This window comes from Bactrocera oleae, chromosome 3 (assembly GCF_042242935.1).
Source record: "Bactrocera oleae isolate idBacOlea1 chromosome 3, idBacOlea1, whole genome shotgun sequence".
Taxonomy (NCBI): domain Eukaryota; kingdom Metazoa; phylum Arthropoda; class Insecta; order Diptera; family Tephritidae; genus Bactrocera; species Bactrocera oleae.
In genome coordinates this window covers 24,138,972-24,278,047 of record NC_091537.1, presented here as the reverse complement: position 1 = coordinate 24,278,047, position 139,076 = coordinate 24,138,972, and the positions used below count along the sequence as shown (strand labels likewise).

At 35.5% G+C, this 139,076-nt stretch overlaps 1 protein-coding gene across 2 annotated transcripts; it reads left to right on the top strand.

Annotated features, from left to right (window-relative positions):
• Window positions 1-36,561: 36,561 nt before the first annotated feature.
• LOC106621726 (MAP/microtubule affinity-regulating kinase 4) lies at window positions 36,562-97,270 on the top strand. 2 transcript variants are annotated; one of them, XM_036373727.2, is made up of 8 exons: window positions 36,562-37,496; window positions 56,762-56,835; window positions 89,574-89,673; window positions 90,204-90,315; window positions 91,205-91,361; window positions 91,680-91,788; window positions 94,054-94,296; window positions 95,460-97,270. In XM_036373727.2, exons 4-8 carry the CDS (start codon window positions 90,260-90,262, stop codon window positions 96,242-96,244), a joined length of 1,350 nt encoding a protein of 449 aa, XP_036229620.2. In that variant the 5' UTR covers window positions 36,562-37,496; window positions 56,762-56,835; window positions 89,574-89,673; window positions 90,204-90,259; the 3' UTR covers window positions 96,245-97,270. The 2 variants fall into 2 exon arrangements, with proteins under 2 accessions (XP_036229620.2, XP_036229594.2); XM_036373701.2 differs by lacking the exons at window positions 36,562-37,496; window positions 56,762-56,835 and adding an exon at window positions 82,563-82,803.
• The last annotated feature ends 41,806 nt before the right edge of the window (window positions 97,271-139,076 follow it).

The following is a 139,076-nucleotide window of genomic DNA, read 5'->3' as shown; positions in this document are numbered from 1 at the left end:
AAAAAAAAAATCTACCCGCTTCTAATATTGGTGCTAGGGAATGTTGTGACTCGATTTGATTTAGTTTTGGTGTTACGATATATCATTACCAGAAATTGAGGTTCTCGAAATTTTATTACAATAAAAAAACCTCACAGACTGACCAGTATATATGGTATAAACCCAACGGAGTGTTTTTTTTCGATCCCTATATTAGATATAAGGGGGTTTGGGAAAGTATTGCGCTGATTTTATTCATTGTAAGCAAGAGGATACACTGTTAATAGAGAGAGATTCTTTCTGAATTTCAATAAAGTTTCTTACATATTGACCGATAAATGCGGTATAAAGTCAACGAAAAATTCGAAAATATTTACCATATATAAGGTATATTAAGTACGGTAAAAAACAGCCACATTCATTGGTGTCCACACATTTGGTGTCTGTATCCTGGAAAAGTTATAGTCTGATTTCGAAAACTTTTGAACTTAAGCTGAAAACCTTTGAGAGCAATATTTGTTCAACGTTTTATTCTGATCATTGATGTTTGACTTATATACTGTAAAGTGAGAGATTCAGATGGAATTTAAAAGTTTCTAATATGGAAAGTGGCGTTGTTGTCATCTGATTTCGCTCAATTTTACGGTGTATGATAGCAGTGTTCGGTTAACTTCACACACCTAATTGTAAAGTAGTTCCTGAGAGATAGGGTTTCAACTAAAGGTTGAAAATGAATGGTTATCGCGCATTTAGTCAGTGAGTTATCGCAGTTTTAGTAGTTTTTAATATAAGCGTTATGTGGGGAGTGGCCGTGGTTATGTTACTATATGATTTTACTTAAATGGCGACATTTATTCGAACGTGTTTCGGAAAAAAGTAGGTTTGCTTCATACAGTATAAAAATAAACAAACGAAAATGCTATGGACAGCACAAGTTATCTCTTCAATAACTATATGTATACGAGCATGTAAATATGTAATCATAATGCAATATGAGTAATAGGATGTAACAGCAAGTTAGTGAAATTTTCAATTTGTTATACTTTGAAATTTAAGCTGGCATTGTGCTCTTCATAAACCAGTATTACATTAACTGAAATTTGTACTCCAAATATTTTATGTCGCCAATTCGATATTGCATAAGTATACAACAAATCATATACCATACTTGTATTATTACACATTTCAGATCTCTGTAGGCCATTATTTTGAGATTATGCTTATTTTTACCGTTTGCTTCAAATTACTTCGCCCACTAAGTCGCTTGAAATGTAAGTCATTGAAGTTTTATTGCCAATTATGTTGACATTGGGATGCACATTTGCGGGAAGATAAATAGCAGTTATGGTGAACTAATTGCGGTGTTTGGCATTTAACTATACACCTTCTTCAATCGATGCTTTATCATTTACAGTTAACTCTTAATATATGACTTAAGACACGATATTATTTTAAATAAAAATATATGTAGACTCTGAAACGATGGATTGCTTTTGGTGAAAGCAACTTAGTGGGATCAAAGGTTTTTGTGAAGTTTGAATCCACCTGATGGCACTGGAGTTCAAAGTGCTAAACCGTGTTAATGCTCCATTTTAACTAAGAGAGGAAAATATTATATTCAAATATCGCGTATTTTAGAGCAAACTTACATTTAAAATATATGTATAGCCGAATAATTTTCAGTGATTAGGCAAATTTTTGTTTTAACAGGTACGAAGGTTGCGAACAATTATCAAGAAGCTGTTCAGGTTCAACCCGGAAAGCGTTACTGTCTAAAGTGGTTAGAGTAGAATGGTCCACATACTGAGCTTGCGAGCAAAGTGATCTTCTCTGCTTTCACATATACACAATACATCATTAAACTGTACTTGATCAGACTTTATGCGATCACCAATCACAAATTAGTTTATATTATATATCGACGCTACTACAGTTAGTTTAATAACGAATGAGAAATTGATTTTTATACCCTGAACAGAGTATATTCAGTTTGACACGAAATTTCTAACACCCAGAAGGAAACGTCGGAGACTCTATAAAATATATAACATATATATGTTAAATGATCAGCTGATGAGCTGAGTCGATTTAGCCATGTCCGTCTGCTTGTGTATACGCGAACTAAACTCTCAGTTTTAAGATATCGATATGAAATTTTGCACAGGCACTTTTTCACCTAAGAAATTGGCATGGATTGGTTCCGATCGGACTACTATAGCATACAACCACCAACTGTCCTAAAAAATCAAGATAAAAATCTTTTTGTACCCTTTTATGTTAAAAGAAATGCACCTTTGAAGGGTATTATAGTTTCGGTGCTGCAGAAATTAACTTTTTTCTCTTTTTTCGTTATGAAAATTAATAAAGAATACGTAATTGACAAGCAACTTCCATTTGAATTCTAACGTTAATTTCGCGTTCGAGGTAAATGTATTCTATATGTATCCCTTACTCCATAAAAAAATTTAAAAACTCTTATTTTTTTAACTGTTAATGTCGTACTTTGATTTATGATTGCAAATGACTTCATTCTTAATTCAAGATTTTCGTTATGCTTAATTTTTGCTCATTTATGTAGTCCGTATGTATTTGTGCGTAATTGTGTTGTTGTGTTCGCCGTAACTAGGTGAGTTCACTGACTTGGTTTGTAGCAAATATTATGATATTGATGATAAGCTTTTGCTCGTTGTGATCGCTTCAATAGTTGTGTCGTTTCCTTGTTATTTTTGTCTAATGATGCTGAATAACTGGTACTTGTTATAATATAATTTGCTGAGAATTTATAAAACGTTGTTGTGCCCTTTTTGTAACTGAATTCACAAATTTCTGAAATATTTTAGGAAATGGCTATTTATAATGAAAGTTCAACTTAAATTTCTGTACGTATTTTGTTACTCAGTTAATTAAATGCAATTTTTTTCTTATTTCATTTTAAATAATAATTCTTTTGATCAAGATATTAAGATTTATAAGTGAATTATGTGTTTACGTATGTATAGAAGGATATATTCCGTTCGATTTGTGTTCTTACAACTTCAACACCAATTGAAATGAAGGAATTTAAATTTTACTCAACTTTATCGTACAATAAAGATAATTCTCAACAGTGATGATTAAGATTTATAACCCTAAAATTCGATTGTGATCTCAAAGGGGTAAAAAACCTCACCTTACAAAACATAAATGTCCATAATATTATATATAAAGATGGAAAATAGTAATCATTTCAATTCTGCGGTATTTGTGCGATTTTAAAGCTTAAATGGTCGATCCTAACAAATTTATAAGGCGGCTAATGTCAGTTTCGGCTATGTCTCCTGTTTCGCTGAAGATATGACTACCGAGATGCTTCAGCTTCAGTCTAGCAAAAGCTGGACAAAAGTCCAGTGAGAACTTCTACGATTGCGGCTAGATGAGCTTTGCTAAGGGCAGGTAGTTCAGTTGATCTCCTACATTCTACTCTAGGCCCGAAGGATCGCACAGTCACGCAGAGGCTGACAATGGGGATTCAACTCGTTCCTATGCCAATGTGAGCGGGGTAAGGATGCCCCCTCTTAATAGCTATATAGTTTCTAGCGATTCCTTTATGATTAGACACCCAAGCAAGTATGGTAATGAAGTAGCTTGATGTTATATCTAGTGAGGTTAGATACTGCTTGACTAACTTTGAGCGCACAGTTTGCGAGCTCAACTCTAGTATTGCTGTCAGAGTGAATGTTCACCCCCCAGAGAGAAGCTGCACTGCACAGCAGTGAGTCTACTGCTATTTCAATAGCAGCCACTTTTGCCTGAAGGACTCTACAACTGTCCCGTAGCCCAAAGCTAAGCTTGTGGGAGAGCTTTTTACAGAAGATTCCCCTTCCAACCTTCCCTCCTAGCTACGAGCCATTCGTGAAAAAGCTCACTGCGCGCCTTCTTCAGCGACTTCACCCCGTCACCTCGTCGGTATGTGAGCGGAGAAGCAGTAGCCTCTATGTAACAGTGTTCACAGTTTTGAGGGATGTAATTGATGGAGTAAACAATACTTACTAGTAGAATAAATTTTCGAACATCGTTAGCTAGGCGCGAAGCGTGTATGAAGCCCCATTTCTGTCAGCAGAATGAATGTTCTCGCATTTCTAACTTCAACGTATATTTTTATCGTTGTATCAAAACACATATGAAACGTTTCAGTGCATATACTTATGTATATGTAATCACTCTTTATTAGTCCATTCTGACACTTATTTATATAAGAGGACGCATTTGAAATATCTTTATCAAACATTGTCTTTTTGTATTAAGAATAACAGCTATTATGTAAAGCGAATTTTTTGAGTACAGGAATACATACATACATTCGTAATTATCCTTTACTATGTCACTAACAATGCCGACTATAAAAAAGATTCATACTGACACACTTGATGGGAAAGAAGCAATTACGCTGTCTCACAATGCTTCGAGGTGCTTCGAGTTTGTTTCGCGTACAGATGTTAAATTTTCACCGCACGATGGTATTAGAATCGTTTTATTTAGCAAAAATCATAATCTAGAAAGTTAAAATTATGTATAGAAAACTTTGTTAAGAATTATTACCAGTTGTTTTCTTTTTTCACTACTATGGTATGTAGTTGTTTCTGCTTATTCATATATAGAATGGAAACTTTTAATAGCTGAGTTTAATAAAAAATTATTATTTTATTAAAAATTACAAAGGTTATACAATTTGTTAGGTCGTTATAATTCTAGCATTATTTGGGTTCTGCCACCGGCATAGTTGCGGTTATCTATTGACGTAGGTTCAACCTTTTCCAAAGCCCTGTACTAATAAGCAGAATAGTGTTTAACAATAGATAAAATAATTGTATGACTTATAAAAGTAGGTCAAGCTTTGAAAAACTACGAATTCTTAGAAATACTATTTTTTCTTTCAATATTTTAAGGAATAACACCAGTGGACGTTGGCTTGCATTGGTCTGTGTGGATATTTAATCTTGGGTTGACACCAATATTTATACTCTTGCAACATGTTGCTACAAAGCATAATAGTTTTGTCCACCTAACGGTTGTTTGTATCACCTAAAACTATTCGAGATAGGTATGGATATGTATACATATTATATATATAAATGATTAGGATGATGAGACGAGTTGAATTCCGAATGACTGTCTGTCTGTCCGTCCGTCCGTGCAAGCGATAACTTGAGTAAAAACTGAGACACTTTTATGAAACTTGGTGCACATGTTCCTGGCACCCAAAACTATAATTTAGAACAGGAGATCGCAGCAGCCAGGGACAGTGGCTCCGCCCTCTTAATGGTTTAGTATACATTTCTTCCAAACCGCTTAAGATATGTCAACCTAATTTGCTGAGAAGAAGTAATTTTTCACCTCTTCAAACTCTGTTAAAATGGGTAAAATCGGATAGTAACCACGCCCACTCTCCATATAGCATAAATTTTCGCAACCAGGATGGTAAAGAAGAGCTTTTTAGGAAACCCTATATCTCAAGAACTACCCGGCTGATTTCAATCAAGGTGTGTGAGACCAAAAACCCAAAAATTCCTATGAGACACTGCAAAAATGGGCGAAATCGAGTGAAATTCCGTTTGATCCTTTCACTTTACAGTATACAAATTAAACATCAATAAAGTTATCAGAATGAAACTTTGTCTTCAAGGTATTTCATCTTACGACTAAAAATTGACGAAATTGCACTATAATTTGTGCCAAAAATGGGTAAAAGCAGGTCAACACTTCCCTTAGCCCCCATGTACCGAACATAAGTATTTTCGAACCTCCGGTTCACTTAATAGCGCATCTATCGACCAACATGTAAAAAATCTTAATGAAATTTAAAAATAATCCTTTTCTAATAACATTCTTAATTCTTTAATTAATGAAATTACGGCGATACTTTCTTTAGTTTGATATAAAGTTTTGCCAAAATCTGAAGTTATTCCTCCGTCTTTGTTCCTTGCAAGTTGCAAGAGTATGAAATATTCGGTTACACCCGAACTAAGTCCTCCCTTACTTGTTTACTTTTTCGTTTGGGGTACGAGTCTATTACAATTACGCCTAAGGATGTTGCATGTGTACACATAACTATTACTAACTATCGTTACATGTCTTAGAGTTGAAGAAGATACAAAACAATACAAACCGTTAACCTCGGTTGCACCGAAGCCATAATACCCTTATTAGGTTCAAGTTTTCTTAAAAGAGATTGATTTCGATCGGTGATTTTGTAATCCAGCCATATGCTATAGTGAATGCTAATTGTATCGTTTAGAAAATAATCCATGCCAAATATCGTATATATATCTTGTTAAATACAAAAGTTTTCCATACAGGAACTTGAGCGCGATCAGTTATTTTTTATGGCAGTTATATGCTATAGGTGTCCAATATCGGCGGTTCCGACAAATGAGTCGCTTTTTGGTGAGAAACGGACGTGTACAAAATTTCAGTTCCATATCTCAAAAACTGAGCTAGACCCTCGCATATATACAGACGTACATACAGACAGACATGGCTAAAAGGACTCGGCTTGTCAAACTGATCATTTATATGCACATGATTAATTGATTAATTGATTAATTTGTTTTTGAGGTATGCACCGCGACCTACGGTCTATTGTGCCCTCCCCTAAGTCATATCGTGTCATCTAGGCCCAGCATATTGATAAATTCCAAAATTCTGCTGGGTGCTAGTGAGGCGATACAATCCCTGTGTGGAAACATGGATCCCAGGGCCTTGATTCTGCGTCTGCAGACTGCTGTGCAGTTCATCAGCAGATGTTCGGGGGTTTCCGGCTCTATGTCGCAGAACCGGCAGTTTGCAGAAGAGGCTATGCCCATGTTAAAGAGATGCTTCTTGAGCCTGCAGTGGCCGGTGTAGAACGCTACCAGTAGCCGGAATTTGTTTCTTGGGAGATTAATTATGGCATTGAACCGCTTGAGGTCGTAACCCCCCATTAGCAGTCTGGCATGGTGCATGCCCTGGAGTTGTTGCCAGTGTATCTCCCTGTCTGATCTTTCCTCCCTGCGGAGGAACTCTTTGATGGTATGTGGACCAACCGCTAAGTATGGTTCCGGCCCTACCATTCTTGTAGAGGCTGCAGAGCGAGCTAACTCGTCGGCTAGTTCGTTCCCAGCTATACCTCTATGGCCAGGCACCCAAATAAGGTGCACTCGGTTGTGCTCAGATAGGCTGTTCAGCCGTTCTATACACTCCATCACTAGGAGAGATCTGACCTCATAGGCATTGATCGCTCTTAGTGCCGACTGACTATCGCTGAGTATAGCGATACTTTTATTGCGATAGTTGCGCTGGAGATTTATTCCTACACACCGACTTATAGCATAGACCTCGGCTTGGAATATGCTAGGGAAACTTCCCATGGGAATGGAGAGTTTGGTGCTTGGCCCAGCGACCCCTGCACCAATCCCCTCCTCCGTTTTCGACCCGTCGGTGTACCACTTGATGGTGCAACCCTTTAGCAGCAGGTCTAGTGCAGAGTCCTTCCACTCAGATTTGCTGCCAAGGGTTACTTGGAACTTCCTGCTGAAGTTTACTACTTTGGTAATGCTATCCCTTGGGAGAAGGGCAAGTGGTATTTCCTCACTTAGCTCTTTCATCTGCTGGGATGAGATTACCTTCCCTTTGCCAGCTCCCTCTGCTGTCATTTGGAGCAGAGTTCGTTTAGCTGTCTGTTTGATTACCAGGTTTAGCGGTGAAAGTTCTAGCATGACCTCTAGTGCTGCGGTCGGACACGTTCGCATTGCTCCCGACGCGCAGATGCAGGCAAGTCTTTGCAGCTTCGACAGTTTAAGTCCTACCGAAGTCTGCGATGCTTTCGAACCCCACGATACCGCTCCATACGTGATAATCGGTCTCACAATCATGGTGTACATCCACCTGATAGTCCTTGGGGAGCACCCCCAGGATTTTCCAGCAAGTCGGTTGCACACCATGAGTGCTTTTGTAGCTTTGGTTAGGGTCTGGTCCACGTGCTGATTTCCATCGCAGTGCACATACTTATATGGTTTATGTGATCGTTAATGTTCTCTTTTCGATGTTACAAACATCGTGGCAAACTTAATATACCCTATTCAGGGTATAATAAAGAAGCTAATCCTCAAGTGTATGTCGAAACAACGTTATATCACGGACATTGGTCCGTACTTCTTCAAAAACGATGATGGCCAGAACGTTACAGTCAATTGTGATCGCTAGCTAGACTTCTTTCTGTGGGGTTATGTAAAGTCATTGGTCTATGCACATAAGCCACAAACGCTTAACCATTTGGAAGTCAACATTCGCCTTGTTATTGCCAATATACGGCCACAAATGTTGGAAAAAGTCATCGAAAATTGGACGTCCAGATTGGACTACATCCAAGCCAGCCGTGGCGGTCATATCCCGGAAATCATATTTAAAATATAATGTCACAATATTATCTTTCGGATAAATAAAATTCATGTCAATTGAATAATCTTTTATTGCAATTTAAAGTTCTATACCTCTAAAAAACACCTTTTACAAATAACAATGCACTGAAAAGACAAAATGTCTAATTATAAAGACGCTAACCGAAAAAAAAAATATTTCAGAGATGCAACAAATTTCTGAAGTAATCAAAGTAATCAAAACTTTCTTTTATATAAAATAAGTTGATTCAGTGGGATATGTAATAAAAAAGCGTGAGTTATCTCTGGACGCATTTCCTATTTCCGCTTTCCGGCAAATGAGTGGATTCCACATTGAGTGAGCGCCATAACAGTTACTCAGTGGTGCAAATACGCCACAGATCGAAGAGATTGAATGGAAGCACTCAATTGAATGAGAAGTTTTCATCAAAGTAAACAAACAATGCAGAGAGCAAAATCGCATTTCATATACATACATATAGATACTATACATATATATATATGTATACGCTTATGTGTAATCAAGTGATGTCACGGATGAACGTTTGTTTGTTGTGTTTGCACTTCAATTGAATTATTTTTTTTTGCTACAGTTTTCATTTGTTTATAGACACTTTGCCGATGAGTTCGCCCCACACATACTGTGCATACAAACTCGTCACTCATTCGACGCGCAGAAACTCAGTTGGCGTTTCACTCAAAGCGACAGCGGCAGTGGCCTGCTGAGTGGCAAGTTGTGCTCGCAGAGATGTGTGTTTGTGTGAAGCGAAGCGTGTTGGTGGGAATTTCATTTCGACTTTTTCATTTAGTAGGTTTTTGCACATCTCTGCGCGTTCCGCGTTGTTTTCAAATATTCTCGCGCTTTCCACACGTCTTCTTCGGCTCCTCAGCTGTGAAGTGGTGGTGCACCATTTGTGAATAGTGCGATTCGTCTTGATAATTATTGTGTAATCAGCGGGTGTTGCTTATTGCAACATAATAGTAATAATAGTAACACCAACCAAATAGTGTATGTGTGTGTAGCTGCGTTATTGTCATTGGGCGACTTGCGATGGCTTGTTTCGAGCTTGATTTATTGAGTGTTGCTAAAAATTGAAACGGTGACAGTGCTGAAAGCGAAACGCTTTGATTTTATCTTTTCAGCAAAAAATATAAGTACACATGCAATTGCATGCCAGCGCATCCACGGTGTGGCAGTTACATATCTGCAATTTCGTGCGTGTCAAAATACCAATTTCCTCGTTTTGCAGCGTATTAGTAAACGGTTATTTGCTTTTTGAATTGCTCACAATTGCTTGTTAAAGTGCCACAGCTCTATTAGCCAGCTGCTAAAACTTTCATTTCGAGCAGCAGCCGACGTGATTTCGTTTTTTTATACATTTTCATGAACGCGCCACATAAAAAGTGAAATAAGAGCATAAAATTCGACACAAACAAACAAACATACATACATATGTAAATAAATTCGAAATACGCGTGTGATGGCGTGACAATAAGCAGCAAACAAACAAAAACAGAGAAGAATTTAAAAGTCTTTTTACTTGAATTACTCGTGAAGAGCAGCTGCCGCTACTTGAATATTGGGTAATCAAAATCAATTATTCGCGTCTCGTAATTCGATTGCGTGTAAGTTATACTCGTAAATATAACACTTTTCTTCATATAAATAGATACATACGAATATAACAAATAATATATATACCGGAATATACATAACTATGTACATGTGTACATACATGTGTATTGGGTCGTTCACTAAGTAATTTTGTGGTTTTTAGTGCAATTTAAATACGATTTCTTTATTGTGTAAAACAATTTATGAAATAGACCAATTTAATCTTTTAGCAATCTCTGGATTGTTAAATTGCCATAACGAAAGTTTGTAAAGCACATCACATTATTTTCCCCTTGTTTGAATTGTATTTGTACCGTTTTGATAGTAAAACAGTAAAATATGCCTAAAAGGCGGTTTTCAATCTTATATCTTCGATAGTACACCAAAAAAATTAAGAAAATATGTTACAAACAAGCCTTAACAAGTAATTAATTAGATTTAAGATTTTATTTCTTATTGTTAGGCTTTAAACAAGCAGATTCAATAAACAAAGATATATTAACAAAAAAAACAAGTAGGGAAGGGCTAAGTTCGGATGTAACCGAACATTTTATACTCCCACAAAGTCAAATGGTATACTCGTTTGAGATTTCTTTGTGGATTGGCTGATATTTTCGGTAGAAGGTCAACTATAGGCACTGGGGTCCTTATATTTAGTACTTAGGGGCTTGAACAGTTTTGGTTCGATTTAGACAATTTTTAATCACAAGGTGGCATACATTAAACGTATTATTTACGCAAAGTTTTACCCCGATATAATCATTGTTGCTTGATATGCATAGTGGAAAGTGAAAGAATCAGATGGAATTGAAAATGGTGTTATATGGGAAATAGGCGTGGTTGTAGTCCGATTTCGCCCATTTGCGCAATATAACATAAAAATATTAAAAGAACGTTATGTACCGAATTTGGTTGAAATCGGTTAAGCAAATCTCAAGATATGGGTTTTCACCTAAAAGTGGGCTGTGCCACGCCCACTGTCTAATTTTGAACGCGGTTCCTATAAAGTCATCTTATACCATCCCAGAGATAAAATTTAATGTCTCTGGCGTGTTTACTGCTTGATTTATCGCGTTTTTAGTAGGCAGATGCCCCTCCCTAATGTGATCCTGTGTACCAAATAACAGTATCTTATCTTGTATCTTATTGCGGAGCTTAGTTATGGCAATTTATTTGTTTTTGATTATTGGCGTTTTGTGGGCGTGGCAGTGGTCCGATTACGCCCATCTGCAATACCAACCGTCTCACGATACCAAGAAACATGTCTACCAAGTTTCATAAAGATATCTCAATTTTTACTCAAGTTACAGCTTGCACGGACGGATAGACAGTCACCCGGATTTCAACTCGTCTCTTCTTCCTGATCATTTATATATACATAACCCTATATCTAACTCGATTAGTTTTAGGTGTTACAAACAACCGTTAGGTGAACAAAACTATTATACTCTGTAGCAACAGGTTGCGAGAGTATAAAAAGTGTGAAGTTTGCTGCGAAAAAATACAATAAGATTAGCCTTTGTCATCAACCAGTAATACTTAATGAACGACCCAATATATGTTTGATTGAAATTGCTCACAATGAATGAGCTATACTTGTATAAACAATAATATAACTATTAGTACATACATACATACATACATATGTAAATGTATGTAAATATACACAAAAGTATCTGCATATTATTTTTTTTTCTCAACGGTGTCTTTGGTGAATTGACTTCATTTCATGAGAAATCATTTAAGAACTGAGAATTAATTCTGTGAAATGATTTTTCAGTAAAAATACAAATAAATTAAAATAAAATATATGAAAGTAAGCAATTATTTTTGTTATGACTGCCAGTTTCTTATAATTTTCTTATTAGAATTAGTGGGAAAGAATCAGCTTTAAGTACAACAATATTTTTTTCCAAAAAAATTCACTTGAAAAACTTCCGCCGACTATTTAATAATTATATTGACTGAAACAGAAAAGGCTTAATTGGAAACGCATGTGAAATATTTTAAATACCCAGGAAAATAGGCCTGTGCAAAAGAAGCCTTTTAAAATGGTAGAAAGTGTAAAAAAAAAACATTGTGGTATGAAACCCATTGAAAAAGGAACGAAAAATAATTTAAGGGCGAGCTGAGGTCGGGAAGACTAAGAGAAGGGAGGATGTTCAAGTTTGAAGGTCAAAAATAGTTTATTTCGATTAATATAATATGTTATATATGGCAAAGTTTTAGATAATGAAAAGGTCTATAACTTTTCTTTTACATTTTTTTAAAATCACCTTTGATTTTTTATTTTTATCTTTCACAATTTTTTTTAAGTAATTTAGTGTAAACTTTCCTTTTTATGTCCCAAACACACTGTATTTTTTAATATAAATAAAATATTTATTTCTTCTTCTTATTTTGACTTAATATCGAAAATAGCTCTTATTTGCAATCAAAAATTTACACGTTAATTTTCTTTTCATTTTTGTTATTTTATCTTTCTATTCCAATGGGTTTCATCTTAATATGAATATTTTTGCTTTCAATAATTATTTACACTGGTCTAAAAAATTTTGCATATGTATCCAATATTCATTATTCGTTGAAATTGTGAGGCGATTTTCAATTTATCTGTTTTTGTTTCTCCTTATACATAAATTATTTGGTGGTGTAATCAAATTCTGCTATCTAATAAATTATTCAAATCGCTGTCTAAAGTAATCATTTATAAAACTTTATTGATGGTGGTTACATTTGAAAGCAAAATTAGATATACCGGGCATTTAACGGTATCAGTGGAGTGGCAGGTGTCCACAGCTAAGTTGGAAATTTAGAAAAAAACTATGGAGGACAATAAAAGACACCTGCGTCATTGTGACGCTCATGTCGTTGCAAGAAGAATGATGATGGACTTTCACAAATGATTTCAAACGCTCTTAATGCGCAATTTGAATGCTTATCGTCACAAGTATTTGTATTCATTATGCCTAAATTTGTGACAGACAAAAGAATATTATCTTCATTGAATTAGAACAATAATGAAAATGAATGTAGTTCTTCCATTAGCCAGCTTGTGGCATTTCCGGTTTCCGATTCATTAAAAGATCATTGCTAATTTACTGAAATTATCACCTCTACTATGTGGGAGTTAGTAGTGAATTATAATGAGTCAAATTTTCATAAGTGTGAAGAAAGCTTACTTGAGTAATGTGTACCCAGTAGAAAATAGTAGAACAGTCGGTGGTTCGTAGTGGGGTACCCACAATCGTCTGTATATTTAGAATATGTAAATATAAAAAGTCTTTGTCATTTCTGAATTGATCTCGTTATTAGCTTTAATACTTTTCAAGTTTCGCGTATGTAAGTATTTTTGGATTTATGTCGTCTGTTTCATCCGTCTCGTCTGTCTCGTATTCTTGTTTCTTCTTATCAACTTGTGCTAAAAATAGCAATGTGACTAAATAAACATACTTACATAGATCTGGCAATAAAAAAACTGAACGGTATTGACATTGCGATGACATGCTTTACGATTCTATTAATATTTTGTGGATTTATGAGTATAAGTGTGCCTTATTGTCCTTGGCCTATTATAGAATTATGACTGTCACAAATTTCACTTATGGATTATTAGCACAAATAGAGTAATGTTAGACACTTTGTTTTCGATTAACCAAAACGTATAGAGTCGAATAGATCAAATAGAGAAAAAAATTAATTAAATAAAGATAAAAAATAGTGGTTATGCCCTTTTAAATAAACGAACTCTTTAAATATCAAATGAATGAGAATTACTCAACAATCTTAACAGAAATAATTATAATACAGCAATAATGAAGAGCCATTTAAACTTTGAACTAATTTTGGCATTAGGTTTTGAAAGCAACGAAAACAGCAAGTGTAGTATAATCATTAAGTTAAGTTAAATGAAGATTTGGTTTATAAATTTATTTCTGTATATGTTTTGTAATTTGCATTTATTACACAATGCAAAAATTGACAAATTGATACTAGCAGTTGTTTAAGAAAAATCGGACATAAATATGTTATACTTAGAAGAAATCCAGTGATAACAAACTTTCTTTAGTGCCCGCACATATAATATATGTAAATAAATGTTTGTCCCATAAACCAAAAATTGTTGACTCTCGCCGCAGCAAAGGTGGAAATATTGAATCCGGAAAAATGGGTCTAAATATTAGTCAGTAAGAGAAAATGTGATATTGTGAATCAATTTAGCTATTGGCCGAACATTCCTCCTCTATACAACAATTTTTTGGTTCTAATTTGGACCACTTCTATTTGGTAGTAGAGTAGATCTAAACCATAGTATAGTTTTTGGTTCCAATTCCTTAATATTTATCTTTCTCTGTAAAAAATTCTGCAACTGCGATACACCCAGGGATGTGTTCCCTCTTACATAATGTGTTTTTATTTTCTTCCGAAAGATCGCAGCATGTTATTTCGCGTTCGCTCTTTCTTCAGCATCTTTCAGAGCGTGTTAAAGTGCCTAAACTTGTGTTATATTTGTCGTGACAATCAGTTACTCCAAACGCGACTTTCAGACTATTTATGCATATATCCTTGCGAATTTAGTCGTCATTTATACTGTCGGCCGTTCTTGTTAGGTGTGTTAAATTATATGATACATACACATACAAGGTGTGTTCCAAAGTAAACAGGACTTTAAAAAAACAGAACAAATGGTTTTATGGGCAAAATCAATTAATTTTATTCGAAATAGTCTCCTTCTGCTTTAATACATCTCTTTGCACGGTCCAAAAGCATGTCGAACGAGTGTTTTAGCTCGTTGCCCGGTATGGTCGCCAGTAAGCCGGTGCAAGCATTTTGAATCTTCTCCACGTCTGCAAAACGCTTTCCTTTCATCGGCAAATGCATTTTTCCGAAATGGTAGAAGTCGCACGGTGCCATATCAGGTGAATACGGGGAGTGGTTGATTGTTAAAATGCGATTTTTGGTCAAATAATCGGCCACAAGCGTCGATAGATGAGACGGCAATTTTTGGTCGTCAGTCAATTTGTGCGGAACAAACCGTGCACACACCTTTTGTAAGCCCAAATGTGAATCGATGTTTTGGAGATGTTCAATTCTATTTCCATGAATTTCAATGATGATTTCGGCTGATTTTTTATGAATTGTTTCGATGGAATTTTCGGTGATCACGGATTTTGGTTGGCCCACATGTTCATCGTCATTTATGTCTTTACGACCACTTTGCAAACGTTGTAACCACTCGTGCACTCTGCTACGGGATAGGCAATCATCGCCATAAACTTGTTTTATCAATTGAAACGTTTCGGTAAAAGTTTTACCAATTTTAAAACAAAATGTAATGTTGGCTCTTTGTTCGAAGCTCATTTTCGCACCGATGACAAAAACATACTGACACTTAAAACGCAAAAACTTCACTTCCAATAAATGAAGTGTCATGAAATTTTTACTGAAGCTGTAACTTGAGTAAAAATTGAGATATCTTTATGAAACTTGGTAGACATGTTTCTGGGTACCGTGAGACGGTTGGTATAGCAGATAACAAACGCCATTAATCAAAAACAAATAAATTACCATAACTAAGCTCCGCAATAAGATACAAGACTGTTATTTGGTATACAGGATCACATTAGGGAGGGGCATCTGCAGTTAAAATTTTGTTTAAAAAAGTAGGCGTGGTCCCGCCTCTAATAGGTTTAATGTGCATATCTCCTAAACCGCTTATGCTATAATAACAAAATTCACTAGAAGCAAATGTTTTTAGAACCTCTACCCACAGTGTGAAAATAGTTGAAATCGGGTGGCAACTCCGCCCACTCCCCATATAACGGAACTGTTAAAAACTACTAAAAGCGCGATAAATCACTAAACACGCCAGAGACATTAAATTTTATCTCTGGGATAAAACCGCGTTCAAAATTAGACAGTGGGCGTGGCACAGCCCACTTTTAGGTGAAAACCCACTTCCCATATAACACCATTTTAAATTCCATCTGATTCTTTCACATTCCACTATGCATATCAAGCAACAATGATTATATCGGGGTAAGACTTTGCGTGAATAATACGTTTAAAGGATGCCACCTTGTGACCAAAAATTGTCTAAATCGAACCAAAACTGTTCAAGCTCCTAAGTACTAAATATGTGGACCCCAGTGCCTATAGTTGACCTTCTACCGAAAATATCAGCCAATCCACAAAGAAATCTCAAATGAGTATACCATTTGACTTTGCGAGAGTATAAAATGTTCGGTTACATCCGAACTTAGCCCTTCCTTACTTGTTTACTGTTTACTTTGGAACACACCTTGTATGTATGTATAATAAGGGTTGTATATGCGTGTAGATTGCTTGGTTTATGCGGGCTCGCGTGTTCTGCTGTAATTTGCTTGAGTGTGTACTTTCTTGAAAGCTCAGCCCATTAAAAGGTCACTAAAACTATTTTGGATTTGATTAACGCCAGCTGTTTGTTGGCTTAATTTCTTTCGTTTGAATTCTGATTTTTTCATTGTTTTTATGCTCTCGCAAAATGTTGCTACAAAGTATTATAGTTTTTCTCACTTAAAACTAATCGAGATACCTATCGGGTTATATACATATATAAAATTGGTCACGATGATGAGATGAGTTGAAATCCGGGTGACTGTCTGTCCGTCTGTCCGTGCAAGCTGTAACTTGAGTAAAAATTAAGATATCTCGATAAAACTTTGTATACATCTTCATTGGCAAAAAAGTAAGGACGAGTTCGTAGATGGACGTAATCGGACTACTGCTACGTCCACAAAACGCTATTAATCGAAAACGTATAAAGTGCCATAGCTGAACCTAAAAGTAAGATACAGAGCTCAAATAGGCACACCGAATCACATTAGGGAGGAGCACCTGTGGTTTGAAATTCTTAAAAAAGTGAGCATGGTCCCGCCCTCTAATAAGTTTAATGTATAAATCTTCCAATTCATAAAAGCTATACCGTCCAAATCTACATAGAACAAATTTTTTCAATTCTTAGTGTGAAAATAGGAGAAATCGGTTTATAACTCAGCCCGCTCCCTACATAAAGGTTTTGTTAAAAACTACTAAAAGTGTGATAAAACAATAACTAAAAGCACCAGAGATTTTTCATTTGACATCCAGGATGATACAAGAGGACTTTTGTACGAGTCGCTTTCGCATTTAGTTGAAAACCCATATCTCAGGACCTACTCTACCGATTTCAACCAAATTCGATTGGTAATATTATTCTGATATTTGCACATTATAGAGCGAAATCAGACAAAACCACGCCTACATTTCATTTAACACAGTTTTAAAATCCATCTGATTCTTTCATTTTCCAGTAAACATATCAAGAACCAATCAATGGATCCAAATAAAACTTATAATAGGTCATCTTATGACCAAAAATTGTCAAAATTGGACTACAACTGTTCAAGCCCACAGATATTGAATATGTAGACCACAGTTCTAATTGCGAACTTTTTATTTGAAATATCGGTCAATCTGTGAGATATAATGATAATAGTATTTCTGTACGTCAAAAATAGGTTGAATCGGATGAATAATTCTCTTAACCTCCATATGCTTAATAGAAGGATTTTCGAACTTCCGGCTGACCCTATCCGCATATATCGGTCAATATGTGAGTTGAAGTTTTGTCAACATCTGACAATATTTCATCGCCTTTGAACCGCATAAATTGCCGGAGTATAAAATGTTCCGTACTTAACTTAGGGAGCTTAGCCCTTCCTTACTTGTCTTATATTCGTAATAAAATAGCGACGTAATGCCATAGTAATTGCCTAACAAAATTATCGCTGATTTGGTAATTAGGCGCATATACAAACGATCATTGCCTCTATTCAGCCGAATGTGAAAATCTAGAATCTTTGGGTTGAGGCTAGTCAATTATTTTGTAGAATTGTTTCAGTTCTAAGAAAAGGTTGTTGATAAGTTAATAAAGACGTCACTTTTACTTTCGTACTTATTCGCTAATGTTTGTATAAATAAATGTGTCGATTGCTTATACTGAATTTTAAGATTTTAAGAATTCTTAAATTTTACTTGGCAATGAACAGTTTCTTTTAATTTAGATACATAAGAGCCATTCTTTTTTAAAGAGTGGCAATGGAATTATCACTAAAATAATTCATAATAAAAAACAATTAATTAATTAAAAAATCGGCTCTTGATCAGCGAGCGGTTTTTGATGTTGTTCAATACTGTAAGGAAAATTTTAGCCGAGCTCGCTTGCAAGGAACGGATTTTTACTCGTATGTATGTATGTTAACATGATTTTCGACAGCTATTTTTACTCATTGTTTATTACGTATCTTCGCTTACTCAGTACTTTTGTTTGCTTACTAAACCAATTTTGAACTATTTTCGATCTGTTGTAGCATATTCCCTTCCCATACATATAAATAAGTATGTGTGTGTGTACATATTTTCGGAACTTTCTGCTACCGATAAAAATGTCATTAACTTGTTGCAATATGAGAGCACTCAATATGAATATCGCAACCAAGTACTTAACACCTATCACTCGTTATGCATACATTCGATCGCAGTAGAAACGGCACGAGCGGTTAGCCCAAGGCGTATTTGTTTGTGTTTTGATTTCCACTTAACTTGCCTTTGTTATATGGTGCGATTTATTTATTTATTTACACTTTTTGTTATTATTTGCACAGTGCTTATAAGTTTTATTTTTGTATTTTTGTGTTGTGGTAGTGTGTTGTTGCTATTCTTGTTTCCCGAGTGTGAATTACGCCAATTATTTTATTTTCTATTAAGATAAAATTGTATATATTTGTCTTTCGACGACTCTGAGGCGCTGAAATGTGTACAGTTGTATGTAAATATATATGTACATATGTATGTATGCAAAAGTATGCTTGCAGAGTAACCTAAAGTAAAGACAGAATATAAAGGTGCTAATGCGGGTTCGGGGTATTTTCGGCAATGGTTGCCTAACTAAATACTAAAACAACACAGCATTCACACTATTGTAATGTTTATACATATATAATACATACCATATTGTATAGTGGTAAAAATGTTTTCTTTATACCGTGAACAGGGTATATTAAGTTTGTCACGAAGTTTGTAACACCCAGGAGGAATCGTCGGAGACCCTATAAAACGTATAAATAAATGTTCAGCATGATGAGCTGAGTCTATTTGACCATGTCGGTCTGTCTTTAGAGATATCAGTCTGAAATTTTGCATACGTCTTTGTTTCCCAAAAGAGCTGCGCATTTGCACTATAGCATATTTCTTAATTAAATACGGCTAGAACGCCAGCAGCATCAAATTCGAGGTTTGAAGCTTTACGAAACATTAATTTGTTAGAAAATATTAGCAGTTTTTTGTTCAACAAGTTTAGCGAATCGAACAAAATAGATATACCATACATACGTCCAAACAGACTGGCAGCACTTATAATGATGCAACCTTGCAATAATACATGCCCTCTCACACATATCCATACCACATACTTATGGGTTTCGTTTCTTGATTAATATTTATTTTTTTCCACAGGAAATAACATTTGATTTCCAATCTGCAATCCACCACCTACCGGTTAAATCACTTGTTAATTCCTCAACAGCGCTACCAGAAATTTCTGTTAAAGTTTCTATGAGTTTCTAAAGGTGCAATTGACAATTCTAACCGAAACTCTTGTGTACGTTGTTTTCGAACCAAAATTCGGCTATTCGTGAATCAAAATTTGTAATCAAAATTTAAATTACTAGGCATTAGTCAATAACTTTGAAATGTTTACTAGTCGCACAGTATATACATACATACCGATATATATACTTACATATGTATTGTATGTATATGTATCGATGTATAGGTACATATATACTATACATATTTTTTGATCAAATTTCGAAACAACCCTTGTACAAAGATCAAAAACTTTTGGATAAATCAATTGAAAATAGAAACTTTGGCTCTAACCGCTGGATTGAACGTATTAACTTTTTCAACTGGACCGAAGAACCTGCACAAAATTACAAAATAAAAATTAAACCGGTCGAGAAGCATTTCCCTTGCTACGCACTCAAGTAAATGAAATAATTTTATGCGAGTACACTTTTCTTGCAAGCGCTATTTCGCTATACTCAAATGTGAGACTAATATTATATTAAATATTATATTTTCGCCTACGCTACAGTTTGACTACCCACCGGACGTCTACATCAAGAACCACGGTAATGTTATTGTAGCTCTGATAGGAGCTGCAATAAAAATTAAGCGGAAAATTAAACTTTTACACGCAAGCGGTACTTGACCAGTTGAGTTCATTTTCTTTACTTGTGTATGTAAATATATACGGTATATGACTACAATAGTATGGACTAGTATATGTTCAGGAGAGTTTAATTGCTTTGAGCTCGTGTGTGGGCAATTTCCACGCATTTTGTTCGCGCTGTTGGTGACCTGCCACCTCTCACCTGTGGGTGCTACATATGTTCAATAAAACCTGGTACCCGTCAAACTTTCTAATTCATTCGCATGGTAAAGACATACAATATAAATGTCTTCTGAATCAGAATCTGCATTTTTTTCCGAGAGAATTACTTTGTTACCCTGGCAAACTGAAAATAATTACAAATAATAAAGAAATACAAGTATAAATATCTCAAATTACCCATGTCCCATGTGCAAAATCTATATGTGGCAATATACTTCTGTGATTGAAGGTCAGTTAAAAGAGAACTGTAGAACTTTCGCGAAAACCATTTGTTATAATAATTATACCTGTTTAGATAACACATAATTGTGATTGTGATCGATAAGTTTGTATGGCAGCTATACGCTATAGCGGTATTAACGAAATACTTGTAATTAGTTCGGAGATTATAGCATTGCCTTGAAATTATTTATGGCAAATTTTGTGCATATAACTTGCCAAGAAAAAGAAGAAAAGAACTTCTGCAAAATTTCTGATCGACATTTCAAAAATTAAGTGGCTAGTTCGCATATCTATCGATAGATCGCATATCTATCTGAGTCTATTTAGGCATGTCCATCTATCGATAGATATGCGATCTATCGATAGATGGACATGCCTAAATAGACTCAGCTCGTCACGCTTATCATTTACGAGTATATACAAGTACATATATATACACTTTATAAGATCTTCGACGCTTTTGGATGTTACGTTTCAAAGCGATTATTCTAAAAAGTTTGGATTTGTTCAAGAGGTGCTAAGGAATTAAATCGAATTTAAAACGTTTTGTAATACCCCTCAGCATTCCTACAACTCATCTTTGCTATATTTTTGCTGCTTACTTCTGAGTCAATATCACTGACATTGAGTGCTAATATTATAGTTGTTTACTTGGATTTCTAACTGCAGAATTTATCTTGTTAAATGCAAGTAGTTAGAGCAAGAGACATTACGCTTACCCGGTACGCAGTCAACTAAATACTCTTTCATTTTCATGATTGCAATCCTTTAAGCCACTTCCTTGGTCATAAATGCTAGCAAAACTTTTCCAATCAATCATCAGAGCAGCAGCGATTGTGTAGCATAATTAAAGTCGCGAAATTAATTAAATTTCCTAAATATTTTGCAGTTGCTATTAAAAAGCTAATCTTGGCACTGCAGCGAGCCTCGTGCAGAACGAGATCAAAATCGGTTAAAGAGAGTAAAAAACGACAAAGGCTTGTGTGGATTATGGTCACTTAATAGTTATAAAAGATGGATGAAATGCAGCGCTTTATGTTGCCTTGCGTCATAGGCGACTGGCTCTCTCCTTCGCCACGTTGGTACTTGACTTGTTAGTCCCCGAAATTTATTCAGTTAGCAGTATACATTTCAAAGGAACTTTTTTGAGCTGTGGGTGGTGTGAGGATAAGATTCCAAAATTTATTGATGCAATAAGTGAGCAAAAGCCAAAGCCATATGGGAAGCACTTTTGCACGCTGACATACAAACACATATACGCCATATATACACACCAGGGTATTTTCAGGAGTTGGTTAAAGAACTTTTACAGAAAAAGTAAATTTGAAATCGAATGCGCTTGGCTTAGCTCGTAACATACATACAAGTATGTGCACACACATGTAATGGGTGTTTTTGTTTGAACGCATGGTATCCAATGGGGCAATACATTTTTTCGAAGTTGGTGTTATGACAGCTGTTACTTTATTTATACTCAGTTTGGCCTGCCTTTCATAATGAACAGACTTACTTCGGAACAACGTTTGCAAATCATCTAAATTTATCACCAAAATAATGGTTGATTAATGACTTCTTCGTGCCTAAATGGGAGGATGTTGATGTGGACGACCTTTGGTTCCAAAAAGATGGCGGCATATCTCATACAGCCAAGGAAACAATCAATTTTAGGAAACAAAAATTTGGTGAGCGCATTATCTCGCTTCGTGGGCACATGGCGTGACACCCAAGACCGTGTGATTTAACACCGCTGGACTAATTTTGTGGGGTTATGTGAAATCATTTGACTAGACAAATAAGCCCCAGACGCATTGGAAGAGAATATTTGGTGTAGAGGAAGAGAATGTTTGCCACATATGGCCCCAATTGCTGCAAAAATTTATTGAAAATTGGACCACTCGGCTGGAATTCGAGCCAGAGGTGGCAGTCACTAGACCGAAGTCATTTTTCAAAACATAATGGCAAATCCTCATTTTTATAATAAAGCTAAATTTTTTATTTCTTCTTAAAAATTGAATGTCTAAAAAACACCCTTTACGTATGTACATTCGTGTAAGAGTGTGTATGTGTGTAATGCCTAGTTAAGTACTTTCAGTCTTGTGCCAAATATCGGTCGCCGGTCGGAAACTACAGGAGACAACCTACACAAACCGCTCAACCAACAACGTCTCTCGTTTCAGTGGAACTTGGCCGACCAACACTTTTACTAAACTTTGGCGCCTGTATGTGATCACATACATAATGGTTGAGAAGTCGTGGTAATGGTGGTATATCTACTTGTACAAGTGTATGTATGTATGTATAACTAAGTTTTCATGTAGTTTTCGGTAAAGTTGGCAGAAATGGCAACAGAAAACTGCAATGTGCAGTATGTTGCACGTGGTGTGGCAAAAACATATGAGTATATCCGACATCAACAACTTAATTACATGCATATAGGTATATGTACATACTTGTATGTCTCGCGGTTAGACTGCTTTGACTGTTTGAATATATGGTCGGCAGGACTGTAAATGTCGTAAAAGTAACTCAACACTCGGGAATTGGATTGTCAAAGTGCTGAATTGCAACAGAATGTATATTATATATATGTATGTACCATATAAAAGTGAATTAAGTAAATAAACAATTTAATTTTAGTTACACAAAAATAAGATACCTCCTATGAGAAATATATTTTCGTTAATTATATTCAAATGTGAGATTAGATGATCGATTTACTAACTCAAGCGGGGGCAAATTTCATTCCGGAAATCCATTTTATTTGATGCAAGCAGGGTTGGTCCCCTCGATAGGAAAATATTGATCCAACTTTACCTCAAGACCCAATTTTAAATACTAATATCATTAATAACTTATAAAGGTGACCTACCTAGAATGAACAGAATTATTATACGATTCAAAAACTTCTTCCAAAATGAGGCGTTGCTATCTTGAGGTGTTCTAAAGTCAGCCATTTATTAATACTATAAATTGTGAAATAAGGTTCTCCTAAAACAACGATTAAGATTACATGATCATAGATAATTTCAGACGAGCGACTTGATGAATTTCAACTTGCCAATATCTCTACACTGTTATTGAAACCCTAATTTAATTAAATAATAATAATATTTGAAATGGTTCAGAAACTTCAATGAAAACATGTCGGTATTGTTAGTAAATTGAGTCTTCAGATCTTTCTTCTTTGTGAGGAAATCTTTTTATATGGAACAAAAGATTACAAAAGAATAGTTATCGTTTTCAAGCTTTCACGTACTAGCCACATTTTTCACTGCAATTATTTCTAAAACCGTTTTAAAATTTTACAAATAATCATAATATTCGTGCATGACGAATTGATATCTAATTCTATGCTAAAGAGTTTTTTGTAGGGTTTGTAAGGTTTTGCGGGGTCGCAGTTGTCTTTGTGACAACTGTTAAAGCAATTATTTGAAAATATCAAATAGCACGTGAAGTGTCTCTCCTTTATAGGAGTAACGAAATCTTACTTTTGGAAGAAAATTACTCCTAGTCTTCTGCTCCTGCACTTCTTCGTTGTAGTAATCCTATTATAATTTTCAAGCTTTGTATATCCTGAGCAGGGTATATTAAATTAGCTACGAAGTTTGAAACACCTCGAAGGAAATGTCGAATACCCTATAAAAAATATGTATAAACGATGAACATGACGTGTTGAGTTGCTTTAGCCATGTTCGTCTGTATGTACGCAAATTAGTTCCACATTTTTTGAGGCATGGATTTGAAATTTTGCACACGTTATTTTCTCTCCAAAAAACTGCTCATTTGTCGAAACCGCTGCCATACAAACCGAACGATCGGAATCAAGTTCTTCTTTAGAAAACTCTTTTATTTGATGAAATATCGAGATATCTTCATGAAATTTGACATAATTTTTTAATCTTGAAACAAATTGTACAGAACGGATTACTACAAGTATATCATACATCCATATATCTGCCATACAAACTGACAGTATTATAGCTTCAGTGCAGCCGAAGTTAACGTTTTTTCTTGTTATGCTATCGGTTTTAAATATAAAATGTTCATGTATTAAATGTTTTTTCTTTCTTTTAAAGCTTTTCTCGTATATTGAATTCATTTGCACAACTTTTCTTCGATATACTTGGATTATAAGGAAGAAAAATTTAATAATCTCTATTTGAAAGCAAATAAGGACAAACAATATTTTTATTGCACATTTTATTCGAAATCTTTTTAGTGTTTGAGGGGGGGACCCGAATTTATCTGTGATAAGAATGCACATTAAAATGTCGCATTGATTTTAAATTTCGACAGAAACACGCTGCACGTGCCAAAGCGCTTAAGGCATTCTTTACTCGGTCTTCTCCTATTCGTTTTCTTTCGCTCTGATTTCGAATAAGCTTTTATGCTTTTATTGCCAAATGTTGATGCCGAATAAATAAATGTGTGTTGCAAACACAATGCAATAAACATTTCGTCTGTTTTTGGGCGCATAAAGTTTCATTTCGCGGAAAATGCTGAAGGAATAAAGGTTGTCTAGTACTTACCGAAGAGTTGAGGGGAAGCATAGAACGACGCTACGCATTGTCTACCTTGCTGGAGTGTGGTGTGATGTGAAAATGCAGTTCGCAATGATTTTGATGCTTATAGTGAAAGACAATTTATAAGTAAAGTAAATAGTTATGTATGTATAAATTTACATAATTATATATAGAAATCTCTTGAAATTATTTGGAATTATTATACCTTAAACAGGGTATATTAACCGTATATATTGTATATAAATAATCAGCGTGACGAGCTATCTGTCCGTCTGTATATACGTGAACTAGTTCCTCAGTTTTTGAGATATCGATCTGAAAATTTGCACACGTGCTTTTCTCTTCAAGAAGCTGCTTATTTGTCGGAACCACCGATAACGAACCACTATTGCATTTAGCTGCCACACAAAATGAACCATCCAGCCCTTGTATGGAAAACTTTTGTTTCTGACCAGATATCTTCACAAATTTTTCCATGGATTATTGCCCAACGCCACGGTAGAATCTCTGAACAAATTGTTCAGATCAGACTACTATAGCATAAATCATAGATCAAAATTAAGTTCTTATTTGAAAACTTTTTTATTTGTAAAGAATGTTCTAGATTCGGTGCTACCGAAGTAAATGTGTTTTCTTCTCACAACCCCTTTTAGGTGGTTTTAAGCTTTTGGTCATTCCTTCACAGAGACTGGAGCTATATTAGAGTAAGTTGGGCCCGTTTCCTGCTTGCCTGTTCAGGTTTTCGCATCATCCAAGTGTTGGTATTGATGAAAAGTTTATTAAGCTAGCTTTCAAACGATATAAAAATGATGATTTATATTCAAATACAGATAGTTTTTGTGCTTATTTATTACTTGTATTCATGCACTTCCAGGCTGATAAAATGCTATGTTTATATTTCAGTATCAAAAGTCAATTGTCAATATCGCGCAAACTTTAAAAACTATAATCATAAAAATAATTTTTTGGAAAATTCCTCAGATTGACGTTGAACCATGACGCGTCTTTAAAGAGTGGTCCAAATCCTTCGCTTCCGATTATGTAGAGCATTCCTGGTTGCGATGGGAATGAATTGGAGGAATAAGTCAATAATTTTTCCTTTTTATACTCTCGCAACCTGTTGCTACAGAGTATAATAGTTTTGTTCACCTAACGGTTGTTTGTATCACCTAAAATTAATCGAGTTAGATATAGGGTTATATATATATAAATGATCAGGATGAAGAGACGAGTTGAAATCCGGGTGACTGTCTGTCCGTCCGTCCGTCTGTCCGTCCGTCCGTGCAAGCTCTAACTTGAGTAAAAATTGAGATATCTTTATGAAACTTGGTAGACATGTTTCATGGTACCGTGAGACGGTTGGTATTGCAGATGGGCGTAATCGGACCACTGCCACGCCCACAAAACGCCATTAATCAAAAACAAATAACTTGCCATAACTAAGCTCCGCAATAAGATACAAGACTGTTATTTGGTACACAGGATCACATTAGGGAGGGGCATCTGCAGTTAAAATTTTTTTTTAAAAGTGGGCGTGGTCCCGCCTCTAATAGGTTTAATGTGCATATCTCCTAAACCGCTAATGCTATAATAACAAAATTCACTGGAAGCAAATGTTTTTAGCACTTCTATTGACGGTGTGACAATAGTTGAAATCGGGTGGCAACTCCGCCCACTCCCCATATAACGGTACTGTTAAAAACTACTAAAAGCGCGATAAATCAAGCACTAAACACGCCAGAGACATTAAATTTTATCTCTGAGATGGTATAAGATGACTTTATAGGAACCGCGTTCAAAATTAGACAGTGGGCGTGGCACAGCCCACTTTTAGGTGAAAACGCATATCTTGAGATCTGCTTAACCGATTTCAACCAAATTCGGTGCGTAACGTTCTTTTCATGTTTCTATGTCAAATGGGTGAAATCGGACTACAACCACGCCTATTTCCCATATAACACCATTTTCAATTCCATCTGATTCTTTCACTTTCCACTATGCAAATCAGGTAACAATGATTATATCGGGGTAAAACTTTGCGTGAATAATGCGTTTGAAGTATGCCACCTTGTGAGCAAAAATTGTCTAAATCGAGTCAAAACTGTTCAAGCCCCTAGGTAATTAATATGTTGACCCCAGTGCCTATAGCTGACTTTTTACCGAAAATATCGGTCAACATAGAACAAGGCGGCAAGATCCACAAAGAAATCTAAAACGAGTATACCATTTGACTTTGCGGGAGTATAAAATGTTCGGTTACATCCGAACTTAGCCCTTCCTTACTTGTTAATTGTTTACGTTCAATATGTAACTCTTTGTATGTAAATGTATTTCGGTTAAAATATATTAAAGGAACAAATTTGTACTATAATTCATTAATAAATTGTCAAAATTTCTGTGTGAACATTGTTTGCTTCGAGATCCCTTCAGCTACAAAGAAAGCGCTCCTTAAATCCTCTTTTCTTTGTCACTAAAAGTTTAGGAATTTTTTGTGTACAAGTTTTAAGTGAACGAACAAAAGAACTCTCTCCACAAACTCGCAGCCTTAGCCAGATGAACTGTGTGAAGGAAATGTTTTCAAATACTTTTATAGGAGCTCTCAGACAGACACATGATTTCCGTACTACTGTGAAAGTTGAGGAAGAAAAATAAATCTTTTACGCTACCTCTACGGGCATTTGAAAGGGACAAAGGAGCATAAAATATTTGGGCTTTAAACGACATTATTTTCTGTTTTTTTTTTTTTGAATTTTCACGTTTATTTTGAATTTAAAATTGTTTGTTGGAAGTCAAAATGACAGAAAACCAGTGATTCATAGTTCCCTTCTTTCCTAAGGGGTTCTTCTAAAACGAGAATAATTTCTTTACTTATTTCGCATGTTATTATATGTAATTACCACTGTTAAGCATCTTTCTCTTTGATTTGCATTTCATTTAATCATTGGAATTGAAATATGTTTGAGTAATTAGTTCCCATGAATTACAATAATTTACACACACTTATACAATAAACATATTTGATGTATGACTAAGAAAATAGACGGGCGCCGACACCATGCTACAGTTGGCAGGCATCCCAAGGGAAGGTCAAACATCAATGCTACCGAAAATTAGAACACCTGCTGGGCACACTATGCTCGTCTATTTGTATGCATGTAAATGTATAAACTAATAATAGATGGAATTTATGAGCGTCACCTATTTTTAGATAAAAACGCCAGTCAGAAAGCTGCAGATGCAGTTATTTATAGAAACATATATCTACGTATGTGTGTTTGTGAATTTTCACGTTTATTTGTAAATGTGAAATGGATATGGATGGTCCTTTGACGCGCCTGCTTGCGTCATATGGTGCTCGCCACTTTGATTACTCTTAGATGCAAGTGAAAGTGGTCGTTGCTCTTCACTCCCATACATACATACTTACACGTATTTTAGTTAGATGGCAGAAAACAAAACGGTATGAGTAAATAATATAAACAACGAAAACAAATTGTCCGCCAACGTATATTTTTATAGCATCATTCATAAGTTATGAAGTCGCCACTTTTACTATTTCAAGTGTTTAACCGAGCTAAATGGAGACATAGATAGTCGTAGTAAAATAGTTTCGTTCTGCAAATTGTTAAAGTTATGAAGGTTGCTAGAAATGTTTCTTTCGTACTTTGAGGTGGAAAAGGTTAATGTACATACATGCAATTTTACGCAGCTCTTGGCCTAAGCGATATAACGCAACAATATGTATTTTGAAAGCATTAACCGATTCAATTATGCTGAAAAGGGTATAGTAAGTTTGCCACGAAGTTGGTAACAGTGTGACGAGCTGAGACGATTTAGACAATATCCGACTGTATTTTTGCATCAGTCCGGTTCCCACCAAGAAGCTGGTTATTTGTCGGAACTGCCAATATCGGACCACTATAGCAAAAAGCTGCCATTCAAACAGAACGATAGAAATCAAGTTCTTGTATGGAAAGCTTTTTCATTTGATGAGTTATCTTCACGAAATTTGGCACAGATTGTTGTTCAAAGCATCGCTACAATCTCCGAAGAAATGGTTTAGTTCGCTCAACTATATTGTGTAGTTAGCATGCAAACTGACCGATTGAACTCTTGTATGGAAAACTTTTTTTATTTGGCAAAGGATCTTCAACAAAATTGGCATAAATTATTATGCGAGATATTGCTACAATCTCCAAAGAAATTGTTCCCATCGGACAACTATAGCATCAAGTCGTTGCATAGAAAACTTTTTTATTTTACATGGTATCGTCACAAAAGTTGGTATGGATTATTGTCCAAAGCAACAGTAAAAATTGCAAAGAAATTGCTCAAATCGGACTACTATAGCACATAGCTGCTATATAAACTGTGCGATCAAAATCAAGATATATATCATTTTATATCCTTTTATGCTATGCATAAATGTACCTGTAAGAAGGAGTAATTCTTCGGTGCAGTCGAAGTTAATGTTGTTTCTTGTATTTAATAAATTAATTGTGCTTATATAGAAACGGGAACATTTCTGGTATTTATGTGGACTAGGAGAAGTAAGTATTAACCAATTGAAGCATATTCGGATTAATAAAAACATGTTCATAGAATTTTATTTAGATATTGTGTTATATACTCGTATAGTTTTCTTATTCATATTCGTCATATTAGGACAATTTCAGATATTACACTTAGTTGCCATTTGTCAGAGCACTCTGCTAAGTTTAATATACCTTTGGTATATCTATTGTAGATTAAAAGAAGCTAAGGTATTGGATTAAACTGCTTTCTATGAAAAGTGGGCGTGTTTGCGGTCCGATTTCGACCTATTCAAACTGTGCTCGCAGAACCTAGTGATTATCATAGTTTTAAAATGTTGCCTAAAAACGAATTCTTTCACGCTTTAAGTTTAATATTTATTTTTTAATTTAAAGTTAATCTTTATATAAGTATAAATACATATAATTAATTTATCTCACTAGTTGAATGTAAAATTTCCGAAGTTATCGAAGTTAGAGAGTTATTGTAGTGTTTAGAAAATAGTCACAGGCGTACTAGAATTAACAAAGCTAAATTAATCCGACACAATATTCTTAGAGAAGGTAGATATCCTTCTTCTTGACGTCAAACTGAGATACTAACGATTATGTACGTATATGCGCAAATTTCGGTATTTATATCACAAATGTTAATGACATTCTCGTTAGAAACCAATAAATAATATATTTGTATATTATGTACATTATAAACAAAATCACTGGCACGTCGAAAGTGAAATCAAAAGAAATGACTTGGCTTTGGCATTTTTCTTGCTTTGCTTTGCATTTTATGGTCAGAGACGCGGCTGTGTAGCTCGAAGTGGCACAAGGCTACTGTGATCTTGTTGCGTGACACGGAATTTGTTCAAATTGAAATTGCAATACATTTTATGTTTAAATAAATTCGCTAGGTAAAACAGTGTAACGATGAAAAAAAAAAAATAAAAAAAAAAAAATCATATATGCATAAATCATTTGTTAATTGTGTTAAAATATTTATATATGTTATGTCTGAGACCAATGATAGTCTAAAGTAGTGTATATCTGTAGCTGCACAAGTGCCACTAAATTTATTACCCAAATTAAATGCAAAGCACAACCTTTCGCTTTTGCATCGCACTTCACCGCAGTTTGCAATTTCGGTATTCGCAAATCATTTTCATCGATTCTCGCCGAAAATTTGCATTCCATGCTGAACCGAACTACAAATACCAACGCCACAAAATGTTGATAACAACAACAAACTATTGTTAGAACAATAACGACAACAAAGTTTACAAAATTCTTCAACTGCTCGCCATCAACCACTTGCCATTTACCACTTACCATTAGCCACTTGCAACTCGCGCTTAATAACAAATTTAACAACAACAATAATACAGCAGCGTCGCAAGGCAGCACCAATACACCTTTCGTAATTTTGGTTGGCTCCATTGCAAATCTTATACAGTAAGTATGTGTTTATGTATGCATCAAAAATATGCTCCGAATTGGCCCAAGAGTGGTCTAAAATAAATAAAAAACGTTAACTTTGACTGTACCAGAGCTATAATGCCCTTCACTGGTGCATTTCTTATAACAAAAAATGGTAGAAAACCATTTTTGTCTTTATTTTGATCGGCCAGTTAGGAAACAGCTGAATAGTTTCCTGGAAGATTGTAGCGATGCTTTGGATGATAATCTCTGACAAATTTAGTGATGATAAATCCTCAAATAAAAAAGTTGTCCATATAAGGACATGTATTTGATAGAACAGTTTGTATGGCATCTGTATGCCATAGTAGTCCGATTTATAAAACGGATATGCCGATGCTTTAGATAATAATCCATGTTAAATTTCCGGAAGATATCTTGTCAAAAAATAAAGTTTTGCATATAAAGGCATGATTTTGATCGGTCGGTTTGTATGACAGCTATAGCAACAAACTATCCTGGGGGTAAAAGGATGTGTGCAAAATTTCAAATCGATATCTCAAAAACAGCTCGCCACGCTGATCATTTATATACATACAAGTATGTAGGGCTGCTCCATAAATTCCCACTCTGCACAACTTGAGGGTACTCCTCGGATTATTTACTGAAAATTACTTTTGTAACCGCTCTTGAATCATTATTCTAAGGAGTAAGAGACAAGAGTTGGTCCACAGCTGCATGGTGGTTTTGTACGAGTACTTCAATATGAAACCAATATACCACATAGTGTAACAATTTTTGAGGGCCCCTTCGACATCAAGTTTATTTATGCGCTGTCTATTCTGGCTTAATATAGCTTGCTATGGTGGTCGTGGTGAATGGATACCTTTGTTGTAGGTGTTGTAGGTTGATTTCAAAGTCAATGCCACACCATTTAGCACTTTTGCTGTTCCTGACGTCTCGCTGTTGTTGCTGGTGTTAATTTGCCGCTCATTCTCGAATATATTAGCGGTTAATATATTAAATATAACATATATAATCCAGCACGAATGAGCTTTATTTCAAGCTATTAAAGGCTAAAACATACTAGTATCTATAATGTAAAATCGTGTATAACTTCAGAACGACTCAAGCGATTTGACTGATCCTTTAGCCCATTATAATATAATATAATAAGCATAAAGGGATGAAAGCATAGAACTGTGGCAGCTTATTTTACTTTGTTATGTCCATTATGATAAACTTTGACTATTGGCGGTATCGTATCGCTGCTATATTTTACTACAGTTTAATATAATATACCTATATAGCTCCTGATATACAAGGTACAATTCAAAAGTTCCAGGACTTTTTAAACAACTCGGCTTCTAGTGGCGCCATCTGTCTGAAATTATTATCCCTTAATTGTGTATTCTTCAGTGTTGGCGTATAAAATTTATATAACAGCTCACTTGTATAACAGCTGAGATATCGCGCTACATTTGACATTACATTTGTAGTGTCGATCGGAAAATGAGCATCGAACAAAGAGCCAACATTAAGTTTTGTTTTAAACTTGGTTAAACTTTTACCAAAACTCATCAAATGATGAAACAAGTTTATGGCGATGATTGTCTATCCCGTATCCGTATTCACGAGTGGTTTAAACGTTTTCAAAAGGGACGGGAGGACTTGGAAGACGACGAACGTTCGGGCCGGCCAAAAGATGTTGTGAACGAAAAAAACACGGAAATTGTGCGTGAATTCATTAAAAAAGAGCCGAAATCATCGCTTAAATATATGGAATCGGAATTATCAATATCCGCAGCGTCGATTTATCGTATTTTGACAGAAAATTTGGGCCTCAGAAAGGTTTGTGCTCGATTTGTCCCGTACACTTTGAAACAACTCGAAAAAGACCTCAGAATTCAACATTCAAGAGACAAGAGACAACATTCATATCATCACCATTCACCCTATTCGCCTGATATGGCACCCTGCGATTTTTTTTTTTTTGGAAAACTACATTTGGCCATGAAAGGAAACCGCTATGCTGACGTTGATGCCATCCAAAAGGCGACGGCCGCCATCCTCAACGCTATACCGACAAATGACCTAAAAAAGTCATTCGATAACCGTCTTGAACGTGCAAAACGTTGCATTCAGGCAGAAGGAGACTATTTTGAAAGCGACCAATACATTTTCAAAAAAAAAAAAAAATAATAATATTCGTTTTTTAATAAAAGTCCTGAAACTTTTGAATTGCACCTTGTATGTAATCTCTGATCCGATCATCACATTCTGAGCTTATATGGCGAATATAAAGATCTCCGTCCATAAAATGATATTTTAGCCGCCAATGGCTTCGATATCTTATTGATATTAGGTAGACATGTTTTCTTTTTAATATGCTCAAAAATTGTTGAGCGTGTCTTTATTCGGTCCTTACTTTATTTTTCCTTGTCAGATATGCAATATATAGATATATATTATTAACAATTCCATTGTGTAGCTTAAATTTTCCACCCGCTATAAAGAGGCATGCGATTATTCCCACATAACAAGTGCAGACGTACTAAAGGCTTCAGATCTGAGCATGATAACGATTTGTAGAATGAATATAGAATAATTAGCTGTTTCTGCAAATTGAAGTTTTAACTAATTTTTTTGAGGAACCATAAATGCATGGGGGCGTGGTTAGCATTCGATTACACAAATTACTGCAGGACTACGTTTACTGATATTATATATTGCTATTACCGAATGTGGAAAGACATTAATATATGTTGTCTTATTTCACACTTAAGTTCAGTTATCTTTCTTTTCAATCGCAATCTTACCGTTGTACAAATTGATAGCCGAACAAACATGCCGTACGAGTATATCAATTCGTTAGTGCATTTAAGTTATTGGTTATTTTATTATTATAAATAATTAAGTAATTAATTTATCCTTTTGTATAAGTGACTGACATATTTTCTTCAATAACATAGTTGAGTGATTACATTTCAAGTGTAATAGCCGATTCACATACCACTTTCCACCGACAAATCATACTTTAACAACGAAGCGAAGAAAGTAAAGGGTATGTCAGAATGAACGCTTTGCGTGTATCTCTCCATTAAAATGGCGACTTTTGTTTGGCAAAGAGTAAAAAGATGAGAGTTGCCCAACATTGTTTTTCGCTTTCATTTGCTTCGTCTCGATGTGAAGGAACTGAAGCCAAAGTTGTTTGTGAATAAACCATTAATGTCAATTTGTCAAACTATTTATTATTGCATTTTCCTTCCGTTTGATAGTTATCTGGTAACGCAGAGCTTAGTTAGAAGGGTACATAATTTTAATGGATTTTAAACTTTCCAAACATAAAAGGCGATTCGAAAAGTACATAAAGGGTGTGTTCTAAGACATGTGGTTTTCGCGAAGAAATAATACGAACCTAATTTAATGTTATGACCAAGAATTTAAGTTTATTATAAAGATACGGGTTTGGCATTATGTTTTAACAATGACTTCGGACAAGTCATCTCGACCACTTTTTTTAGCAATTGGCCGAATATTTTCTTCCAAGGAGTCAATTGTCTCGGGCTTATCTGCGTAGACAACCAACTTCACATAACCCCAGAAAAAATAGTCTAGCGGTGCGAAATCGCACGATCTTGGATACCACGCCACAAGCCCACGACGTGAGATAATGCACACACCAAAAGTTTCCTTCAATAAATTGATTTCATTGGCTGTATGGCATATAATCAAAGGTCGTCCACATCAACATCCGCTAATTCAGACACGAAAAAGGCATTAATCATAATTCCATATCGTTCTCCATTGACTGTAACATTATGGCCGGCTTAATTTTTAAAGAAATGTGTGACTGTCAAGGACTTTTTGAGGATGTAACGGTGTCTCAACAATGGCTTGTGGATTATTATGACTCCAAACGGGACCATTTTTTTTATTAACGTACTCATTCAACCCAAAGTGAGCTTCATCGTTGAACAAAATTTTCTTGTGAAAATCGGTTTCGGAGGCTGTCTTGTTTTGGGTTGGATTACGTTGACCGAATATTGGCCACAGGGAGTGAAGCGTAGCCCGAACCAAACCATTAATTTGGTAATAAATTTGCACGATTTGCGAACGTTGTTCTGGAGTAATCTGTTCATTATGAAATGACAAACCAAACTGAGTATAAATCAAGTAACAGTAAAAAGAAAAAGTTCGAGGTCAGTTAAGGGAGTTCACAATTTTTATGGTTTTTAAACTTTCAAAACATGAAAGACGCTCCGAAAAGCATTATTAAAAGTTTACAATGTAAACATAAATATGCGGGTTTTATATGAAATGGCTAAAATAATGCTCAACTGTAAATAAATTTAGCTTGCCATTGCCAGTATCTTATAGGTCAATATTATTCGCATTTGTTTTTGTTTGTGTTTTTAGATACTTTGACTGTGGTTGTTTGAAAATTCTTTAGTCTTAATTGTGTCCAGTTGTATAATGTAACCAACCATTTCAAAAAACTCGAAAACAAATAACGATGTTTTGTTGGAGTTTTTATTTTAGCGATTATTCTTTTGTCGCTCGTTTAAAAGAGACACATTGCTCCACGTTCTCACAGAGTTTTTATTATGTACTTATATGCAAGTTTGTTTCGCGTTATTTGGAATTTTTAAACGATTATTGGCATTCGCGGAGCAAACAAAAATAAACACGAAATGTTAGCAACAACAAGGGCTGATGTGAGCGCTGTGAAATGACGTAGAATTTATCAGTGCAACGAAATTCCCAACTCACACACATGCGCTTACGCACACGTGCAAACCCTTGCAGTTTAAGCGTCGTTGCTGAAATTCCATTTAATTTTCGACAAGCTGCATTCAGTGTCAATTGTTTATAGGTAATACTAGTACGTGCATTGAGTAGCCTAAGCCTCGGTCACTCAAGTATTCACTCGGCACCGCAACGATTTTAAGCGCGTGCGCGGTGAGCGCCGAAATCACAACACTCAAGTGTATTTCCGCATAACGGCTGCTGCGGCGTGCGCTCAAAAGCTAAAAACTCAATAAATTCGCATCGTTTGGGGAACATGAGTGCATGTGTGTGAGTGGTTTCACACATGAGCATCATAGTGCGGTACATTTGTTGTTTACTCACAACAAAACACCCCCAACCAGTCGGTTTTAGGGAATTCGACTTTAGCGCGCTGCGGCGTTAATATTTGAGCTCATTCAGTGAGTACCCTTAACTACTCACTCAATGTCCAAAACAGCGACTCAATCACTCACTCACTCAAACGGTCAGTGTCACCATGTGCCATCGCGCTCCATTTACACGCATTGCCGGCGACTGTTTGCGAACTGGGAAACATATTTTCATTTTACTTCGCTCGAGGCTCATTGGGGCTTTGTTGTGAATTCAGTACAATTTTGCATTTCGCGGCGTCGTGGCACGTTTCCGGTAGTTCAGTGACATTTTCGTGACACCAAACGAATTGGGTGAAGTGGACCTTTGTAAAACTCTCTGAAGCTCTGAAGTACACATACATATACAAACACACAAAACGCCGTTAAGTGAACATATTTTGGCTTGTAACGTGCAAATCGCATCCGGTCCGAGAAGCCAGTTCGCTTTTGGTCATTACATTCGACGTTTTAATTGTGAGAAATTCTTAATAGTCATCAGTGAATTTTCCTCCACTCTTTGCTGTGTTGTGCTTCATCTGGCCTCCCGACCGTCATGTAAATACAAGTCTTTAATGCGACCCCCGCAACACAGGTGTGCATGCGTTTGTTTGTGCTTATGTGAGTAACATCGATTCGCCCGCACTCGTAACTACTTTTCGCTATCAAATTTGTGGTGTAATTAATTTATTTACATTTCCGCTAACTGTCCAACTGTGCCAGTAGCGTACCGACCGGCGCGTGTAAAAGAGGTGGATGTGAAGACCCGGTATAAATATGTATAATACATAATACAAATATATAACAGGTATAACAACACCTACTTAAGTGTCTCTCACATAAAATCTTGATAACAATACTGTTGGCATTCCGGCTGGCGATTATCTGTGCGTGGAAAATAAGTAAAATTTAATGATTGCAACAATTCCATTGTGTAGCTTAAATTGCTCTCCCGCTATAAAGAGGCGTGCGGATATTCCCACATACCAAGTGCAGACGTACCAAAGACTTCAGACAGAGCAGAGCATGATAATGAATTGAGAAAAAAATTTATAATAATTCGCTGCTTCTGCAAATTGTAGTTATTGCGCTATTTGGCGTCGCAGTCATTGTGCGGGGCAGTTGTGAGCAGTTCTGCTGCTTTCGATGAAAATAATTGAATGTAAGTGCTGTTGTTGAAACATTTCACTTTTATAACAAAAAGTTGGTTTAAAAAAATAAAATTACTAATAAAAATTATATATATATATATATTACAATGCCAGTAGCGTCGTAATATTTTCTTTTAGTACCTCAATTTTAGATATCTCTTATTAAAATTTCTTAAGTTAGTGCATTTAAACGAAACCCGTTTTTTATTCGTCAAAACTTGTAGAGTGTCGAGTCGAACAAACAACTGGCATAATTCAAGAGACTGGCATACTCAAATAGCAATAATATAGTTAGCCATAATAGCACTTCAATGTTGCATACACTTACTCTGTTGGTATCAATTTACATCTGTACATTCGCTTTTATAGTCGTATCACAATAGTCATTCCATTCTATCAACTGCAACAAATATTTAAAATATTAGTCTTGTTCGAAACGCAACTCCGAAAAAGCGGTAGATAAACAAGGTAGATAGAGTATGAACAAATGATCAGCGTGACGAGCTGATTCGATTTGGCCATGTCCGTTCGTCTGTATATATGCCAACTAGTCGCTCAGTTTTGGAGATTTAGAGATATCGATCTGAAATTTTGAACATGTCTTTTTCTCTCAAAGAAGCTGCTCATTTATCGCTCAATACAAACTGAACGATCAGAATTAAGTCCTTGTAAAAATCTTGAAAACTTTGTATTTGACTAGAAATTTGGCATACATTATTATCCAAGGTAAGGCTATAATTTCCTAACTTATTGCTTGAATCGGACAACTATACATACACACTGAACGATTAAAATCAAGTTATTGTAAGAAAACCGTTTTTATTAGGCCAGATATATTCACGAGATTTGGCATGGATTATTGTTCAAGACAAGGCTACAATCTTCGAAAAACTATTCAGATCGGAGCACTACAGCATATAGCTGCCATCAAAACTAACATCTAAATAAAAATCTTTATAAACACTTTTGTGCTATAAGAAATGCATTTATGAAAACAGGTTTTAGCCAAATTTGAAATCTATTTAACTTTATGGATAGAATGTAGAAAACTTTGTCTGTATCGTACAATTCGAAAATGTGTTCAATAAAAACTATTTATTTTGCTATTTCTTCATTGAGCTGCTTCTAACTTTCATTTGCACCCTGTTATGTAAATATATATGTGATACCTTTATTTGCACATATTTCCAAAACATATGGCCCATCAAAAAATGTTTACGAAAGGAATAATAAATGCCTCTACCTTTTATTGTTTGCATAGATAATTTTACTCTAATAATAATCCTGTAATAAAATTTATCTGTTGCGAATATGATCTGATAATTCAAATGAATAAAATAGGTATGAGTATATACAATACAATACATACATATGTATGTGTATAAGTTTATGTAGCAGTGAGTTTTATAAAGTAAAAATAAATTACGGAAACTAGACAATTTTAGAACTTTCATTTATTTCTTTACTTTTCAATTATCCGAGCTGAGTGGCTCATAAAAGTCGTTAACTTTCTTTACTCTTTGATAGTACAATCTCTCATATAACGCTATCTCTCAATCTTGCAAATTTTATCATACAAATACCATATATGAGCATACATATGTATATCTATAAGCGATACTTCGAACATAAATCCTAGTTTCATGCAACGCCCAAGTCATTAGAGGAAGCTCAAAAGCAAAAATCTTGGAAAAATAGCTAAGGCATGTTCCTTAACTAATATTCTCCAGTATATTGTTTTCTCTTAGCCTCGTACTCGAACTGTGACTAATCGGTATCCGTACGGTGATATTAAACGATCCATAAAAGAAAAATCGCATCAACACGTCCTACTGGAATAGTCTTGTTTTTGCAAGACTAAGGTGTAAGCAATTTTGAACTCACTTTTTCAACCATGGAGAATTACATCTGCGATCAGCACGAGTACGTATATATTTGGGTATTAGGTCATCATATGTTTGAAAGTAACCCTTGATTGGGAATAAACGGCAGTAACTTAAGATAACCTATGTAAATGTATGACGTCACGATATGTTTATACCACAATATAAGCGAAATTAAGTAATTGTAATTTCTATCATTCGAAATGTAATACAGTATGTCCTTTCATGTGTACATACATACCATATATATGTAGGCATCTGAACTTCAATTTAATCACAAACCAATAATCTAAGTGCATAGTAATGTGCTATTATGACGAAATAAATATTATTGTTGCTTTGTTGTGAGGTGCGATAGTGTCTATTAAAATGGTTGGCATATGTTTCATTGCATCATTGAAAAACATATTAACAAATAACACTAAAGCATTAGTTTGCGTCACATATTTAGAAACAAGCAAGGAAAGGCTAAGCTCGAGCGCAACCCTTAAACTTACGAAGTTGATAAGAATTTAAGAAGCAAATTTTTGTATTTGTTATATTAGTACTGCAGTAAATTGTAGTTACGAATATCACTTATTTTTGGTATCGAATCACATAACTCTAATATAACCATGCTCACTAATTATACCCTGAACAAGGTGTATTAAGTTTACCACCAAGTTTGTAACAACCAAAAGGAAACGTCGGAGACCCTAGGCATGACCGTCTATGTCTTCGAGTGTATATTTTTTGAGATAACGATCTAAAATTTGCACACGTCCTTTTCTCACCAAGAAGAAACCGCCACTATCGTACCACTATAGCATAAAGCTGTCATACAAACTGAACGATCCAAATTAAGTCCTTATATGTATGAGCAATTTTTTTTGTGTGAAGAGTATTTTAGCCTCGGTGTAACCGAAGTTAACGCGTTTTCTTGTTTTTATTGTGATATTTCCCATTCTAACATATACATGTCACAATGTCACTCTTAGGGGCGAAAACTATTATATTGAACATACCATATGTGAACATAACTGAACATAAATCATCCAATTTCGATTTCAAACCAACATACACTTAGGTATACATTTTATCGGAAAGGTGAAATTTTGGCGAAGTGATATAAATCCTGATAAATTCACTATCAGTTAAGTAGGAATGGGAGAAAATTTCAGCTCACAAATGGCGATAAAAGAGAATGCGTAGTGCCATCGTTGAAAGGGAAAGTTTAGGAATACATACATATATGAATTATTTAGTTTTTCTATTTTGTTGAGAGTTTTACTCTTTTCTTATAGCCGACTTTTCGAAAATATTAATATTCATTCCAATTTCTGAAATACACAACTACAAAGTTTCATATTCCGGTAGTATTTTTAAGTATATGAAATAATGGTATACAAATGGATTTTCAAGTATTACTCTGAATTCGTGAAGCCAAACTAAGAATGATATACTACATTTTTATAAAGTTTGATGTGCGGTGGAGAAGTACCTGGCTGCACTTGGTTTCTCCAATTTTCGCCAAATAGCGAAAGAAGAAACAACTGGCGCGCAGTTGTTTACTTGGTTATAACCGCGTAGTCAGTAAAGAAGAAGAAGAATAAAGAAAAAAAATTTTATTATAACAAAGAGGAAATATATTAACCAGAATTTTCAAACCAAATGTATAATATTTAAAACTATATTTGCTCAACACTTTTTCATGCAAATCTTCGTTGAAAACATCTTCAACAACCGAACTTTTGAGAGATTTCATTTAATTGTTAATCGTATCAACAGATAGAGCCAATTATTTGGATTGGTTCATAAATATCAGTCACAAATCAAATTATTATCGGTCTTAAAAATTATATAAAAATATTGTAAACGCATGTATTATATCTCATTACACGAATTTTTATCACAATGTGAACGTTCCAAAGCGTCTATATCACGCTACTGTAAATATTATTGTCATATGCATAAAATAACATATTAAGGAAACCTCAGCTCCGCATACGAGTATACATACTTCCACAATTTACACATGAAAACGCTTGCGAATAAATTTACAAACATAACTCGGGAGCTATCTGTGTGCCTACTAAGCCGTACACCAGCGTGTAAGTACCAACTCAAATCTGTGTTACTAGCAGACTCCACATAGCGCATGCTCCACACAAAAGCGCCATGAAAAGAATTAATAAGATAAAAAACTATATTCAGTATTCCTCAAATGCCACAACTAACGGTTTTTATCAGCGCTTTGCATTCATGCTTGTTACTATGTACAATACTATACAAGTATAGCCATGATATATCCCTTCCGCATTGAGCAAACGAAAACTATTCATCACCGCAGTGATGAAATATTGCTGGATAAATGTACATACATACACACCTACTCGCTTGTATAGTCATTTAAAAAATAGCTTAAAAGGAGTGCTTTGCTTACATGCTTCCCAGCAAGGAAAATTTGTATTACATTATGGCGAGTTTATAGAGTGGAGGCCAATGTTGCCGATAAATTGATTATTGCAATCTGCATCTCTATTTCTTCAGAATAAGCTTCGTCAGGGCGATTTCTTTCTAGCGATCCTTCCTTGGAGGTCTGAGAGCAGGAAAATGTCGCTGAGGGCCATTTTCGCAATTTTTGGCAGCTTTTGCTCTTTTCAATAAAGGTTGTGTTTTTACATAGACATTTCCTTTATCCAGTTCGGTTTTTTTAATTAACCAACACTTTCATCACTCGAAATGCTAATAGATAGAATCAGGCTACAAACATTGACTTAAACAGGTTTGTTTTCTTCGTATTAGTTTATAATAACTTTCCCTACCCGCATTTAGTTTTTGTATTTCGATTATCCAGCTCTTATTATTATGGTTGCATTATGCTTTTAAGGTTGCCAAACGATCAAGAATTTTTGATTCAAATAACAGTCCGTTCGTCTGTCAGTACATACGCGAAGTAGCACCTCCTCAGTTTTTGAGATATTGATCTGAAATTTTCCACATCTCCTTTCCTCCCCTAGTAGCGGCATTTGTTTGAACCGCCGATATCGGACCACTATAGCATATAGCTGCCATACAAACTGAATGATCGGAATCAAGTCCTTATATGGAAAGCTTTTTCATTTGACATGATATCTTCACGAAATTTGGCATGAGATTTTGTCTAAAGAAATAATGCAAGGGCCCATTATTTTCGAGCAGTGTCCATATCTCTCGTTTTCTATAAATTTTTTTTCGAGCTTTAAATTTTTAAAATCAGGAAGAAAATATCATTGAATTGAAAAGGACTGCATTTGTGTAATAAAATGTATCAAGTAATTAGGAATGGCATTCCCTACCGGGCATAGACACAATTAAAATAAATATACTCATATGTACCGTACATATAGTTGTGCACATATTGCGGCTTTTCAACGTGTTGACTGCGTTTTTGAATGACAGTATTTCTTTATGTTTGCCAACACCACAGCGTCAGTACTTTGTTAAAACTCCCGCTGCTAAACAACTCATTTAGTTCTCATCAACACTTCCATCACTCCCTTTCATACTCATAGGTGTACTTCTATGTATGTACTTTGGCCCCGCTTTTACACAGCCAATCACAGAGTCTCGCACAACTGTCTGACAAGCGCTGACACTTGGATGCTCGTGAAAGACAATTTTTGTCTTCGAAATGTCGCACATTTTCAGCTGAACAGCTAAAACTTCATTGTTCTCTTTCCATTCATCGCCCGGCGACTATTCACGTAAGTTGAAGGATATTGCAGAGGCTCTCCAGCAACCGGACACAAAACAGAGGAAAATGTTGCCATTGGCCAATAACACACACAGACAATAACGTAGAGGCACTCATACTTACAGCCACACATAAATTCATATAGATGAGTAGTATGCGTCAAAGTCTTAGAAAGTGTTTGAAAAAATTTATGAAAAACGATCTCGCAAAAGCGTTTACTGCTCTGAATGGAAAAATGACGACACAATTATTATACATATAATATGTACAATACTTGTATACCTCTAGGTATGTACGTATGTATGAGTCTCTTGAGACTACTCGTGGAAAGGAGCTCCTTCCTTGCTTCTCGTAGCGCAAATGCAGATATTGAAAACGTCAGCAGTGTATGTTTGTCTTTTGTTTTGCAGGTAATTAAAATTTAAGGCGATTAATTTGTGATGCGCTGCTCCACTATCCCACTTCCTCTTTTACACTCTCCGCAACGACGCGAAAGCAATATACATAAAAGCGCGCTGTAAGTGAATTTAGTCCAACTTAACTCTGTTGCTCGAAATCTTTCAAAATAACTGTTTCACAAAAGAAAGAAAAAAGAATATATTGAGCAGTATGACAAAAATTTTCCGACTTGGAAGTTGACAAACACTCTAGGTATTTGTTTAGCTCGTCGAAGGAGCGGCAGCCGTGAATGACTAGGCTAGCGTAGGGAGTTTAACTTAAAATATAAAGAATGCATTGCATTAGAGTTCTTAGTATTAGTGCTGAAAGCTCGTTAGTTCGCAGCGCAGTGATGCATTGCTCCTGAAAACTATGACTATTGCTACATTGTCGAATTCGCTTTCTACACTTTTGATTCATTCTTACCTAGCAATTATTCGATTCGCTTTGATTTAATTCAATTATTAAGGCAATTTTTTATGTAAAAGCTCACGGAAGCTTAAAAGCTTCGTTAATTGTTAACTTTATAAAGTAGAGCATAAATGTATGGTCGTATAAATATAAAGGCTGTATTGTGCTGTAAAAAATGAAAAAATATGTTAAAAACAATGTATCAAAAATTATCATTTGGAAAGTCTATTTCAATCAATAATTTCAAAAAAATATATTTTTAGCTGAGAATCTAACCTAGAAATTTTGGATGCCTGAAGACTAGCTTGCAGTGTTATCTGTTAATTTTACTTTAACCCTCGTCCAATACGGTTACTGCGCTTTCTATCGAAATGTCAAGTCTTTCGAGCTATTCGCGACATAATCTATTGTTAGAGCGCATCGGAACAAGTACAAGGTGTATACTAAAAATAGCCATCATTCAACAAGCAGCATTATCTATTAAAAATTTGCTGCTTTAAATATTTTATGTCTAGAAATACTAATACATTAATCCTAGAAAAAGTTAGGTTTATACGTGGTTTACACGATTTAAAAATGGTCGTGAGAATTTAAATGACGACCAAAAGCTAGATCGTTTATAAAAAAATTAATTTTTTTTTTAAGTAAGACTTAGATATTATATTTGAAGTGTCCGACAAATATTGTACTTTTCATGTTATTCGATAATTAGCAAAGGGTTCTCGGGCGCCTTGAACGTTCGTGTAAAACTTCAAATGCGTTTTTCTCAAAACTATGTTTTTTGAACTGGTGACCACTGTAGCTTGAAACTGCATGGTAGACTTCAACGACATTTTTACAGATTTTTTTTGGCATATGAAATTAACATTTTGATGATCGAAGGTTTTTTTTTTAATTTCGAGTTTTTAGAAATAAATAACTCTTGGTTTTTTCCCGAAAATATGGAAAAACAGCTTCGATCAGACACTAAATTATCTATTAATCAAACAAATTTTTTTTTCCGATTAATTTTAGACAAATTTCCAAGGATTAGTGATGCTCGCCGCAATGCGCTTCAGTTGAAACTATATAAAAAAAAAACTAACTTACTTTCAAAATTATTTTTATTCTATATCCAAAAAACTCAGTGATTTTTAGGACATAGGTTTTATGGCTAAAGTTATGATAAAGTTTGTCAAAAACAGCATGAAAATTCAGTTTCAATTAAAAATAAAATTCAGATTTTAAACTGTTAACAGAAAACCGAAAATATTTATTAATTTTAAAAAATACATACTGATTTAAACACAATGCAAAGTCAGGGTTTCGAGTTTTTTAATTAAAAAATTTGGGACTAAAAATTAAATTTCTGAATCTTCTAGTAAAATATAATAACATCGCCTATTCTAATATTCAGCAAAGCAGCGTGATAATTTTTACAAATTAATGATATTTTTTTTTAACTTCAGCCCCAATTATTCTGTCATTTCCATCACTTCCATGAGCATTTTAATTTGTTGAAATACAGTTATCTGAAGACCACAAACAGACCTGCAAAGAACGAATGCACATATGTATATATGTATAGGTACTTAGACAAGTGATGACAAAGGGGCACAGAGGTAGAAGCGGCAGCTGCAATACAAAAAATTAATTTTTTGGCATGTCATGGAAATTGGTTAGTTGTCTGGTAGCTCGCCTACCCATAGAATAATAAACATGGAAGGAACATGCATATACTCAGCAGCACTCAGATATGCTCGTGTATGTCACAGACTGTATAAAAACCAAAACAAATACAAAAACATAAAAAATAATTGCTGTAAAACATCAAATACGAAAAGGCGACCACAAATTTGCGCCCATTTCCCTTGATCATCGTGGTTTAGTTGTTAGTTCGCTTTGTTCTTTTTGCATTTGTTGTTATATATGTAGTACCAGCAGCATGACCACACCAACAGCAACAACAACTTCATGGCGTCAGCATGAGACCAGCGACGAGTCTACAAACGGACTGCCCATTTGCATGAATTTGGAAAACTATGAATTTATGCAAGGCTGAGAATATTTCGTAAATGTTTGCTTTAAAGTTTCATTAATTGTTTTGCCATTATTTTCATATACATTTGTATGTATAAATTATTATTATTATAGTACTATTGTACATGGCTTTGCACTACTAAAATGTTACTCATACGCAGGGTAGTTCCCATTGAAAACTGAAAAATTATAAAAGTTGTGATTGAAAATTGCAAAAGTGTAGTTGGATGCTACAAAAATATTATGGTCATGAGCGATAAAATATCATGTATAAACACATTTTAATTATTTTATTTATCGTCATACTCTTTATATGTAATGTAAAATTCATAACAAAAAACCAAGAAAAATCAATAACTTCGGCTGCAACGAAGCTACACTTCACTCTGTAATCTCGCTTAAATGGGAGCTATGTGCTATAGGGGTCTGATATCGGCATTTCATACAAAGGAGGAGCTTCTTGGTGAGAAAAGGATGTTTGCAAAATTTAAGATAGATATCGCAAAAACTGACGGATTAGTTGGCATATATACAGACAGATGGACGTGGCTAAATCGACTCAGCTCGTCAAGCTGATCATTCATATATGTACGTATGTATGTATATACGTTTCTTTCAGGGCTTACAAACTTAATATACCCTATTGAGGGTTATATATGAAAATATACATGTAAGCTTGTGAATTTCTTAGCAGAAGCTCGAACAATTTTCCAAGTCTCTAAAGCTTTCATTACATTTTCACATCCCATTAAAGTGCCAAAGAAGAATGAAAATTGGGTCAATAACAAAGCAATAAAGTGTTAGTACAGCTCACGAAGATAAGGCATTGACGTGTTTGCCAGCGTTTGATGAGTTCATTTTGCATTATTTTTCGCGCTTAACGGCACATTCGCTAGCCGAGTTGTTGCCGCTGGAAATGCAGAGTGAAAATTAAACGTACACACAACTTGGTGTTTTATGGCAATAGCATGACACTCGAGAAACATTTAATTTGACAATTTACAAAATATCAAATTCGCTTTTTTTATTCACTTCGCACTTCATTCACTATTCACTATTATTTTTGTTTGTATTATCGCGAAATTAACGTCATTCAAATGGCATAATCAATTTTAATTCATTTATTGTGTGATTTTCGCTTTGTGCTCATGCAAATTATTCAATAAAACGCTCGCTCTCCCGTTCTAGTGCGCTTCACGCTAGGCAAATTGCAAATTAATGCTCTTTCTTGTTGTGTTTACCGTTGTTGTGGTGTAATTTTTGTGAGTCGGCTGAACTGAGTTGATTGTGATTGCCTGCCTTCTAGGCTGTCTGCGTTGATAAAGTCAATAAGCCACAGATTTGTGGTGTTTGCGGTCAATTTAAGCACTGCACTCTCTTGACTATACACACATATGTAATCACACATTTGTATATTGAAAGCCGTAGCTGTGCAGTTCGTCGTACTTTATTCAACCAACTGGAAATTAATTTATTTAAAGTCTCAATATTAAATTAAAATAGAAAAAAAAACATTAACTTCGGTTGCACCCACGCTATAATATCGTTCACAGCTCAATTTTTTTTTTGCATAAAAGGGTATAAAACATCTTTTACTTGATTTGGTTCGGTCAGTTTATATGGCAGCTATGTGTTATAGTAGTTCAGTCTGAAAAATATGTTCGGAGATTATAGCAATGTCTTATATAATAATCTGCGCCAAATTTTGTAAAGATACCTTGTCAAATAAATGATTCCACATAAGGACATGATTTCAATTGTTCAGATTGTATGGCAGCTATATGTTACAATGCTCGGATATCAGCGGTTCCAACAAACGAGCAGCTTTTTGAAAAGAAAAAGACGTGTGCAAAATTCAAAAAATATGGAACAAATTCTGGTATATACAGGCGGACATGGCTAAATCGAGTCAACACGTCATGCTCATCATTTATATCTATATTTTTATAGGGTCTTCGGCGTTTAATTCTGGGTGTTACAAACTTCGTGGCAAATTTAATATACCCTATTTAGGGTATAAAAATTGTTCATTTTGAAGTATAAAGAGACTCAAAAAGATTTTTGGGCTGTTGTTGTTATCTTTGTATTAATTTATTAATTTGTTCGAAGATTTAACCCTGAAATTAATTCAGGATGTATTTTTATTTTACAGTTCCACAGTACTCGGTACCAAATGTCATTCATTTTATTGTGGGTTATTCGGTATTTTCGCGAACTTCTCATCAGAATTGAATACTTACTTTCGATATGCTTGTGACTGATATTGGTCTGCCTGTGTTCATCGCTCCGTCAATATAAAGTTTTTTTGGGTGCTTTCTTGAGGTCGTAGGATAGGCGCTTGAATCTACAAGTTATGTACCTTTAAGGCCAAATGATTAAATTACCATTTGGTATTCATTCTCTGTGAGTATATGTACTTGGTAATTTTTTCGGTATTTTTATTACTCAGGCACACACCTTAGGTTTTAAAGCTGTGTGATATATAAAGGAATACTTTATTGACTTTCTAGAGCATTTCTAATTATTTGTTTTACTTTCTGGAGTCTCACTACTTGATAGCTAGGAACTTTCTTGCTCACTTGTTTGACAATACATCGTCACCATCAAGATGTACATATGTTGTATTAATCCTGTCATAAAAACGATGAGAATCTATGCTATTAGAAAGAAGATAAAATCACCACAAAAAGTTATAAAAACTATTCAGTTCGCTCGTCTGCAAAGACGTTGTTTTTCAGCTGATATTTTCGAGGTCCGCTGCCGTTAGTTCTTATCACTTCAATGCATAAGGTGAATTTGAAAAACATCAAAAACTTTATCAGCATATTTGTTTTTGTATGCGGTAGAGAGTTAATGTAATTGGCTAAATTTGTTCTTTTTTAACAAATATTTTATTAATTGAAATCATTCTAATATTTTTTTAGAAATTTTTGTAAGCACTCAGAATATTATGGTAAAAGAAAACCTCGTTTGTAACATTCGAATTCGTCCGAGCACGATGCTGTAGATCAATGCTTTTTATGAAGTGCTGCCGATTCGCTTAGCGAGAACCCAAATCTCTGTCTATAATGTCCTACGATTTGTAATATACCGTTTCGCCCGCACATAGTGCTTCCTCACTAGTTACTCTTGTTTTTTACCAACAGCCTACATCTCAATGAACTGCATTATTGCTTAATATTTATAAATTTCGTTAAGCGTGCGTACAAATACATAAGTACATTCTCACTTGTAATTTTCGTAATCATTAACAAAGTGCTAAAATTTTATACAATAAATAACTGTTTTTTTATAAGAAAATTAATTACGATAAATCTACAATATAGGCTTTATTGCGAACAATTGCAATTGAACATTGCCGTAAATTAATGTAATATTTTCTTGGAAATTATATGAAATATAAAATATAAATTATGTTCAAACTGCAGCGGACTAGAACTTCAAATTTTAAAAAAGACGCCAATCGCTTGGTTGGTAATGGCAAAATATGATGTTACAATAATTGTATTAAGTAGATTTACTTGAAAATTCAAATGAAGGAAATAGGAAGTTGTTCAACTGCTTGCCTTTCGTTTTATTACACACATTTTAATATTCCTTACCCATGTTAGGTTAGGTTAGGTAAATAGGCTGATTTTTCCAAAGGCCACCTATAATCCCACTTGGACAGCTAGATACGTCTGTCCGCTATGATGCACAGAACTCCTAGATATAGATCAAAATGACTTCTTTGATTAGTGTTGAGCAGCTCTGCTATCAGAGTGGATACATACCTAAAAGAAGTCGCTCTTCAGAGAAGTACATCAGCTGCTACCTTGATGGTTGCCACTTCTGCTTACTGGAAACTCCAGTGGTCTGGCAGTCTGAAACAAGTGTGGATTTAGAGCTCTCGATAGTAGGCTCCTCTTCCAAGCTGTCCTTGAGTTTCGAAACATTTTTGAATATAACTTAAACTTAGTGTAGAAATGTATTATACAACTGAATTGCTGAATTTTCAATGTAAAGAGCCAGAGTCTACTTATAAAACACTGTTGAAGTTTGTAGCAAAAATAATTTAGGATATCCAAAATAAATCACAATTACATTTTTGAATGAGCAAGGACGATGAAAATCAAACTCACTTTTAATTCTGCAGCACTTCTTCCAGCCCAAATATGCACTCTTTAATCAAAAGTCCATTCGAAGTAACCAACAGGGAGACAATTAAATAAATTCCCCAAGTATCAAACTTCGCTTACTTAATAGTTGGACTTAATTGCGTTGTTTCAACCTTAGCATAAGTCATATAAATTTTGATGTAGGATGTATCGCATATATCATCATCATCCCACATGCACACAATATACTTAATTCACATTCATTGTATTGTCTTTTTTCGTAAGTTTTGAGGAAATTGTATAGTTTTTGTATTTTGGATAAATATGGTACCAGCTGTACTTTTGCTGCTCAAAGAACCCTCAAGATTTAAAGTTACAACGACTTATATATGAGTATACTACCATATAGTTTCGGACTAAAAATACACTTAAGCACATACAGGGTGCATCTTTAATTTTGTCGGTATGTTAATAATGAAAAATATTTGAGATATACTATATATATTCATGGTGCGCAGCGTCGTTTTAACCAGCAGCAGAAAGAAATTTGCGCTTTTTATATCACGAGGTTTGTAAGATCAAAAAGGAAACGTCGAATAAAGTATATATTTGTATATGTAAATGATCAGCGTGTTGAGCTGGCTAGTCAGTTTTTGAGGTATCGATCTAAGATTTTGCACACGTTCTTTTCTCACCAAGAAGCTCCTCCTTTGTCCATATAGTTGTCATAAAAACTGGCGGATTAAAATCATGTGGAATATTTTTTATACGTGAAGGGTATTTTCTTGTTGTTGATTAATGTCACTAGACAGTGTGAAAAGGCTTCGAAAATATTTTCTTCCTATTTTAAGGACAATTCAATCGCTGAGTCAAACTCTAAGTTACTCCTTGCTTTCATAACGAAATGGTTCACCCTGTACACATGTACATATGTATGTAAGTGTTTCGGTTCACCTGTATCTCCGCTACTTCGCCGAGTTTTGCGACTTCCTTACAGCAATTTGTTCGTCTATATTACGTTACTTGTACGAATAAAAATTTATTTTGTATCAGTACAATTTTTGTTTAAAAGAAAGAATTTCATCTAGAAATATTTCGAGGTTTCGTTCCCCGGTGTTTGTGTCTATTTTTACAAAGTTGAGGTAAATTGAATATACTGAATAATTTAACAAAATAGAAGTTCGAACTTGTTTACGTGCAATAAAAGAGTTTTAGTTTTTGTTTTTTAAGTTGAAAACATATTTCTTGCGAAAAAAATTAGTTTGCAGTACGTCATATTATAACTGACGCAGCTTTGCTGTGAAAACTGGTCATACTAAGAAAGGATGGATTAATAATGAAGAGGTTTTCAAGCTACAGTGAACATCAATTTAAAAATGTAGATTATCGAAGAATATTTCTAAGATATTTTACTTTAATAAAATGCAAAAAGAATTAAGATTTTGAAAATTCAGACTACCCACCCCTATTCGCTTAAATCTCTAAGTGAGCACACTTGACGAAAACAACTCTGTGTACGTCGCAAATTTGAAAAGTCTCCTCAATTTTTAAACGCAATTCGTGAAATTGCCGCTTACACCCTGCGGAAAGTGTAACCGACTGCTAAATGCTAGACATAATCACAAGAGAATTTCGAGTCCCTTTTGACAGAGCCATTTAAATTTATATACTCGTCATCAGAAAAAAACGTTAATTTTAGTTGCCCTGAGTGTACACAATCACACTTTATAATCCATCAATACAATAACTTGATTTGATCGTTCTGTTTGTATGACAACTATTGATATATGGTACGCTAAATTGATCCGATATCGGCGATTCAGACAAATAAGCAGCTTCTGAGAAGAAAAGGACGTGTACAAAATTTCAGATCGATACCTCAACAACTGTGGGACTGGTTCGCGTATATACAGACGGACGGAGGAATAGATAGACGGACATTTCTAAATTGACTCAGCTCGTCATGCTGATCATTTATATAGACAATAGGGTCTCCGACGTTTCTTGCTGGGTATTAAAAACTTCATGACAAACATAATATACCCAGTTCAAGGTGTAAATATTTGAGAGTTTACATTTAAGTCAGCACCCATAGTTGTAAACATCTTAATATTTTGTTGTTGCATCAAATTATATTAGCATTTCTGATTCACTTGATTTAGCAAATAAAAAGCTATTTAACAAATACTTTATATTTTCTTATTGTACAACTTATTATTATCATCGTTATCGCCAACTTATTTCTATGGCAAATTTACAAGCTATGCGTTTTTAATTTCCGCTTTCGATCGCTGTTCGCTTTTCGCGCTCATCGTATATAAGCGCCCGCATGAGCTCATTTAATTTTTGCTTCTTCATTTATTGTTTTTGTTTTCTTCTCCATTTTACTTGTTTCCTATTTATCATTTACTCACATCGTAGGTGTGGTGGTACCGTTATAAATGTATGTATACTATCTGCAGCCGTGTGCGGTAACAACAAGTCCAATTTGTTGCCTTTTTTGCAAAACTACAAGAAGTAGCGGAAGAATCTCGAAAAGTCAATAAAATGTGGTTCACGCTCCACAACTGTAATGCAATCTCCAGCAAATATGTGATAGCAATTAGCTGCTTTTTTCGCTGTACATTATAAATACAAATGTATGTATGTACATAAATACATATATACGTACAAATAGACATACATACATATAATGCGAATAAATACCGCTGGAAAAGCTCGTGAGGGCGTGATAAAAATATGTGCTACAAACGTCTAATATTGATAAAAATGCTAACGAGCTACCATATGTACCTACATGCACACATACTAGTTATGTATCAGCGCCCTAAGCAATAGCTACAACTCCGTACAATATATCAGTTTCAGATGTGTTGTAATTAAAAACGCTTCGTATGTTAGATGTTGAACACTTTTCAATTACTCACTTCTGCAGATTCTTTAAAGCTCGTGCAATATTTACCATGTACCTATATATGTACATATGTATGTGTGAGTGTTGGAGTTCATCGGCATGTTTTCATCAGGGAAATTTTTGTAGATGTCTAAGCTGTTTTCATGTCATTGTGAGTCGATGATTCATCTCACACGTACAAATTGTTAGAAAAAACAGCGTAACTGTAAAATAAAACAGGAAAAAAACGTTAATTTCGGCACCGAAGCTATAATACCCTTCACAAATACAATGGTTCCTTACAAGAACTTGATTCCGATATTTCAATTTGTATGGCAGCTACATGATATAGCGATCTGATCTAAACAATTTCTTCGGATAATACATTGTGGCTTCAAATAGAAACTCGTGCCAAATTTCGTGAAGATACTTTGTCAAATGAAAAAGTTTTCCATACCAGCACTTTACTCCGATTGTTCAGTTAATATGGCAGCTATATGCTATAGTCATTCGATCTATACAATTTCTTCGGATATTATATTCTTGCCTTAAATAATAAAGAGTTTGCCATACATGTTGATCATTTTTGTATATATGTATTTTATAGGGTCTCCGCCGTTTCCTTATGTGTGTTACGAACTTCGTGGCAAACTTAACATACCTTGTTCAGGGTATAATTAAGTCTGAAGTAATCAGGTAGGATACCCCGTTTACCCCGCGCAAATCGGAAACGAGTTGTCATGTTGCGTTCTAGTAGAATGTATGAGATCTACTGTATCGAAAGATTTCTTTCTGATCATTGACCAATAGGCATTCATGCCCTAAGGCTGAAAATCCAGTCGAACTCAAATTGTCAAAGTTGGAAGGAAGAAGGGGAGGTGGAAACATTTAGATACTTTCCAACTTTTGCAACACTGAGGTTGTAAAATCTCCGCAGTCATACCAGTAAGTCAGTGAACCAGGAAACATAGCCGAAACTAGCATTAGTCGCCTCAACAAATTTTTGATCTCGGCTCAAAGCGCTTCGTAGATTTATGAAGGTCTTCATTATAATTTTAAAGGAGTTCTACGTACCACAACGGACCGGCGTTATAAGCTATCCAAGTAGGTTCCCTATTAGCATCGAACATATAACCTAACCTAACCTAACAATATATAAAATCTATTTGCTAGTGGTAGATATTGTAGTTTAGTTTAGCTTACTTTAGTAATTGTAGTTAGATATTAAAATTAACGTTTGGTACATAAATTCATACATGAAGTTCAAAAATATAGTGATTAGGGTAATATCGTGTACTTGCCACGTGCCTGAAACTATTAAGATGTTAACTCATGTGGACTCATTTTGATACGATTATTAAGAGTAGTCCATTTAGCTTCAATCAATATTATAGCATTTGACAGCTGCCAAAATACTTTGATTTTAGTTGTGACAACTTTTGTGCCATTAAAAGGTCAATAATTGCTCCTTGTAGCAGCATAACAAAATTCTAAGGTCTTTGTCAAAAATAATAGGGGAAATGAGCGCTCATTCTGACCTAATAGATGTTTGCTTCATTTCGGTATCAAAGTATGTGTTTGAATCGTCAAGGATTGTAAGGCAACTGACAATATTATAAAATATGAAATTTTCGGACTTGGTTGTTATACTATCGCAACTTGTTGCTATAGATTATAATAGTTTTGTTCACATAACGGTTGTTTGTATCACCTAAAACTAATCGAGTTAGATATAGGGTTATATATATATATAAATGATCAGAATGAAGAGACGAGTTGAAGTCCGGATGACTGTCTGTCCATCCGCCCGTCCGTCCGTGCAAGCTGTAACTTGAGCAAACATTGAAATATATTTATTAAACTTGATACACATATTTCTTAGTACAGTAAGACGGTTGGTATTGCAGATGGGCGTAATCGGATGACTGCCACGCCCACAAAACGCCATGAATCAAAAACAAATAAATTGCCATAACTACGCTCTACAATAAGATACAAGACTGATTCTTGGTATGTAGGATCACATTAGAGAGGGGAGTCTGCAATTTTAATTTTTTTTAAGTGGGCGTGGTCCCGCCCCCTTATAGATTTATTGTGCATATCTCCTAAGCCGCTAAAGCTATAATAACAATATTTATTGAGAGAAAATGGGTGAAATTGGGTGACAACCCCGCACACTCCCCATATAACGGTACTGTTAAAAACTACTCAAAGCGCGATAAATCAAGCACTAAACACGCCAGAGACATAAAATTCCAAATTCGGTATATAATATTCTACTCATATTTCTATATTATAGTGCGAATATGGTCGAAATCGGATTACAACCACTCCTATTTCCCATATAACACTATTTAAAATTCCATCTGATTTTTTCACTTTCCGTGAATAATGCTTTTAATGTATGCCACCTTGTGACAAAAATTGTCTAAATCGAACCAAAACTGTTCAAGCCCCTAGGTACTGAATATGTGGACTCCACATGTAATTTTGAAGAGACGCGGTTCCTATAAAGTCGTCTCATACCATCCCAGAGATAAAATTTTATGTCTCTGGCGAGCTTAGTGCTTGATTTATCGCGCTTTTAGTAGTTTTTAACAGTACCGTTATATGGGGAGTGGTCGGAGTTGCCACCCGATTTCAACTATTTTCACACCGTCAATGTAATTGCTAAAAACATTTGCTTCCAGTGAATTTTGTTATTATAGCATTAGCGGTTTAGGAGATATGCACATTAAACCTATTAGAGGCGGGACCACGCCCACTTAAAAAAAAAATTTTAACTGCAGATGCCCCTCCCTAATGTGATCCTGTGTACCAAATAAGCTTAGTTATGGCAATTTATTTGTTTTTGATTAATGGCGTTTTGTGGGCGTGGCAGTGGTCCGATTACGCTCATCTGCAATACCAACCGTCTCACGGTACTAAGAAACATGTCTACCAAGTTTCATAAAGATATCTCAATTTTTACTCAAGTTACAGCTTGCACGGACGGACAGACGAACAGACAGTCACCCGGATTTCAACTCGTCTCTTCATCCTGATCATTTATATATATATAACCCTATATCTAACTCGATTAGTTTTAGGTGATACAAACAACCGTTAGGTGAACAAATCTATTATACTCCGTAGCAACAAGTTGCGAGAGTATAAAAATTGTAAATATATGTATATATAATAGGGTGGAGCGAAAAAAAATTTTTTTTTTTTTGATTAGGCTGAGGGTAAAATCTGTAGATTATAAAAAGAGAAAACTTTTGGACAAAAAAATTTTTTTTTTAACATCTACTCAGTTTTAACGTAAATTTTCGAGTAAAATTTTTTCATTATTGGAGTTTTAAAAAAAAGTCTTAAACGACAACATGTTTTCCTTAAGCGTTTAAATAAATTTTGAGTCAAAAACCGTCACATTCGGTAGATTTTATATAAATGTAAAGAATTTAAACGAAAAATAATTTTTTCTTATCCAAAAAAACTATAATATAATATATAATCTCCAAAAAACCATAAAAACTTTAAATTCTAACAACAAATTTGTACGCTAAACAAAGTGTATTAAGTTTGTCACGAAGTGTGTAACACCCAGACGTAACGACTCACAAAATTACCGAGCGTGCTTTTGCAAGTAAATTACGGACCTACGTAGTACAACCCCTACAATCCACATAAATTCTTATAAAGAAATGTTGATTTATATAAAATAACTGAAAGCATCTCTACTCTAGACTTTATTATATAAATAATATATTTCCATTATATTAATAATTTTTTAAAATGTTATAAATATATATTTATTTGTTATTTTCTTGAATTGCAGATTATCGTTGAACGTTTAAAAATAAATATACACATTGGATTCGTAATTATAAATCTGATAAGAAACATTAAAAGGTATGGCAAAAAATAATTAAAAGTTATTGGCATTTTTACAACATTTGAAAAGAACACCATGACCACCCTACTGTCACAACTCTATTGTACATATTTATGTTGCAATATATAAATGCATGTGAACTTTTATATAATATATGAAGTTATCAAAACTATTTTTTATGAAAAATTTTATACAATATGTATTAAAAAACTACTATATCGAAGCCATTTACCGTTAAATATTTCATTTATGTATATATGTATTTTATACTTATAGGCATGTGTGTCCCGTACGTATTATTTTTAATTCATTTACCATAATCTGCTTATAGTGAAATTTCAGTCGAATTCATTTGCCTTAATTACTTTTTCCTTTCAGCATTAAAAAGTGTGAATGCAATTTTCACTTTAACGCCAAATTAATAATCACTGAATTGTTAATTAATATTGAATAAACGCACCAATAATGTCATTTTACTTGGTGAATTTAATGAATGAGTACACAAATAACTTATTTCTCTAAATGAATTCGGGAAAAACAAAAAAAGGAAGGGCTAATCTTAAGTGTAACCGTACGCTTGATGCTCTCGCAAAGATCAAAGCCGGGAAAATACTTTCAATTGAAATTCAACATTCATTATTTGACGAAAGAGTGAAAAGAATATAATCATCTAAAATACTGAATAAAGTCAGCTAAAGTTTACAATGAGTAGCGCTATTTGATTGAAAAAAGGGCAACGAAAAAATTTAAAGGAAGATATTAAGAGATCACAGTAATTCACTTAATGCACCAAGGGAATCGCATGTAAAATTTGGCTTGCATTCACTTGTTCATTGTTTGTACATAGATACCGATATTTATTAGTATGCAGTATGCACGATTCGTACTGGCCGCTAAGGGGTACACCTCTTTCGGGACCACGCCCAGTCAGGAGTATCGTCCCAAGTTGGACTTGCGGCGCAGTACGCCTACGTACTAAACCCTGAACTCCGTCACCTGCAGCTTTGGTGAAAGACCCTGCGGTACCGCCGTTAGGCATTTTATCGCAGGGTCAGCTTAGCCTTTTGGCTCACGTCATTTGTTCGCTATTCGCGGCTCAAGCTTCACTGCTTCTCTGTCTATCGGCTCTTCTCAGCTCTTGGATTATCAGAGCTGTCGTCTTTTCCATAATGCTCCATACATGTCTCGATTCCAACATATAAGGCACTATATTATCTGGAGTTATTTGGTCTGCCACTTCTTTTTCCAGATTCTGTCTTTCTTTTGAAAATTTTAGGCAGTGAAAAAAGATATGCATTGCATTTTCGATGATACCACAAAAGGAGCAAGCGACTTCATTGTCATGTCCGTACTTTTGCAAGTACTCTCTCACCTATGCCCTGTTAGGAACTGCGTCATATAGAAGTCAGTTTCCCAATGTTTTCTTTCCATCCATGCTTGTACATTACCAATTAATCGGTGCGTCCATCTCCCCTTGACTGATGCGTTCTGCCAATGCCATTATATCTGGTGGCATTATTCCTGATATAATGTTAACAGCTTCATGTGACACCGTACGAAATACACTGAGGGTTCTGATGGCACTCAACCGGCATACCGTTTCTGCCATTCTGGCGTATGTTTTTTGTATTAACGCTGGTCCCCATACAGGTACGGCATACATTATGATTGACTAGCTAACCTTAGCCATGAGCTGCTCTGTTTTGGTCCTCCAATGTTGGCCATTATTCTGTTTAGGGCCGCATTCACACGGGCGGCTTTTTCGCAGACTTTCTCGATATGGACTTTATAACTTAGTCGTGCGTCTATCATTATCCCCAGATACTTCAAAGATGTTTGTGTCGAGATGTTATGCCCATCTATACTAAGAGAAATCGTCTCCAGTTTTTTTCTGCTTGTAAGAAGCACTGCCTCAGTTTTTTGTTCCGCAAGTTGAAGTTTTACGCTTGCTAGCCACTGCTTTATCTGTTGTACTGTATCACTAAATATATTTTGGATTTGGTGTAGTTCTTTAGCTACTATTGTCACTGCAATGTCGTCGGCATATCCGATTATCTTTACTTCTTTAGGCAACGGGAGACTCAGTATACTATCATACAGTACGTTCCACAGGATCGGACCCAATACGGAGCCTTGTGGTACCCCACCCGTGACTTTATATTTTTTTGGTCCGTCTTCTGTTTCATAGAGCAGCAGCCTGTCAGTGCCTCTTGTTTTCTAGTGATTGCAGTATATGGGGCCAGCTGGCCGAATTAAACGCGTTTTTTACATCGAAAGTAATGACAGCGCAGTATTGCTTTTTGCCGTACATTCACCTATCTCCTTCAATGGCTTTTTCTGCTATCTCTGTCAGCTTCTTGATTGCATCAACGGTTGAGCGTTTTCTGCGAAAACCATATTGGTTGTCGGATAGGCTGCAAGTTTCCCTTTCCAGGTGATCTTCTAAGCGGGCGCAGATTAGTCGCTCCAGGATTTTTTTCATTGTACCGATCATGCAGAGTGGTCGATAAGAGCTCGGTTCCCCTGGCGGTTTGTTCGTCGTTGCATTTTCCATATCTTTGGGAGGACACCTTCTCGCAAGCATCGTGTATATAACGCCGTGAATGGATTTGTGTTAAGTTTTACTGCGAGTTTAAGAGCCCTGTTTGGAATACCATCCAGTCCTGGCGCTTTAGAATTTCCGAACCGCTCCACCGCTTGTAGTACTTCCATGTCATTGACCTCTGGCGCATCTGTGGCTTCTGGCTCTTCAAGGCTTAGAGCTCTACTTTCTTGGTTTTGTGTAGGAAACAGTGTGTACCTTTTGGAGTAATGAGGAAGAGGTAGGTGCTGGCCCTTTGCCCCCTCCAAACCTTGACATTACGATTTTATACACTTCGCCCCAGGGGTTCTCGTCTACTTTGTCACATAGAGCTTTGAGCAGGCATTTTTGCTCTGTCTTATCGCCTTTTTTAGCTTGCTTCGTTTTTTCTTGAAAATGTCACGGAGTACCGTATATTCGCCTTTTCCTTGGTTCCGCTGACATAGGCGCCATGCTTTGTGACAATCGCTTCTCAGTATTTCGATTTCACTGTTCCACCAATATGCCGGCTTTCTCCGAGCAGTATGTTTCTTTTTGATCATGGCGGCATCGCAAGCTTTAGTAATATGATGAACCAGAAGTTTGGCCTGCTGGTCTACGTCATTAGTTTCATTGAGGTTTTCGTCAAGAATAAATTGGAAAACATCCTCGTCCAGTGTTCCGATCCTCCATCCTTTGGCCTGTATTTTTTGTTGGCAGATGTTCCTTCTTGGCCGTTCCATGTCCTTGTTGATATTTATCACGTCAGCCACGTCCTTTCTTCTCAAAAGTGTTTTGTGTCCCTTTGTTCAACAGTACAACGTCTAGCAGACCGAAGGCTTTGGGCAATGTACTGCCTCTGCGGTTAGTGGCTCTGCTTCCCCATTCTAGAGCCCAGACATTAAAGTCCCCTGCAATTATGTTAGGTGTGGTTGTCATTGCTTCTTTCACAACTTCGTCCAGTATTTTTTCGTAGTCAGTATGCGATATACTTGGCGGTATGTAGCAACTGTAAAAATAAATCCTACATATTTTATCCCGAGTGAAGTACGCATTTTGCGTGAGTGGTTTGTCTTGTATCACTTTATCTCCACATGCCCATATTGCAACCTTATTGGTGGTATCTGAGATCCACGTGTTAGTGCCTTTATTTTTATATTGTTCACAAATTATTGCTACGTCAATATTGTTTTCATACGCCGTTTGCGTTAAGAGATCCTGAGCTGCCTCGCAGTGGTTCAAGTTTATTTGCAGGATCTTCACTTCTTAGTTTTACTACATGCTGCTGTGAAGATGGGGCATCTTCGGCTTCCTATTTGGTGGTCAGTGTTCGTTCTCCCACTGTTTTTGCACGCAGTACAAAAAGGTTTGTTAGTACAAGTTTAGGCCCGGTGGCCCGCTTCTCCGCATTTAATACAGCACTGACTCCTGTCTTCCGTATTGTTGCATGCTTTCGCCATGTGTCCATATTCCAAGCATCTAAAACATTTCCTCAGTTGTGGCTTTTCTCTCATTCTGCATACTGTCCAGCCGATCTTTATCTTTTGCGCCTGCAATAGATATTTTGCTTCTTGCACCGGAAGATTTATCATTGCTTTTTGGGTACCTGCATAGGCCGCTCTGATGCTTTTTATTGAAGTGTCGTTGAAAAGACTAAACTCTTTAATTTGAAGACGGATCGCATCTGCAATATCCTCTTTCGTAGTGATATCGTCCATGTCACTCACCTCCACTGTTGTCTCCTGTTGCAGTGTTCTAATTTGCGCCTGGTCGCCTAGTATTTTTCCTATGTCCTCCTTGTATCCTTCAGTGCTTCCTGTTTGTGTCTTCTTTAGTTCATGAAAAATCTCTCCTTTGGCTGTCTTCTTGTGTGTTTGTACACATATGTATGCACATGCTCACTTTACAGATTTATCTAACTTTATCAACTGCATAAAGACTTTTAGATGTTAAATTACGTTTATCACGTTTTGTAAATCCTCAATAATTTTGATATATTTTTTTTATTCTAATGTTTTCCCCTATAGAAATAAAGATAAATTGAATCGTAACAATAATATAAATAAATTTCTTAACTTAAATTCAAATCTGTCACTAACTATCCTCTTGCTTTGTTTCTGATAACAAAACCAATATAATCTTATTTCGAAAGTCAAACCAATAATATCTGAATTCGTGACTACATTTTTTTATTTCGATAAAATGAAAACAGCAACAATAATTGGATAAGGTTATGTGTCTCTTAAAATATTAATATTTCCGTCTCACCCTAATGTAAAAATGTAGCACTTTATTTCATCCCTATTCATATTAACTGCCATACTTGCATGTACATAACATATGCTTCTACTTTTCACCAGATATTTTCTTCATCACCACAGACCCCACTCGCTGTCTTGTGAAACCTCGGTATTAAAACGTGCTCTGCACAATTAAGTCACAAGAGTGAGCAAGTGGCAGAATGAAATTTATTAACTAATAATTGTACGTGTAGACTTACACATACACATACACCCACACACACGTAAAAGGAGAATACAAGCAAATAAAAACAGTTTCATTGAGGGGGTAGCGCGATTAGCCGTGTCGTGGCACCGGCGACGCTGCCACTGTGTCATCTTGTCACACGAGTGCCATTTGTGGCAGTGACAAATGTGCGGGCGCCAAACGGGCACAAGGTCATTTTAATAATTCGCACATTGATGCTACTGCGCAGCGATGCGCTGATGCTTAGTGCTTAACAATTTTGTTTTGCCACTTAAATAAATATTTATGCAGCATAAACTATTAGCGAATCGCGAAATTTGCGTGGCCAGCTAAAAATAACAAAACAATAAACCGCTGTAATGTTTATACTTTTTTTTTAATTTTTCACGATTTCTTATGGAATCACGCAGTGGGCACACTCACTTGCATTGCTGCTGAATCACTTTCGCTTCACGCGTTGAAGAAATGCGCCATAGTAATGCTTAGCTCTATATCTATATCTATTTATAATATATATATGTATATGTATATACATATATCAGAGGCGGATGAACACGTGTGGGGGCTGGTTGGGTCACTTTGGGTGTCAAAACCCCCCCAAAATCGGAGAATGATAGTTCGGTAATAATAAAGGATTAACGAAAAATTTATATTATGGGAAATATCAGTAAAAATCTTCAACATTTATTTTATTTTATAAGATAAAATTGATATACTTAGGTATTTAATTCTTTTCTTCACTCATGCTAGTGACAAACTTTTATTCATTTTAATTCTCTACGTATGCAAAAAATTATCTCTATTCCCGATTTTTACTTTCAAGTCAGTACCAAAAATAACAAGGATTTCGGAGCTTAGTTTACGGTAATTATCATACTACTTGCATCATAAACTCAGAGCGCGGAAAATAATTTTAATTGAAATTCAGAAGAATTTACGAAGTAACATCAATTTTAAATAAAATGTGTTGGAAGGAAAATGTTTTGAGTAAAACCCTCTCCAGAAAAAATTCTGAACCCGCCACTGATACATCTACTTATACATCGGGCACTAGATTATCTGTTAATAAAACTATTCTTTTTTTCAATGGATATTAGATGAAACTCCAAATATAACTGATGTTCCTTGCCTTGAGTTTCGGTTTGAACTGGATTAACACAAACAGCCATTACTCTTAAAATTATTAAATTTTTTTTCAAATTTCTGTCAAGTCAAGTCGAAACTTGCTTTATAAAATAAAATAATTTACTGTCTGACTACACCTAACCCCCTAAATGCGACTCATACGCATTGGCATTTCAGATATGAATGCGAAAATCTAATTATACATAATTTACTTAAATAGAATAACAACAATTTGCGGCAAGTGGCACCTTTGCGTAAATGCTACGCCTACGCCAACACTCGAGAATGCCTTCGTACTCAACCGTAGCATTGCGGCAAATAGTGCACACATGCACTCACATAGTATAGTTGTAGATGATGATGATGATAAATGCAACGGTGTATAACTGGCAACATGCAATCACTTACTCGAGTGTGCTACCATACTCTTACTTGCCTGCATGCTCTTCGGCTGCCACACAGTCAGATTGAGTGCGCCATCGCAGGCAATGAAAACTACACGCAACAATTAGTGCAACACGTTCGCTCACCTTGTAGACATTGTCCACACACATTCTAACCAATGGGGGTTTTTTGTTGTTACTGCTTTGTTTGTAAACAAGCGACCGCACACAAAGCCACAAAGCTTAAGCCTTCAGCTGTGACGGCCGGAGATGTCCTGTTGCACGCCCGCACCCTTGAATGCATGGAAAAGCTGTTGCACTCACGCTACACACGAGTTAGCTGATTCAGGCGAGCACTCACGAACATACCATGTAGTGGCTATTTATGACAGGGGCTTTATTTTTTTCAACTTTTCGTATGAAGGAAAGAATTGTATAAAGCATTTTTCATTTCGAAGTCTGGTTAACAAAATATTAAACACTTGTTCTGTATCTAAAGTGAAATATCACAGCGTAGACTGAAGAATATTCTTCAAGAATACGCTATCAGATTTAATATGACGAAATCAACTCAAATCTGCCTAGCGAAATGATTAGACTTTTAAATCAAGGAAGAGTGCAAAAATAGGCAGCTTCCAAAACGTCTTGTCGAACACCTTACTTACTTATTTTAAAAATTAGTTTTAGAAAAGACAGACATATATATCAATAAAAAGCATGTCATAGATTGTTCTCAGAGATAGGCCAACCCTAATTCAACTACTCTGTTTCTATAATAATATTTTGACGCGACGTCATTTTAAGTGGCACATCTGGGGTGAAATTGATAAATAAACGATTTTTTCATATTTCGATAGGTTATATCTTTAAAAATAACTTATTAAAATTTTAAATTACCACATTTAGTTTCGGGTTTACAACCTTCTAAAATGTAGCCGTTTAGTTCAATCAGATCCAACAGTTTATCTTTAAAAGCGTTTTTCTCAAAACTACATTTTTCATATTTGCTGTAGTAATTGCTCGGAGACAAATGTTCCTAAAATGACCAAAACGGGTAAAATGAAACATTTTTTTAATAACGTCGCCATTTTGTAAATTTTTGACTTGTTTAGAGGAGGTCGGATTAACTACAGTAGGAACTTTTTTAGCGCCGTCGGGGATCGCGTGAAACTCGAAAAATATTTAATTCTGTTCGACGTTATAATTTTTCACTTTGAACTTTTTTGTAAAAAAACGCTTTATTTGGCTACTTAAAGTTTTTCGGTGTCTTGGAATTATGTGCAGTACAATGCAAGAACAAAGGTGTTCGTTCAATAACTGAAGAAGTCGTAATAGAGCAAGTACGAGTATTTATAATTATTTCAAAATTAGAGGTCGACATAATCGCCCAGCAAAGTCTTCAACTCAAGCAACCAAGGATCGGTCTCGTACCATGTGGAAATTCTAATGGATAATGCGCATCCCCAGAGACGCCATACAGTGCGTACCGAAGACACTCTGTGGAGTATCAAAGAAGACCCGAATGAATCCATTCGCCATAGCGCGCAACAATCGGAGCTGTGCCTACCCACTTTATGTAAGATTTTGCTGAAGGATTTGAGTTTGCGGGCCTACAAATTCCAACTCGTGCAAGAACTGAATCCGAACGACCATGCGTGTTGTACGGTCGGTGAATGGGCCCAAAAAGAGATGGCCACCGATCCCGATTTTCGCAAGAAAATTTTATCCCGCTATGAATCTCACTTTTGGTTGAATGAGTATGTTAATAAACATAATTGTCGTGCTCTATGGGTAGACGGAATCATTGGTCCATAAGAAATCAAGCCGGCCATAATGTTACAGTCAATTCAAAACGCTATAGAGTCATGATTTATGACTTTTTCGTGCTTGAATTGGAGGATGTTGATGTGAGCGATGTGGTTCCTACAAGGCGGCGCTACATGCCATATAGCCAACGATAAAATCAATTAATTAAAGGTAACTTTTCGTAGCGCATTCGGAATCAAGTGCTTGTATAAGAACATTTTTTATTTGACGTAATATCTTCACGAAATTTGTTCATGAGAGCACTACACTAGAGTATATAACTGCCATATTAACTCAACGTTCGGAATCAAGTGCTTGCATGGAAAACCTTTTCATTTGACGAGACATCTTCACGAAATTAGGCATGATTTATTGTTTGAGGCAACAATGTGTTCTCCGAAGAAATTGTTCACATCAGATCAGTATATCATATAGCTGTCATATAACTGAACAATCGGAATCAAGTTTTTGTAAGGAACCTTTGTATTTGTGAAGAGTATTATAGCTTCGGTGCATTCCAATTTAATGTTTTTTCTTGTTTAATATTAAATTAAATTGCCACTGGCGCAACACAAACTGTATCCGATTTGCCATTTCTCTGCTCGCTATCTTTGCTCTGCTCTTTTCTCAAAAAATTTACATAATATAAGAGAACAAACACAAAGTCATCCAGTTGAATTCAAGACTAGAGACTATGTGCACATTACTTTAAAGTGTTGTTACCTTTTTCAATATATTACCAATCGAATAATTTTTTTATTCGATTCGCCATCCTCCAATGCTTGTAGAGTCGAGAGCTGCATTAAATATGTATATGTATTGTACATATGTTTATATGCCTTTGTACCAAAGTGGCGATGCTACTAACACAAAGAGTACCAGCAGTTTCGTCAGGCATCCATTGCTGTTGTAACTACAGTGACGCACACACTTTCTAACGTACATATATCTAAGTTGTAGCTGTATTGCAAGTGTGCAACGGACTTGTCCGCCGGGATGTTGCACCATTTTCATGCGAAAGTGTGATTTTTTGCGCTTTCCGCGCAGCTGCTTGAGAGTGTGTAAGTGTCGCTGCTGTTGCAAAAAAGCAAAACAGTTTCAGTGCAAATATGATTGTTATATGTGAAGGCACAAGTAAGCATTTTTATGCGAATTTACTCCATGACCCAGTGGCACAACAGTAGTTAACAGACAAAGTGCCAATTCCGGTTTATTTTCCAGAGAGCGAAGCAGGGCACAGTAGCAGATAATAATGTAGGGAATAAAGAAATTCCAGCAAAAGGGTTGTTTTACAGTTATTTTCTGTTTGTGTGTGGGACAATTGCATGTTCTTAATGCGATCAATATATTGAAACAATTTAATACGAACAAATAAGGAAAAGCTAACCTCGGGTGTAACCGAACATTTTATATTTTGCAATTTACACTGATATAATCAGGAGAAATTCTTTCTATTTAACATAGTGAATATAAGAGGACAAAGTCAACCAAATAAACGGATGTCATTATACTAGGGATAGGAGGCTTTAGCCCTTGGCTTAATTCGATTCATATTCAACAATAAACCACGTTTTTTAAAGAGTCTTTACGCTATAAATGGTATAAACTCAACTGGAAGTTCGAAAATCTTTCTATCAGATATATGGGGCTTGGAAATTTATTGAACCGATGTTATCTATTTTAGGCAACACTATAGACTATTTCAAGAAAATAATGTTTAAGGTACCTCACAGATTACCGATATTTGGGATATTAAAAAATCAGTCATAAGCCTGAGGTCCACATAGTTGGTATCTGGGGTCTTGGAAAAGTTATGGTCCGTTACGACTCTTTATAATTTATAATTTATATATGTATATATATATATATATACATATATATATACATATATATACGTATGTATACGTGTCCTTATCCCGATCTCTAATATAATACATATATATGTATATATCTCCATGTAAATCTCGATTAGTTTAAGCTGTTACAAACAACCGTTAGGTGAACAAAACTATAATACACTGTAGCAACATATTGCGAGAGAATAAAAATATGAAAAAGCGATATTAATAAACTAGTCAATATATTGTATATCATAGGCATTTTTGAAGTACACAATAAATAAAGTGCTTTAAAGTTTCCGGGGTGTATGAATAGTTATTAAATTTGTTTGTCACAAATATGCTTTGGTGGCAAGTCCGACCTTTCAGCCTTTAGTCACGATGTGGTGCTGTAAGCACATACACACATATACGATATACTTGCGGACATACGAGTATACTTTAGTATATACAAGTATGTACTTGTATATTTGAATTTGCGCACGCTTACCCGCACACCCGCTCAAGTTCGCTTGTTTGGGGCTGCTGTGGTTAGCGTGTGTTCACCGGCAAAATTAATATTACATTACGCGAGCGGGCGAACAGCCTCTTTAATGCCTCTAAATGAAAAGTTCATAGCGCCACAATATGAAATTTACACTGACACACACTGTACGTGTATGTGTGTGGATACGTTTGTGTGTTTACGTGCTGCATTGAACTTTGGAATTAAATACATTATTGCTAAAAGATTACGTGCAATGTTGCGAATGGGCCAGCAGCACGTGTGGTGACCCCAAATGTACATAATATTATATATACACGACTCCACAAAGTGTGTATTCGTTTGGCACGTTTATTGCTGCTTAAAAGTTGAAAAATTGTCTTCGCCACGTTTCAATGCGCTCATTTTTTTGCTTTTGTTGTAGTTGTTATGTTAGTTTATACCTTTTTAGTTCCTAAAATCGACACTGGTATGACACATCCTGTAACATTCTTTTAATCCTCTTTCTTTATCTACACATATTTATCTATATACAAGAAAGTGAAGTTAACTGGTAACCGAGTAACTGATAACCTGTCCAATTGTCAACCGGTTACCTGTTTTCCATTGCTGATTTTCTATATAACGAAGTCCTTCGGTCAGTCAGTCAGCATTAGCCTAGTGTTTCCAACTTCTAGGCTATCATGGAACGTGTAATAAACGGCGAACTCTGGCAACTAAAGCTACTACGGATTAAGCAGGTGAATGAGGTATAGGTCTCTCGACAAACGAAATTAACACTTTGTAAACCTATCAAGATGTACTACATTCAAACATTGATAACGGTGAATATCGCATAGATTGTTAAGCTCGGCTTGGGCTTGTCGTTCAGTATTTATAAAATACAGTTTCACAAAAAAGTATATGGAAAAACGATATTTTGAGTATCAATTTGTTTATTTTTTCAACTGGAGACGTTCGTAACTAAATAAAAAAAGGAAAAGCGCTAACTTTAGTTGCACCAAAGCAATAATACCCTTCACAGCGACATTTTTTCATACATAGCATAAAAGAGTATAAAAAGATGATTTTGATTGGTCAGTTTTTATAGCAGCTGTATGCTCTAGCAATCCGATCTGAACAATTCCTTCGAATATTGGTGCGATGGCTTGGATGATAATCCCTGCCAAATTTGGTGAAGATAACTCGGTTGCCATGCATAATACAAATTTTGTTGTAATGCTACCTTGCGACTACTGTACCTCCGCTAATCGCGATACATAATAGGGATATTTTGGTTAATGCACACAAAGAATAGAGATTAAACAAAAATATAATTAAAAGCTCATAATTAAACACAAAAATTAAAGTCAACAAGAAATCAGCATATCCCCTTAGTCTCGCAATTAATTTTTTTATATTTAATAAATTTTACCTAGTTTGCTGCTTCTACACCACCTATGTGGTTAAAACATATTTGTGATATTTGCCATATATTTGGCAAAGCTTTTACTGTCATGCTTCCTTTTTTTGACAGCCGATTCCAATAATTTGTTCTCAACTTACACCAACACTTACTTGTTGTTGGCAACCAAACGGAAATTTGTGGCTTCAGTTATTGTGGAACGACGGATGCTCTGTTCACTTCTCTTATTTCCTTTATTTACGACAAAATTTTTGCGTGCGGTTGTGTACGTGCACATTTCCAGAACTCCTGAGTTCAAAGGGATAATGTCACCGAACATTAGACATTCGCCTGTTTTTGAAGCGCCGAAGCGGAACTGAATAAATGAAAATTGGCACGTGGTAACTTTAAATTGTATTTAAATTTTAAATTAATTATAAAGTAGTTTGTCCTTTTCCATAATAAATCATTTATCTTAAGTAGTTGCGAGCCGTTGGCCTACGTATATAGTTTTTGATTGGGATTTAGGCATCGTTTTGCCACGTCTTAGATGACGTCTACGCTGTAATAGGATTTAGATTCTCTAGTCATTCATAGTAAAATTGATTTTCAAGTTTGTCCATGAATAAGCCAATTAAAACGCTTAAAAATATACCGCATATTTACCAATATCAAGACGGTATAGTATCATATTTTGTTAACAGATTCAATACTATCATTCCATAGCAACAATTAAAAATACTTGTAGGTGACCTTGGGAGTCAGCGGATATTAATTTATTTTCAAATTTTCGTTGGAGCTCCGCAGTAACGAGTCTGGCAATATGTGCAGTTGCTCCTTCTTGCTGGATCCAAACGCTATTGAAAGGGATACGTCTTCGGTGCAGTTTTGGGTGAACAAACTCATCCAACCTCTTTAAATAACGGTGCCTATTGACAGTTACTGTTACACCGTTTTATTAAAAGAAGTATGGCCCGAAAATACACCTTGATGAAACTGCGCACCACACAGTGACTCGTTCTGGGTGAAGTTCCGTCTCGGGAATTATTTCTGCAATTTTGCTTGTTTACATTTCCGTTTAGATTAAAATGGGCCTCATCAGGCATAAATAAGCAATTTATCAAGTTATTGTCCTCTTCGGCCACTTCAATCATTTTGGCGAAATTCGAGGCGAATAGGCAAATGTAGAGGATTTAACCGGCTTGTTATTTGAACTTTGTACGGAAACAGATATAAGTCATCATGAATTGTCCATTGTAATTGCCGTCTACTAACTCCAAGTTCCGCCGATAAGTTGCGAGTCGAAAATTTTGGATTTGCCTTAATCGACGATGCAACAGCCGCCATTGTTTCTTGAACACGAACATACGAATCTTCTGATACTTTCAGATTCGGCAAACATGTTTAACCACCATCCATCTACTCGGGGGAGTGCCGCCAAAATCACGGTTTATTTTTGTAAAACGATACGTGAGCCACCCTGGCACAACAAACTGAGTATAAATCAAGTAACAGCTGTCAAAAAGGCAAACTCCGAGAAAAGTATTACCTCATGGACAACCACACGCCTACAACAATAACTCTTTACTTTAATTTTATGACATTTTTATACCCTGAACAGGGTAATAAATCTTGACATTATAGCATATATGTATATATAATGATCAGCGTAACGAGCTGAGTCGATTTACCAAGTCCGTCATTTGTCGGAATCACCGATATCGAATCTATATAGTATAAAGCTGACTAAAAACTGAACATCGAATGTAAGTTTTTGTAAGGAATTTTGGTTCGTACATATATTTGTGAAGGGTGAAAAAGCTTCGGTGCAATCGAAGTTAACGGTTTTTCTTGTTTAACATAAACTGTATGAGTATTTAATTTACACGGCCTGTCCATACAACGCCTTCCTTTGTGCATTTTCTTCCTCTCAGCGATTTTTTACCACGATTAAATTCATAAGGAAGTTTTCCCTTATATGGATACTAACTTCAACTTTTTCATATAAATACCTTGCAGAAATTGTTGTTTATCGGAAATCAAACTTTTTCTATGGCTTATTTGGTATTTTAGAGCTGAAACTGCAGCGAAGATATTTTCGAAAAATAAGTTTTGAGTTTGTTACCCATCCAGCGTAAAACCTAGCTGGATAAAATTTTACCATTAACAACAAGTCGTCTGATTTTAAGAATATTTTCCAAATTTCCTCTCAAAATAAATTGCGATTTCAATTGCACTATATTGTTAGTTACGATTATTGAAAAGCAACACAAAAATTACTTGCCTTTCTGCATTTAACAATTGTTATCTTATTAAAAAAATTAAGTCGTAAGCCCTTCTACTTGCTTCAGCGTAGTTCCAAAGTAAGTAACTACGGTTTAGTGTTGTGAAAGAAGCCTAACATCGAGGTTATCTTAATAAGCGTGTAGTAATTTATAAATGAAATGAAGATATTTCAGAAAAGTTGTATGAAAAGCGCATAACGCTGTTTTTGTTTTTGTACACAATGTACAAAATATTTCTCTTTTTGGCAATTCTTTGAGTAGAAGAAGCTTGCAGCTTATGTGTGGCGAAAACTGTGAAAATTGCTTCAGTACACATTTCGCTGGCCACTTACATAAAAGCAAGGAAATACAATGCTTTACACATTTTATTAGTTGGCTGTGGTTTTGGACAGCTTAAGTGGCTTAAAGAAAGCGAAAACTATCCCAAGAATGCGACAACGTCCAACGTGCAAATGGATTCAAGCGGACACGTGAGCATTTTAACTGTATATAAGTATGTATGGTTGTATCGTGACCCAGCGAAAGTAAAGCGCTTTTTAAGTTTGCGGTTTTTCTTTGGCGGACTGTTGCAGACACCTTGGCGCAGGGCTGGGGCGTTGTAGCACTTTTCGCAGTTCTCTTTAACACGATTTTCTACTTTTTTGAATGCAAAACTCACCATTGCCCCTAATGTGACCATAAACCAAATTTCTGTATAAATATGTATATACCAATTGTACGATTGTTCATATGTACAAGTACATTTACGTGAATACATTTGCATTCTACTCATATTCAAATGTTGGCATATACGAGTATGTAATACATATCTCGGCAAGTATGTAAGTGAGTATGTCAAGAACGAGGTCAAAAGTGCTGATAAGGCTTTTACGCTCAAGCTGGTATTTTAGTAAAACTCATCAACCAGCGTTGACAGCTGATTTGCGATAATTTTCAATGCTTCAAATATTTGCTCTTGAAAATCTCATATTTTTGCATTTTTATTGCTCTGATGAATTTATTGATCACATAGAAGTAGCTTTTGTGCAGTAATAGGTAGGTAGGTAGAGTGGCTGTCTAACGACGCACCTAGGCCTATAGAAGACCCATTGTGATACCACCGGGACTAATGTTTTCTCACTCTATCGTCTCCTCTCTGAACCAACCTGTGCTCCTGATGAAGCTCATCAGTATAAATAATTTTATATTAGCAACTTCTGATACGTCGTCAAGAAATCCACTACCGATAGTTGCGATTCTTTTCCTATATAGAGCTTTACATTCGCATAGAAGATGCTTTACAGTCTCCTCTTCCTCTACTTCTTGACAGCTTTTACAATAGTCGTTGTAAAGTACACCTAGCCTGCTGGCATGTCTGCCAATTAGACAGTGACCTGTTAGTACCCCAATCAGAGTTCTTATATCATTCCTTTAGAATTTTAATAGTCGGTTTGTACGACTCACGCTCCATTCCTGCCACGTTAGTCTACTGGTTGAGCAGGTTATTGACTCTGCTATATTTATAGCATGTTCGCTGATTAAGTGTTTGCAAGTTGCCAGGGGCATAAAAATGCCCTCTTTTTCAGGGGTTAATTGTAACTCGGTGCCTGTTCTGGCCAGTTCACCTACTTCGCAGTTACCAGGGATATCACTATGCCCTGGAACCCATTGCAGGATTATCGTGAAGTAGGATGTTAGATCCTCTAATAGATCAAGACATTCTTTGACTATCTTTGTTGAGACCATAGGAGACTTGAGTGATTTCAAGGCCGCTTGGCTATCCGTATAAATATATATGCTCCTTGTTGTGAGCACACTTTTTGTCAATACAACAAGGCTTTCTTTGATTGCTGTGATCTCCGCCTGGAAAACACTGCAGTGGTCTGGTAAGCGAAAGGCGATTTTGGTGTCTAAAGTTGCGAAGAAGACACCACCTCTCACTCGATTATCTAGTTTGGATCCATCCGTGTAGATGCTAATTCCTATATTCCTGGATTCCTGTCCACCTAGTCCCTTTCCCACTTCTCTCTGGTGGGGAAGGCAGCATTGTGGACGGAATTTAACTTCAATTCTATTGGATTGTAGAAATTCGTGGTTTTGGGTAGATCTAAGTATTCTAGAATGCCCCTTGTTTCAGGCGACTAATTGGGAGGATTCCCTTAGTCTGAGAGAACAGTTCTGTTGGCAGTAAATGTATAATGACGTTTAGAGCCTGACTTGGCGTTGTTCTAAGTGCTTTCCATTATTGGCCACCATACCAATATACCGTATGTCATGATTGGTCTGACAACTGCTGTATAGAACCAATAAGCTATCCGAGGCGTTAGCCCCCATTTGGAGCCCACCATCCTTTTACAAGTGTAGAGTGCTGTGGCTGCTTTCTTCACCCTAGCATCCAAGTTTTGTTTCCATTAAAGCTTCCTGTCTAAGATTAGTCCTAGGTAGCTTGCCTTATCTCCAATTGTTAGTTCGCAACCATTTAGTACTTGCGCCGTAACTACTGGAGTGTTATGCTTTCTGGTAAACAATACTAGCTCTGTCTTACCAGCATTTAAGTTTAATCCGCACGATACAGCCCAACGGTTTATATCGTCCAGGATCTTTTGCCTAAGGTTTGCGAGAGTATTAGGGAATTTACCTCTAACCGATACTGCCACATCGTCAGCGTAGGCCACAACATGTACCCCCTTCTTCTCTAGATCCCACAGCAACTTATTCATTGGCAGGATCTAGAGAAGTGGGGATAAAACGCCTCCTTGGGGTGTACCCCTTTGGATGGATGTGCACATCGTTGACGCTCCCAGCTTTGAAATTATTGACCTGCTCGTGAGCATTTGTTCAATTAATTTTCTGAGAGGTTCAGAGATGTACAGATCCTTAAGCGCGCTCAGTATGGCCCTAGGCTGGATGTTATTGAAGGCTCCTTCTATATCTAAGAAGGCAATTAGAGTGTATTCTTTAACTTCTAGATATTTTTCAATCTCCACCACAGCAGAGCTCAGCGCTGTTTCTGTGGATTTTCCTTTAGAATACGCATGTTGTGAACCAGCCAACTTGTCTGGTTTTAGTTTGTTTCTTATATGTAGTTCTATTAGCCTTTCCAACGTTTTTAGAAGGAACGAGGAGAGACTAATAGGTCTAAAGTCCTTTGGATTTATATGCGAGCTTTTGCCTGCCTTAGGTATGTATATTACCTTGACTTCCCTCCAAAGCGAAGGGATATAGTTTAATTGCAGCGACGTTAAGAATAGTAACTAGCCAATCCATTATGTAATTGTGCGACTGCTGTAATTGAGCCGGGAATAGACCATCTGGTCCTAGTCGCGACGCTTCCGCCGTATTCTCGATATCATTACAAAAAGATTTCCAAGAATTTCTTTTTGCTCTCCTAACTTTCTTCTTGTAGGACCTAAGGAGGTTGTAGTAATAATCCCAGGCTGACTCGCCTTGGGACTGCTTAGCTAAATTGAACTGCTTTCTGCATTCTTTCTGTAACTTTTTAAGTTCGAGAGACCACCAGGGTGGCCTAATTCTACCTCTACTTCGTGTTATTGGACAAGTCACTTCTAACGCTTGCCGGCAAGATTCAGTGAATTGATCAGCGAGGATGTCGAGATCCTCCTTACTATTTGGCTGAAACGGCGTAATCATAGGGATACGTTTTTTTAGCTCTTACATGTGCACCTGCCAGTTCGTTTTCCTATGATTCCTGAAGTCCATGCCTCTATCGGCCCTTTCTTCTAATATACATTCAATATATCGGTGATCCGAAAAGGAATGTTCTTCGAGGACTCTCCATTGGGTTACCCTGTCAAATAGTACTTCCGACACAAGTGTGATATCCAGTACTTCTTGTCGGTTTCTTGTAATAAATGTTGGCGTACTTCCCTTATTACACAACAGTAGCTTAGTGCCTAGTAGGTAATTGAAGAGACACTCACCTCTGTCGCTGACATCTGCCCCAGACTGTGTGATGCGCGTTTGAGTCGCATCCAAGTATGATCATGCTCCTCTTTTACCATCAGAGGGGGAACCAACTTCTCCTCGTACGGCATATAGCACGACACCAGCATCAGTTTTGCGTCTGGGTATACCTCCCCTACCTTGGTTATAGCAGCTTTGTATAGTGCGACCGATCTCTCATCACATGCAATCATTTTAATCTGGCCCTGGTACCAGCGGGCATCTGTGCATGACGGTGGCGGACCTGGATTGCTTATTAGCACTTCCAGCGCCACATTTGTCAGTGCAGCCATTCCCATTGGGCTCTGGGGATTCTTCCTTCGGGGTCCCCCTCATCCAGAACGCCAATGACAATTCGGTTCCGTGCCACTTCTGCAAATGATTTTGCGGGCGTCACGCCCTTTGTTTTCGGTTGTTTGGCTGACGGCTTAGCCTCTTCAGCTGACCTCTGACGCTTTGCTGCCTTTACTGGAGGTTCCAGCTTAAATTAGGTATGACCGCCCTCGCGCAGTCAATTGATGCTAGGAGCTCCTGGGTTAGCTCCTCTTTGGGTGCCGGTTGTAACTCCACTAACCACAATAGGTATGCGGCGCGTCGTCTCTCCGCATACCTTGCCTTTGCCGGTTCCTGAATATTGAATGTACCCACTCTCTGGTAGATGCACTTCCAGCAGCAGCCCCTTTGACATCTCCCCCCGCTTCTCAGTCGTGCTTTGACTACAGGGTTTGGGCCTGGCTGCCTCCGGCGCTACTACTGTCTTGGGGCCAGCCTTAGCTTCTGCCCCCTTCCTTGTGCCTGCCTTATCTACGCGACCAAGCTATGCTCCCGTCCTCTTGCTGATTGTTGCCGAGCTCGTTGCAAACGCTGCTCTTTTATGGCAGCAACTAGCTCCCTTTGGATTTTTTGGTGAAGATCCGGGCTCCCTTATATGTTGGCAGGGTCATTGTGAAAAGTACATAATATACTTCTTAAATGTGATGGGATCAGGAATATCGTAAACGCCGAGGTGTTACAATTGGCACAAAATAACAAATAAGGAAATTCTAAGTTCGAGTATAACCAAACATTCTAATACTCTCGGAACTTGCAAGGATCGAAGCCCCGGAAATTACTTCAGGTGTTGACAAAATTTTATATTAAAGGAAGTATTGATAGATTCAACCAATTTTTGACACAAAAACATAGTATTACCGAGAGTTTAATTTATTTATTTTATTATATGAATTTCAATTATACATATACAGGAATTTGGTTGAAATCGGTTAAGCAGATCCCAAGATACGGGTTTTCACCTAAAAATGGGCGGTGCCACGCCCACTGTATAATTTGGAACGCGTTTCCTAAAATGTCATCTCATACCATCCCAGAGATAAAATTTAATGTCTCTGGCATATTTAGTGCTTGATTTATAGCGCTTTTAGTAGTTTTTAACAGTACCGTTATATGGGAGTGTTCGAAATTGCCACCAGATTTCCCCCATTTTCACACTGTCGACAGAGGTACTAAAAATGCTTGCTCTCAGTGAATTTTGTTATTGTAGCTTTAGCGGTTTAGGAGATATGCACATTAAACCCATTAGGGGCGGGACCACTCCTACTTTAAAAAAAATTATAACTGCAGGTGCCTCTCCCTATGGTGATACTGTATAGAAAATAACATTCTTGTATCTTAGAGCTTAGTTATGGCAATTTATTTGTTTTTGATTAATAGCTTTTTGTGGGCGTGGCAGTGGTCGGTTACGCCCAGCTGCAATACCAACCGTCTTACGGTACCAAGAAAAATGCGTACCAAGTTTCATAAATATATCTAAATTTTTACTCAAGTTACAGTTTTACGGGCGGACGGACAGGCAGTCAACCGGATTTCAACTCGTCTCTTCATCCTGATCAATAATATATTATATATATAACTCTATATCTATCTCGATTAGTTTTAGGTGATACAAACAAACGTTAGGTGAACAAAACTATTATACTCTGTAGCAACAAGTTGCAAGAGTATAAAAACAAGGAAAAGCGTTAACGGTTGTCCCGAAACTTTAATACCCTTCATATATAGAAAAAATTCCTTACAAGAACTTGATCTGGTTCGTGTAGTTTGAATGAAAGCTATATGTTATAACGATCCGATATTAACATTTTTTTTCCGGAGATTGCACTATTGTCTTATGCAATAAATCATGCCAAATTTCTGGAACTGGACCACTATTGCATATAGCTGCCGTACAAACTGAACAATCGAAATCAAGTACTTGTGTGGGAAACTCTTTCATTTGACGAGATATCTTCACGAAAGTAGGCATGAGTTATTGTCTAAGGCAACAATGTATTCTCCGAATGTTCAGACTACTATATCATAAAGCTGGCATACAAATTTAACCATCGGAATCAAGTTCTGTGAATGGTATTATAGATTCGGTGCAACCGAAGTTAACGTTTTTTCTTGTTATATCTAAAGTTCCACCAAGTGCAAAATAATAGTTATATTGGATAACAATTAGCTTCTGCTCTATAATTCAAGAATTACTAAGCTTATAACATTGGTCTAGGAACTCCAAAAAAGGTCTATAAAATAGAAAATATATCTGACACAATTAAATATCATTTTCATTAGGATCAATAATTATTAGCTATTATTGATTATATGTAGGATTTTATTAGGAGAATCTGTATATGAACTGAATCATGAAAATCATGAATGAAATGAAAACATACAGGTTTACTTTTTTGTGATAGTGAATATCTACTCTACAGTAAACTTACTTGTGGCTGACTAACATATAAAAGCTTGTAAGTATAGGGCCAAGATTTGATGAGAGTAAATTTTTTCTTGTTATTGTCGCAGTGAAAGCGACGAAGCCGCATAAAATATGCGAAACGGCAAATGACAAACAGAAAGAAAATTCGTTTAAGTGCTTAAATGGAGCTGATATTAGAAAAGATTAAAATGTGCATGAGTGCTTGGACTGAGCTCTATAAGCATTTGCTTGAAATTGATATTGAAAATAAGTTTGGCTATTAGTACTAGTATTGAGTTTAGCGAATGTGCGCTTTTATGTAGGATTTTTATTTTTGGATACTAAGAAAATTCATTACAATTATCTCAGTTCTTTAGGCTTGATTTAATTTTAAATAACTAATTCTGGAAACTCTTTAGCAATGTTCAGTTATTTATTTTTGCCTATGATTTAATTATACCCTGAACAGGGTATATTAAGTTTGCCACTGGGTTTGTAACACACAGAAGGAAACATCGGATACCCTATAGAATATACACATAAATAATGAGCATGATGAGCTGAGTTGGTTTAGTCATGTCCGTCTGTCTGTCTGTATATATACAAACTAGTCCCTCAGTTTTTAAGCTATCGATCTTAAATTTTGCACCTGTTCATTTCCCCACCAAGAATCTGCTCATTTATCGGAATGACCATTATCGGACCACTAAAACCTATAACTGCCATACACACTGAACAATCGAAATCAAGTTCTTCTAAGAAACCGTTTGTATTTGTGAGGGGTATTATAGCTTCGGTGCAACGGAAGTTAACTTTTTTTCTTGTTCTTAATATTATTTCTGCTTCGGCACTTTATTGAATTTGGAGAGGTTTACCAAAAGTTATTTCATTTAAATGCTGTAGCACAAAATTCGGGATGTGTATATATGTATGTAGTATGAGTATAAGTTTATTGAAGGCAAGTGTCTTTATTTAAATTTTTTATTCACAAAAATTTAGGCCAAATTGAAAAATTTATTCTTTCGGCTAAGAGGAGAAACAAAAAAATAAAATGCCGTTGAAACTGTACGAAATTAACTGTAACGATTTACGAAACAAATGATGTCAAATCGATACAATTAAAGTGGGTCACTTCAGAGTTTATTTTTGCTTTGAGAGCATACTTCAATACACTCGCATAGTATAGCTGGTATTTGTTAAAAAATAAATTGAGTGTTTTTACGTAATGCAACTTGTTTACAACTGATGAAAGTGGATGCAAAAATATGGTATAAATATAAATACGGTTATATTTTTGAAGCTGCAATTGACAAAAATCATATTTATCGCACTTCGGAAAGTGAGAAAATTTCTATCTTATCTCTTTGCCTTTCAGCGACATCTGTTTTTTCAGCGAAATTGATATATGAGCGCCTGCTTGAACCAAAAACACATCCCAGGCATATTAAGAGGGCATTTCTAAAGCTCACCGATAATGTTCCACGCTCTCTTCGTGAATGGCCTCCTAGGCAGACCAACTATCGCAAAATTAGACAAAAAATATAAATAAACTGGCGTTCTAAATAAGGTAGTATGTCAGACAAATATGCATTTAAATTTACAGACTTATCTAGACATAATGCCACAAACTAACCATCTCTATGCCATCTAACATCTCTCTCCTTATAATTCTTTAATTACTTACCGCCAAAGCGAGGTAGTCTCTACAAACTCATACCTGTGTACTCACATAATCTTCTTTACTACTCAAATTCCTTGAACATACTAATATGGCATGATTAATTTCCTACATGACTATGCAGATCAGATTAGCCTTCCCTTTATTTGCCTTGTTGGACCAGAATTTAATTTAATTTACTTTCTCAATAAAAAACGTATGTATGTATGTTGTATTACTTGCAACCAACCAATTTTGGTAGAATAATATGCAAATGTTTTTAATGCTCAGTCAATTGTAAAAAATAATCTCTAAAATGTTCTGGCAGGCCTTGGAAATCTTTTCCGTCCTCTCAAAGGCACTTAAATATCTATATATGAGCACACAAGCACACATCAAGCTAATTTGGTAAGCTTCCTATTAGGAAGCGTTTATTGTTGAAGTTTAACCCTTTAATATAATTACATACACATTTTTAGGATTTTATGCGAACTTTTACGCTTGGGTGCCTTTATAAGCAGAGACATACAGTACCCTACCGAAATATTAAGAACGCTTTAGTTCAAGAGGAAAGCACAGAATTCAAGTGTGCTAAAAGTGGTTGTAGAGGTAACATTATATATATTCTCGCAAAGATCAAAGCTAGAGAAATAAATTCGGTATTTAACATTCATAATTCGACGAAAGGGTGAAAGGATTACAATCATGGTTAGTCTATTATTTAAATATATTACAGATCATAGATAGCTAGGCTAGGGCTTGGCATTACGACATATTGTACCCAGAAAAAGATGCTCTATAAGTTTCATTAAGAAACCTTGCAGATTGGCCGATATATTGTATATATATATGTATATATAGTTAACTGGAAGTTCGAAAACCATTTATCGACCCAACTTTATCTAATTTTGACACGAGGATGCATTATTATCAGGAAAAGAGTATCTCCGAATTTCAATAATATATCTCACAGATTGAGCGACATTAAGTCAGCCACTGAGGTTCACATATTCGGTATGAAGCCCGCTCATACCATCTTGGGTGTAAAATTTAATGTTTCTGACGCATTTATATAGTGGATTATCGCACTTTTAATAGTTGTCAACATAATCGAAACATGGGGAGTGGGCGTGGTTTAATCCGATTTCCCCCATTTTCACACTGTATTAGGAGATACCAAAAATATTTGACCTGAGCGAAAATGTATATTTAACCTATTAAAGGGCGGAGCGCCGACCACTTTTTCAAAATTTTTCAAACCACAGAGGACCCTACCCAAAGCGAATCGTTGTACTAAATAGCAGTTTTCAATCATAATGTGGAGCTTAGTTATGGCACTTTATAAGTTTTAGTTTAGTCGCATTTTGTAGGCGTTGCACTTTTCCGATTACGCCCCTTACCAACCGGCTTGGGTGCCAAGGAACATGTGTTCATCATGATATCTCAATATTTACTCAAGTTATCGCTTTCACAGACTGATGGACGGTCGTCTTGTCATCCTTATAATTTGTATAATACATATATAATTCCATATATGTCTTAATTAGTTAGGGTGATTCGAACAACCGTTAGGGGAGCAAAACATTATATTCTCTGTTGCAACATGTTGCGAGAGTATAATGAGGCTATGGTGTAATATTTCCCCATCACTTATGATGTAAGGCGAGTAAGTATATTTTATGTCTCTAAGAATACTACAACGTGAGTGTCAAGCAAGCGCAAAGAAAAGAGAGTTAACGGATGCAGTTTACACACTCACGCTTTACGGTGTAAGCAAAGCATCTGTTATGGTTATGAATTGCGCTCGTTAGAATAATTTATGTGAGCCACATAAATCTGATTTTATTATTTATAATTTTGTAAAAAATAAAATGTATTTTCTCCAGCGACCATCTAACTATCATCTATTGAAATTTTGTTGTTGTTTTTTAGCGTAAAATATTTACTGGTGTTTCTAGGAAGACAAGCTGAACACCAGCGTGGGTGTGAGTTGTTGAAGAGACATCAAGTGTAGAGTGTAACTAAAAATAGATCAACTAGCAGAGATAAATTGTGGTCTTTATGTAAATTTAGGATGTACGCTTGCCCTGTCATATTGATACCAACTCACACATGCATGTTGTACCATATGATTTTCTCCGAAAATGGTATCATACATACAAGTAATGATTTCCTAAATTTAGGAAATTTTTATTTATATACTACGGAAAAATCTCTGGTATATTTAAACCTTGTCTTGAACCAAAAAAACAAAAATATAAGATAAAATTTCATAAAAATGGTTACCATAATCACCTAACCTAATCAGTCCTTCCCAAAAAAAAGATAATTAGTCTCCAAAAGTTCAATATCGAAAATTCGCAAGCTGAATGTATTAACTATGTTATGCTCGACTTAGGTTCCAGTTACATCTAATACGTCAGAGTAATATACAGTCCTTACCTACACATATCTACCAAAATCTTTTTTTGCAAAGAACTTCATATAATTTCATTTAATTTCAGCTCAAAACGAGTGTTCAAACTAAAGTGCCACAAAAGAAAACCTGTGGAGGAACCTGCATCTCTGTACTGTACAGCTACTCCGTTTTGTAATACGTTCAACCCATCAAGTAAAAAAGGAACTAAGTAAGATATGCGCTGATGTTGTAGCGGAAAATTGAATGCAACATGAAAGATGTTGGGCCAAATTGAAATTAACCATTATACATAGGAGTTCCACGACGAAACTGTCAATAACACGGAAAATAGCAACTTTTCTCATAAAAAATAGTCAAAATATTGTGAGTCAACAAACAAGCGACAACAAAGGAAAATAGAAACAAATTAGGGCGGAAAATAGCGCAAATAGCGCCAGCAATAAAGAAAGCCATAACAACTACATTAAACAACAAAATCAACAACAACATTAGGAGAGTCAACAGGCGATTGTCAGCAACCAAGAACATCCGCCGCGGACACACGGCAACCTTCTCTGCCCACACCGAATTCCTTCGAACGATTAGTATCTTGTTTGATATTATCCCACGCCAGCTTAGCGTTTATCCGTTGAGGAACGTCGTTTTTTCACTCAACGCAAACCAACGCATCGACTGACGGTGTATTAGCACTTTGCTTTGTTTCTTGTTACGACATTGTGTATTTCGGTGTAAAAGGTGCCATCAACAAAACAGCAGTCGTGGATACCACCGGTGATTATCACGAGTCAGTGCTAGTGCCGCCGCCCTGTCCACCCGCCACACCGCCCTACCAGCGGCTAACGAAAGCGCTGCAGTGCGATCCAAGATGCGGACACGAGGTAATTATGCACCTCAATGAGGAGGGAAATTAAAATAAATAGCGAAAATTGTTAAAAGAAATGGGATAAGGAAATACAAGGTACACATAAATTAGGAGCACTCAATTGCGTTAAGTTTTATATTCAATAAGTTGTTAGGCGGGGTTAAACAACATTATGTTCAAGTCATTAATAACGAAACATTTTCAGAAGGATGTGGTACTAGAAAAAGTAATAAGTCATCTCTCTTCAAATACTTCAATTGAAATACAATTAAATGCCTTCTTATGTATTAGATAAAGACTAAAATTCTGGATCCATAGCGAATTTAAATATGAAGAGCTAACAAATTACTCTAATATTGAAGTTTTTCTGCCAATAAGTATAAGTAGATCCCGTAACAATGACTCACCAAGAAACTAAAGTACTCAAGTCGGTGTTTCTCTTCTGAATTTTAACACGTTGTTGATTTTCTCCCCCGCTTTTCATGTTACTTTTATTCCATTAATCTGACTTCAGCAAACTGATTCAATATAAATTTGTTGCGTAAAAATTTTAGTTTCTTGGATCAACTTGAGTGAAAAGTTTATAATATTTAAAAGTGTAAACGGTGTTGTCTCTTTAAAAAGTTCCTGTCTTAATCTTGAACCAGTTTGATGGAAACTTGAAACTTTTATTTTAATAAAAAAATCAAATTTTTATTAAAATCAAATTTTTATTACAAAACAATAGATTAGGTTAAGTAAGATGACTGATCCCTCAGCATAGCGGGAGATCATAGTTAGACTGACGTGTACAGTCCTTTGTGAAGCTCACCGAAAAAACTCCTGTAGTTGGATCTCAGCTATTGCCAAAAGCGCTCTGAACTTAACACAAATCTGCTTAAGCTTTTTATTTATATTTCCCCTATTTCACCTAGATGTCTAAAAGTATGACATACGAGGTGTTTTTGCCTTGGTCTGACAAAGGCGGGACATTTAATAAAGAAGTGTTGAGATTCTCATCTTCTTCCATACATCCATACTGGCGTCCGGTAAGATATTTAATCTAACTACAGGAATCTCGACCGGGCAGTGTCAAGGTAGAACTCCTACAAACATTGAAAGGTGACCCTTGCTTAAAGACCTCCTGGGCCATAAGGACTATGCGATTGCACAGCTGCTGGTAGTTTACCAACGCTTTCTGATTTGGCCTGAGACCCAACAGTCCAGTAGTGAACCACAAGAAGCCAACGGAACTTCTACCCGTTTCCCTACAGAGAATATAATACATGTATTCCATTAAAAATACTATCCATTAATTCAGATTATGACATATACTTAATATACATAAAGGAATTCTAAGTTTTCATATCGTGGGCCGATAAACGCATGTATCGAATACCTAAAAGCACATGTGGCAATATCTTGTGGTCGATTGCGCAATTCTCATTTATACCGTTATATTTTCTTAATACACACTCCCGCAACGGTATGCGGCAAGAAAAGAGGTCTATGAACCTAATAGACTATACTTAGGCGCGAATATATAGGAAAGTGCGTTAAACCCGCAATGCCGACAAACCCCACAAATAGCGGCGCATCGACAGCTTTGGACTTGAACGTCGAAACGGTCAAGCTCGTCGAACTTGTAAGGCTTTTCCACACAGTGCAAGTACTTAGTGAGGAGAATTACAAAATGCGCTTGCAAATGTTTTTGTATTTATTTTTATTGTACCGAAATCCAATTGCCGTAATTGTCGGAATGCTATAAAGCAGCAAAAGTGAAGCAATATATTCATAATGAAGGCAGAAACAGTGGACCGAAAAATAAGAAAAGCTTTGCAAATTATGTCCACGTGTAACGGTAATCGGCTTTGGTGTAAAATCAATAATAATTTATTCTATATGAACGAGTTTTACTGTGTTCAGTATGGTTGAAGGTAAAGTTTTATGCTTTTCACTGAAATCTCTTCAATTTTAGAATAAATTAAAAGCCATTAAGTTCAAAAATAAGACAGACAATTATGAAAATATTAACATTATTAAAGGAATTCATAGGATCTCCAAATTTGAAACTCTTGCGGATGGTACATATGTACATACATAGTGCCGCGCCGCGGTGTTGGTCTTCCAATGTTGAATAAGTTATATAATATATATGTAGAATCATAGTAAAAATTTAGCTAGTTATTCACTTTTTGAGATATCGATCTGAAATTTCGCACACGATATTTTCTCACTAAGCAGCTGCTTATTTGTTGGAACCGCCAATAGCCGACAACTATAGCATTAGCTGCCATACAAACTGAACGATCCGAATCGAGTCCTTATGTGGAAAACTTTTTTATTTGGAGACGTATCTTAACGAAATTTGGCACGGCTTATTGCTCATGGCTTATTGCAGCGGTACAACCTCCCAAGAAATTATTCAGATCGGGCCACTGTACCATATAGCTGCCATACAAACTGAACGATCAGAATCAAGTCTTTGTATGGCATCATTTGTACTTGAGAAGGGTATTCTAGCTTCGGTACAACCGAAGTTGCCTTTTTTTCTTGTTTTGAACATATCTTTTGCAATGGAAGTTTCAATGCTTAATTTTTTAATGAGGTCTTTTTAGTCGGTATCTACAAAACTAGATTCCAGACATTTTGCCAGAAAAAAATTAAGGTGGTCACATGATATGTCACATATTACTTTCGTAATATTTCATACTCAAATAAAACAATTTGACATATTTCGCTGTTTTCATGAATAATTCTTAAAAGTAATAGAATTTTGGTCTGATTTGTTTAACATTGATATCGTATTGATAAGTAGGTCTAACCATATTCCAGTTCCATATTCATTTCTTACATAATTTAAAATGCGAGATATCAAGATATACTAAAACTGCAATTCCGCCCTTTTAGACTATTAAAAATCTTATCTTTTTTTTTTGTAAAATGCTACTTAAAGTCCTTGAAAATATAATAGTTTATAATATGTAAAAGACTTTAAAGTGTTTATAGTTTGCTTACTTATTTATAGTTGACGGTATTTTTCAAGCAATATTATCTACATAAGCCGGAAAGATTTTAAATGATTATAAAAATTATTATTGTATATATTATTTCTGTTCAAAAAATGTTCAGCATTGTAATATAGAAGAAACGGTATGTTTTCCGTGTATATCACAACGGGAATAATGTTTCAAACTCAAAATTACAGGAAGAATTACAATCGCATTTCTCACCGACCTTGCCATCAAATTGTGTGCGCTGTTCCCCCACATAAAACATATCCATGCATGCATTTAAGATGGCGATTACACCAGTCGAACAGTCATGACCCAAAGGTGTTAAGCCAAAGCTATGAAATTACAAAAACAATAGACGAAAATGCATAGGAACAGCAATAAAGCATGCTGTCAAATTGCCTTGGTAATAAATGCTGAGCGTTGAAGTGTAAGAACTTTGCTCAAAGCACAGACACAACAGGGTGGATGAGGGCTAATATCGGTTGAGCGTTTGGCTGTTACTAGGCGCCCACTCGGCACGCAATCACTGAGGCGTTTAGATTTAATAATCAAAAACGTATAATTTCCTCTATTGGAATAAGTGTGTACCGACTTGTGCAAATATTGTTATAACGGTAATGTTCGTATGATGTGTACTTAAACAACAATGTTGGCATGTTCGTCAGTTTGTACCCCTTATATATGGAAGCTTACTTTGTTCTTTTCCATCTTTGCCTTCGTGCAGGACTGGTGGCCTAATAAGCCTTACCAAGCGCACAAATTCGTTCCATGCATGCAAATGGCGACTGAAGCAATTAAAGCTCTAGCAACGGAAATAGAACAAAGAAAGGTAAAGCCGCAGTAACAGTTTGTTAAAGCCAGGAACAAGGCAATAAGTAATATCAGTTCAGTGGCAAAGGTGTTGGATAAATTGGCAACACTTGGCTTTAGGCTTTCAAATCTCCGATAACCTTCGAAAGCAACAACTGCAGTGTGATGGTAAAGTAAATATTCATGTAAAGAAGTACCTGTAAAGCAAGTAAACTCCAAAACAATAATCTACAAGTAATTCATGCAGTAGGCAAAATCCCATAAGAAGTTAGTTTAAGAAACGACACATTCCACTTGTTCACTTTAATTTAATACGCGTAGCAATAATTGATAAAAGTGAAGATAATAATACCATAGTGTTTAGAGCTCTTTGAGAGTTTTTTGTATATCCTATATATACTCTCCTTCGTAAATGTATTACAAGTATATATTAGAGACAGAACAGCTTGGTACAAAAAACCCGGAAATAACGAAAGTTTATCCCTTGAAATCTCCTGATTAACTTGCAAATACCCTTCCGCCTGCAGCATATGAAAACTCAAATGACGTGTCAAGTATATGACATTTTAAAGTTGTCAACAGCAGAAGGCTGAGGGTAAGAAACACAAGCGACATAGCAACGCTTTGACACAGGGAGCATTTGAAGCCAGGGCGTATGAGTGTTGTGAAATTCAATTCCTTTATGCCCACATTGCAAACATGTATAAAATTATTTTGGTATGTGCATACTATATACTTGATGTTTATATAATGTGTATGTTTAAAATACTCATGTGAATTTCACTTAGCAAGCGTAGGTGATAATCAATAATTATTAGATACCGTTAATAAGTAACCCATGGCGTTAAAGTCACGATATATGCATATGTATAAACTGCATATACTGGTACATGTGTAGGGTTGCATGCAATTGAATAAAAAGCGTTCATGTAAGCTCATGGGTATTAAGGTTTGTTGCATGCAGCTTTGTTGCATGAAATTAGCAATTACAAAATGTTTCAGATATGTGCATAGCATGTATTTATATTAACAAGTAAATTAACTTAGTTACTATGTAGAGTTTAAGGCAATCCGTATCTCTTGTTGGTTTAATAAGTCTACAAATTAAAATAAATAAAATAAATTAGTTTTTAGCAGCGTACACTTGTCAAAAGTCACAACACTCATTTTGATTCCTAAACTGATATTATTGTACTTACATATGCATTTTAATGCTTATACAAGTTTTAAGATTTTACAAATATCTGTAATCTGCATTAATATACGTTTCGCCGTTAGTTTTCCACCTTTTCGCAAAATCAACAAAATACAATTTATTTGACAGCTGGTCCTTGCAACGACTCGCACTTTCTTTATTGCCTGTAGCTGCTATTGACTTGAAAACCTCCAGGATAGGAAGCCAGAACTAATTTGCTAAGTAATATGGGGGTTAATACTAACCCCTTATCTCTTATTCTTCCATCCAAAAAGATACTTGCTATTGCGGAAAGCACATAGAGCTACGATTTACGTCATCGTTACCACTATTTCTATAAAGGTATGAAGCCGCTCAAAGTCTTTTTTAGTTTAATTATATTTGATAGATCTCCATATATATTTGAGTTTCATTATTATTATTCAAACTTGCGCTTAGTCACATAACATTTATCAAAAAGCCTTTTGGGAGAGTCGGGTGAATTCGTGTAAAACGAGGCCCATTTTTTTATAATTAAAAATCCTTTTTAAAAACCAGTAGTACTATATAGTATGACATTTGGAGAACATTCTACGATACTCTCTCTGATCTCGGAAAAAATACAATTCCGGTGCCTCTTATAACTTGGTTCTAGATCATCTGAAACAAAAATATGGAATACCGTTAATTTCAGTTGCACTAGTATACCCTTCACAAATAAAAAAGTTTCCCATACAAGCACTTGATTCTGAACGTTCAGTTTATTTGGTAGCTATATGCTACATTGCTCCGATATCGGCGGTACCGACAAATGTGTACCTTCTTGAAAAGGTAAAGATTTGTGGAAAATTTCAAACAGATATCTCGAAAACTGAGGGACTAGTTTACGTATTATATATACAGGCGGACGGAAATACAGACGGACATGGCTAAATCGACTCAGCTTGTTATGCTGATCATTTATATACTATATATATTTTATATGATCTTCGACGCCTCCTTCTGGTTGTTACAAGCTTCGTGGCAGACTTAATATACCCTTCGTTAAATAATCGCTTTGTCTAGCTAAAACTGGGGGTTTTACGAAATATTACCTTTTCTTTTTTTGAGAATTTGCGAAAAATCGTTTCATTTATTATTGTAAAATGAAAACTATTGATAATTTTGAAAATTCCAGAATTACCTCTTACGTTATGTGTAGAAATAGTTTTAAAAATGCCAAAACGATCGGTACAATAGCTCTGAAGTTATGAGAGGCACCAAGTATGAAAACGTGAGTTGTGGGGAAACGCTTTAAAGCTTTGAAATGCAAATATTCTGATGTAGCACGTTCATAATACAGGGATAAAAATAGCTATAACTTCGTCAGTTTTGCTCCAATCGACTGAACACATTATTGAGATATTATTTATTTTGCCAAAAAATTAAAAAAAAAAAATTAAAACAAAAAATTTTTAAAACGAACAAATAATTTTAAAACGTCCTGTGTACAAATTAAAAATATTGCAAAAGATTCCGATGTAGAAAATATAACGTAATTTTAGATAACCTATCCTCTAGATCTGAGGCACTAAATATCTAACATTTTCAGGAATAGATAAAAAATGATTTTTGAGAAAAATTTCGGAATAATTTCAATTAGGTTTCTTATACGACTTTCAGTTCCTTATTAGCATCATAAAGTAGTGTCCAGCCAACTCTCGAAAGCTGATGAAGATCCGATGTATAATTTGTCAGGGCAATACAAATATATTTTTTTATCACATTTTAGTCATACCATTAATTCAATCTTATTTTATCTTTTAGGTAACCATCGGCCGGCGCATCGGTCTTTACAGATTTTGCGGCGATATTGGACGTGGCAACTTTTCCAAAGTCAAATTAGCTGTACACCAACTAACACGCGGTAAGCGCTCGTATTTGCGATAATAGTTTTGTGCCTTCTTTTGTAGGCGAGTATGCAAAAAACGTAAAACTCTGATAAAATCACCATTAAAAGATTTTACAATACTGGTAACATCGATTTTTCATTTACTACGATTACTGAAGTGAATTATTTAACGAGTATTTTTTTGTCGCTCGCTTAAAAAAGAGATGATGCTTAAAGAAGTATTACGACTTTGTCTTACAACAAAACCAATTATTGTAATATTAGAAAATGCACACTACACAAAGTTCACCGAACATTTCAATGGTGACATGTTTCGAAGTTTCACTGTGATCCACATAAAAATGGTCGCTAGTCCATAGTCGCTCAAATCATATATCCATTAAGTCGAGTACCATTCATGTAAATGCCAAAGCCAGTACAATCGGTTGTTGTTCAAGGCTCAGCCGAGAAAAAACTGACTCAATTCTGACTTTGTGTGTCTTTCCACTCTTTTATTCTTATTCACTTTGATTTGCCTTATTTTTTTATTTCTTTTTTCCTTGCAGACAAAGTGGCTATCAAAGTAGTTGACCGTGGTGGCTTGGATGCAAAAGCGTTGCGTATGCTCTCCAGTGAAATAGCGACGCTCGAATGCGTGCATCATCCCAATATTTTAAGGTAAGGGGTGAAGCGGGGGGAAATGGACGGATACTGCAAAAAAAGGGGTAAACAAGCTCTATGAAACTCATGCAAATCGGTGTATATTTGTGCACGTATACTCTGTCAAATAAGTAACTTGTCTTTTGTGTCACATGATGAAATATGTTTATATTAAGTGATTTGAAATTGAAATATGGTACAGATTTGGAAAAAAATGACATGTCGCAAAATGCTGCAAGGTGGTCGGCATTTTATATAGTACACTCCGTAAAAAATACAGAAAATGTTCTCCGAGCAGAACAATTGTTACTTTGCAAAGATTGAGCAATGAATACGGTATTCTTAATAAATTAAAATTCGTTAAAGAACATGCTTTCAATGAGTATAGAGTGAAGGGCATTGTCATCTGAAGCTGTTGCAAGGTTCCAATCTAATCTATGGAAATCTCGAAATTAAACACACGTTCATGGAGCCAAAGTCGTTTGTGCTACAATTAAAAATTTTTCTGTGCATCCCCGCTGAGCAATTTCGCAATACGGACCTCAATCAACTGTTTCAAAAAAAACGTTACTTATTTGACAGAATTTGAAAAAGAGTCTATACTCATATGAGAGTGTATAGTGTAGATACATGTAATCATATATGAATACATTACTTCGCAAGGAACAGCGTAAAATGCATTTGCTTTTAAAAACCGAGTGAAAAAAAATAACGACGTAACGGCAAAGTGGCATAAAAATCTGACGTTGACTCTGCCACTTTGCTGCTTCCTCCCGCTTTTAACCTGTCGTTCTGCTCTTCACTGCATCAGCTTTTATATATGCATATACATAAGTATAGAGCAAACGAGTGCTTGTTGTATAAGTTTCATTTATTTCTCTATTTTCCGCTTTTATCTCTGACGCAGGCTTTTCGAAGTGGTGGAGACATTGGGACGTGTATATCTTGTCACCGAGTGGATACGCGGCGGCGAGCTCTACAATCACATCGCCCAGGGTGGCCCGCTGCGGGAGATACACGCTGCGCCCTTGTACAAGCAGCTGTTGTTAGCCGTAAAACACATGGTAAGCAGCTGGCAATTATATTTTACTTTATGTGTGTGCAGGCATTCAGAAGTCTGCCAGAAAGCAGTCAGACAGCGACGACCAGCCGGCGGCAATACGAAAGGACACACTTATGGGAGCACTCGGCCATGTGGCCATAGTGGTGACCAGTTGTCCATTAAATTGCGATTTGTGTTTTCTGACACTGTACTTATTGCCCAGTTTACCTTCTACTCTTCTCCCGCTGCTGCTTACTTACATATATTTTGTTTTTATTTTTGTTTTTGCATGTTTTCTCGCTACCTCCATCTACGCCTGGCGTTTGGTGATAAATTACAGCACAGCTTGGGCTTTGTGCATCGCGATATTAAGGCTGAAAATGTGCTACTGCTATCAGAGGATCGCTTGAAACTGGCTGATTTCGGTTTTAGTACACAACTTATCAATGGTGAGTGACAATGGTGTGCTTGTGGTGTTTGTTTGTTGGTGAGTGTAAAAAATTAAAATTTGTTTCAACAAAGGCGCTTTAAATGGCGAGGGCAAATTTATGAGAAATGCGAGAAATATTTCAGTTCTTAAAAATGCTTCAGAAAGTTTTGTTGTTGCAAATAATTCATGTACCTAGAACGCGGTTTATTTGTTTTAAGTTATGAGCAAATGAAATATTCACAACATTATTAAAAAAATTTTGAGCCAAATAATGGTAGTCGGTTGGAAGATTTGTATTGTATACAATCACCATGAAGGATATTGCAATCGCAACGTTATAGCTTGGTCCTGAGCATATTTAGCCGCCAGACTACTTTTGAATAAAGTGCGGTTTTTTGCGAATTAAGTACCCCAGAAATACTAGAGTAGTTACACTGTGGTATATTTGTTATTTAACCCGTCTCTTCGAACTTATACATTCATGAACAGCTCTAATATTTTATAGGGTGTTTTTTCGACATGTTGTTTTTTAAAAAAATAAAACGCATACCATTTAATGTTATGGCCAGAATTTAGCCTTATTATAAGTGTTTGCCATTATGTTCTGAAAAACGATTTCGGGAAAGTGACCGCCGCTTGTGGCTCGAATAAATCCCAATCGAGAGGTGAAATTATCGACAACTTTTTGCAGCAATTGGAGCTGTATGTCAGCAATAGCACGCCGGTTGTTATCTTCCAAGGCGTCAATCGTCTTGGGCTTATCTGCGTAGACAAGCGACTTTACATAACGCCACAAAAACAGCTCAGCGGTGTTTAATCGCACAATCTTGGAAACCACGCCATAGGTCCACCACGCGAGTTTCCAAAGTTTCTTTCTAAAACTGATTGTATGGTTGGTTGTATGGTATGTAGCGCCATTTTGTTTGAAGCATAAGTCGTCCACATTAACATCCTCCAATACAGACACGAAAAAGTCAATAATCATGGCTATAACACGTTCCCTTTTGACTGTAACATCATGGACGGCTTCATTTTTGAAGAAATATGAAATTATCTCTGCCCATAGAGCACAACAAACAGAGACTTTTTGAGGATGTTACTGCGTCTCAACAATGTATTTTGCATTAGCATCACTCCAAATGCGCCAATTTTATTTATTACCGTACCCATACAACCAAAAGTGAGTTTCAGGATCGGTGGTCATCTCATTTTGGCCCATTCACCGAACGTGCAACTCACTTGATGATCATTCGGCTTCAATCCTTACGCGAGTTAGATTTTGTAAGCCCGCAAACCAAGATCCTTTCGCAAAATCTTCAATGAAGTGGATGGGCACAGATCCAATTGTTGCATGCGTTGGCAAATGGACTTATTTGGGTCTTCTTCGGTACTTTGCTCCATAGCAGCAATAGCGTCTTCGGTACGCACGGTATTACACTGTACACTGACTCTGATTATGGGTATTATCCACTAGAGTAAACGTGGTGCAAAATCAATTCATGGTTGCTCGAATTACCTTCTCTGCTGAGTGATTATGTCGATCGAATATTGGCGCGATGTTTAACCCGAACGGAACCATTATTATTAACAAGTATGTGCTATTTGCAAACGTTGTTCCGGAGTAAGTCTGTTCATTATGAAATGGCGAATCAAACTGAGTATAAATCAAGTAACAGCTGTCAAAAAGACCGACTCTAAAAGAAGTATCGCCGTATTAAAAACCACACGTATAGAAAAAATCCGGTGTAATTATGAATTACCGAATTAATGGACATAATAATTATACACTATTCTCACCAAGAGTTTTTGTTGATTCGTCTAACTGTCAGCAGTCAATCAATTATCTGGACAAACTTCACTTTTCTCAATTATTGGAGACCACAGTTTAAAACTTAATGTATGCCACCTTCGCCTTATAAATATACGGATGGCAATTGAATATATCTTGCCTTGGGTACGCTGACGTGTTTGCACTACATACCACTTACCTGAATAACTTTGTAATTATACACTACTCATTTGCTGGCACTTGTCATCAGCTCATCAGGAAGTTAGTTCAAAACACAAGAGCACTTTGTTGAGCTGAAAGAAGACACTACGTTTGCGGCAAAATGTAGTGGAAACGACAGATTTAGTACATATAGTTTAGCCAAGCATCACCAGTAAAATTATAAAGTAACAGTATAAAAAATAATGCGTTTATGTTTGTATCGTCCTATTTCTAAAAGTATGTGCGAGTTTTTGATTTTTCTAATTATTTTATTTTTTAACCTCACATGTGTAGGTGCCAATCAGAAGCTGGACACATTTTGTGGTTCTCCCCCGTATGCTGCTCCTGAACTGTTCTCCGATGATCACTATGTCGGCGCGCCGGTGGATATTTGGGCGCTTGGTATTTTGCTTTATTTTATGGTTGTCGGTAATATGCCATTTCGAGCGCCCACAATACCCGGCCTGAAAGCGGCGATATTGAAAGGTGACTATCTGCTGCCCGGACAATTGAGTCTGCCATGCATAAGACTTATCCGTAAGTATTTATAAAAGGTAAAAATAGAGATTATTTTTAAGAAATATTTTCAAATTTATGTAAAAATATTTTATACATAGTTTGCGGCTCTTAAAATTTAAACCATCGACAAGCTTATCCGTTAAATAACTTGAAGATATCTAGCCGTTGCACACCGTCGTAAAAGCAGAGAACGTACTAGTCTACATGATCTTATGAAAAACTCGACTGATCAGTATGAAACGCTCAAGTTTTGTTATTCTGGATATTATCGCTCCCAAGCCTCTATATTTATATTATATACTTGTATAATCAATGGCAGAATAGACTGAACTACAATCATATTAGCCAATGTACAATATTATACAACAATTTTATTTGCTACAGATCTTAGTTATTACACTTAAAATCTATGTAGAAGAACTAGAAAAGAAAACTAAAGCAAATTTCTCGGTTGTTAATGCAAATGTTATCTGAACAGATTTTTTTAGCTATTGCATAATCAGTCCAGAAATTCCGTAACGAAAATAAACCTAACACGATCACAAAGTATGCCCAAAATGTTTGCATACTTTCAGGCGTATTTTCGCATATCTCAAGGCGAACAAATCAGCTGAAGAGACAGCAGGTGATTTAAAAATAATAATATTGAGGATACAACTTTTTTAATGGCAAATGAAAATAAGGAATTTAATAAAATTTTAATTAATAAAAATAAATTAATCAATATTCGCAGTGATAATATTAGTAAGTATTTTGGTAAATAGCTACCCCACCTTTTGGAACAGTATCTCGTGGCGTAGGACATATTTTCTTCATGGTATAATATTCTAAGTTGCTTAGATACTCTTTAATCCTTAGTTGCCTTGTTTAAAATTCTTTTATCATGAGAACTCCGACTGTATAGCATTTTCTAACTGCTTAACTGCTAGGGCAATCTCTTCGCTACATTTTGGGGGTAACTTCAAACTAATTGGATTCTGAAGCCAGTTCTTAATATTAGTATTTTTACTATTATTGATGAAGGATCAACGTTTAAGTCAAAGCTCTCCTTAATGTAGAATTGGTGTTGTTATGTGCCTTTGCATTGAGCCACTTTTATATCTATTTAACTTTGCTGAAGTAATTATACAACTAAAATTTTGTATTCTTTAATAACCATATTTTTATTGCTCTACTTTCAGAACGCATCCTTATACACATCCCCGCACGTCGTCCCACTATTGACGATATGCTCACCAGTCAATTCGTTTGCTATCCAAAACTCAGCGCCGAACTCATGCAATATGAGATCAATTTACGTACGAAGCCCGTCAAACGTTCCGGTTTCTGGGTGCGTTCAAAGTCACGACGCATGCGCAAATCGTATTCATTGCGCGAACGCTATATGGAGGTGACCAATAAGCCGCCTATTAATATGAATACACGCAAAAATGACGGCGTATTCGTCGATAATTTTTTACATCCGATCGAAATCAATCGTGATCTACCCAACGAACTCTCGAAGGAACCATCAAAGCCAAACACGCCAAAACGTTCATTCTTCTGCGGTACGCTAAAGAAGAAAGTCAGCCCAATGGAATTGGAGAAGGAGCGACAATTGGCCAACGGTAACGGTTGTGAGAATCGTCAATGGAATGCAGATGTGGCCATTGATTGTTCGCTTTTCAAAAACTACGATGTTGAGACGGGAGATTTTATCATGCTGCCAACAAATACCGATGATTTGACATTGGTGAAACCGCTAGAATACGAGGCGCGTCAGCTGCTCGACGAGCTGGGCGTCAACTCCGAAATGTTGCGTGCGGCCATACAAAATGGTCCACGTAGTGATATAATCGGCACGTATCGAATTATTGTGAATCGCCTGCAAAAGCAGTCGTGGTTGGCGCGAAAGCATGTCGAGCTGGCGCTACAAGAGATGCCAAAGATAGAGAAGAAAATTGAACGCTCATGCTGCATACTTTAAAGCGTACAAAGTGCATGCGTTGACCGCTTTCTCTCTCTCACTTCCACTACACAAAAATATTACTTGTGCTACTCACAATCTTCCATAAACTCCTTGTCTCTCTCATTTTCTCTCTAGCTATATATATATATCTCTCGCTCTCTCGTATCAGCCCATATGGTTCTGTCTATGTAGTAGTAGATATTAATCAGTTGCATCGTGTTTGTCACGTGACGTGTGTCTGACACGTGACAAGCGACAAATTACTACGCGTACAAGTATATTGACATGTGTTACATACATACGTATGTAAGTGTAGTTGCGTTAAAACTGTGTATACGTGTAAGTAGTGATTTTAATCGCTGATCTCGGAAATGACTACTCAATAATCCCACTTCGCAGAAAAAAATGGAGTGAAACGAAGTTATATAATACATTAGTCGAATTTCATAGCGGTAGTTATAATGTAATAAACACGTAAATAATAGTCAAATTGATAAATAATCGTTAGCTGAATGTACTCGCTCTATTTGAACAGCAAGAAAAGTGTATGTTCATATAGACTAGTTATACGTTACACTCGAAATAAGAAGCATAACACATATATACATACATATTTATTATTAATAATATTAGACACACACGCGAATGTGTTAAGTTCGTTATATTTTGTAATTTTATAATTTATAAAAACTTAGTGTTAAATGTCAAAAATGTTGTATTTTAGTTATGAACTGTGGCAAGTAAATATTATAAAAAGAAAACCAAGAATCTTTTAAACTGAAACTGTTGGTCCATTTTTAGTCACAAATTTGTGTCGAAAATCCATTAAAAAAAAAAAATATATATATATATAATAAAACGAAAAAGGCAGCAAGCATTTTGCATATTTGAATTGTCTCCCATGGAGTCATTTACATACCTTTATAAACGTTTAACAGAACTTAGTTTCATAAATAACTATTGTATATCGTTTAACTATGTTCGTTATGTCGATTTTGAATGTAATTCAGTCTAATAAATAAATGACGAGAGTCTTAAAAATAATATTGGATTTGGCATATTTGTTTTTTCAAAAAGGGATAAAAATAGTGTTTTTTGAGGCTCTGTAAAAATTAAAAAAAAATGAGTAAGTATGCCTTCTCATTAGGAGATAATTGCGAAAGGCTTTTCTAGAGTTTTCATCTGATCTTTATTTTACTACGCCCACGTAGTTTCCTATGAAAAGTTCAGGAATTCACAAATATATCGATACAAAACAAATAATGTAACGCGTGTGAGACTGCTATTAAGTTGGGCTAAACAAGAACCCAGACATATGCTATACCAATGACTTGGACCGAAAGGATCATGTAAGTAATTGTTATTTTTGTTTGACTCAAACAAAATTCTACAACCAAGTTTTAACACACTACCCCGTATCCAAACTTGCCTTCGGCCAACAGAACCATCCTTCATAGTGCCGTTCTGGAATTAAGTGAGACTGAATCATCTTAGCATCATCATTTTTTGTGGACTGCCCAGCTTGCGCAACACTATGATTTAAATATTTTTGATCTCATAGTATTAGAGGTGAACTAACTTCTATCGAATATAATCTTCTCAAGGGATCTATGATGGGTTTATCAAGTGTCAGCCCTAATACCTAACCTAACCTACATTATCGCCTTTGTGGTTGACTTTTTAGTATTTATTATAAAAATAATGTATTTTTACTTTTACTTTCAAAGGAGAGAAATAAATCTTGCACAAAGTTAGCATGTTCTCAAAAAATTTAAATATTTCAATATGGCTACAAATTTACCTCCTTATTTGAGTAAGCTATAGACTTCAAATTGGGTCATATGTATTAATGAGGGTAAGAGACTATATAGGGCTCGATTTTTTACCAAAAGTCGGCGCTGGTCAGTTGAAACCTAAATAGAAACTACTTTATTTTCTATTTATTTATTGCTGTTAAGGCGATAGATTTAATCAAAATATAACTTATAAATTATTATAAATCAGTTTGTATCTTTCTAGTTTACCTCGCACGTCATTTGAATTAAACATTCCACACACATTCGAATCATATTAACCAAAGATATTTGCCTTGGAGGTGGGCCTTATGATTGCACAAATAGACAACACTCCATCAAATGGAATGACAGCAACAGCGCCAGCACTTACGACGAAGAGAAATGCTTACTTGTGTGAGTGCCCATGCTCTACCACGAAATATGTTTACTTAAGTGGGAGCAATGAATGTCGAGCTCATTTACACCAGCCTTATGCCGTATTCAACCTCCGCTACAGAAGTGTTGTGTTGATGGCAACAATCAAAAGACCAGCCAAAATAGGGAAAGCAAGCGAAGACAAAAAAGCGGCCAGACATGTATAATACTGACACGCAAGATATGTAGAAGGGCCATTGGCAGACGTGCGTTGAATGTCCAATACTTTGCGGGAAAAAGCTGCCACGGGCAATGAAATCAAATGGAAATGACTACACGTTTACGGAAATCTGCCAAACATCATTAACTTTGAATTTGACTTCCCGTGGCCTAGTTGGCTTCACTGCACACCAGGTCAGGTGGGTCACCTGATTACCGAAGCCTAGATCAACGGGCGGTAGTGTGTGCGTGTCATGGCAAAGAATAAAAGATGCCAGTCACTACTTGGCGTTGGTATGTTATATATGAAAATGTACTGATGTGGGCCTATAAGTGCTTATATGATAGTGAAACCTCTCGATTTTACGCACCATGCACTAACTCGTAACTCCCGCAGTTGTCAGTCAACATGCTCACAAAATGCCCTCCAACGATTGCCGGTTACAAGTGAAACACAAACAAGCAGCATTTGATTGCTATGCCTACGAATATATGCCATGTACGAAATCGGTATCGGTGAAATTTCAATAATACAATATATTAAAAACTTTATTGAAACACTTTGCGCTCCGAAATAAAAATTTACACAGGTCTACAATGGTTTTATTGTCCTAAATATGATATCGATTATTTATATACTATATTTGTGCTCATAATTCATGACACGATCAATAGTTTTGCAAAATATATTTGTAAATCTTTATTTTCATTTTACATTACCAAAATCAGGAAACGTGAAATAAAATAACAGATATATTTATAAAATCAGCGTTGTGTTGAAAATTAATGATACATCGAAGTAAACAGAGAGAAACATTTATAAAATGTATGCTATATCTCAGTTAAACGACTTTTATGAGCTTTTCCTTTATAAAGATCAGCAATAATCTGCCATAATGACATGATCCCATCAACCTTGATACGTTTCTTCTAGCACTTTTAGATTCAAGTGGGACCGCTCTCTCTGTTTCTCAGTATAATTTTCTAAATTATTCGAAAATTTATCCAAATGATTGCGAATATAACCTAATCTGATACTGATACGAGTATAAATAAATAAGAGGCGAACACATTCGTAATAGTAAAGCAGAAGGTCTCCACTACCTTGGAAAGACAAAATGAAGAAGAACCCGACTTCACTTTAAATTTAGAATTGGCGCTAACGTACATAACGAAAAACAATTGGCTTCATTTCCTGAGCTTGATCAAAGTGTCTTTCAATAGAAAAGCCAATTGAAAAGATGTACAAGCGGCGCACAGACAGCCACAGTTCAAACTGTTATAAAAGGGTTGATTGTTCTTTACCTTCTACATACCGTTTCAGATTATATAATGTTACATGATCAGACCTCAAAAACTACATTTTGTTCAACTCTGAAAAATACATTATTTCGTCCTTTTACGTCTAAATATTTAGTTAAAATAAACTGTTCTTTGATATAAAGAATTCAAATAAACAGTGTTTATTGTGGAGCCTCAAATTTTTTATTTCTAGAAAGGCTCATAAGATATATCAATAACTTAATATTACGAAGTATCCTCTAATCAGGAAGAATATTGAAAATGCAAGTGGCTTCATACTATATCCTAACATTCCTGCTACAATCTTCCCCAAATTGAAAAATAATGCTCTAGTCTTGAGGTCGCATGCACAAACGTGGGCAGAGTCGAGGTCGTCACATTCATAACTATCGGCGGAGCAGTTCCTGCTTGTTGGTGCAGTTGCTATAACTGCCAGAGCGTTGGTTCAACATTTACATAACGGGACATCAGTACAGATAATGTGCTCACACATTCGTGTTGATATATATTTGTGTATACCTATAGAAGTATATGTTTACGTCCTGCCTTTGTGAAAGTCATAAAAGGTAAAAACTGAATTGATGTACCTGCTATGTCATACTATACCTCTAACTCGTTGAATGCTCACAAGGTGATGTTCGTAAAATTTGTTTAAGTGCGATATTTGCAATAATTATTGACAAAAAGCTTCTTTTCAGTTTTATGATGAAAAAGCTCGTCAAAACTTAATAGCTTATATAACCACTTGGAAGGATATAGAATGTATGGATGTCATTAGCCATTATATGAGTTTCTGCAATTTATAATGCATATATTTGCCTCGCTGAGAAACAGTAATGCCACTCTATTACTTTTGTTTATTCTTAGTTGAGACTCTTGAGTCCTGTAAGTCCTCAAAACATTTTAAAAGGTTGGTTTAGTTATAGAAACCTCATATATAAACATATAGTATCAGATTGAGAAATCAAAATATGGAAGTCCGCAGATCAATACTAAATACGGAGATTTCGTGATTGTTTTTTCCAACTCCAATCGGCAGTATTTTGTTCTCAATATCATCGTTAATTAGATGGTAGATACGTTATTCGATTCAGCGTCATCTATTAGATTTTCAATCGGATAAAACACATCTTTGACATACATATATTTAGATTACAACGCTACCTAGCCTAATACCAAACTAACAATATACAAGTACATTACACGAAAACGTCCAAATATGTCATAAGACATACACTATAATAGCATATAAAAGAGGCTGAGTTCAATATTGCTACCTTTTATATAAGAACCTTCAATATACTAGTACATACTTGTATGTACTTGTCTAGGGGTTCATAAATATTGACCACCATAAATATCACAATTTATACACACATACCAAATGATATTTCTCTATCTATATGTGTTTGCATATGTATATTACTGCCTTTATGCGCTCGCATTTCTATTTTTTATTTTTACATAAGCTCTTCAGCTTGTCGGATGGTTCTTATTTTCACGCCCATTACGAATATTGATATTGATGGATGAGTTAAAATGCCATTATATGCTCCCGTATGTATGTGTTTGTACATGAACGCCCAGTTGCACGCGTAAAAACTGTATGGGAGGAAAATAATTTTGAAAGAAAATAGCAGCGAAACCCCCTCTTGGAATGTAGGTGGTACACGGCTCCTATAAATGTGAACAGAGCGCTCTAATGACCTTGGGCTTTGCCTATTAAAATGGAGATTTTATGTTTATTAATGATTTTGTTGGTATTACAACGATGCATCAACGTCAACGTCAGCTGGCGCTAATATTTTGCTGTTTGGCCAATATCATTGATTACGTCAGTCGCCCTTAACGTCACGCGGTAATAATAAACATCCTCCTTACTGTATATTCCATAAATGTTTGAAATAATAGATAACTGGAACATGGCTGAATAATTTATTGAAGACGTGTGCAAGCTTTCATTATTTTTAAGTAAACAAACACCATTCACAATTAGGTTATAGAAGAATAGGCGAAACACCAATTGTCCCTCTCGCCCTTCAAAATAAATATTTATTTATTGTCGCTTGAGTTAAGTTTAAAAGCGGGAGAAATATATACATATACAAGTATACATAAGTAATTTACTGGTCGTTGATGGAAGCTAAAAACAATTATTTGCAGGTAAACTATTTACATCAAAAGAGTTCATTATTGAGAGCCGTCTCCTCAAATTCAGTGCAACGTCCTTTTAATCTGCATGTGATTTGAGTTTTAAAATAACCCTTAACCAGACTTTAATTAAAAGAAACTAATATCAATTAAATATGATGGGATTATTATTTTCGTAGAAAGCGATTAAGGAGTGCTTTCGAGTTAAGTGTTAAGCGTAGAAATGTGTGTTCTAGAAGTATAACAAAACCGTAAAAAACAAGAAAAAGTTGAATTCGGCTGCACCGAAACTATACTTGTATATCCTTCACCCGTGCATTTTTTAAAGCATAAAAGTGTTTACAAATTTCTTTATCTTAACTTTGATTAATCAGTTTGTATGGCGGGTATATGCTATAGTGGTCCGTCTGATATGTTCGGAGATTGTAGCGATGCTTTAGACATTTATCTATGCCATTATTTCGTGAAGATATATTGTCAAATAAAAAAGTTTGCCATACAAGGACTTGAGTTCAGTTTGTATGGCAGCTATAAGCTATAGTTGTCCGATATCGGCGGTTCCGACAAACGAACAGTTTCTTAGTGAGAAAAGGACATGCGCAAAACTTCAGGTCGATATATCCAAAACTGAGGGACTAGTTCGCGTGTATAAAAACGAACAGGCAGACGGACATGGCGAAATGGACTCAGCTCGTCCGGCTGATCATTTATATACATATTACATATACATAACACAACAATATATGAATGGATATATGTTGTGTACGTCTATCGCAGTAATTCAGAGGTTAATGTTGCTTTAATATTAAAAAATAATTAGTCAGGTCCGCTTCGTACAAATATACTGCTATAAATTTGTGATTGTCTAAAAATAAATTATGAGAATGTGAATGACATGATGAGTGATTTAGGCTTTCAACCGCAGTTGTTTCTATTTTCGTGCTACAATTAGTGATAATAACGGAGAGGAGAATGACTGAAACGCTTTGTTGGAATGTGAAAATTAAATATTTATTTGCGTACTTTTGAAGTGCAGTATTAACTGCTAATACGTAGATGATATAAAAATAATTTTAATTTGAAATTTAGTTAAAAGGCACTATACACGAGCAGTAGATTCACTCTCCGAAAGAAAATATAAACTGCTTCTCGTCCAACGAAATATCCATCGACAGATTATGGCAACACAAAACTTAGATGATTATCGCATTTGCTCGATAACCCAATATTATTGCACAATAAAATGTAAGAGAAAAAGCATTTGAATAAAATATCAAAGCTACACACATCCGCGTATTCCTAAGAGCTAATCTACTAATGTGCTGATGTTACGTATACGCACTGACACACAACGACCGGCTGGCGATACGATTCTACGACTCGCTCCAGGTATATGTGCCCACGTACATAACCACATAATAGTAGTTTGTTTTCTTTTCACTGTTTTAGTTGTTGTTGCCATGAAGATAAAAAAAACACATCACGCGTTTCCTATGTCTCTAACGCCAGATTATACGATTGTCTGCGCACACGTGGATTTTTTAATCAAATACACACACAGAACTTCGAACTTTTTTCTCCACAACTGACATTTTCAAGGTCGGTGCATCACATAACTTCAAAACTACTGCACCAAGCGTTTTGAAATTTTTAACACTACGTTTTACGTGGTAACGTTGGAGAGATGTTTTCAAATTTGTTAATATTTTTTTTATTTTGTGATAACAAATTAACCGATTCCTTCACAACAAATGCGTTTTCCCTTCAGAGTGAAATATGTAATTTTCAAAAACATCCCCAGCGTTCCATGATCCATTGATCCATTACCGGGCTATGAGAGGACCCTCAATTCAACCCTTTTCCTAGATACTCCAGAGTAACTACTGTCATTTGCGTATTTTTTTCCATGAAAAATTAACAGAATATTCTTCAAATATCATACTATAATGTACCATTGCTTTTTAAAAATAAATTTTAACTGTTTTATTTAAAAACGGGATTTTATTTACAAGAATTAACTTACTCTACCCTTAAAGCAGCTTAGATTGAATTTCACTTTGGATGATGTTTGAAGGTACGTAGTGTTCAGATGGTTAACAAATAAATCAGAAACATAATGTCAAATAAACTTACAAGTATATGTCGCCAACTACACGGCTAATTTGAACCAAATTTAATGCATCGGTTTTCGTATGGTATTACCATAGGTTGTGAATATATCCAAACAAACGGACATAGTATCTCAGATATGTGGAAACTCTTATGTAAAAGTAGTGGAAATTAATAATGTGTTTTGAAGCTTAAGCAACACCAAATCTATTTAAATGGTAACCGAAATATGTCCCTCAATGTTTGAAAAAGTAGTACAACAGCGTCTGTGTATAGACTTTTAAGCATGTAAGGTACGAATCTGGTTGTCATTCAACTAGAAATACCCAGAATGGAGTTTTGGTTCAGGGAACGGGTGTTTTTCCTTGACACGTGGTTTTCAATAAGTCCATATCTTTTTCGGAGTTGGTCTTTTTGACATCTGTTACTTGCTTGATACTCAGTTGGGTTTGCCATTTTATAATGAACAGACTTACTCCGGAAGAACATTAGCGAATCATGAAAATTTATTATCAAAATAATGGTTCGGTTCGCGCGACTCATCACGCGCTGCGTAAAATATACGGTACCATGGATCGGTTTCGATTGATGATAATCCACAAGCCATCGTTGAGACGCCGTTACATCCTCAAAAGTGTGCTCTGTGGGTAAAGGGAATAAGTAGTTCATATATTTTCAAAAACGGAGCCGGCCATAATGTTATAGTCAATTCGGAACGTTTTAGGGCCATCATTAAAGACTATTTTGTGTCTGAATAGGAGGATGTTGCTGTGGCCTATGGTTCCAACAAAACGGCGCTACATGACATATAGCCAACGAAACAATCAATTTAAGGAAACTTTTGGTGAGCGCATTTCCTCGCGTCCTGGGTTATGAGAACTCGCTGGTCTACGCAGATAAGCCCGATAATATTCGGCGATTTATTTCTAACATACGGCCCCAATAGCTGCGAAAAGTGGCCGAATATTGGACCTCTCGACTAGAATTTATTCGAGCCAGCCGCGGTGGCCAGAGAATTTAGATCCACATAGAAAAGCTAGACAACGAATGAATGTAAGGTGAGGAATGAAATTCCGACTCAGAAAAGATTACTGAAACCATCACATTGAAGTGACTTTGAAGCTTTGGGTATAAAACCTAATCATAAGCAATTACATCACAAATTTTTACACTTTCAACAAACAAAGTGGCGCCTGCTTTACATTAAGCACCTCACACTCCTGAATATTAACAGCTGCCTGTCTTTGTGCAAGTCATTGCTGCTATTCTCGTGGTCACTGCAAGGCAACATGGCAACAGGTCAACATCTGAGCAACGACCGAGCGCTAACAGCATTTTGCTACGACAACATTCCGCACCCACTCGAAAGTACACACAAACATATATTTGCCTCTTCTCAAGGAATGTAATTAAATAGCGGCGAAGCTAGTAGAAAAAGGAAACATTTCCAGTTGACAGTAAAAAACTGAAAGGATTTTTATGGAAATTAGCGAGGAAAGGCAATATTTACACAAGAATGAGGTTAGAAAAGTAAATAAATGCATTTTCTTATAATTTGCATAAATTACCTTATGACCAACATTAAGAACACAGTGGTAAACAGAAGTAGAGAAAAAGGAATAAAAATAAAACATTTAAGTAGTTTACGTTTCTTCGGGATTCTGATGTGAAAATTATGCATTCACAGTCACGGTCATAGTGCGATTTGCATTTACATGCTCACCTAAACCCATCCACATAACTGTACAATATGCAGTGTATATGCTACATACCATTCTATGTTGAACTGTCTTTGTTTGGCACCACCTCAACTATAACAGCATTTACATATATTTTTATTCGATTCTTAAATTTGCATTTGACACTGGAAAATTGTTCGCAATTTAAGCTTAATTGTCGTATAATTTCCACATCATATTCGCGTTATATTCGAGTCATTTCAGTTTAATCATGCAACACGCTGCGCCACATTTTTCACTTGAATTTGACCAAATTCTTGCTGATTGTAACTTTAACTGCCACACGTGGCTCGAGGAAGGTATTTAAATTCATAACATATTGATTATGGGTTTCCTCGTATGAGGATTCTCATTATACTTGTCCATCTCTTTTGGGAAATTTCCACTCATGATAATTCGTTGTGATCTCTCGTAAAGTCGGCATAATATTTTTGTTGAACTTTTGGCGATATTTTAGTGAATTTACTAAATAACAGCAATTTTGGTAAATAAGTTTAAAAAATAGAAAAGTTACAAAATAAATAGCATTGGAAATGGATGTACAGTTAATCCCGGTTATGTACCACAACCAAAGATGCCAATTTTTGTGATACTAAAAAATGATTGGCACTTAAAAGAATCCCGCTATCGATTAGAAATATAAAGATGCAACCTTTTTTTAAATTTTTAATTAATAAAAACAGAAATATGCAGTTCTTTAGCAACAAAGTATAAAAAAACAAAACTTTTCATTATACGCAATGCTATATGAGATCATATTGTTTAAAAATAAAATTTTGTTGAACACAGGGACACATTGCATGTGCTTCAATAAAAAATAACATATAGATTTTTGAAATGGTACATAAGAAGGGAAATGTGTAAGTAAATTTTTGAATGAATGACAAAATTGTGTGGTACATAAGCGAGTGTGGTACTTAAGGAATTAGTGGGAAGTGGTGGAATCATTTCCATGTATTTAAAAAAAAGGCGTGAGATGCAGTAAGACACAGGCAGATAAGAGGGATTGGCACTTCAGCGGAGTTGTACTTAACCGAGATCGACTGTATGAATATCATGATTCTGCAAATCGTAATAGTATCTTTCCGTTTCGGTTAGTTTTGTCGATTTGGCCTTAGGAAGCTCATAGAAATTCTTAGGAAATCAACAGAAATGTATGGTAACGCTCTTAAGTTGACTCGGGGCTTTTATTTTGGTATTACTTGAAATTCTCCTTTCTTTTGTTACCAAGTTCAGTAGGAAAACTCGTTTAAAAAACAAAAGGTCTTCACAAAAACAACCTAAACTAACTTGACTATTCTTAGATTTAATCGATATCAATTAAAAAAATAAGCGGTTCCAGAAAGACTTGTACTTGGCAAATTTGGTCAAATTGGCTTTAATAGTTTGTGAGATATGTACTTTAAACCTATTAGGGGCCGAAGCTACGCTCATCTTTAAAAATCTTACCCTTCATACTTTGATGTCCTGTACGAAATTACAGTTTTTTATTTTAATTTGTGACTTAGTTATAGCCCTTTATAATTTTTCGCCTTACCGCATTTTGTAGGCAATGGTTCAATTCCGCCCATCTGCAATACTAATACATAAGATATCAAGGAAAACATATACCAAGCTCCATCCATATCGGGAACCAGAGAGTATAAAAATGTTTGAATTATAAAATCTACATCATATATAATATGAATATACCTTCGAGTAATAATATAGTTTTACTTAACTTAACTTAACGTCATATTGACCCAAGCAGCTTCTTGACAATATACTTGTACAATGCACTCTTTAGTAAACGAGGTACACATAGGTATAAGCTTAATTCCAGAACATACATAAGTCCAAATCAACAGGCATGATTTCGTCAGACTATCTTGACCTGGTGCCTTTACTCTCTTGTTTGTTCCTGATTAAAAAATAGACACGGGGCAAGATATTGAGTCGAACCGACATTCAGGATTGTTAACGATATCGACAATAATAATTCCATATATGTATTTACCAAGTACACAATTTAATAATGTTTAGTTTATTATTGAAAGTATAATTGTATTTAAACACTTTTTTGAAATATTTGCATGCTTTGTATAAGTTACATATTTTTCGGAAGTGTGAAAAAATACCTTTTTCTTTGCTCGTTCATAATTTATTTATCATGTATTTATGGTACTATCTGATAAAATAGAATGTTAAAAATAATAAATATGAATATTCATTGTATAATTAATTTCTTTTATTTGTTTGGAGCATTAAAATAAACGTGTTGCGTAAAGACAAATTTCTTGCAAGGCGTTCATTTTTTGGGAATTTTTACCATTCGTAAACTTTAAATAATTATATGCAATATATCATTCCTTCATAACTTTTATGTTATTCAATTTCCTTAATCCGTTGGAAAAACTTTTCTCGAGCTCATTAATTCAGCTTGCAGCTGCACACAATTGCCTTAATGGTCCAAGATTTATCCACTAGACCACTAGCAGTAAAAGAGAAAAATGTAGAAATAAATGTGGTATATTCGAAGCCACAAATTTTCTGCACGATTCTTCCTGAATTCAAGCCACATAGAAGGACCGCATGCAATTTATTGCATTTTTTAGTTAACCAAAACGTTTTTCCAAGTCTAAGCGCACGGCGAGAGGACGTTAAATGTGGTCAAGGAGAAATTGAGAAATCTAAAAGTCAAAAAGTGACTAAGCCAGCAACCACAACTGGTGAAGAGCTAAGAGTACATAGTTGAAAAACTGGCGAGACTGTCGAAAAGAATAAACCAACATAGTTTCAAATTCTCTTATCTAAATTAGCCACGAATTGCTTCAATAATTTGGTAATAATCGCTTTTTTATTGTTGCTGTTGCTCGAGCTGTTGTTCATAGTATAACTATTTAAGAGAATACACACAAGGAACACCAGCATTTAATTCTACGAAATATTTCATGTAACCAAAAAGAACAACATCTAATTCAGGACAGAGCCAATGAAAGGATGCCATCAATTGAATTAGCACACTGCCATATAAGAGTACATATGTGTGCTATCAACCCGAAGTGTAGACTAAGGCAAGCACAAAAAAACTTGCATTACTGCAGATTTCGTCTGTAAAATATGTAGTTGGGTTACTCTCCAGCTTCTAGAGAAATCAATGCTAAGCTACAACTTCACACATACTTCTTGGCATCGTCTTCTGATGACCAAGGTCCAAGCAAAACGAAAAGTACAATGCGATGACTGAAGTGTGCGAAAGAATACATATTCCCTGAGTTGAGCACTGCTAACCGACATACGGCCATTACCCAAACAAATGTACTCTAATGGTATCTAGGAGGAAAGTGGAGTAAATAAACAATGCAGGTACAAATGTATGTATGGACCTACAATATGTGCAAATTCGTTACATAAGATCATACAAAATGTAAGACAACTGCCAAAAAAATGTCACACGACAAATACACGAGATAGTTTGTGTTTGCGTACAGTGAGGTCCTGCGGCTCAGTCAAAGTGCATTTGTAGCAGTCAAACTGAGAAGTGCTTAACTGCTTAGCAGCCACAAAGAGGCCGCAACTCAAGCGAATAACGTAATTGCAAAATACCAGCGTGAACTTGTTCATCATTGTGAAGGAGTATAATGACCATTAGCTTGTACTTATGGATAACGGCAGCCAACTTTACTTAAGGCTATCAGAAGAGATTTACAATATTATATATCGTCTTTTCCCATTTTGAAAAATCAACCCAGTGTCAATGTGAACGGACAAAATCTTTCACATATTTTGTGGTTACTCAAAGGGAATTAACAGCCATATAAAAATCCTGGCACAATAATTCCACGAAATCACACTCTTATAATACTATTGCAACATGTTACTACAGTATATAATAGTTTTGTTCACCTATCGGTTGTTTTTAACGCCAAAACATAATCGAGATAGATATGCATGACGAGACGAGTTGAACTCTTAATGACTGTCTGTCTGTCCATCCGTCCGACCGTCCGTCCATCCGTGCAAGCTGGAACTTGAGTAAAAATTAAAATATCGTGATAAAACTTGGTACACATGTTCCTTGCCATCATAAAAAATTTGGTATTGGAGATCGTTACCGGACCACTCCCACAAAACGCCGTTAATCGAAAGTCTTTAAATTGCCATAATTACCATAAGCCGCAAATTGAGATACAAACTAGTTATTTAACACGACGAATTAAATTAGGGAGAGGTACCCGTGGTTTGAAAATCTTTAAAAAATGGGCGTGGCGCCCGAACAGGTTTAATGCATATATCTCCCAAACCATTGAAGCTATATCACCCGCATTTGCACAGGACGTATCCTTTCGGCACCTCTTCGACAGTGCGAAAATAGACGAAATCGGACAATTTTGTTAAAAACTACTAAAAATTACATAATTCAATGAATAAATGTGTCAGAGTTTTTAAATTTTACATCCAGGATGGTACAAGAAGGGCTTATAGGAGCCGAAGTCAAAATGGGACAATGGCCATGGCACCACCCATAAGGTGAAATCCTATATCTCAAGAACTACTTGACCAATTTCAACCAAATTTGGTGTGTGAGGCTACCAAAATGTTATACAAAATTGGATGACAACCACTCCTACTTCTCATATAACAAACTTGTAAATGCCATCTGATTCTGTCTTTTTAAATTATGCAAATCAAACATCAATAAAGTTATCGGAATAAAATTTTGCATAAATAAAACGACGAATTTTATCTTACGCCCAAATATCGTCGAAATCGGACTATAACTTTTCAAGGACCCAGACACCATATGTGTAGATGCCAATGCATATGGCTGATTTTTTGCCGAACATGACTGTCCACAACGGTCTGTGAGGTCTAGTATTGAAATTCGGGGATAATATTTTTGTGTTGACAGCATGCCTTTGTGCCAAAAATAGGTAAATTAAATATATAAATTTTCGGACTTCCGGTTCAATTTGTACCTCATCTATCGATCGAGATGTAAGGAATCGTAATGAAATTCAAATATAATGTCTTTCTTATAACATTGTTTCCTCTTATATAAAATGTTCGGTTACAACCGAACTTAACCCTTGCTTTATTACATTCCATAATTGGATACCTGCAGTTAATATATTCCCCTATAAATGTATTCAGCTGCATTTCTGGTCGTCATATACTTTTATCTTTGGTTAAGGGTTTCAATTCAATATCATTAGTTTTTGCGTTTGTCGGCAGGTAAAGAGTTTAAAACGCCAGCTTAAAACACAACTTTGCAGAAATTTTCTATAAAATTACGTAGAATTTCGAAATGTTGAAGGGTAAGTATTCTTTTGCTATGGTATATATTATGATCAAATTTTTAGATGAAGGTTAGGTTCGGATCCAGCGTACTCTTTGCCATGAACCTGGGGGGAGATGGAAATACCGTTCTATGTATATTATATATATTATTAACATTGGGCTTTCTGTAAGTCGAGAACAAGCTCAATGTAAACTAATGGTCTGAAACATTATTTTTGAACAAAATAAGCAGTTCTATTCAACCAAATGCAACCAGGTGCGGCCAGCTATAGTAAAACCTAAAATCAAAAGCAAATAATGACTGTAAAGTATGTATACAAGTACATATGTGTGTGTACATTCAATGGAATGCACATAAAAGAACTCGGAAAGCATACCTAAGCGAGGTCAAGGTCAACAGTCTGCACTAAAACTGTATGTCACATAACTACAAGTATGAGTGTTTCCTTTTCAGTGACTTTTAAAAGATACAACAATTTTAATTGGTGCTTGCAAGCCAAATTCATACTCATTCGAATTGAAATGAATTGGCAAAACACTAAATCGACTTGCAAAGTGTCCTAAAAGAATTTTCAACTGAAATTCGTTTCCGTTCCTCAATAAATCTATAGCCCTACAGGCATACTGCTTCACAAATACATGTTCGGATACATATTGTATATGTCCGTTAAATGAGATGAAATATTAGCATGATGTTATGCTTACTTTTGCTTGGGTGCCTTTAATATTATATAAGAGCATAAGGGAGTTCATAATATTGTGTTTCCCTGATTTTACCAGAGGGGCTGTGCAAAGATCAAAAAAAGGGTGTATCTACTTGTCTACCTTGAACAGCGTACACATATTAAGTTTTCCATGAAGTTTGTAACACACAGAAGGAAACCTTGAAGACCCTATAAAATATATATATATAAATGATCAGCGGTACAAGCTAAGCCGACTTTTTGAGATACTCGTGAAATTTTGTAAACGTTCTTTTCTCTCCAAGAAGCAACTCATTTATTGGATCCACCGACATCGCAGATTTTACGACTTAGCACATAGCTGTAATACAAACTTGTATGAAAACTCGGTGCAATCGAAGTTATGTTAACGTTTTTTCTTGGTTTCTTGTTATCCGACGAATAAACGTTAAGAGCTCGTTTACACATAAAAACAACATTTTCAGATATGAAACTAAATTAAACACAGGTTCCCCGGTATATGATTTCGATCATACTCCAGCATTTGTCGTCAACGTGAAAGAGTCTATAACTCTAACTCATATAAATCAAATAGAGCAGTTTAATTTTGTAAGATAAAGATCACAGCTTTTGTGTTCGTGTATATGGCATATACCTAAATCGTTTGGCATTAAGCGAAAAATTCCATACAATCATTCTTACGTGTAACCATTGTGGCATTTAAGCGTTGTCATAATAATTAAGAATTATAGTCGCACTAAATTGGCATTCCCCACAATCAATTGGTAGTTTGTAAATGTAACAACTGAACAAGAAAATTTAATGCTTACATGCAGCAACACAATCACGCAATTGCGGATTCTAAATGGCTTATGGTTTACGGGTCGCCTGGAACACGCGGCCAAAAGCGTTTGTACCAGCGCAATACTAATGCTATGTAATTTACGTCAAGGATTGCTAAATAAAAAACCAAAAGGAAAACAAAAAACAAGTAAGAAACTGCAAACACTTCATACAAATTTAGAAAATATTCTCTTCGGATATCTTTAAAATATCGCGCATATTTACCCTTTAGGTCAATAGGTAGGGTGCTTGTCTGACGACGTCCCTCGGCCTTTAAGAGGTTCATTGTGAAATCACCTAGACTAAAATCCCCTCACTCTTTTATGTCCTCTCTGAACCACCCTGTGCTCCTGATAAAGTTTTATCAATACAAAAAGTTGTATCAGTGCAACTTCTGAGACATCGTCAAGAAACCCTCGACGGATTGTTGCGATTCTTTTCGAATACGTAGCCATGCATTCGCATCAAAGATGTTCTATAGCCTTATCTTCTCCTACCTTTTACAATAGTCGTTGTATGGCATCCCCAGTCTGCTGGCGTGTTTTCTAATAAGTGACCTGTTAGCACTCCTACTAGAGTTCTTTTACCCTTTTGAATTTTAATAGTCGGCATATGCGGCCCATGTTCAATGGCACGTTATTCTGCAAGTTAAGCAAGTTAGGGATTGTCTCCCCCAAGGCTCAGCTATATTTATAACATATTTGTCGATTTATCTACAAGTAGCCAGAGGCATTTCTATTCCCTCTTAATCGGAGTCTAATTGTAGGGTGATGCATGCTCTAGTCATTTGTATGTTGTACGAACGGGAACTGGGTAAGTATCTAAAAACGTCCCTTTTTACAGACGACCTCTAATTGGGAAGATTCCCATAGTCTAAAGGTAACTTCGCTGCCAGTTGCTAACAGATCAAGTCTTTGGGCAGATCAAGTCTGTGGACAGTAAATATAAAACAACGCCTTACAATTGCACCTTGTATATAAAAAACAAAAGATAGATACTAACAAACAATTCTCATTAATAAGTAGTAAAATATTTAATGAAAATAATAAATGAATGCAGGCAATACTATTTTAACTTGAGCTGTCCAATAGTTAATGATCTAGACACTAACCAGCTTTAAGATTTGAAAATATAATTTGCATTTAGTTTTGGATTGATAGATCGGATAACCTGCCGATTAAATGGTATCTATAAAGCAAAAGTCAACGATTTTATTGGTATCTAATATTGAGTGGGAATTAGATTTTTCCTTTTTACAATATTTAAATAAATATGCAATTTATTTGCAGTTATTAATTGTTTATAATTAAACATTCTTACATATATTTTTCAGCCATATATTGAAGAAGACCCGAATGAATACATTCGCCATCGCGCGTAACAGTTGGAGCTGTGCCCATCCACTTTATGGAAAATTTTGCGGAAGGATCCTGGTTTGGGGGCTTACAAAATCAATATTTTACAAGAATTGAAGACGTTCGATGAATGAGATGACATGGTCACCGATCCCGATTTCACAAGAAAATTTTGCTCAGCGATGAAGTTCACTTTTCATTAAATGTGTACGTTAATAAACTAAATTGTCACATTTGGAGTGATGATAATCCACAAGCCATTAAATTCTCAAAAGGGCGCTGTTTGGTGTCCTCTATGGACAGAAGGAATCATTGGTCCATATTTCTTTAAAAATGAAGGTGGCTATAATATTACAGTCAATGGGGAACGCTATAAAGCTATGATTAATCACTTTTTCGTGCCAGAATTGGAAGATGTTGGTATGGACAGGCTATGGTTGTAGCTGTTGTTGTAACAGATGATACTCGCTTGTATGGTAAGTTTCAATTTGGTTGTCGTTGAGGCCATCTAACGGGAGGCCCTGGAAACGAGCTACAATATTTCGACGGGGTCGGACCATAGGGAGAAAGTTGTCAGATGAGTGAGGTCTCATTGCATGCAGGAGTAGTCATTACTTACGCTCGCTACAAATACATTCTAACAGATCACCCACGAGCTGCCTGCTCCTAATTCAAAAACATTACAAATTTATTCATCTTTTCTCCTCCGTCTTTCTGGTTGTGTTTATAACGCATATATAGTATATAAGGTCTTTAATGAAATCAAAAGAGCAGACGTATTGCAAATTATTGAGCATAATGTGGTTTCATTCCAAAAATTCGCGAAATTAGTTAACTTTTTTACTTAAAATCCGTATTTGAAGTGTTCATTTGTATATTGTACGACTTACTTCGTGCTTAAAGCGGCGCAATTTCGTTTTGAATACGTGATGGGTAAATTCAAATTGAATGGTATGTAATAAAAATTAGAACAAGTGTGGCTCCCTTAACAGTATGTAATTTGGTACCAAACTTTGTAATAAATGCGCTTCATTTAATGAATCGCATTTTTCAGTGGCCCAGAACTTCACTTAAGTAACCAAATTACAATTATACCCTTACTTTTGTTGTTTGGTCGTTTTATGGTGCTAAATTGTGCAACTAAAACAATAAACGTCCATCATTTGACTTATGGGTGCTCTAACGGGCAACGGCAGTCGGTGCAGGTGGATATGGGCGCACCTAATGCTGATGCCATTACGGCACACCATGCACTTCGGTGGTAATACCATATGCCTGTGCAAAACACATTAGTTAAAGAAACGCTACACACGCTTGCCTGCCTGCCTGACTGGTTGTTTGGCCATTTCGCATTTTTGTTTGCCTTGTAGACGCTTACATGATTGCCTGAATTACTTGGATTCCCAACAAAATTCATGAATGGCATTTTATTGTTCCGCTCACAAATGTTTGCACTGCAAGTACACGCTCACACACGTATGCGCGTATCCTTGTGGGCATATCCTGCATTGTACTTATTCCGCCTTAGTTGGTGCGCTTTTCCTGTTATTTGCTCGGCTTTTTCGTAGCAGCTGTGCTGTGTTTATGTTGTTGTGTTACCTTCGGTTTCATTGTTTTGCATATTTGTATTTGTAGAAGCCAAATTTTGATGTTGCTGTTTTTACTGCGATTTTATTTATTTTTCGTCTGACTGGATAACAATCGCAAAATGCCAACAACAGGAATTGCAAATATGATTTGTGTATGTGAGGTAATAATTTATGAATGCATTATGGCGATATGATATACTACACAAGCCTGAGCTCGTTGCTCATTGTTTGTTTGCTCATTTGCGGAGCGTGCAAGTGCCAGCGGCACTAAAGGATAGGCGTTGAGTACAGCGATGCACACGCTTTCGTTCATTGTCGCTGTGCAAGTCAGTACTGTTTAGAATGCACAGAGTAGGAAACATGAGCTCTTGTCATAATTAAGCCATTTTAAGTTTAATGTGATTATATTACCAAGGATTTCTAAATGAAAAGATGAAAGCAATAATTATATTACTTTGCGTTAAGTTAACGGATACGTTGGTTACCCTATAGCATGTATATATAAATGATCAGCGTGACGAGCTAAGTAAGTTTAACCATGTTCGTCTGTCTGTCTGACTGTATACACCCGAACTATGGTAGTCCTTAAGTTTTTGAGATATCGCTCTGAAATTTGCACACACTCTTTTCTCTTAAAGAAGCTGCTCATTTGTCGGAACTGCCGATATCGGAATATATAATATGTAGCTACCAAGTAAATTTGCTATAGCATATTGCTGCTATAGAAACTGACCGATTAAAGTCAAGTCTTATATGAAAACTTTTTTATTTGTGAAGGGTCGTTTTTTCTAGTTGTTACTGTAAAGCAACCAAAGGTAGTCATAAGAGCGCCCATATGACGTTTATCAATACAGTATTATACAGAGAAAAGAGTTTATTGTTAATTTGTTTGAGTTGAATAGGCTCCGAAATTACTACACGGATTTAAAAATTCTTTCACCGTTGGGAAGCTACACTTTCTTCGATGAGCTATATTATTTTTTCAAAAAAGTTAGGAATCCTTACTAAAACGCCAATAATGTAGTAATACAAGTATAAAAAAATTACCTGAATAATTTCTTACATCGCTCACTGTTGTTGTTAATGTACTACGATTTTGCAGAACATATACGAGGTGTGTTCAAAGGAAAAGGAGAATTTTGATTTTACGCGGGCTGTGTACATTCGATTATCGATATTTGGTTTTTGTTATAATCGGGCACATATGTTTATCATGTGCTTGCATAAGGAGCCAATTTCGATTAATAGTTTGTTTTTGACAACAGAAAAGATAAGTTACGTTTTTGGGCTTCGATTTTTTGCTTTGACAAAGAATATCAATGTTGACTGCAGCATTCGGTGAGTTCACTTTGTCTCAAAAAAGTGTTTATAAGTGATACAAACACTTTACAGAAGGCCGAGAAGATGTTGATGACGATGAGCATCCTGGAGGTGTGACCCTGTTAACAATTGAAGAAACATCGAAAAAGTGAAAAAAATTGTTATTGAAAATCGTCGCATATCAATCGGCTCATGATGTTCACATCTTATTAATCGTTATATTTGAGCGCTGCTTTCTTTCCAAGAATATTACACGTGAAACCAATAACAAAATAATCGTGTTGAATCTATTACAAAGAGTATGCCTATAACTTGATACATTGCTAAAGTGGTAAACTACTTTCTTCAAGTTTTGTTTCACACATTTTATACAAGTTTTACCAATGGTGAGGCATCATAATGACGAATTACTATCAAAAATTACCCTACAAAGATTTCTTTAAAAACTTTTAAGGACTTGAAATAAAATATATGTATTTGTTTATAAAAATGACGCTGTTGGAAACCAAGGTGTTGCTAAAATGTTATTGCCATGGAAAGAAGAATTTCTAATATAATTTCCACATCTCTGATCTTCTTAATATCGAGCAAGGTACCTCAATAATACGAGAGAAATTTTCGTAATGTGTAGCAACTCAAGTCTAAAAATGGTCGAAACACCATTTCAAGCCTTCGGATACCAATTATAAGCACCTATGCGCCCATAACTGACTTTATATCAAAACAAAAACGTTAACTCCGGCTGCACCGAAGCTTTAATATCCTTCACAGGTGCATTTTTTATACCATAAAGATCGTTATCTTGATTTTCATCGGTCAGCTTTAAATGGCTGCTATATGATATAGTGGTCCGATCTGAACAATATGTTCGGAGATTGTAGCGACGCCTTAAATAATAATCTGTGCCACATTTTGTCAGTTCTTTCAGTTCAGTTTTTGAGTTCGATCAACCAGTTTGTATAACAGCTAAATGCTATAGTTATCCGATATCGGCAGTTTTCAGCAATTTCAGATCACTTTCTCAAAGACTGAGGAACTTGTTCGGATACTCTGCGAGACATCTTAAGAAAATTAAGAAATATTTTTTCCCCAACAATTCTATGGTTTGGTACTAAAACCAGATAAAATTGGTTCAGGATTTCTTCTAGCCCACATATACACAGTATAATGAGATTTATTCTAGTTCATACCAAACATCGCTGAAGTCAAGTGTTATTTTAATAAAAGTGTGTGTATAATGGAATGATTTTCTTAATAATTTTTTAATGTCTCATATATTGGGTAGACGGGCTTAAGTAAAACAATTACAGTAATTATATGGATTTTCGCGATTAGTTTTTTTAATCACCTACTCTAGCTACTAGCTATCACGCTCTTTTTTGGAATCGTATACACCTACTTAACTCATATATCATACACAATCTTCGATTTCCGCTCCAAACGAACAGTTTCCACAAAATCTATCGAAATTGAGTCCTTGAAATTACTTTAACCACAACATCAACGAAGTTAAAATTACTTCAGTTCTATAAGCTGTACGCAAAGCTTTCATAAAATTCGCCCGAACTTCCGGTGTTTGCCAGCGACGGAAATTGTAGAGTTTTTACGTAATATTGCTGGCATGCACGTCGAAGCTGATAAATTAGCTTAAGTACTCACTCAAGTGTGCTTATATACACACACTTACAATTGAGTAAGCATCAACAAACGCATATAATGACTTGCCCCACATTACCGAGATATCGATGTTGAATCCAACACCGCCACCCAACAGCCAACACCGTGCGACGGATGTAATTCCGAAATTCGAAATCCCCTAAACCGCAAATGTTACGCACACGGCGCGAGCGCCAACATAAACAGTGCGTGTGTCTGACTATGAGGCGCTGTTGCATGCTGGCGCTAACTCGATTTTTTCTGCCAACAACGTCGACATCATTGCTGCGGCACAGAAAAATTCAGCACAGTCGCTTGGGCTCGTTATAGGAAAATTGAAGGGAAATTGTAAGAGCGCAGTGAAAAGATACAGAGGACAGAGAAGGAAAATGTAGAGCACAGCAACGCAGGGTTGTATGGACCGCTGTATGCACATGTAATTAAATTCGTTACGCGATTCACACCAACTAACACACAGATGTGCGCAAATTTACAGAGTCGCGTAAATAGGTGAACAGTTCAATATTGCACGTTCGTTTGTGAGATTTACGAAACAAAACTAATAAACCTGCTGCCACTTGAAAAGTAGGCATATTGGGCACTATGTTTTAGTAAATTTTCAAATCGCATAGAACAAATAGGCAAATATTTCTGTTCAGATCCGCGTTGTACCTCAGGTTCTATGTCGTGTTGCACTGCGAATCATATCTTTTAACAGCTCTTCAATTAGCCTCTTTATCAATGATTTTTCAATGGAAATTCGCTAATATTTACAGTGTTTTCAAATAACGTTTTCATTTTCCGAAGTGTAAGTAGCGTTTATTGGAAAAGAAAGTAATAATTATAGCAAATACATTTTTTATTATAGCTGACGTAGATTCAATACTTGCTCCAATCTTCCGCGTTGTCTATGATAGCCTGACATCTTTTATGGCAACTTGCAACTAAATTTTCCGCATATTCCATAAGAAGCTACCTCCAGGTATGTTGGATTAGCCGCATGAAATCTTTTGTTGACACTAAATGTTTTCTTGATATTTTGGCTTTCATTAAAGTCCAAATATTCTCTATTGGATTGACGCCTGGTGACTGTGCCGCCCAATCTAAAGTAGCAATATGGTTATCTTGTTTCCACTGAGTGCGGGGCTGCTCCTATGTTTCGGGTCATTGTGTTCTTGCAGTATACAATTAATTATTTTTATACAATTTTATAATTCTCGAGGTCCTTTTCTTAGCCAAACATGTCTCAAGAGGTTGAACAATAAAAAGTCAACTCATTCCGGCGATCCGATCGATTGATGTTTTCCTGCACCCAATGCAACCTTTTTTCAATGTGTGCTTTTAAAGTAGGGATTACAGTACTGCTGTGTTTAATGCCAGATCTCTGAAGTCTGTCCCGTATTGTAATAAGAGATATGTATGTCTAATCCCTCTTAATACTAATTTTTATCTTCTCTTTAACTGAGTAGCGGTTTTTTTCTCAAAAAGATTCCGATTCCGCTGTGGCCAGGCACCCAGACAAGTTTAATAATATGATGCTACCGTTGTGAGGGTATGCACTCCTTGACTAGCTTTAAGCTCACTATCAGCGATATCAAAGACTGTATAACAGCTTTGCTATCGAAGTGGATGCATACCTAATAGAATCCGAACATCAGAGAAATATAATACATTTGCTGCTACCTTGATGGCTGACACCTCTGATTGAAAGACACTACAGTGGTTTGGTAAAGTGTAATGAGAGCTCCCCACAGAAGACTCCCCCTCCAAGCTCCCCCTTAAACTACGATGCATCCGTGAAAGAGCTTACTGCGTCTCTTCTCCAGCGACTCCGCCCCACCCACATATCCCTCGGAGTTATGTGCGCAGAGAAGATGCCCCTAGGAGTATGCTCCGCCACGCAATATAACAGTAACCAGATTTTTAGTAAACAGCTCTTAGTTGCCATACTAGAACTTAAAGAGACTTTAAATTTTTCAATGCTATTTAAAAATGTCTTAACACACTTAAGAAATATTTAAGGCTGTTCCACTCTCGATTAACAATGACACTGTCTTCTCTAGCTCCACCAGTCAGCAAAAACGGAAAAATGCTTGTAATTAGGAAATGTAATGCCAAAGTGAGTTACCAATGTAAAATCAAATTATGTTGGGTCGGCTATTCAATATTTGTGTGCGCAACAACAGTTTTATTTTTTTTCCCCCACTTTACTACAGTAGAGATGTACTCGTATAATTATAAATGTATGAAGGAGACTCTCGTTCAATTTCTGCTTTTGATTGTTCCAGCTTATTGAGCGCGTTTCAACAGCAACGTTATGACGGTAAAATCATTCAATTGTACCATTGGGAAATTGTTACTAATTAGAGCGGCTGTAGTGCGTGGAAAAATTAGAAATTTATTTAGGAACTTTCGAGGACTACAAATCGCGTAAATTAGATTGCAACAGAATCTAAAAGCAAGAAAAAACAAGTAAGGAAGGACTGAGTTCGGGAGTAACCGAACATTTCATATTCTCGCAATTTGCACAAAAGCGGGGAAATAATTTCAAGTGTTGCAAAACTTTTTATTGAAAAATGTTGCGTGAGAATTCAACACACATCTGAAGAATTATATCGCGTATATTAGTTCTAAGGGAAGATATTGATTGATTGAATTAATTTTTAACATTACTCAGATATACTCAAAAACATGTTTCTAAGAAATTTTATGAAGATAACTTACATATTGAACAACATATTATACACAAAGTCTGCTAAAATAACGAAAATCATTATATATAGAACAAGGAATTTGAGATAATTCGTGCTCCAACTTCACACATTTTCATAATTAAGCTGTAGGATAACCAATATATCCTTTTAGTACGATTCAACATAACCGTTATATGGGGAGGGGGCGTGTTAATCATCTGATTTAACCCATTTTTACAATACAGATTGATTGAAAAGTTTCTGCGCTCGAAATGAAAAAATACTGCTTTTTTTATGAAATATATTTTATTATTCAATATAATCTCCTGTAACTTCAATAATACGTCTACGGCTTTTATAGATTCTTCATTCGACAAAAAACGCTTTCCACGAAGGAATTCTTTCAGGTTTCTGAAGAGGTAGTAGTCACTGGGAGCCAAATCTAGTGAATACGGTGGATACTCAAGCAGTTCGAACTTTAATTCGTTGAATTTTTTCATGGTTAAGACACCTTTGTGAGCAGGTGCATTATCTTCAAAAGGCTGCAATAATGTTCATATACCATAACCTTCTTTGCTGATCATTGTGACTTCGTCTGCTTTGCTAATTTTCCAAACAGCTTTCTCATATGCAAAATATGAAGTACTCATTCCTCTGAGAATCCTATGGCATTAGCAATTTCACGCTTAGGTAAACTTGGATCTTCACTAACAATATTATGAACTTGCTCAATGATTTCTGGTATGGTTGCGGTTTTTGGCCGTCCTTCGCGTGGATCCTCTTCAAGCCTATTATGACCACATTTAAATTCACCAGCCCAAAAACCTTTCAAAACAAAGAGTTTAATCACTGCGTGATATTCAATTTCCATATTGAAAAATACTCTGACACCTCAACTTCAAATGACTTGTAAACAAAGAATTAATTGACAAAATGACTTTTAATCTTGCATGTGTTCTCACGGTGAATGTACCAACTTGAAAAAAAAAATGGAGTTAGTAGTGCCTTTTCTTGGTGAGAACAGAAACGTTTCAAATACACTGTACATAAAGAAATGACCGAATGATTTCCAGCAAGTCACCTCAATTTTCACCTTTCGGACGAAGGGACAGACAGACAGTTATTCAGAATTCAACTTCCGCGCTATCCTGGTCATTTATATACGTATATGCACTCGTATAACAAACTCTTCAGTGGCAAACAAATAAATTGGGTGCCAGTATACAAACGACGAAACATTTGCAAGAGTAACTTTTTTTAACATATCTTTACATTTTGTAACCTATCTGATTTATATCCTAAAAATGATCTTTCATGTTAACCAGACTCTAACATAGTATCAAAATGTCAATCATACCGTTTACAAGACGAAGGTCACTGCCAGGCCTTAGAAATCTATCCCTTGGAGAGTTGGAGATAGCTATCATGGTCAAATAACTAGAGCTAACGCTGCATTCCACTCTACGGCGGAAGCACCATGACCTTAGTCAAGGCTACGAGATTATCAGGTGAATGTACACTATGATTGTGAGACCGATTATCACATATGGATTGGTTCAGGGGTGGCTGGGCCAAGTGCTAAACTCTCCATTCCCATGGGGCGTTTTCCTAGCATTTTCCAGGCGGAAGTCTATACTAGAAGTCGGTGTATAGAGATAAACCTTCAACCTTCACAATGAAAGTATTGTCATACGATATTGCGATAGTCAGACGGCACTAAAAGTGATCTCTGCATATGAGGTCAAATTGTTACTAGTGCAGGAGTGTATAGAACGGCTGAACAGCCTATCAAACCGCAACCAAGTGCATCTTATTTGGGTGACTGGTCACAGTAGTATAGCCGGGAATGAACTGGCTGACAAGCTGACCCGCTCTGTAGCCTCCACCAGAATGGTATAACCAGAACCTTGCATCGCGATTGGTCCACATACCATAAAGGAGCTGCTCCGGAATGAGGAAAGAGTAGGCAGGGAGAGACATTAGCAACAACTCCAAGACATGTGCCATGCCAGGTTGCTAATAGGGGGTTGCGTCCTCAGCAGGTTTAAAAATGTAATCAATCTCCCGAGAAACAAATTCCGGCCTTGTCGCGTTCTACCGGCCATTGCAGTCTCAAGAAGCATCCATACAACATAGGCTTAGGCTCTTGTGCGAACTGCCGGTTCTGTGACATAAAGCTGGTAACCACAGAATACCTGCTAATAGACTGCACAGCAGTCTGCAGACGCAGAATCAAGGCCCTTGGATCCATGTTAACAAATAGGGATCACACCGCTTCATTAGCACCTAGCAGTATATTGGAGTTCATCAATGTGCTGAAGCTAAGTGAGTCGTTGTGACTTAGGGAAGAGCACAATACACCCTAGGCCGCGGTGCATACCTCTATTCTATTCTTTTCTATTATAGGCTAATTCTTACTTTCCGCCCATTAGGTGTCATAAATTTCATAATTACCAAGATATATTTTTCAAACATTCGTCATGTAGATCCAACTTTATTATACGTATATTCGAAAATTACATTCATTCGTTATTTTTTGACTTTACAGTTACAAATTGTGTACCTACTAATGACTTAAGTTGCCATAATTCACTTCTGATCCGTGAGCTATTTTCTAATTTGTTTATTTTTACAAGACGTTAGACTCCCTAACATTGACAATCGAACTTCGCTTTGTTTGGTTCTTATTTATCATTAATTTATTTCTCAGAGTAAAAGTGATAAATGTGAAAATGAGGGATTAGAAAAATTATTTGGTCAATAAATTGGTGTTGTATTCAGAATAAGCAATAAACTAAAATCGCACAGAACATAGAAGCTCATACTCACTCTCGTATTACTCTCGGAGAAAACATTTAAGAGAATAAACAGATTTTCTAACTGAGAGATCGAGAAGGTTGCCATTTCCTTTTTGTTGGGTAAAATGTATTGAGTTGAATTTTCGATTTCGATCTTTTCTCAGGTACTAATATGGAATAAATAAAATAAAATAATAAAATTATCTCTAGCCTATATTATTTATACTAAACGGCAAAATTGTTTGCTTAGCGCAGACAAGTTATAAACGCAAAGACTACGTATATAGCCTTGAATAAAATAACTGTATTGGTCAGAGTTTAAACTTTTTTACAACATATTTTTAAACAAATAGTAATAGCTTTTATAATAAAAAATGTATTCAAAAAAAATTTTAATTGAAATTTTGCACGATTACTCCATCATACTCTTAAATAAACATGCACACAGGTAAATTATTATTGAAAGGATTGAACAACGTCAAATATTATATTTAATATAATCTCACATGCAGAACCGAAATTTTTTTTGATCGATTTCGCCTGTCCACCACATGACGCTTTGGCAGGTGCAACAATAGAACGAAAACTGACATACTTACACATATCACAGATATTTATTTTTTTACGTGTGTGATTTAATGCAAAATTCACCACGTCAACAAAAACAAAAGCGGTAAATGGACGATAACCGTCGTAGGCATTACCATAGTAAGCGATTATATCAACGAGGCAGCAGTGGTCAGTCACGCAGGCTGAACAAACAGCTCTGGCCGATTTCCATCCATGTCCTGGCATTCATTGCATGATTTGCTACACAGATCCTACGGTAGATAGAGGTTCACTGTTACCAGTTGTTATTTTAGCAGTTTTTAAGCTGAAAAATACCCAATCGGAAAATGTTTACCAAAATCTAAAACTGTGATGCACATTTAAAGATGGAAGCCAAAAATATATCTCAGTTGTTAAATTTTATTGGCGATTAACTTTATCTAAGAATAGCGGAGAATCCACAAAAAAAAATATTTATAATTTGTATAATGTAATTGTATTGTGTATGGAAGTTCGATGTTCTCTGTGCCAATTAATATCTCGATCACTTTCAGTGTTTGAGATATTTGAGCTGATTGAGATAATCGTGTTGTTACTTTCATGTGTAGTTTTTGTCAAGAGAACAGAGTACGAACATAGTACGAACATAGCATGTAGAAAAGTGGGGAAAGAAATTTGTTGGTCATTGCCTGAGTATAGTATTAGTTCAAATAAAAGCTAAGAATAGTTTTTACTTACTTAACAGGCAGACTCACAAGTTCATATCAGTTTTATGAGTAAATAATATAATTTAAGTAGCATCCATATGTTTATATCCTGAACAAGGTATATTGACCCGCATAACGAACTAAGTCGATTTAGCCTAACCGTCTGTATATACACGAACTAGTCCCTTAGTTTTTGATATATCGATCTGAAATCTATAGCATATGGCTGGCATACAAACTGATCGATTGGAATCAAGTGTATGGAATTTTTTTTCATTTAACGAGTCCGTTGGTATCTTTACGAAATTTGGCGTGCAACTCACCGCTTAAAATCAAGTCCTTGTATGGAATATTTTGTATTTGTGAAGGGTATTAAAGCATCGAACATGGAAGATCGAAAAAATGGTTTTAAGCATAATTCACTGTTTTACTATCAAAAGGGTTCAAATGCAGTTCAAGCAAGGCGAAAATTATTAAAAAAACGAAATTACTCAATGAACGACCTTATATTTGCATCTAACATCTAAGCAAGTTGTTGCGTTTTTAAAAAAACGTTCACTTATTTTCCTTGGACCTTAATATATTGTTTGCTGAAAGGAAATATTCGAGGCTGAGGCCTATTTTGAAATAAAGCACGTATTTTACCACAAAAATGTGATGGAAAACTGGATGGATTTATAATCAGCGTATCGTATTCTATGCAACTATGTGGGGCAATAAACTCGAATTTCCCCAGAGGGTATGTGAAATACCCTCTAATGCATATAGGAGAGCTATTAAATATTTATACTCTTCATATTTATTCTATTCATTCAATTCAATTTGTTCGAATAACGGTATCTCGTGTTGATTTGTTTGCTAATGCAATTTAGTTTTATTTACGTTCTATTACGTATGTGTGTGTATGTGCAGGTGTGCGTGCGTACGTGAAACCGCCTTTATTTATTCACAATCAATATGTCTGCTGGTTGTCTACGATTGCGTGAGATAATGCGCCATAAACAGACGGTTCCGTTGTATCTCTTACACCAACCGTCATGGTATCGCTTAAGCTCCGGGGTGTATTAGCATTTGACGGACACCTTTTGCTCTTGTTACATATTCTCTACCATAATTATTCCGATGCTTGTATAAATTGTTGCTCATTTCATGTTTGTTTACATCTTTGCTTTCGCATGTTAAACGCACGAGTATTATTTGTATAAATATTTGATCTAAGCTGCTACAGGTCGATAGTAAATGTCCAGAGCGGTGTGCGGGTGGTTCGTTTAAGAAAATCGGAAGTGGTTAGTAGAGCAAACATAAAAAATAACAACAATAAAATAGTCGTTAGACATCATGGAAAATGAACAATTTGATGCTTAACGGCTTTCTAACTTCCTGAGCTTTTCCTAATTAAACAAAACCAACGGACTGCGTGAGATACACATGAACATGAGTTTTAGTAGAATTGGTCTGAACTGTAAAAGCACATCACCTATTCCTGTTTTAAAAACGCTATCAAGGTTTACCGTAAACCACTGTATTCCTAACAACTGAATAATTGCTTCCAAATAGCTGGAATGATTTAAAAAAAAATAGAAAAAACGTTAAGGGATATTCTAGTGTAGAATTTCAAAAAAATCGATTCTTTTCTTATTTTCTAAGTTTAACTATTTCAGAATATGTCTACGAGAGGATTTTTGAAAATATAAATTATTTTCGGAGATATAGACTTTTTACTGACCCGGCCTCCAAACTGGTTCGACTGGGTCTAATCGATCAAAAGACTTTACGCGAAGCTTTAAATGCGTTTTGCTCAGACCAGACTTTTTCAATACGATACCCACGATTTCGGAGTTTTACTTGCCCGATTTACTTAAAATTGTCAAAGAATCTTCTTTATAGACTCCTCTCGAGTATGAACCAGCCTCATCCTTAAATTTTTACTACTTTTAAAAGATACGAGAAAATAATTAGACATTTTTTTTCTTTTAAACAGTCGCCATTTTGTCAAAAATATTTTTTTGAGAGACTAGCTAGCGTATATACAGCCAGTCGGTCACGCAGAGTGACAGACATCATTTATATGTATATTTTATAGGGTATTCGATGTTTCTTTCTTGGTGTTACAAACTTCGTGGAAAACTCATGTTCTGTTCTGGGTATAATAAAGAATGTTTTAGGACTGAAATGTGAACTTTTAAAGAATAGCGGCTAAGTTGGTAGTTTTTCCCATTCTTCCACCGAATAAATAAATGTGAAATTGGATATTTAGCTAAGACGCAAAGAAATTTCTGCCACAATCTACACCAATATAACTAAAACTGTTTTAATGATGTACAAAAGACATGCACGCGGCAAAAGCAACTCCACTTTCCATATCGATACAGAGGTTTCGGTCTTCTGATAGATTCGACGAAATCCAAACATCAGTTATGTTCTTGGGAGCTAAATGAACCACTGCCTAATGGTCCCAGCTATAAAGTTTTCAGGCCACCCTAATGGTTATGCCTTGCCTGACTATGTCGTCCATATACCTCTGTGAAGGAAATTTTACCTGTAAATAAATGTTTTGTTAGGGGAAAAATAGTAAAATGTTTAAGTTTGACCCAAGATATACATAATTACATAACTATCCCCAAATTGACTTAAAATTTATTATATTTGATTTGTATTATATATACATTATATGGTGTAAGTGTAATTCAATCTTGAAGGGAAAAATATATATGGTATACACAATGATGTATAAATAATAAAACATGATGTATTCAACTTGTGGCAATTGCATGCAGCCAAAACACCGGAAATATTCCCCTTATTTTCATTACAAGCCGCACAGCTTGGCTTTTTATAGACATAATCATAATTTAAATTCATTTATAGTTCAGGAATTACCCAACCCGACCCTAAGTAGCTCACTTAAGGTTACATACATCCACAAGAGTATATAACATTTTATTAAGGGCATAAAAAATTTATTTTGCAGCTACTTTCGCTTTCGTTATGAAATTACACAATTACCCGTGTGAAATGTTAACATATTCTGAAATTTATCAGGCAATAAAATGTCGCTCCGAAAGCTCAGGAAAATGTTATTACATATTTACATACATATGTAGAAAAAATCAGCCAATTGCCCTTGAGTTTGCAATAGCAATGTATGTAAGCTAGAATTCAGCTTTCGCCGATAGGCCGACAATAAAAATTATTGTCTACATGTATGTAAATAAATTGCTGTACTCGTATTATTGAGCCATTCCGCAATTATAATATATAAATCTTAGATCTTAGATAAAGTGGTATAAAGTTGGGAGTTCGCTTTATAAATTCAAAAGAGTTAGTTTAACTAAGTATAGCTGTCGGGGAACTTATAATTATCGCATTATGATTGAGATTTAATTTGAAATTTGGGACTATCATATCAATCATACCATCTATTTTTTATAGTACGGTAATTTTAACTGTAGAAGCTTGGTGAAATACGGCCTTTGTAATAGATGTTCTGCCTAACTGCGACTTTGGCATGTACAAGCCCGAACTAAAGCTCTTCATTGCCTAAAGTTGCAGATGAACACAATTTGTGTCATTTAAATGTCGGTTTAGCATTTAAAAAGGCATAAATAATTTCCAGAACTAGATCTTTTCAAAAAAGAACATGATTGACGTAAATATATGAATTATAGTCTATCGGTCAGTAAAAATTCTAATTTGAAAGAAACCTTAATTATATAAAAATGATAAAATCTAAAGTCTTCCCACAATTTAAAGCAAATTAAATCGAAACTGTGTTATTGTGATTGAATACTGCGAGTACTTAAATAACTCCAAATAGCTTAAAATGCAATTTTAACGCAGATGGCTCGTTCTTTTGCAGTCAGCTTACGTAAAATTGCGGTTATGTAGTTGCGCATTCAATAAGAAGGAAAGAGTTGAGCTGCTGTAGATTTTATCTTCTTTAAATTAACTAGTTACTATGTTAGACAAATGTAACTGGAAGTTCTTAAGAATGTCTGCACAAGCTCATGTTTGCTTTATCTGTCAACTGCATGTGCACTTTTCCTTGAAGCTTTCTTTCGAAAGCCAATTCATTTTAATTAAATTTGGCATGAAACATTTGTTGCTTGTCAATGAAATTGAATTACATATACGACGTTTTCATTTGCAAAGAGAAATTCATTGTGAATATGAATAAATAGTTGCATAATAGATTTTAATTAATAATAAAATAGAGTCGACTAATATTAGAAGTAGAACTATGCAGAAATATTATAATTAAATTTTTCGAGCATTCTTAGCAATTACAATATTTTCCTTCACAGTTAACGGTTGAGAAGCTCGGCGCGTTGGTCTTCATATTTTCTCTTTATATACATATGTCCCATATAAATTAGGGTAATTGTTTTTTTGCTAACGCCTCTTAAGTTTTAGCTTTTGTCCTAAAAATAAGGTTCCAATGCAAACAAGCTTTTATCTTTAATTCAAACCATGCCTAAAGCATTCTTCTTTTCCCATGATAAGGTGATTTTTTCCATAAAAACACTCCTTGAAAAGTTATACTCTATCAAAGTTATACCTCAAATGACCTGAGCATTCACACAAGTGAGTTGTTCATACGACATGGTGTACACTATGTATTGTATAAAGAACATTTGATGTATAACTTTAACTGCGTATAACTTTTAAAAGAATCTCTTTATGAAAAAAATCAGCAAAATCTTTCTTATAGAGCGGAAAATTTTGTATTGGAATATGAATAGAATATTCCACCATTGTAAATATATTTGCTTTTGAAAGAAAAACCTTATTGCAAAATATCAAAAAATAAAATATATGGGAAAAGTAAAATGATTTTGTTACGGTTAAATTGTTTACGTTGGATCTTTTAACCTTTTGGGACAAAAACTATAACTTCGGGGGGCGTTTTCAAAAAACAATCACCTTGGTAAATAACGCACACCCTAATATACATGCACATGTTTTTGGATAGTATTGTGGGTAAAGAGTTATTTACACGTGCCAATTGTTGCATGCGGGAATTGCTTTGAAAAGTTATTCACACATCCTTCAAAGGAAAAACTCATAGCGAAAAAAATATATATTTTCTGGTAAACCTTTTATCAAACCTTAGAAAAGTCAGGCAGTTGTTGACCCGTTCGCCACTTATACTTACATACATACATATACACTTATACTTACTCTACTACTTACTCTTACTATAAAGGACTGTTATATAGTAGTTCCACACCAACGACTTACCAACGTACAGTGGGCGAATTTCAAGTGTACAACACATGTAGATTAACGGCAACAAAAGTACGCAATGGTTACGCAAATTTCCCTAAGGAAGTTTATTATGTGTCTCCTAATTTGCTCTCATTCCTCTAGTTATACATGCGATCTACATAGCTGGAATCGAACTCAAATGATATAAGTTATTAGTAGTTTTATGAATACTACACCATTCAATCTTGTATCTTTTGATCCTGTGGTTATGCTGACTTCTTTTTATTAATATTGTACTATATAATTTCAATTATTTAATGAAGAAATTCGAATACCAAGTTAAGGTTTTAAATGTAGGTTAGGAAAGTTTATTTTCGAAAAATATGAGAAGCTCGGTCAAGTGTAGGTAATAAAATTAATATTCAATTCTGTTGAAAGTTGGATATAATTTATGAGTCCTCATTTGATTTTATATCTAATATCTGAAGGGAATTACTTTTATATAGCTTCATCTTCTCTGTACTACTATAAATAAGTTGGGTTTATATAAAGCAAAAATAGCCATTACTTATATAACGTAGAATAATGGTAATTCAACATACCCACATTAATCCTCCTAATGAAAAAGAGTACGTTCTATAAAATTATCCCCTATATTTATGAAAACCGGTTTATATCAGCGAAGCGGACCCGAATTTATATACTGTAAAAAGTTTTACTTGTAGCACTATAATGTTTCCCAAAACTATTCTAAACGCAATAAACTCCTGCTGAGGCCCTAGAACTTTCTAGTAATTATAAATTGTTAATTAGGTAGGGGCCACTGTATGCTCTCCATTTAACAAATTCGTTCACCTGAGCAATCGTAATTAATTACTCGAAGCAGCAGCGGACTAACCTCTTCTACAGTTTTACTACATAACATAGTTCTAATATGTAAGCACACATTTGTTGTTTTTGTAATGCTTTTCCATTTCTTTCGCGCATATTGCCTCATTAATAACACAAGTATATATACATATGTACTAAATACTATATGTATATATACCATAAGCAGGCGCAGAGCTCGATCCACATTCTCAATTTGTAACTTAAGTTGCTTTGCTTTACTTACTCTTAATTACATCTAGCCGCCTCACCAATGTTCTTACAGCGTAGAGTAATGCTGGCTGACACACTTCGTCTGGGTTTTATGAATGTGAATGGAGCGCTCTTAAAGCCACCTTGTGAGGGCTGTCCGTATGGTGTCTTAATTAATTTTGATGTTGCTGTTTTACGAACTTAAATTTCCCAATGGGCTGGGTTAAGGGATATTTTAGTGAATACTGACTGTTTCTCAGACGTAAAAATTTCAATTACCAATAATTGTTTAACAATTTCAATTTCATGATTAGTGCAAGAAAGCCGTTACACAAGAGACAACTCTGACATTGTTTTATACAGTTGAATTTGTACTTACATATATAACATATAGATGGCAGTAACTTGCAAGTGTTTGTTGCAACACACTAATAATCTTAAATTCAAACAAATATAATATAAATAAATATTGGTATATAACGAGTATTCAAATCCGTCATGAGAAAGAAGTTTTGCTTCTTAAAATGTTATAAAATAAGAAGGTAAAAATCACTAAGCAAATCTAGTCAAGTGAATTATTATGTTCGATATCTTATCACTTACGGAATTTTTAAGTATTACAGGAATATCTAAGTCTGGTTTTGAACCGAGTTTAAACTAGCACTCTACAGCAGATTATTTACGAGTATTCTGTAGTGATTACAGAATTTACGAAACTGAAGAAACAACAGTGGTCTGAAACTTATGTTATCAATTATTGAAAATAGCCAGATTTTCAATATGATCCACATTTTGGTACCTTTTTGTACATACACCATAACAAAGCTTGACTGGTGACACCTATTTGTGGTAGGCGACCTAATATTCGATTATGTTTCACAAAAGTATTCATTACATGAGCCCATTTCTTCAATTCCGAAAAATTGTCATTTCGAAGAAAACACTCTACATATACTGTTGAACGAATTTCATAAGCTTTAATTTTAATTTAAAGTTTTAAATAGGAATCATATTGGGAATATAAGTTATTGTTTTCAGGAAAATAAATCGTTGTAATTTTACATAAATTTTCGAAAAACATAAACTTTTTATTCTCTCGCAATATGTTGCTACAGAGTATAGTAGTTTTGTTGAACCAATGGTAGTTTATAACACCTAAAACCAATCTATATAGTTATAGAGTTATATATATATATATATATATGATCAGGATGACGAGAAATTCGAGTGACTGAAATTATTATACATATCTTCCTAACCTTTCAAGCTTTCGGAGAAGAAGTCCTTAATGCAGTACTTCATATAGTGTGAAAGTGAGTGAAACCAGATTATAACCACAAATAGTAGCAAAGCAGCTTAATTTTCGAAAAACATAAACTTTTTATTCTCTCGCAATATGTTGCTACAGAGTATAGTAGTTTTGTTGAACTAATGGTAGTTTATAACACCTAAAACCAATCTATATAGTTATAGAGTTATATATATATATATATATATATGATCAGGATGACGAGAAATTCGAGTGACTGAAATTATTATACATATCTTCCTAACCTTTCAAGCTTTCGGAGAAGAAGTCCTTAATGCAGTACTTCATATAGTGTGAAAGTGAGTGAAACCAGATTATAACCACAAATAGTAGCAAAGCAGCTTAAGTTTTAATTCAAAAATGTTCAAAATCCAATTAATTAATTTCGGTTTGTTCTTCTTTTATTGACTTAATTAATATCATCCAATTGTATATTTTCCGCATTTTCAATAACCTCTTATTAGCCTACTTTATCAAGTTTAGCCCGAATGATGTAACAAGATCGTGTATGATACCATGTGGCATGAAGTGCGTCTGTTCCAGGGGTTTAATGTACCGATGTACTATACTTCAGTATAAGAACTTTGGAGGACCTACATTTTTTTATTAAGAATAGCTCGAAGAAATTTAACAGAGCTCGAGTGTGTAATAATTTAAACTGCAAAGATGTAAGATTGAATTGCGAGGCTTTTGCAAGGGTGATAAAGTGACTCAGGATATTCGATTTTGTAAGTTCGATGCTTTTTGTTTTGGTCATACCTTATTCACAACATACAAGTATATGTATCTAGAGACATTTTTTAAGTACATCGTGCTAATTTCAAGATTCTACATCGTCAATAGATCAGATTCTAAATCGCTCAAAGTGAAAGGAACAGCCAAATCCTGAAGTAGAATTGTTGAAATTTCTAAGCATTTACTTTTCTCTTACAGCACAAGTCTTTTGAATAAATAAAATTGAAAGAATCAAATTAAAACAAAGCGCACAGTGATTTCTATTCGTGTTGCAAACTGAGTTCCATTGCGCCTCGTTATGACACGTAAAATGCATTAAATTCTTAACTGACTACTTGGCGCTGATTAAGGAATCCTAATACAATTTAATTGCGATAATCAGGTGTCACTTTCCTGTGATTCGAATGTGCGAAAGAACGACACAACGCTGAGGCGGATATGTCGGGAAGGGGGAACTGAGCACGCAAGCACACACACATGACATTAAGCGCGTGTGCACGGTTTTGTCAGCGCATTGCGGCTGAGTGTTGACAGAAACACCTGTGTTCAACTGCTTCCGATTTGGCGCCACTCTCTCGCCATCTTTTACATCTGGCTGGTGGCGGTGGCTACGGTACTTGCGATTGTTATTCGAAAACGGAAGTAGCGCGTTAAGGCAATGCCAAAAGGATATGCGAATGGAATGCACTCATGCATACTAATGAATAACGCATCCACACACAAATGAAACGCAAAATCGGGGAAGAAATTCGATGGACGGCAGTTAGAAGCCTCATTGACAAAGAAAGGCGTAAAGACTGAAGGAAATTACGTACTTATATTTCAGCTGAGTATGTTCAACTGAACGTTGTAACTTTTAAATGGATTTCGTAAAATATATTCATTAAAGCCTATATGTGTGTATGTGGGAATCAACGTTTTACACGTATTTTGTGTTTACTTATATGATTTAAGCATGAATTCGCATGTGCTTTATGGTAGTTCACACCTCATAAGCAGTTGAACCGCTACTGCATGCATAAAAAATTCTTAAATCTAAGTTGTGAAAATACTTTAAATATAATTGAAGTAAAAAAATTCTGAAAGAGAGTATGTACGTTGCACCCTCTGAACCTTTTGGGAATCTTTCTAAGAGGCTTTCATAGAAACACATGCAGCGGCCCGGTAGCGGAAGTACATTTTAGCTACCGCTTTAAAACACTCTAATACCAAATAGTTTATGCCGTGAAGATGATGAATAGAGAGTTTGATATTTATTATACTCTCGCAACCTGTTGCTACAGAGTATAATAGTTTTGTTCACCTAACGGTTGTTTGTATCACCTAAAACTAATCGAGTTAGATATAGGGTTATGTATATATAAATGATCAGGATGAAGAGACGAGTTGAAATCCGGGTGACTGTCTGTCCGTCCGTCAGTCCGTCTGTCCGTCCGTCCGTCCGTCCGTCCGTGCAAGCTCTAACTTGAGTAAAAATGGAGATATTTTTATGAAACTTGGTAGTCATGTTTCTTGGTACCGTGAGACGGTTGGTATTGCAGATGGGCGTAATCGGACCTCTGCCACGCCCACAAAACGCCATTAATCAAAAACAAATAAATTGCCATAACTAAGCTCCGCAATAAGATATAAGACTGTTATTTGGTACACAGGATCACATTAGGGAGCGGTATCTGCAGTTAAAATTTTTTTTTAAAATGGGCGTGGTCCCGTACCATGAAATAGCTTCTATTGAACGCCATTATCTATTTTGAACTCAAGTAAAGAATCTTATTGGCTAAACATCATGTAACTAACCGAATTTAAAAATAATTTTCTGATAATTTACATCTCATAATCAATTTATTCGAACAAATGTTAACGTTATGGCAGGTATAAATAATTGGCTTATCAGAAATTGTCCATACATTCCATCAAACATTTTCGGACAATCAAAACTAGTCGGCTGCAAAAACTCGATGCCAAGTTTGAAGTTAATTTAAATACGTGTATCAATGACATTTGCGTGCCAGATCCTTAGTTGTAAACTTGAGCATAAATAACTGACTTAAAATGGGCGTAGAAGTATGCCATTCAACCTTCAATCGTTCACTGGGTAAAGCGTAACAAAAGCTGTATTGACCAATTCCGAAAGAAATGTCTGGATATGAATAATGACCCAGTTCGCTATTTACCGTGACTGCAACTGCAGTTAAGACAATGTCCACATGTAACGCATTCAATGTCTCAATAACAGCAATTGCCATTTGCACTTTAACACTGAAGACCCTTGAAACACCAACAAACTCACTCAATGAGCGACGCATCGCCAATTCCGCACTTCAGCAGTAAATTTTCGTCTGTCACTGGTCGAGCATGCTTCCATAGACTTCATATTTCGCTAGCAGTTGTCTCGATATTTCAGCAGACCCCTTGAAGTCATTGTTATGCGACAGCTGCTGTTTTACACTCGCCCACTTAAGTTGATCGTCAACAATTCAAAGGTGATTGAAAAGACAATTTCATGTAATTTATTAAGGAATTGCATTTATTTGCTTCACTTGTAAGGAGCTCGACGTCGTTCGCTTTTCAGCTTGATGACAAGATGTCCAAAAGGAATTTTGCAGGTGCACAAATTGACTGCACTTATGTTTTCTTTCAATAAATATAACTTCATTTTCAAACTCTTATTCAATGGGTTTGATCGTTCTTTTGAGACGTAAGAGTAGAAGTTATAGTTTGTAAAAGTTGGTCAGCAGTTTAATTTATTTGGGTCATAATCGAATATATTTCAAGTAAATTCAAGATTTTAGACGGTATAGGAAGGTTAACTTAGAACAGAAGCAAGCAATAAGTATTCTCGCAAATTGTGGGCATTAACCTTATGCCCCTATTACCGCTTGCAACTCAACTGCATTTCAGTTGAAGTTTTGAACCTATCTTAAGATGAGAAAGACTACGAAAAGTGGACTTGTTTAGCTGAAATTGCGTATTCAAATGATGAACAACAGTCTGCTTTATCTCTTGTATACAGTTACATAGCTAGAACGCCTACGAAAGCATATTACCCCGGCTTAAGCTCACGCTTTTATTTAATTAATTTAAAAGAGCAATCATACAACACATTAATAGATGCCTCCAGCGCCGTTGAAACATATACTATTTTTCTTTTATTTCACTTAATCCTCACTGACAACTTTCTTAGACCAACAAATATACTTTCGGCGCAAAGTTTCAAGAGAAATTCATAAACATTGCAATCTGTGCAAACCAGCAGAAACTATGTACATTAGGGTGTCAGTTATTTCCCAAATTGATTGTGTTTTATGCATTATTATGTTTTTGCCTTAAAAATAAGAATGCAACCTAAACAAGCTAATTTTTTTCAATTTAAACTGTTCCGAAATCATATTATATTTCTTTTGCCATTTATATAACATGAGATTTTTTGTAAATTTGCATTAAGCAAGTTAATCTACAACTTTGAAAATGTGATATTCTAATACAAAATTATTCGCACTACAAAAAAGGTTGTATAAATTGTTTCCGTAAGAACATTCCTTTAGAAATTACACGCAGTTAAAATTATACATCAAATGACTTGAGAATTCATAGAAGTGATTTACCATATACATATTGTGTTACTCATACGGCGTGGTGTATTTTCACCATGTTCTTACGGAAAAAATTAACACAACCTTTTTTGAACACAGTTCATTTGATGCATAGCTTTAACTGCGTATAACTTTTAAAGGAATGTTTTTATGGAAAAAATCAGCACGACCTGTTTCGTAGAGCGGTAATTTTTGTATTATAATATTACTTATTCAAAGTTGTAAATTTTTTTGCTTTGGAGATAAAGATTATTATTGCAAAATATCAAAAAATAAAATATAAAATATATTGGAAAAGTATATAATTTAATTTGAAATGATTTGCAAAATAACAAACAAATTGGGAAATAACGGACACCCTAATGTACAACTCATATCTAAGTATGTATGTTTGAATGTGTATGTGTGTGCAAAAGCTATGGCTGGCATATCGAAACTTTAACAAAGTTTCACTTAACGCTGAGTCACTGGAGCAACTAAGACCAAGCAGATTATTCCTTAGCAATTATTCCTCAAGTTTTCTGGTCTCACTACTTGAAGCGCTGACAATACCACTTTCGGTGTGAGTGCCTGTTTTTTTTTTTTTGATTCACCCAGGATGAAGCGTTCTAGTGAATTATAATTAATTTTGCCAGCACAGCAAACAACAACAGAACTATGTAATTTACCGTGACACAAACAACTTGGGTGGCTTCTGTTGTGCTTCTGTGTCGGATGGTGGCACATTGTGTGGCATATATTTTGGTGGTAATCATTGCAAATTTTTGGTTGCAAGTTTTAGTCGAAACTTTCACAGAAATCAATTTAACAACGAGACAGATCGCTTGGCATGGAGGCGAACACGCTACGCCGAGCACGTAATCGGTGGGGAGAAGAAGAAATCATTTCAATTAATTGGCTCATTAAAACATCACTCATGCACCAAAGATGTGATTTGTTGAAAATTCTTTACCACTATAAAATATCAATATGGTCGACAGCGGTAATTAATTAACAAGGAAGGAAATACTCATATCAGCTGCAGTTGAGTATTATATACTCTTGCCATTGGCTAGAATCAAACCTTATTATAGTTCAGAAAACATTTACTAAAATATTACCCACACTGCCCGATACGAGATATAAAATCAACCATATCGTCGAAAATCACTATGTTGTGGATATATTGAGGTTAAGGGATGGATTGATTTATTCCTTAAATTATTATTTGAAGTCAGCACGGATGAAATTGGGTATATTGGAGCTAGAAGGTGTCTAAGCTTAATTCAATTACTTTTGGCATTTAACTAAATTAAAATTTCTTTTCTCACAATTTTATTAAGATACATTTTTATTAACAAATGTTAAAATATCTTACATATTGGCCATTATATTCGGTTAAAGCCAACCGGATGTTCGAAAATCATATATCAAATCTGATATGTGATTCAAATGTGGGCTGAAAACGAGTGTTCAGCAAGTTAAGACATTTTTGGTAGATTTCAGAATAACTTTGGACTACACGAAAAGATATATGTACATTAAAAGAATTTGCATGAAAACCAATACATGATTATATTATTAAGAAAAGGATGAATGAACACACAAGAGTATCGATTAGTTTCGTCCATTTGGATTTTAAAAAAACTTATTGAAACTTTAACAGAAATTTCTGGTAACGCTTTCTGGTAATTAACGTATGATTTGTTTGCAGAGCACGAACCAATAATTATATTATACTGTCAAACGCACTCCAGGCGCAGTAACAGGGTCTTAACTTTCGTAATCTCGGGCTTATGCATT

Coding starts and splice junctions, on each gene's coding strand:
- LOC106621726 (XM_036373727.2), top strand. CDS start 90,260: ATGCTCTCCAGTGAAATAGCGACGCTCGAATGCGTGCATCATCCCAAT. Junction 91,362..91,679: donor TGTTAGCCGTAAAACACATG/GTAAGCAGCTGG, acceptor GATAAATTACAG/CACAGCTTGGGCTTTGTGCA. Junction 94,297..95,459: donor GCCATGCATAAGACTTATCC/GTAAGTATTTAT, acceptor CTCTACTTTCAG/AACGCATCCTTATACACATC.